Here is a 144,179-nt window from a genome sequence, read left to right as displayed (position 1 = left end):
ATCTGCTACTAAAACATTTATCTTAATGGAATGAAATGCAAACCCTGATATCTTGTCTCAGTTTCTCGTATTTATTTTTCATAAAGACCTTAGACATTATTAAAACTCACATGAGAGCTTTGCTAATGTATGGCAAAAGATAAAGCTCTATGAAAACTGATAATCTCTTTTACTGATAAATACTATCGCTCCACTAGGTTCTTTTGTGTCAAGATAAAGTAGCTGAGGAGAAAAAAACAGCCACATAATAATTATATTGAATATTTTAGAAAACAAAAGAATTTAAAGCTTTCAGCTTCAGAATGACCCTTTGGAAGGCTTCCTGTGCTGTGCCACACGGTTTAATAATGGGATGGAACGCGGACAAGGACAAGCTTGTACTCAGAGAAGCCTTACTTTATATCCCAGATCACATTAAACTGCATTTTCAGGCTAAAGTGATATTTCCAAGTAGCTTTGGTATACATTTTTGATACCTGTCAGTCAATAAAAAGTCTGAATGAATTCAGGGCAGAGTTGTGACCAGAACATCATGTGTGGGTGGGCATTTGGCTTGTCTGGGGGGGCAAAAAATATCCATCCATCCATCCATCCTCATTTTTGTAGGGGGGTCAAATAATAATAACAACATAGTTTTATATAACATATAAAAGCAAAAATTGTGGCATAAATCATAGCCTATTGTTCAATAAAATTAACAGAGGCAATGGAACTTGTATTATAATTTTTTGTGAACAAATAAAGAACTACATCTACAAGGTAAATATCACTAAAGTCAAATGTATACAACATATGAGAGCAAGAACAGAAACGTGGCTTATTGTAGTCATGGGAGGCTATAGGACATCAGTTTCCAGTGTTTAACCTGGATATTATCTACAGGACCATTCTGCGGTTACTCTTGGCAAATTCTGAAATAAATTCATTCATGTCTAGATTTTCTGTGATGTTTTTCTCTTGTGCCAGAATGACTACATTTCTCTTCCTTGAATGCAGCATTGTTCGGCGGAGTGGAGTGAGAATGCGGTTCAAAGTAGAGAAAGAGCTTTCGCATGCAGCTGAAGACACACCAATGATGAGTGCCGTGATGCAGACATGGCTCTGACGTGCGGGATACTAGACGCGTGTTTGTGGAAGCCGCCACCGTCTTTTTCTAGAGTTTTTTTCCAATTAGTGTAGCCGTGTTTAGTGAATATGTTCTCGCGGTCCGAATTGGAAACACTAAATTTGTGGCAGGCAAAGCAAAAGCTGCCATCACGGACAACAGAATATTCAAGCCATGGTCGAGACTGATACCAGCTTGCACTAAAACATCTGAGTGTCTTTCCGAATGCGCGCTTGGGATAATTGATTAAAATGGGCTGGGATGGGCTATCCATATTTAAGTCAGGCAGACCGGACTGTATATTTTGTTGAAGGCAGAGGTTTGGAGTACCCGACACGGGCGCAGAGCCGAAGGATTGTGTAGGCTTATCTACATCTTTTGGAGTTTCAGTTCCCGATGTGGGTGTGCTGTGCTCCATGTTGGTAGCAGCAGTGCTGGGCTCAACCATGGAGCCAGCAGCTTGTGGAGGGACAGAGGTTGAAGATGTCTGCTTTTTAATAAACCACCTATGCATAGCCTTTGGTGTTACCAACCAAAAAATAAAAGAAGAATGGAACGTATACGCTGTTTTAATTAAAGAATGTGGTCAACAGGTTCAAAACGTGCTGCAAAATGTGCGACGAAGTGAACTGTGAGCAGCACGGTGCCTATCTAGTGGAGGAGGCACTGACGGATACGCCGCAAATTCAAACGGGCCGATTGGAAAGCAACTCAGTTTTGAAAATCAAATGTTATTCTTCTCCAGAGTTTTCATTGGACAGACAGACCATTTCGCAGGGGGGGGCACGGCTTGTCTCTGGGGGGGCAGTGCCCACCCCAGCCCCCCCCGTGGTCGCGCCTCTGATTCAGGGTGTTCATTAACTTAATGATTTGCTTCATGAGGTAGAAGTACATAATTGAGAAGAACAGTTGTGTCAGACATTTGAAGTATTAAAGAGCATGATTCAATTATAATGTTTAAAGTTCAAAAATTCTTGGTTGTAATAGAAATTTGTCATTTTTCACCCTCTGATTGAGGTCCATAGAGGGCTAGATCCCCTGTAATCACTGACCTTGAAAGAGTCTAAAAGGATACCCTGCTTGCTTATGTTTGAAGTCTGACATTTGTAACCTTCTGGGAGTGGCTTTTAGAGCACCGGTAAAGAATCAGATATCAGTTATCATATTTGCAATCAGCAACCTCAAAATAGCATAAAGCAACACTCCATTTGCCTAATATAACTATCCTCATTTTTTTGAAGTTTTGTAAAATGGAGTAAATTTGACCCATTGTATGCCAATTTGAACCCCTGAGGTTGGCTGATGTATCATGCACAACTTCAGGTCCTTCTAATCATTTCTGCTGCAGACAACTATTGGTTTACTCTTTAACATAAGGGTGTCATTTCCTGTAAATAATCTGACCCGAAAATGGCCTAAAAAAATGAGGGGTTTTCAGGTCTGGAAGGCCAAAAGTAGGGGGAGAGACACTAAAAAGCTTGAAGTAATTCTTATGAGCAGAAAATCAACCTTTGAGAATACAGAAAGGTAACACGGGCTGTAAAGCTCAGATCTCTGATGGCACGATGTCTCCAACTCTTGTCACAAATGATGGAAGTGGATCCAAAGTAAGGATAGTTTTTTTCTTTTTAGCTGTAACAGACACAACACAATAGGACTTCCCATTTTAATTGGATTTATTTCAACAACATCACAGAAGTAGGTAATGTCTAAAAAAGTGATGCCAATCTCCTTTTATACAGAGTAGAATGGGTAATGGTCTGTGACAGTCCAGGTTGGCTCCATGGTCCCTGGCAGCTCTTGAACCATCAATAAAAAAGACAAGCCGGACAAATGAAGACAAATGAGGACAAACAGTCAGTAAAGAGGGCGGTGCAAGAAGTGCAAAGAGCTTTTATGAAAACAAGCAATGTTCCAAATTTAAGTGCAGTGCAAAAGAGTCTTCAATCAAATAATAATCCAATAAAACTGTCTGTGGATGTAAAAATCAAGAAATAATAAATACATCTATAAAATCATGTAAAAAACAATTATAGATTTGTTCATCCATTAAAAACAAATGTAAGCCAAACTGCATCTTTCTCCATTTCTATACTGATGTCTCCTCAGTTTACCACAGATGGGATCCTAAATAAAAAAATACAAGCTTGGGTCCCTGCTGTCATCCTGGAGTTCACTTCCCAACTGCCTGCCTCCACTCTACCGTATTTGCTCCTATTTGCCCCTGATGTCTCATTTTCTTTAACTTTCATTTTAACATCTTATCCTTATTTTTATTGTTTGCTGTTCAGGCTCATCTTGTATCTCTCCGTGGGTGCGGTGTCTCACTTACGACCCATGGGAAGTCAATGAGACAATTGGAACTAATCACACGCTCATGTGCTAGCACAATCAGCCCCAATCACCCCATTAAATATCCTAGGGCCGCAAGAGCATGCACACCCATGATACCCAAGCCGCACCATTTTTATTTATCTAAAAATTGCATATTGCTATGAATCATGAAATACCACATGGCCACTGTGGTCTTCATTTTAAAGATGGGAATCTCTTTCAGCATTCCAACTGGGTGACTGGTCATTACCCTTAAGAGATAAGAAAGTCCGCTATCGTGACTTACTGTCTAATCAGAGACAACAAAATGACAGGTTACCTAGTGTGAGAGAAGGTTATTTAAGCTCTATGCTTTAAGTGTACTTTAGCAGTGCATTGAGGGAAATATGTAGATTTATATTAATTGTTTTGAAAAGTGGTTTAAGGGAGCACTGATGTAAATAATTTTTTGTGTTAATTTTAAAACCTCTCAATTGTTGATTGTAAAGGATGGGCAGCAGCTCAACCCGGCCGGTATGCCCCTGAGATGGAAGGATGGGGAAAGGCAGATTTTTGAGGATACTGCCTCCCCCAAGACGATAGAGGGCAGCTCTCCTGGACTGCAGCAGTGCCCTGGATTCCCGTAGGGCACTATGGGACATGGAGTTCAGCAACACAGCCCTGCTGGGTACCGTGGGTGCCGCCAGGGGACGCTGTGGGAAGACGGTGGGAGAATAAATACTCACCTAGCATGGAAGTACTAATGGATCACGAGGACGGAAGCCCGCAAGTACTTCCGGGCTGATTAGAAACTTTAATTCTCAGTCTGACCCAGAAGTGCTGGCAGGTCACATGGACGGAACAGCAGAAGCACTTCCGGATCAAGGACTATTTAAAGGACTTCGAAATACCCAGCAGGCGAGCCAGAGTCGGGAGGAGGTGGACAACGCTTTCTGGGAGGTGTGGTGGAGAGAGAATTGTGATTATTATTATTGATTTACTTGTGTTTATTGTGGCTGTGGTACTTAGAGGCACTGAAAAGAAGGATAAAAGAATTAAAATACTTCTGAATGCTTTTACCCTGTGTCCTGAGTGTCTGTCTGTTGGGTTTAAAAGGGCAACAGTGCCACCTAGTGTTCACATGGTATATCTATCTGTCACTCTTTTTAAAGATACATGCATTTTTGCAAATAATCTGAAACATGGCCAGATGGCTATACATTTGGTATAATAACATACATAAAAATTACAATTTTGTATTAACTCATTTATGAGAACCTCTTTTAGATCTCATTGTTTCAGTTTAGAAGTCTACAGAAATAATAAAGAAATGCAGATATCATGATGTGTAAGGTGATAGCACGGTTATGTAAAAGGACTATGGGATGAATGTGAGAAAAAAAAACATTACGAGAGAAAATGTGTAGAAAGAACAGATGTGAATGAAAAAAATAGCCTTTTCTTTACTCTAAATTAAACAGCATTTTGCAAACACTTCCAACAGTTTAAATGTGGTTCGTTATCCTCCATATACTGGAATTTTGTGAGAGAAATAATGGAGTTGAGCAGACCAGATATGCAGGGGTGTTAAGTGTTGTTTCCCTGTGAATGAAAATTCTATTTTTGCAACCAAAGATATTAAGTGCCTTCCCTTCAAAGAGGTGCTAATTCAGACTGACTGTAGATCTATCAGAGAGTGATTCATGACTTGAAATATCTAGATGAATCACACAACACGCTGCAATGAGTTATATTCCTCTGCTGGTAACCTTTAAAGTTTCAAACGGATGACTAGGTGAATTGGCATGGTTAAATTGGCTCTAGCATGTGTGTGTTTGTGTGTGTGTATGTGTTTTGTTCAAACTGTCAGGGACTGGCACTCAGTCCAAGGATTGGGCCTGCTTTGTATCACATGCTTGTTTGCTTTCTTAGGCTCCACAAAGTGAACAATAAGCCTTGAGGACTGCCATCTGTCTTTAAACAACAATGTACTCATAGGCCTGCATGAGAAATCAGCTCGGTAGGGTGGGTGTGCAGAGGACAAGATGATGCTTAGAATGGCCACTAACAGCCATGCCTCAAAAAAGGAGGTAGTCTTATAGTACTGAATCACATCGACATACACCTGCTTGTAGAACTGTAAAAGATCAAATTGTGGTGACAGTACACACTAACAGTGCTCTGACAACACAGACATACAAACAACTTAGTGAGTCTGAAAGAAATTAAACTGTCATTCTTTGATTGGTTGTCTTTTCAGCCTAATGTACAGTATTTATAGTACATGTTAGCCATACCGATGTGACAGAGGGATGTGTTGTCAATGATCAAAGGATCTAGAAGGCTCAGAAGAATAACATCACCAAAGCAATGAAGCAGCAGAGATGCAACAGTTTTTATGGGTAATTCTGACCTAATGTGTATTCTTTACCTTTTTTGTTGACACCTTTCTGGCTGCTTTCATTTAAATTGAATTGCCACGACATTGTTATGCCACAACAGTGACCATCAGGATTTACAACATGGGTTGCATGGGCACATATACACTTTTTATAGAGTCCAGCATGCCTTACACTGGTGCGTTATGTTACTTCAGGAACAAGACTCAGGTGTAGCAGGTAAGTGCACAGCTTTCATTCTATTTTTGAATTTCTAGATGCCATCTTCAGAACACACTTTCTATTTGCTTTGTAAGCTTAGTGTAGTTGTTTTTACCAACTCATTCTTGTTTGTTCTGTGCTTATCTGTTTTATGTCCTTTCCCTGTATGAACCAATCAAGCTTATAGACCACAATGGCACATTGAACACTATTTATTTTTCACCTCTGGTTACAACAGGTTTCAAATTCCCTTCAGGAAAAATCACATGGAAATCATCATCATTATGGTGGCACAAGTACAAGGCCACTTTACTTTAACTATTACTCTTTAGCTATACATGTCTCTCAGTGTATTTTACAATGTCGATATCATGTGATGCACATTGTTAGCCAATGAATAAGCTGTTACTAGGCTGGACACCTAACTGATGAATGAGCAGGGGAGTCAGGTCTTTACGTTTAAGGATCAGTTACATTCTATTTTCATTCACAAGGGTGTTCTGATTGTCCTCTTCACGACCTCATCTTATCACATCTCATTTTGAAACCTGTATATTCCAATCGAGGGTTCAGGAGAAAGTAGTAACCTTGCCTGATGAAGGGGCCTTAGCTGCCTCGAAAACTTGCATTTGTAATCTATTTAGTTAGCCAATAAAAGGTGTCATTGCACCCTACTTTCTCCTGTATCAATTTATGGCTAACATAGTACAACACTCTACTGCAATCGAGGGTTCAGGAAGAGTTGGAGTCAAACTCAGCAATTGTAGAATCATGGCAGAAAGAAACCCTTGGCAGAACAGTGGTCTATCACTGTGCTCACTCTTGCACACACCCACCCTTATGCTCAGTCAAGTCATATTGGAATTTCCAGTCAACCAACATGCACTTGGGGACATTGGAGAAAACCCTGAGTACCCAAAGAAAAACACAGCCACATTGACAATATCAGGGCACAAAATTCAAATCCATGACACTAGCATAGTAAAACTATTGTTCAGATTTATAAGTGAATGGATTTAGGAGGTTGAGTTTTTATTACTGCCTTACGGTTTATGTGACTGAAAACAATATTTGCATTAATCTAAGTATGTTGTATGGATTTTAATAAAGACCAGTTTGCTAGTTTTTTTTTCATACAAAAATGTGCACATTTCCCTTGCAAGCATGTTTTCTGTATGTTCTGAAGGCATTTTGTGGTGTGGCCTAACCCTAAGCCTAACCCTAAACCTAACCCTAACCCTAATTTTACAAATGTAGAATAATGGATCTGCACATTGTATGTCAAAACCCAGTGAATATGGGGAACAGTTCTCATAAATAATTTTATTTTCTTCAGCAGGTATTAACAGTTCATATGACCCATTATATGGAGAGACTAAAGATTGACAGCAATTTTGTTGTTAAAGTCAGGGTGGGAAATGACAAGTTAGAAGACTTCAAACAGGTCTAAATAACTAGAAAATAATAAGACAAACTTAAGGGGGGATTCTAAAGAGGTGTCAAAGATCAGACAAAGGTGAATACCAGAATAGAAATAATAGAAACAATTGTCAAAGTGAAAAATTGGTCAAAATATACAAAGCCAACAATTCTAAGCCTGTCTGTTAGTATTTCCCTACTTAAATCTGTCAAAATTGCCATTTGTTTTTAGTTTTATCTAAAGTCTTCCTCAACAGATGCAACATGATGATGCCATTGCCATTAACTAAATGGCCTCTGCCTTGAAAACAACCCTGAAAACGGTGATGCCTGTGAGAAAAAAAGAAAAACTTAACATTGTTAAAGCTGTTCAAAAGTGACTCTGGACAGAAAACAATAATGAAAAGTTATTTTTTAACTTCAGGTACAAGGATTACAACTTCAGCAAATAGGATAATTCATATTTAAATATTGCAGTACTAACTAGAGCACATTAAAAACGGTTCTTTTTGGAATATGGCTCAATCAATTTGAATATACAATTGAGCACCACCACCTTATATTTATTATTTTCAATACATAGTCTTCCCTAAACAGGTACCACATTAGTATCCTGAAAGTCATTGATTAAATAAGATTAACTACAAGTTAGTGTGTTGAAAAGAACCACATAAACACAGTAATAATAATTACATTGGTGTTTTCTTTCAGTCAATTACCTATAAATATTTATATAACTGCCCACTGGATACATGTAATGCCAGACATATATAAGTAGGGGTCAGCTACAGAGCTATGATAAAGCTAATATGTCCCCCATGCATGAGAGGGTCCTTGCTGTTGGTAACACCTTCTCCACTTTTGCTCCCAGAACCAATTCTACTCCAGACTGCTGACATCATTTCCTCTTTCTTTGAATCAGAACTCCTGCTCCATCTGCCTCTGATGTGATTATAAAAAACAAGGTTCATTTATGTAACCCACATCTGAGTGGACACATTAGTGCAGCAATTTCAACTTGATATTTGTGGCAGACGAACAGGGACAGAGCAGGGAAGGACCGGGAGAGGGACAATATCTCCCCTGGGTGCAAGAGGGCAGCCCCCCTGATTTCCATCAAGGACCACAGATACGGAGCTGGGAAGCTCAATCATGTGGGGGTCCATGGCCACCCCCAGGGGGTGCCTGGATGTTTCCCGAGGCCTGGGGACAGCACTTCTGCCACACCAGGAAGTGCTGCTGCTCCAGGAACTGTGTACGCCCGGAGTGCTTCCGGGTGCAAGGGCAGCACTCCCGCCACTCCAGGAAGTACTGCCGGAAGACCATCTCAGAGCACCTGGAGCACATCCAGGGCGTTATAAAAGGGGCTGCCTCACTCCATTCGAGAAGCCAGAGTCGGGAGGAGGAAGACGGAGCTTGCAAGAGAGGAGTGGAGGTGGCCAAAGAGAGGAAAAGGACTGAATAGTTGTATGAGTTGGTGGAACCAGTTTGTAAATAAGTGTAAATAAACATGTGTGTTGTGGACATTGGTGTCGTGTCTGTCTGTGGCCAGGCTATCTGTTACATATTGAATTTATAATGACTTGTATGGTCTTCTGTGCATTTTGTTTATCCTTGCCACATCAATTATCTCTTCATTAAACTGGGAATACCCTCAGGATACCCCAACCCTCTTCCTGTGTTTCCTCTATGGTTTAATTCAAAGTGATGATTTGGTGCCCTGTCCTGCCTTTTGTCCAAGTCTAGCAATCCTTAATTAGGGTTTTATAGTCCAATCATGTATGTGTGATATTTCTTCAAACTGAATTCATGGTTGTAAACTTCAGTCTTTTGACATTTTTGTCATGTCAAGCTGTTTTTTTTAATAGATTTAGCTTAGTGACATAATTCACCTAGGAAGTACTGTAATTCTACTTGACTTGATAAAACTGAGAGTCATATTCATTCTGGCACACCTGGTGCTCTGCGTCATTCAAAGACACTTAAAACTTTACTCTTACCCATTGTCCCTTACACACACACCCTTTTGATACATTTGGTATCTGCCCACCTTCTGTACAACAGCATTACCCAGACATGTAAAATGTTTTTAAAAAGAATCCACTAGATCTACTTATATTCCTTAAAGGTTAAATTTAGAAGTCACTGACTAAGTAGTCAGTCATACAGGAAAGCCATGTGTACTACTAGGTGTAAATTGGAACATGACAAATGTACAGATTTATATGATTACATTAGCTTTTCTGGTATCACAGCTTTTGGTGGCTTCTAGGCTATGAGTCATACTGTGCTGATTTTCCTACAAATTCTGCCAGATTGTTCAATTCAGCCACCTGCTGTGTGACAGACAATGCCAGCAGCAGTCTCTTATTAACTCCTGCATGCCAAATAAGAAGGAGAGAAGAAAGAGCGGCTTTGAAGAAAAAGTGTGGTGAGAAAAGGACAAGGCAAGGAGATGGGTGGAACTCTGTAAAGTAACATAATCTCATCTTACTGTACACCTCTCTCCTTGAAAATGTTGATTCTTAACAAAAAGCACATCCATCCAGGCATATATATATATACAGTGCACTCCATAATATTTAGGACAAAGACAAATTTCTGCTTGATTTACCCCTCTGCTCCACAGTTTGAAATTACAAAATCAAACAATTCAGACATAATTAAAGTGCACACTGCAAATTTAAATTTAAAGGTATTTGCATACATTTGGGTCACACCATGTAGAATATACATGGTCCCCCCATTTCAGCGCACCATAATGTTTGGGACATAGCAATAGCAGGTATATTAAAGCAGCCATATTTAGTAGTTTTTTGCAAATCCCTTACATGCAATGACTGCTTGGAGTTTGTGATTTGTAGGCATCATCTGTTGCTGAGTATCTTCTCTGGTGATTCTCTGTTAAGCCTCTAAGGCATCCATCTTATGTTTCTACTTGTTTCAGGGGCTTGTTTCCTTAAGTTTCTCTTCAGCATATGGAAGTCATGCTCAATTGGATATAAATCAGGTAGCTGGCTTGACCATTTTTCCATTTTTTTATCTTTGAAAAACTCCCATGTTGCCTTAGCAGTATGTATGAGATCATTGCTTTATTGTAGGATGAAGCACTGTCCAATGAGTTTGAAGGTATTTACTGGAATTTAAGTAGATAAGATGTTTCTGAATTCAATATGCAACTGCCATTAGCAGTTCCATCACCAATGAAGATACGTGTGCCATTACCTGTGGTAGCCATACATGCCCAAGCCATAACACCCCCACCACAATTTAACAGATGAGGTGGTATGCATTGGATCTTGGGTGGTTCCTTTTCATCTCCACACTTTGCTCCTACCATCACTCTGATACAGGTTCATCTTTGTCTTCTCTGTCCACTAGACCTTTTCCCAGAATTCTGCAGGGTCTTTTAAGTGCATTTTTATAAACTGTAATCTGACCGTCCTGTTTTTGTAGTTAACTAGTAGTTTACATCTTGCAGTGTGGCCTCTGTATTTCTGTTCATGACGTCTTCTGACACATCAACATCTGCCTCCTGAAAACTGTTTCTGATCTGTCAGACAGGCATTTGGGGATTTTTCTTCACCATAGTGAGGATTCTTCTGTCATTAGCAGTGGAGATCTTTCTTGGGCCTACGTCCCTTTGTGATTATTGAGCTCACAAGTATAATTTTTCTTCTTAATTATATTCTAGGCTGCTGATTTAGGTAATCCAAAGGTTTTACTGATGTCTCTAATGGTTTTATTCTTATTTTTCAGCCTCATAATAGCTTCTTTGAATTTTTTATAGACACAGCTCTTGTCCTCATGTTGAATAGTGGCAATTACAGACTATAATGGTAGTCTGTAGGTGGAAGTCAGCCTAAGTATCAAGCAGCACTTTGTTAAAGGGTGGCATTTTTATGTAACTTTTTATTTTTTAACAATGCAAAATAACAATACATAATAAAAAATTAATTGGAACCTTAAAATCACATACAAATATGGTGTTTTATATGTACTACCTTTAAAAATTGTGAGAAATATTTAAATTTTAAAAGTTTCAAATTTTGTATAATGAAGTTTGCAATGCCTCACCACAATGTAAACATTTGAAAATCAAAATGGCGCATGCACATTTCAGAGTCACACATCTGTATATGATTTTGTTGTTCATTCAGTATATAGTATTGCTGTTCATTTACTTGATTTTTACATTTCATCATAAGTGCCGTCTATGGGGCAGGGGAGGGTGGAGGAGGTAATTCTGGAGAAATGTTAGAAAAAAGTGGAGCTGGTAAAAGTGATTTGAAAATTTATACCAGCTGCATTTGACATTTGAGGCTACATTCAGACTGCAGTTAAAAGTGTCTCAATTCTGTTTTGTAAGTGTCTCAAACCTGATATGATTGTGTACTGATGTCTGTCCTGAATTTGCAAAATTCATAAAAAGTAATAAATCACACAGATGTAATCTAATAAACAACCATGAATTTCAGGTACAGTATTTTCAAGTCTCCAATTTACTCTTGTGTCTTGTTTGCTTGGTCTCTCTGATTTTTCTGGTGGTTTGTTGTCGTAAGATGTTTATCCCCAGGTACTATTGCGAGAGGAGAATAGATAACCAGGAGATGCAAACCTGTTGCTAAACATATTGTGGGATGAAAAAAATGGTCAAAGCCAAAATAATCAGAGAGACTGAGCAAAAAAGACAAAAGAGCATACTGGAGAATCACAAGTCAAAGGCACAAAAGTAATTAGAAAACTGAAATGATGTGTAACACTTGGCCTACTTATTTAGAAACTAACTATGCTATGAGATACTGAAACATGGAAATTTTGCCATCTTTATACTGTCACTACCTATCATGTAAGGAGTACGCCGATTGTGGTCACAGAACTAGTTTCTTGTGTCACATAAAAAAGGTCGGGATAAGCAAAAATGAAATTAAACTTTTCAGAAATGCTTAAATTGATATAAGTCTCCATAAATAGATTATCCATTCTAAAAAGACAAAAATAACACAAAATGGATGTACAACCATCTGCCATTACTACAAAATCTAGAAAAAAGGAGCAATGCCAAAGTAGGCCAGGTTAGTGAAAATTTCTGTTTTAATGTTCATGAATCAAAACATTGCATAGGAAGTTGGCTGGTGGTTAAGAAACAGTAAGGCAAGTAAATCACAGACAAAAGAATTCAAATTCGGTAACACTTTAGTTTAGGTACTGCAAAAATGCATCTCTTACTCATTCACTCTTCTGAAACAAGACCTTAACAGAGTCTTCTTTTGGTCATCATAACACTATAAAACATAAGTAGATAGGATATTCATCACTGTGCATTCTGCCATATCTCTCTATTATATGAAAAAATCTTGGGATGAGACAAGACTTTTTTTCAAGAGATTCTTTTCAAGTCCCACAAGACGAGACTTTGGCCATGAGATTTTTTCAAGTTATGCCCACCTCTCAATCATATTCAACTACGCACACAGTACTCTCACCTCTCATTCATGTGAATGCTTTTGACAGTGTGGACACTTTTTGTGACTGAAGACAGAGAAGAAAATTAAAATTAGTAAAAACCTTTTATTGATACATACCAGGCAAGGGTAAAATGACAGAGAAACACAGTCCTAGGACACCACACTTCATCTGCCCCGAGCGCAGATGTCCTTGCTCTTTTATACCTTTCTAATCTCCTGATCGTTGACCACGTAAGCAATAAAAATAGCATCCTGACTCATTGTATTTTTCCAATTTTGTAAAGTCATTACCCTAAAGGTATATTTTCTTGTCACACACATCATCAAAAGAAAACTTCCAGAAAGTATACATACTTTTTGTCACGTACGCAAAACACAAACAAGTTTCATCATTCTGTCCTATTTTCTGTACACACATACATTTTGTTCAATTACATTTTTTTATGTTTTTACACTCCTCCCTTTTTGAACAAATGATGTGGGCAATATAATTCTATCTTGAAATGGTTGATGAAGGGGAAGGGGGAGAGAAAATGGAAGAAGCTATACGAGACATGCGCTCCTCATGTAGCATATATGCCCTTTCCATAGAGGCGGTAAAGTACTTAGATATTATATAGCGAAACAAAGGGATAATACAACAACCAACCAGGAGGAGGAGGCAAAATGTCACAACCAAAGAAATGAAAACAGATCTTATCCATTGTCCCCAAGATCCGAAGGAGGATGCAAACCACTGATCCCAGGGATTTGTAATGCCAGAATTAGTGGAAAGTTCTTTAGAGAGAGCAGTGAGGCCTGCCAATGCACGAGTTATTGATCCATCTGGCGCGGTATTATTTGGAATATATGTACAACAAGCATCACCAAACATAGCACAGACACCTCCCTTTTCCGCAAGTAACATGTCCAAGGCTAGACGATTTTGCCAAGTCATCAGAGAAGTACGATCAAGCTGTTCATGTATGCCTTCAATAGCGTCTTTGGTGAAGTTAAGGAAACGTTGTTGGTTATAATAAAGGTAATTAATCCAGTCTACATTCTTATTAATAGTAATTTGGGGTATGATAGATTCAAAACCGGCAGCGACTTGATCCCTAGCTTTAAATCTGTCTGGGACACCCCTAGGGACTCCAATAGCATCTATGTATACTCCAGGGCCATGCAAGGAGATATTAGTAGGCATATGGAAAAGGGAGCGGGTATGTCGGAAATAAAAAGGAGGTGTGGAATAATATGGGGAGTGAGAGGGAGGTAAGGATAGAAGTCTAAAAGGCATAACTAATTGGATTGGAGCACAGGTACCAGACCAATTAGGGGGAAGGGTGGCAAATAATTTGGACCTACTGCACATCCACCAAATATCTGATCTAGGAGTGGTTTGGGAGAGAAGAAAGGAAGACAGAACGGTGTTCAGAGAAAAGTTAACCTGAAAAGTTTGAGAACAGAAAGAAAATGGTAATTCTCCTACCCATGTCGTTCCATAAGATTTGAAACATGTATAATTTCCTTCGTGAGTTTGAAACATAGGGGTATCCATGTGACGGGTGGGGGGAAAAAGAATAGATAGATTAGAACACTTTGAACCAGAGAGGGGTTTCTTGGAAGTAGTGAATAAGTACAGAAGGCAGGGCAACCCCACGGGGTCAGAAATGTTAGATAATGGGAAAGGGACTGTAGCTAAATGGGGACGGGCTGCAGCGCACGCATAACAATGAGAACGATTAACTTGCTTAGCTGAATAGAGAACCCACTGCAACCATCTATTCTGATCCCCATAACCAGTTTCTACTGAAAAAGTGGATGAAAGGGTAGAAATATTCATAATCTTAACAGGAGAAAAGTCTGAACCAAAAGTTGGGGAGATGGGTGTGTGTGCAAGAGAATGAGGGGTGTTAGTAACAGGATTGTCAATCTTAATTAGAAATCTCCCTAAAGGGTCTGTTCCAGATACATATGCCCCTAATACATATATTCCTGAGTCATGTAAAGAGGGGTTCTTCAAAGTAATGATCAAGGGGTTACAATGGTTGTCAGCACATTCATGAGAGGCATGTCCTTTTATGATAGAAAACCGATTTTTCAAACCGTATTTTTGGGCCTCAAAAGGTTGATAACCCCAGTCCTCAGTTCCAGTGTTAGCAAAAACCCATTGCCAGTTGTCGCAGTCACTTCCCCTCATACACACGTATTTGTCAGATCCGGTCCACTGGGCTTGTCGACCAGTTCCACAGTTGATAATAGAGCAGAAATCAAACTGCACTGATGTGGTAATTCCTAACGGGAAAGTCAAGGTGACCAGGGCAGTAGACAAGGGAAAAGAAAAGCATAGTAGCACAGCAATCAAGGGTGCCATCTCTTGCAATGTGAGGCGTGAATCCAGGCAGGCAGTCCTTCAACTTTCACGGCATGTGGTGTGGATAGAAGAATTTGGAATGGTCCTCTCCACCTAGGCTGATGCCAGTGTTTCCTCCGAGTATCTCGAACCAGGATCCAGGTGCCCAAAGGAATTGGTAAATCCTTGGAAAGGGGGCTGGTCCTCCAGGCTTGATTAACCTGCTGGTGGATTTCCTTCAACGAGGTTCGTAAACCTGCAAGACTAGAGAGAAGATCATTGTCCACAGTATGCAAATTCACATTTCCTACAACCATACCAACGGGCATGGGACGTCCGGTCAGAATCTCAAACGGCGATAGTCCCAGTTGTCGGTGTGTCCGTCCCCTTAGTCCCATTAAAGCTAAGGGTAGTGCATCCGGCCATGATAAATTAGTTTGTTCACAAATTTTTGCGAGTTTAGCTTTTAAAGTGCCATTGCATCGTTCTACGATGCCTCCGCTTTGGGGATGGTATTTACAATAATGGTGCACATTAATTTGGAGCCAGGTGGTTAATTCATTTATAACGGAGTTCACAAAATGAGTGCCATTATCTGTTTGTAACTTTTGAGGGATACCCCATCTTGGAATAATCTCTTTAATTAGTGCTTTAGCTACTGTTTTGGCATCGTTGTGTTTAGAAGGGAAAGCCTCTACCCATCGGGAGAACACATCGACAATCACAAGACAATATCGGTACCCTTTAGACGGGGTTAGTTCAATGAAATCCATTTGGAGGTGTTCAAACGGACCCATTGGATTAGGGGTAACGGCGGGACTTACCTGGGTACCCTTTCCCACATTAAACTTTTGACATATTGCACAGCGTCTGCAAAATTGCTCTGCATATGTAGAGAAACCTACAGCTTCCCAATGTTTTTCAACATCTCGAACCATGGCATCTCTTCCTGCGTGATCGAGGCCATGGCCGATTTTTGCCATTCCTGGGAAAGAGGCTTTTGGGAGAAAAGGTTTGTTAGTGTGTTTATGAGTCCAGACTCCATCAGAGAGGGACCCTTCTTTGGACCATTTTCTCCTTTCGATATCCGTGGCTGCACTCTGTAAAGAAATAATTTGATTATCAGGGTCCTGGTCATTTCTCTGTTGGAATAAAGAAATTGGTGTGTTATTATATGCAGCCTCTTTAGCAAAGTGGTCAGCTAATTCATTTCCTTTGCTAACAGGATCCTGTTTTCCTGTGTGAGCTTGACATTTAACTATCGCTAGCTTCGATGGTTTGGTTATAGCTTCTAAAAGGGATTCGATCAATTTCTGATGTTGAATGGGTTTGCCAGTACTGGTCTTAAATCCCCTTAGTTTCCATAGTGCTCCATGATCATGGCAGACTCCAAAAGCATACCTGGAATCCGTATAAATTGTTACGATCTTCCCTTCGGACAGCTGACATGCTCGAGTGAGTGCTACGAGTTCAGCTGCTTGTGCACTTAAGCTTGATGAAATTCGATTTGCTTCCAGCAGGCGGTCCCCTTGGACCACTGCGTAACTGGTTGAGGGTGCTCCATTTTTCAATCGCAAGGAACATCCATCCACAAAAATCATTTCTCCAGTTTCTAAAGGTGTTTCCTGTAGATCTACTCTAGGTTTTACAACCTTTGCTATTTCGTCATGGCAATTATGTGGTTCTCCTTCGTTGTTAGTTGGGAGAAGAGTGGCTGGATTTAAAGTGGAGCATCTTTCAATTGTAACATTTGACAAAGTACAGAGTACATTCTGATAGTGTATTGCCCTAGCAGTAGTGAGATGTGAAGTTTTGGCTTGTACTAGGATAGAATGTACAGCGTGAGGCACTTTAACTGTTAGGGGGCTCATGAGAACTACATCCGTGCTTGCTAATACAGCTTCTGTTGTTGCAGCCACAGCACGAAGACACGGAGGAAGTGCTGCGGCCACTGGATCCAGTTTTTTAGAAAAATAAGCCACCGGTCTTTGTTTATCTCCATGTTGTTGCGTCAGTACTGCATTCATAAATCCCTGCTTTTCGTCCACGAACAAAGTGAATGGACGAGAATGATCAGGCAAACCTAGCGCGGGCGCAGATAGAAGAGAAGCTTTGAGGTCACAGAGAGCCTTCTCAGCCAGTTCATTCCATTGGACCTGGCCAGAAAGGGGGATGCCAGGAGTATTAGCCAATTCTTGCAACGGCTGTGCTCTTTCAGTAAAATTTAGAACCCACTGTCTGCAGTAGCCCAGAATACCTAAAACAGACATAACCTGTTGTTTTGTGACCGGTCTAGGAAGATTTTGGATGGCTGTAATGCGATCGCTAGAGAGAGCTCTTGTTCCATACGTAATGTCATGACCTAGATATTTTACAGTTGTTTTGATTAGCTGCAGCTTAACTTTAGAAACTTTATGGCCATTGTCCCCCAAAAACAGCAACAATTTCTGGGTATCTATTGTACAATCTTCTTCCGTAGCGCTACATATCATTATGTCATCTACATACTGTATCAATGTACTACCTCTTTCCGGCCAAAAGCCGTCTAAATTTTGGGCAAGAGCTTGTCCATAAACACAAGGGGCTTCAGTGTATCCCTGAGGCATGACGGTCCATGTCCAACGGCGGTTTTGGAATGTAAAAGCAAACCAAAATTGAGAATCAGGGTGAACAGGGATAGAAAAGAAAGCATTAGCTAGGTCAATAACGGAGAAGTACCGAGCGGAAGGAGGGATAGTAGAGAGGATAGTGGAAGGATTAGGGACGATAGGGGCCCTAGGGAAGATGGCAGAATTTACTTGTCGCAAATCTTGTACGAAACGCCATGAACCGTCAGCTTTTTTTACAGGTAGAATGGGGGAATTGACTGGAGAGTATTCAATTGGAATAATGGCACCGCGTTTGACGAGATCGGAATGTACGGCGGAGATGCCAGCCTCTACTTCGGGAGACAGAGGATATTGGGCACGGTGCGGGCGGAAGGAGGATTTCGGGTGGATCACCAGAGGCTCACAATGGGCTATCCTTCCATAATCATTCTTTCCCTGGGACCATAGTGAATCAGGGAGCATAGAGAGCCAAGAAGGGAAAGTGGTTTGCAATGAACAAGCAAAAGAGGAAGGACGGCACAAAGCGCGATGTACTAAAAAATCAGTTTGAAACACCACTTTAGTTATTAAACGGTCAGGAGTATCAAAAATACCTGGAGTAACTTGTAACCAGTCTGTTCTTTCAAGGCATTTTTCTACCCATGGTCCTATTTCCCCCCATTTAACAGTGTGTGATTTAGCTAAAGAAATATGAGGCACTGTGCCGCCAAAATAATATATGTGCTGTGAGCATGTAAGATGAACAGAAGCAGCTGCCTTTGTGGATGAAATAAAAACACAGGAGATGTGAAGGGTTTCGGGGCAAGTACCAGAAGTAAGGAAAGATTCTAGCCAGGGGGTGTCTACTTCTATAGGGAAGTATTGGGCAGTACAGTGTAAAATGTCAGGGGCCTGTAAATTGGGAAAAAGACAAGGGGATAAAGAGTGTAGGGCTTTGAGGAGAATGGTGTGTGGGGAAATATCTAAAGTCCAAGCTGCAAAAGAGGGTTTGGGGTAAGGGGTAATTTGACACAACAACTTGGGGGTTGAACAGAAAAAACCTTTGTCAGTCATAGAAATAGAAAGAGAAAGTTTTGTCATGAGATCTCTTCCTAAAAGGTTAACTGGACAAAGCTGATTCAAAAGAAAACGATGCAGTAAGGTATGTCCGCCAGGACGTGACTGGACTTGAAGAGGTTTTGATACTTGAAGAAGGTGAGGTTGTCCAGAAGCAGTAAGCACAGTAACAGTTTCGTTCGAGGCAGGGACCTTTGCCAGCGAGAGGGTAGATCGAGTGGCACCAGTATCGATTAAGAAAATAGTCTCAGTGCCATCAACGAACAATGTCAGTAAAGGATCAGTCTCTGAATTATGGGTGAGCAAAGGTAGTTGAAAAGAGTGGCTGGAGGTCCCTGCGTTTTCCTATGGCCAGTATTGTTGGTCAGGGGTGTCAGAAAAAACAGGTGGAATAAGGGGAGGTGGGGGCTGTTGCTGTCTGTGAGGGCACTCCCGACGAAAATGTCCAGTTTCACCACAGGCGTAGCAAGAGTAGGAATTAACATTGGGATTAAAGGGAGAGGGAATAAAAGGATTCTTATTGTGGTCAACACGAGGAGCTCTAAAACCACCTCGTCCTCTTCCTCGTCCTCGTCCCCTAAAGCCATATCCTCGACCTTGGTCAGGAGTATTCCTGGTATAATAGTTCATCTGTGCTGCCAATAATTTGGCATGAGAGTCCGATTCCTTCTGCTTAGTTTGTTTTTCAGCATGTTCAGCATGTCGTTTGACTTCATCAAACGTGGCACTTTCCCACTCAATACAGGAAGTGCGGACCTTGTTTTGTATATCAAGGCGCAAACCGGAAACAAAAGGTGGAACTGCAGCTCGGGTGCGGTCATCAGCATTTCCCAAGCCCGAGTGATTAGCCATAAGGTCTTGAATCCTATGTGCCCATTCATCAACCGTTTCGTCTCTCTTTTGTTTTGCAGCAGAAATAAGGGACCAGTCTGTTCCTTTTTTATATTTTTCTGCAATATTTTGTCTCAACGCCTCCCATTGTGGGTTAATTCGCCTTCTCCACCTATCCCCTGTCCTCGAGTTAAAGCTGGGTTCCATACCCATGGAATGTCATTGCGGACACCCCTGCTAACAGTGGCCCATGTGGTCCCAAGCTTTCGACGAAGTACCTGGGTCCATTCAGCAGCGTTAGGCTTATACATGCTATCTAACTGATCAAGTTGTTCAACAAATTTTAGTCCTCCTACTTCCTTTGGATCTGGAAGTGCATTCACGACATCTTTTAGTTCTTGGATGTCCCAGTTCCGATTTATCATAACTGTTGTGGGATTTTGGGGTCCAGCTGGATGGGCAGGGTTATAATGGGGATTGGGAACTTCTATTAAAGGGCAAGTAAGTGAAGGTGAAGGATCAGAAGAGAAAAAAGTTGGAGCTGGTTTGTGACTTCGAGTGCATTTGGAGACGGGGGTTTGTCTAGTACAGGGTGGGTCATCACGATGGGTTGAGGGGTCATAGTGATCTGTGCCTGGGGGATCATCGGGAGAAACTTCTGCCAGTTGTAGTGTAGGGGGGGCAGTCGGAATGGGGGAAAGAGGAGGGGATAATGGAGGTGCCTGAGGTTGGTACTGAGGAGGGGAAAAAATAATAGGATAAAGGGGGTCTTTATTTGGATTATTCTTCCTTTTCCTCCCATCTGCCTGTGGTTCAGTGCCTATCTGAACTTTTTGTAATGTAATTAGCAATTCCTCTTTCTCCTTTTTAGCCTTTCCCTCATTTGCCCGCAACAAATCATTCTGTTTCTGTACTGCTTCTAAATTTCTGTCTTTTATTACTAATTCCCATCTATCGAACATATCCATTCGATACGGTCCACTATTACAACAACCCTGCTTATTCCTACACAGGATCTTCCTGACTTCCTGTATTTCACTTACATCTCCTGTCCCCTCTATCGGCCAACGCCCACCACTCTGTCTATTCCATTTCTTACATGCCTTCTTGAAATCTAAACCTGTCTTCTTTTCTATAAATTTCCTAGGAGACCCATTTTTACGGGGCGTCTGTTGATCCTCCGAAAATAATTCTTCCAGCGTTAATGATTTTGATCCCCCTGTGCGGCGATTAACAGGCTTACTGTTATAAGTTCCCATTATGTCCCCTTGCTCTCCCGGGTTCTGTATTTAATTTTCCAACTATATACTGATTCGCCTAATCCCTTGTACGTATGAATCAGCGAGGTATTAAGTGTGCCACTCACTATTCCCTTACTGTTCCCTTCTTTAGTCCCAAGGGGAGACACCTAACTATCGGTCCTGTCCCAGTTCCCAGGAGAACACGGTATTGTTGCTTATTCCGTATGTAGATTTATTTATTCCGTCCTAACAGCAATCCTGCAATCTGTGCTCTTTTTCGGTTTATATTTACATACATATATATACCACCCCGTTACTCGTCCCGTTAGCCTGTCCGCTCACATCCCCGGATTCCAGCTCAGGTGACTTCGTGTCCGAATCGGTTCAGCAGAATACTACATCAATACGTCCAGCCGAGTCTAGGATATGGGTGAGGCCAGTATCCTTTCGTCAGACCTTTCGTATGCGTCAAACTGCTTGGGTCAAGTCTCCATCACCTTAAGCAACCCGTTGAGATATGAGTATGACTAGACGGTCAACAGGAAACTCGCCCTCCCGTTATTTAGAAAATAAAAAATGTTCGGAAATCCCCCGGTGCTTACCCCAGCCTGGAAGTGTGCAAGCTCTGTCTGGAAATCCGTTCAGTCACCGTGGATGTAGCAAAGAGGAGACCAGGGGCTCCTCACGCAAGAACTGTTTCAGGACAGGGCAGTCCTAACTTTTGCCGGAGCTGCATACTCTGCTGCCGGAGCTCAAGTTAACGGCAGTCCGCTGGTAAGACGGATCACTGAAATGGTCTCGCCGGAGGAGTCGACCGGCCGTCTCTTGCCCCACGTTGGGCGCCAAAAACTGTGGACACTTTTTGTGACTGAAGACAGAGAAGAAAATTAAAATTAGTAAAAACCTTTTATTGATACATACCAGGCAAGGGTAAAATGACAGAGAAACACAGTCCTAGGACACCACACTTCATCTGCCCCGAGCGCAGATGTCCTTGCTCTTTTATACCTTTCTAATCTCCTGATCGTTGACCACGTAAGCAATAAAAATAGCGTCCTGACTCATTGTATTTTTCCAATTTTGTAAAGTCATTACCCTAAAGGTATATTTTCTTGTCACACACATCATCAAAAGAAAACTTCCAGAAAGTATACATGCTTTTTGTCACGTACGCAAAACACAAACAAGTTTCATCATTCTGTCCTATTTTCTGTACACACATACATTTTGTTCAATTACATTTTTTTATGTTTTTACAACAGACACAGTTCCTGCTCTCTCAGCTCTTATACTGTACATTTTAATGTTTTCCTCACTTTAAGTTCCCAATTAAAGAAGACATATCATGTCCAAATCTTATTGAAGAATTTCATCACGAAGGGTTATCAAAAATTAGCACACAGGCAATCCACGCACCAAGAAACAATGAAGTCAAACGAATTAACTCTAAAAATGTTGATCGGTTACACTGCAAATTGGTTAAATGGATATCAATAGACTATGCTGAAACAGTTGCTGGTTATCATGCGGTAACATGAAAACATCAACTTACAATATAATGAAGAATATCTACAACCGTTAACACCGTCCGCTCTTCCACCACACAAATTACTGTAGAAAGAAGGATGTATCCAAGAAAGGTAATGTAGTAAATATTCCACTGATAACATTAGACAACAAAGGAGATCTTGTTATGCCATTCGTATTAAAACATTAACAGTTTCCCGTTAGAATAGCTTTAGTTAAAGACAATTAACTAATCCCAGAGCCAAACATTTGAAAAAGTCATTTTTTTTTAATAGAGAGAAAGAAACAAAGTTTAATAACAGGCAGTTATACGTTGCATTGTCACGATGAAAATCCAAACACAGAATCAAAATTCAATGCGATATTGATGAAAATTTAATTTAAAAAATAGTTTTTACTTAAGTTGTATAGTAAAAGTGTAAATTTAAAAAGTATTTGTGTGTTAATTTCAAAGCCAAACAGAATGAAATCGTATTACGCAACAAATAACTCTAACGCAACATGAAACATAATTTACTTTCAAATTATTACGTTTTACTATTTTGTAATATGGTTAATTACTCACTGTAATGTAAAATAATTAGTTCTATTATGCATATGTAACAATTCCCATGAAAATAGCATTCTGTTTAAATTGTACATCCGCATCCCCATATGCGAGCGGCAGAACCGCAAAGAGGCTAGTGCGTAGCGTAGGCCAGGGGGTTGGCGAGCGAAGTGAACAGTGGGCAAAGCCTCCTAGTTGACATGATGGTAAAATTAATTATTAATATGAAGGATTAACAGGTTATATACTTAATATGAAATATCAACAGAAATGTGCCTCAGTTAAGACACCTCAGACCACTCCAAAGAGTTTTGTTAGTAGGTCACATTGCAGAGATGAATAAACACATTACTGACACTTTATAAGTGTTATGAAGACCCAAAAAATGTTTGTTAAGGCCTTGTTACATAATTGTAAATGAGCAATAGATGAATTTTTGCAACACCTAAAGTGCTGCATCAAAATCTATTAGGAGAAATCACAAATACAATAATCATAACACAGGAACTGTAAGTCTAAGTCCTAAGGCGTTCACAAAGCCTGTTGAAGCACAATGCTGGAACTCAAACCACAGGCTGGGCTGCCTTTTATTTTTCCAACCCTACCATCATGTGACTGCAACATTGTTAGTGTTGCATAGTAACAGAACCAAACATGCACAGTGTTACTGTAGCAAAATAGCATGTAAAGGGAATAGCCAAAAGCAGTTGTCAAGGTCCATCAATTATACTGCAATTAAGAGGCAACAGGAAACACTGCAGTGCATTTATTGGCAAGATAAGCCATCTTCTCAGGTACTATACTGTTGAAGCATAAGTGTCAGGTGTACATAGTATAATGAAATCCTCTTACAAACTATTGACAGTGGTGCAATACCAACAACAGTAAATGAATACATACACAAAGACCATAAATATAACATAATGCATAAAAGCAACATTAGAGGCTATATCTATAAAGTAACACTTGTGCAGCTGCTAATGTAAATGTCTGTTTGGTTAGCCTTATGACTTGTGCCTAAAAACTGCCCCTGAATCTAATGGTGCAAATTCAAATGGTCTTCATCCTCTGCTAGCCAAAATGCTGCATTTCCTACTAGATGATTTGTACAGCTTCAGTGGCTCGCTTAAGTTTGACACATGTAAATCAGTATGAAATCTTTTAAAAATCGATAACCCACAAGGTAAAATCATTTGAATGTCTCATAGTGCAAATTATCACAGAAAAACAAGAATTTGCCCTACATTATCATTCATATGAGTGTAATAATTTTGCACACTATCCAGTTGTATCTTCTTTTATTGGTCAGACGTAATCCATTTTCATGGAGTACCAGTCTCTGCAAAATGATTTGAACAAAAGTTTCATTTCATTTTTATTTAAATACAGCAAAGACTTCCTTATAGAGTCTCATTTATCAATTGACAGCTCAAGTGGCTAACACCAGCGGTATGACCTGCAGTTCCCAGAAAGGAAGCGGCATAGGCTGTCAAGATTGTCGATGTTATCAATTAAAAGAGGGAAATGAGCCTGCCTGTGATGAGAGTTTTTCAAGGTCAGCCTGTAGAAGTTGGTCACTGGCTGCTTCTGATTCAGCCTACGTTGTTAAAATATGATGATGAGAAAACTGCTGAATTATTTATTTTTTTATAATAAAATTAACTGAGAGTGCAAACTATTTTTGATTTCCATCTACTGGATTCACATAACGTGTATTATGCATTTTCAGGCATGGAAACAGTGAGGTTCTGCAGAAAGAGTTACTGCTTTCTTGTTTCTAGGAGGTTCGAGTGTGAAAAATGTGATTGTTACCTGTATGTCTAGCAAGCAGAAGGCCTTAAAAAATTAAGTGATGATCATTACATTTACTGAGGCAATCCACATTTTTTAGAAATGTGAATATGCCTCCCCACTTTAAAAAAAAAAACAGTTAAGTGGCTAGGGTTAATTAACATTAATTAACATTGAGTTAATGCTTTGTTTTTTAAATTTCATTTTCACAGAGCAGCACTACTGAGCAGAAAAAAATATAAATCATATCCCTGGCATATTTTAAAGATGCCCTTTTCCTCAAAATCATTTTTCCTAAGTTTTCAAAGAATAATCTATGAGCAGATCTCTCTGAAGTATCTTCAAGGCTTTCCTCCTCAAACCTCCTTTAACAGATTATTTGCATTAACTTTTAAAACTGAAGTTTTGCTGATATATTGCAGACACTCAGGGGCTCCACTGGGAGGGGGGGCACTTAAATAAGAATATTTGTCCAAAGACTTGGACTGGTTGGAGGTCTAGGATTGTTTGTGGACAAATTCACCATTTTTGTAAGGGCAACATCAGTAGCAAGATCCAGTGATTTGACAGGACCCTTTGGGCCCATTCACACCTAAATATTTTCCTAAGATTTTAGACTAGAACATTCCTAAACAGTGGTAGCGCTGCGGACTCGCAGTTAGGAGACCCGGGTTCGCTTCCCGGGTCCTCCCTCTGTGGAGTTTGCATGTTCTCCCCGTGTCTGTGTGGGTTTCCTCTGGGCGCTCCGGTTTCCTCCCACAGTCCAAAGACATGCAGGTTAGGTGGATTGGTGATTCTAAATTGGCCCTAGTGTGTGCTTGGTGTGTGGGTGTGTTTGTGTGTGTCCTGCAATTGGTTGGCACCCTGCCAGGCATTGGTTCCTGCCTTGTGCCCTGTGTTGGCTGGGATTGGCTCCAGCAGACCCCTGTGACCCTGTGTTCGGATTCAGCGGGTTAGAAAATGGATGGATGGATGGATGGATGGATGGATGGATGGATGGACATTCCTAAACTGCTTGTGAAGTAATTTTCTATTATTTTCAAGGATTCTATTCACATCTAAGCATTTAGCAAGGAGTGAATTAGAAAATATCTGTCAGCAGCAGTGTTTGAAGAGCTTCTGCCAAATGCATGCTCCATTGAAATGGATGGTAGCACTCATAAAATGATGGTTAAAAATATAGTGTTTTTGAGGTGTTTTATCAAAGAGTCATTTCCTCCTCCTGTGGGATGAGTCAGAAGTGAAGCATTAAGCTTCTAAACTATGCAGAAAAACAAACACGGTATCACCCTTGGATGGAGTGGAGACAGAAATCTTCATTGACCTGGTTAAGCAACACCTTCAACTGTATGACTCATGTCTTACTTTTTTATAGCAACAGAACCCAATAAGCATGTCTGGTTTGGGTGCTGTATTATCTCAGGTTGTTACTCTTCACTTATTAAAGATCCTAATATTCTCCAAGAATAAAGTGTGATTAAAAGGATTATTCTAAGTTTTATTTGTGCAACTCTAAACCCAATACGCAACAAATGTCTGTACTCACAACTCTAAAGGCACCTCCTCTTTAGTACTGTGATTGCCAAGAATAAAAAACTAAAGTCATAGAACATATCACAATCCACAAAATGGTGACAGGAAATTATGTCAAACATATTTTCCTTGAAAAATGCTTCTTTGAAAAGACTTGAAAATGCTTGAACACACCCAAAAATCCCTGAAAATGCTTGCAAAACCACATTAAAAAGCTTGAAGAATGGCAAATAAACATTGGAAATGTACACCGTTCAAGTGTGTATGGGCCCATTGAGTGTCAACTGAATCACCTGAAGAAGCCACTTTTAAATGTGAACAGACACCTCTTGATTTTCTTAATGCCATACAAGGAATGAAGCTTCAGAGATTTTACCCAGATGTTTGTGCTACATTATGTATTTATTCCTATGTTACCAGTCACAGTGGCAAGAGCAGACCCTAGAGATTAGTAAAATGATTAATGTAAATCTGAATTTACAGTGAAATTCAGTGCAAATTTTGCAAAATAAATTTAATTTTGCTTCCAGTGAAATTCAAGCCATTCATAAAAACTGATGATTATTTCCCATCTAAAAGTGTTTTCATAAGTTTTCCGCATGCCAGTAATTAAGTGTTTAAATAAATTACTCTAGTGTAAAAAAAATCATCATAAGTGTGCATACGCTCCACTAGGATAAGGCAATTGCTAAGTCAAAAGGCAGTATATTTTCTTGTCTTTGTGTGGAAATGATGTAGCCTGTCACATTTTAAGAAATGTACTGTACTCCACTGTGCTGATGTGAACAAGGGGCAGAAACAGAATTGACATTACTGGTGAGGTACAAACTAAATGCTTTATACTGCTGTAGAAAAGAACACAAAAAATGTGAATGCGGCTTTAGGGAGCAGCATTCCTTGTTTTCCAAAAAAAAAAAAACTTTCAAGCCCTCTAAAAGTCTTTAGTAAGATTTGTGCTTCAATTTCAGTGTCAGTTTTGAGAAACTCTATGTAAATCTAAACATTCCTGTTTTGTTAAACTCTAGTCAAGTGTTATTTTAATCGACTGAAATTCATTCAAAATTACTTATGCTCAGTGATGTACCGAGACAGAACAGTCTTGCGATCCTGTCCATTAATTGGGAGCTTGTGCTTTAAGTGAATTTTGTGGGTGTTATTAATGAGTTTGCAACTGCTAAAGCTGAAAGCTGGATTCTGCAGATGGGTTTATGTTTAGAGGAAGCCTTCAGCCCAATGTCTGTTCCCTCCTGTTAAACATGACAGGATATCTGTAATAGTATGGACAGCCATATTGTAGGTGTCATTAGAGATGACTGATTGATCTACATGGCTGAATAGCAGCCAGGGAATGCAAGGTCACTTTACCAGACCAGTCATGCCCTATGGTGCAGACACTGTTCCTTCATGATGTTCCTCTTTTCCAGGATGGTTACGTCACATAGATGCTGCTAAACAGATTAGATTAGATTAAATGATTAGATTAGATCTTTATTGTCGCATATGCTGAGGGAGTATAGTCAAATTCTTGTGTCACAGTGGGGATGGGGGTACACTGAGATATATACAGACAATAAATTGATGGCCTAATGTACATAGTGCAAAACAGAACTGTACAGACACATAAAGTGTATTAAACATAGACATATTATATGTATTAAAAAGAAGTGGAGGAAAAAAGTGGGATGGCAGTACAGATGTAGCATATAGTAGAATTAGACATAAACCAGCAGGTGGGTACAGTACAGGGCAGCTAAGATCAGGTTACTGAAAGTTCAGTGACCTTATGGCCTGGAGGAGGAAACCCTCCCTTTATACAAGTGGAGCAAGGAGTGAGACTCCAGTAGCGTTCACCAGAAGGCAAAAGTGAAAACAAGGCATGAGCTGGGTGGTTGACATCATCGATTATGGATTCAGCACCCCTCAGATATCTGGTGAAGTAGGTGATATTTTAAAGCTGTGAAAGGTTAGCCCCAGTGGTTTTAGAAGCAGTATGGAGAGTCTTTTGGAGGAGCATACAATCTTGGCAAGGCAGGTTACCAAACCACACCATGATGCATGTGGTCAGGACATTTTCAATAGTACAGTGATAGACGTTCACTAGTATTTTGGTTTCCACCACAAGGCTCTTTAACCTCCTTAGGAAAAAAAGCCCTTCCAGAGCCTTTTTGAGGATGCAGGTGGTGTTGACAGACCATAAAAGGCAGTTAGTGATCTGGACATCCAGGAACCTAAAGCTGCTAACTAACTGGACAGGGGAGCTGTTGATGTGGAGTATTGTGTGATTGTCTTTTTTCTTCCTTAAGTCAACAATGAATTCCTTTGTTTTGATGACATACAGGGAGAAATTGTTGTCATGGCACCACACAGTCAGGTCTTTTACCTCCCTCCTGTAGGCAGCCACTTTACTGATGAAGCCAGTCATGGTGGTTCCATCCACATACTTAATGATGCTTTTTCCCTCATGCTTCACTACAAGGTCATAGGTGAATAGAGTGTATAGCGGCAAGCTGAGCCAGGAGTCTTGTGGAAGGCTGCTGTTGGTGAACAGCGTGGATGAGTACTTGTTACCAGTCCACACTGAGTGGTGGCTATTTTTCAGGAAGTCAAACTTCCAGCTACAGATAAAACTGCTCAGCACCAGGCTACATGGCACAATGGTGCTAAAGTCTGTGTTATACAGTAGTTGAAGTACAGCATCCTGACTTCTCAGGGCGGTGTGCAGGATGAAAGTGATGACATTATCCACAGACTTGTTGAGCTGGCATGCAAACTGTAGTGGATCCAGTGTAGCAGGGATGTACTGTCATAAACGGCAGGATGAACTCACTCTAAAATCAATAGATTTAAACCTCATTGACCCTTTATGGGATATTCTAAACTTCAGTTTTCCAACTCCTTCACATTTCAAACTACTGGAGATGTTTCTTCTTAAAGAATTGTGTAATATCCCATTATATCCAGTTTAGCATTTCAAGAAGCTATTGTGAAGGTAGAGAGGCCATACTCATTATTAGGTCCTTGATATTAATATAGTGCTTGGCATTTCCTTTATTAAGTCCACCTTCTCTACCCTGCCCTATCATTTTAAAATATCTGTGATGAATTTCATTCCTCAATTACATTTTCATACAAACTAACAGATGATTCAAAAATTGTCCCCATTTCAGTACATGTGCTAGTGGGCCTTGCAATGTACTGGCTCTCCATCCAGGTTAGTTCTTGATGTGTTTCCAAGTGCTGCCAGCATCAGCTCCAGGCCAACAGTAAGACAGTTAATTTGGCTTGTCTTGTTTAACCTACAGTGTCACTTACCACAACATACTTTGCTTACTGTGAATATGTCTGCATACAGTGCTCTTCATTCCACATTTTACTGAGGCAGCTTTAATATGTCACTGCACTAACTGCTGTCCTAATTTCACACTGCAGCTCTGTATGGTCACGAGTCTATTTTAACCTGACGGATAAAAAAATTGCAGTTCTCATTGTACTTAACCTCTATACATGAGCACTGTTCATTTCCCCACTTGCTTTAAAAATAGCAAATTGAAGAAATGCCCTCAATTACATTCTTTCACTATACAAGCAGTTAAACAAATTGTGTCTTAGATTAAACAATATGCCTAATGGTCTCTTTTATGAGCTTGAATTAGCTTCTTTTTGGTACCTTCCTATTTATAAATAGGACAAATAAAGTGCCGCAAACTTAAAATGGGCTCATGGTTTAAGTGCACATGCACTGCTGGCAATACTTGGAATGTATTGAGGTTGCCTGATGTCAAATGCCACTGTACAATGAAATGGTGAGAAAGAATGGGGCAACATCACCAGTTTCAGGCCAGGACATAGTCATCAAAAGACGAGATGAGAGCAGAGGTTCTATCAATAAAGGTGACTTTACAGAACTGTTTGCAAAGCATGCTCATATCTTGAGAGCTAACTTTGTCACATGTTTCCTGATATTTTCTGCACACAGTCTACACAAAATTAATTTATTGTTTCTACTACTGCTACAGTACAGTAGGAGGTCAAAGTATAATTTTTTTTTTCACTTGGCGAGTAAACAAGACCATGGGTACTTTGTATCATGCATGGCGATCCATTATAAACGGTTATGTGCAGCATGTTGCTGGCTTACAGTACTTCAGCAGTGTTCTAATGCTTTCTTTGATGTAGCAGGAGTGTGAGATTTAAAAACTGTGATAAAAACTCTAGTAAAATCACAAGATTATCAGTGTAATTGATTGTATTAAGCTGGAGATGGGGTTTGATATTACTTATGCATTTTCTTTCCTTTAATGACAGCTACAGAAAAGACTTGGACCTGGACAAAGTAGTAGACATGTTTGCTAAAGTTAACAGAAACAGGAATTGTCATGGCATAATTGTATAATGTCCTGAAACAATGCCCTTCTGAATGCTTGTGAAGTATGGGGCAAGTGTGGAAACTGAAAATAGTGTTCATTCTGTGGCATCATACAATGATAAAGTTTCAAAAGAACCTGTTCATTCTGCCTTTCAAGCTAAAAATCATGTACAGCACTATATTTAAGTTTTGGAGACTTGTTATGACTTGAGCTCTTGATGTTAATGTACATCTGGTGTTTCATGTAATTAGATGGGCATTCCTTTGTTTGCTTTTCTCCTTGTTGAGATGTATTATTAAGAAAATAAACTACATTTGAAGTAGGAGGAAAGTCTAATGTCTTTTCTGATAATCTGACTTAATCAACAGTCAAGGCTAATAATTTTGTGAAGGCTTTGAATAGTATGCCACTGATGTTATACCCAAATTTCTAGTACAGTAAATATAAAAACACAACAATAAGTGTAATCACAGACTTGGCCAGGATTAAAATCCTCTCTTGTGAGGTGCTCCTTCTATACCTTTGTGAGCCACAACCCACCAAATGGTGTGTCTATGCCAATGGTTTTCTGAGGGAAGTAAAACTGGAAAACATTCAGTAAGACTGATGGACAGGTGGATACTCATTGACATATCCGCTAAAGCATGGAAGAGTCTAGGGCAGGGGTCCCCAACTCCGGTCCTGGAAGGCACCAGTGGCTGCAGGTTTTCATTCTAACCCTTTTCTTAATTAGTGACCTGTTTTTGCTGCTAATTAACTTCTTTTGAATGAAGTTTAACTGTCTAATTTTTTAAGATTTGTTCCCCTGAATTTCTTCATCGTTCCTCTGAGTTGCTTCATTTCTTTCCTTAAATGGCACACAAACAGAACTGAAATGTATAGTGAGTGAGAACACAACAGAAGACCATCTAAGTCAGGGTCTCAAACTCCAACCAATTTCACTCCAACCAGTTGCGTAATTACGCTCTGATTCTTGTTGTTCATTAAACCTGTTCTTTAATTCCATGGCTTGTTGCAACTCTCATTGTGCAATAGCAGACATTTCCGAAATTGTTGATTTTCTCCTTTCTAAGGGCACTGTTAAAATGTTTTGGGGACCTGAGCAGATCAACATTCCTCAGACCTTCATCGTTCTTTCTTTTCAGATATTGTATTGTATGGTCACAGTTTGCTGGTCATGTTTTGGCTAGTATTGTATCTCATTATTTTTGGCTGCTAATTAAGGAAAAGGAAACAATTAAGGAGTCTGAGTCTTCAAGAGCAAGTCAAATAAAATTGGTTCAAAAGAAGTTAATTAGCAGCAAAAACTAGTCACTAATTAAGAAAATGGTTAGAATGAAAACCTGAAGTCACTGGGACCCTCCAGGACTGGAGATGGGGACCCCTGGTCTAGGGGGAGGAAGGAACAGATTTGTTATGGAAGCAGATGTCAAAGATAAATTGTAAAGAGGAAATGCAAGATCAGTGGAAAAACATAGTGATTGTGCCTATGTATAAGGAGAAGGGAGACATTTGGGACTGTGAAAGTTATAGGGGTATAAAGGTAATGTCACGTTCAATGAAAATAAAGAAAAGGATAATCAATAAAAGGCTGAGAAGAGAGATGACAATAAGGGATGAACAGTTTATGTCAGGAAAATGTACAGCAGGTGTGACTTCCCTTGAGACATATTATGAAAAAATACAGGGAGAAACAGAAAGGACTGCATATGGTATTTATAGATTTAGAGAAGGTATATGATAGAGTCCCCCAGCAAGAACTGTGAAGATGTATGAAACAGAAAAGAGTACCAGAGAAGTATGTAAGTACAGTGATCCCTCGCTATATCGCGCTTCGCCTTTCGCGGCTTCACTCCATGGCGGATTTTATATGTAAGCATATTTAAATATATATCGCGGATTTTTCACTGCTTCGCGGGTTTCTGCGGACAATGGGTCTTTTAATTTCTAGTACATGCTTCCTCAGTTGGTTTGCCCAGTTGATTTCATACAAGGGACGCTATTGGCAGATGGCTGAGAAGCTACCCAGCTTACTTTTCTCACTCTCTTGCGCTGACTTTCTCTGATCCTGACGTAGGGGGATTGAGCAGGGGGGCTGTTCGCACACCTAGACGATACGGACGCTCGTCTAAAAATGCTGAAAGATTATCTTCACGTTGGCTACCTTTTGTGCAGCTGCTTCGTGAAGCGACATGCTGCCCGGTGCTTCGCATACTTAAAAGCTCGAAGGGCACGTATTGATTTTTTTATCTGTCTCTCTCTCTCTGTCTGCTCCTGACGGAGGGGGTGTGAGCTGCCACCTTCAACAGCTTTGTGCCGCGGTGCTTCGCATACAGGGCCGGATTTTCCTATAGGCTAACTAGGCTTCAGCCTAGGGCCTCAAGATCAAGAGGGGCCTACATTCAAATTGTTAGCAAAATTTTATTATCTCTCATGTAATTTACAAACTTAAAAATGGAAGGTGAAAGGGCCTCATAAGTGAAATAGCCTAGGGCCTCTTTTCATATAAATCCGGCCCTGTTCGCATACTTAAAAAGCCAAACAGCCCTATTGATTTGTTTGCTCCTTTGAAGAGGAAGATATGTTTGCATTCTTTTAATTGTGAGACAGAACTGTCATCTCTGTCTTGTCATGGAGCACAGTTTAAACTTTTGAAAAAGAGACAAATGTTTGTTTGCAGTGTTTGAATAATGTTCCTGTCTCTCTACAACCTCCTGTGTTTCTGCGCAAATCTGTGACCCAAGCATGACATTCTAAAAATAACCATATAAACATATGGTTTCTACTTCGCGGATTTTCTTATTTCGCGGGTGGCTCTGGAACGCAACCCCCGCGATGGAGGAGGGATTACTGTATAGCTAAGGATATGCATGAGGGCTGTCTACACACAAGTGAGAAATAGTGTAGGACTAACAATTGGATTTGCAGTTAATGTTGGGTTACATCAACAATCGTCATTAAGTCAATATCTTTTTACTGTAGTTATGGAAGTCATTGCTAAGGGAATAGTAGATCAGGTGCCTATGCATGCATGCTATTTGTGGACCACTAAGTATATTGTGGAAAGGAAACAGGAGAAAAGGAGAACAGCTGTGGAGGACAAAGGCCTTAAGATTAGTAAGAAAGGACAAAATATCTAAGATTTAAGGGACAAGAACAAGATGAAGAAGTTACCTTTCAGGAAGAAAGGCTTAAAAGAATGGAAAGTTCTAATATCTAGGATTAACAATAGCAGAGGATGGAGAGATAGATTCAGAAGTAAACCAGTGAATGCAATCCAGTTGGAAAAATTGGAAAAAGGTATTAGGAGTGTCATGGAACTGAAGAATCAATGCAAGAGTGAAGGGTAAAGCGTATAAAACAGTACTCGGACTAGCATTACTGTATGAAACTAAACTGGATGCTACAGAAATGAGGGTGTTGAAAGTGATGTATGGAGTAACAAAGCTTGATAAGACCAGGAATGAATTGTACCACTGGGTCTATGCACTCTGTCCAATGTGGCACTGGATCATCTCTCTGTCAAATCCAGCCTTTTCTGGCAACAAATGGAGCAAAACTGTGTCTCCCCTCACCCTTTTTCTTTACTGCCTTTCTCTAATTTGCAGATTAAAACTGATGCCCCTAAAAACAGGCCTCTTTATTTTTTATTGTGCTCCAGACTTGGCATCATGTTGAAAAATTACTGGGACCGCTTCCGAGGTGGTATCTTCATACCTTTCTCTTTAACAACCTAGCACCAAATTTATGTGGCAAGCCAACTGTTTTTCTTAATTAGTCTAGAATGGATATTTGCACATTAGGAGACACCTTTAATTATTTAGGACTCAAGTCATGGGCATCACAGTTTACCCAAGGCCCACTGGGTGGGATGAGGCTCAAAGTCTGGAATGAAAAATTTGTGTTCAAGAGGAAGGTGCCCACAGATACTCCTTATATATAGTGTCCAGAGTTCTGTGGTACACCCCTGCTTGAGTTGCTAAAGTCCTTGCAGCTCAGGTTTGCCACTCCTGCTTCTTTCTATTCTTTTATCTGAAGCTGGGGTCTGTAATTAGAACATATGGAATTTCTCTTACTTCTCCTGTTATCCATTTTACAATTTTGTAGTTTGCTTATCCACTAAATTAAATCCTGCAGCATCAACTTATTACTTGATGTACAAAGCTTCCAATAAACCTGTATCAATTTCCACGGTATGGTGCTGTGATCTTCCTTCCCATACAAAAATTTGCTGGAATTCTGCATTCAAAAAAGTTACAAATTCATCCAAAAACTCCAGTCACCAGCACACTCAATTCAAAATTATACATGGATCATATGTACCCCTAGGAGTGCCATTTAATGGGTTTGGCTCCAGATCCATTTTGTCATCTCTGTTCCTTAAATGCTCATGGCATCTTCTCCTACATGTTCATATAGTATCCCCCAGTTGTTTTTCTTTTGTCCTATGTGGCCAAATATTTTTCCTCAATTCTTTCTGTGTAAATTCCCTTGTCACCTCAGGTCCTCCTTGTCTTTGATTTCTCCACTCTTTCCCTCTTCGTTGTTCAGCAGAAGATAACCGTTCTAGCAACTGTTGCTGCAAACCTGTTGCTGGCTTCCAGCTAGAGATCTCTTGACTCTGGTGCAATTGCAACAGTCTTTCTGTAAACATGGATAAGATGAAAGAAATTATTGTTGACTTCAAGATGATCCATGCTATCCACACCCCACTACAGTACAAACTGAAGCCTTAGTGGTAGAATAGGTCAAGAGCACCTTATTCTTTGGTGTGCACCAGGCAGTTGACCATATTGCCCCCATAGCCAAGAAGATGCAACAGCATCTCCACTTCCTTCAGTGGCTGTGGAAGGCAATCCTACCTCTCCCCATTCTCACCACATTATACAGGGGCACCACCAAGAATGCTCTGAGCAGCTGCATCACCATCTGGCTTGGGAATTGCAGTGTCTCTGACTGCAAGGTACTACAACGGATAATGCAACCAGAAGAAAAGATCATTGGGACCTCTCCCCATTAAAGACACCATTATCAAGCACTGTGGTGAACCACCAACAACCCACGTCTCTTCGTCCAGCTTCCATCTGGCATAAGGTTCTGTAGAATCTGAATCAGTTCTGCAAGGTTCTACAACTTCTACCCCTTGGCTGCCAGGACTCTGAGCTTTATGCTGCCCCACTACCTTCAGATCTGCTTCCAGTAGTTCATTTATATGCAGTACATTTGTTACTACTATTATTTTTTACTATTGTCATTATGTATTACTGTCTATTTCAGTTTATTACTATCAATTAATTTACCTAGCATTTCTTTACTCTGTTTATACTATAATATAGTATAGTTCTTCAGTTGTCCTGTGTTTATGTGTTTATGTGTATGTTGCACCACAGTCCTAGAGAAGTTTATTTCCTTTAATGAAAGTTCACCACTTCTGGTTTATGATGTTTTGCTTTTTTCTCTGTTGTTAATATGATTTTTAAAATTTTTTGTTTTATTAATTGAATATCATTAATAAAAATTTAATTGAAAAAAGTATCAGGAATGAGGGAATCAGAGGTACAGTTAAAGTTGGGGAAATTTCAAAGAAAATACAGTAGTGGCCAAAGGTTTTGGGAGTGACACAAATGTTGTGTTTTGCAAAATTTGCAGCTTCAGTTTTTGTGGTGGCAATTTACATTGTTTTCATATTATTGTACAGAGTGATCAGATGCATATTAATTCATTGCAAAAAGCTTTATTAGCATAACAAGTTATCTTTATCACAAAAACACATTTTCACTCTGGCACAAAATGATCATCTAAAAGTTTCCAGCAAGTACCACGACCGTCTCCTCCTGAGGAGTCAGCTACAGAATTGTGTTGCCACCAGTGCAGAGCTTGCTCAGTATTGGCAGCAGGTGGGTGTGAGTGCATCTGCAAGCACAGTGAGGCAAAGATGTTTGGACACTGGCCTTGTGTCAAGAAGGGCAGCAAAGAAGCCACTTCTTTCCAAAAAAAACATCAAGGACAGACTGAAATTCTGCAGGAAGTAACAGGATTGGACAGCAGAAGACTGGTGCAAAGTTATTTTTTCAGATAAATCCTCCTTCCGACTGTTTGGGATTTCTGGAAAATCAATTGTCCAGAGAAGGAAAAGGTGAATGCTACCATGAGTCTTGTGTTATGCCAATAGTGAAGCATCCTCAGACAATCCATGTGTGGGGTTTGAGTGGGCCCAATCACAATTCTGCCTAAGAACACTGTCTTAAATAAAGAATGGTATCAAAACATCCTCCGAGAGTAACTCTCCCAACAATCCAGGTGCAATATGGTGAAGATCTATGTATTTTCCAGCAAGATGGAGCACCATGTCACAAGGCAAAGGTAGATAACAAAGTGGCTCAGAGATTGTAACATTGAAAGTTTGGACCTGTGACCATGAAACTCCCCAGATCTTAATCCCATTGAGAATCTGTGGTCAGTTCTCAAAAAGTCTGTGGATCAGTAGAAGCCAACAAATTGTGATCAACTCCAAGCACTAAAAAGGCAAGAATGGATCACCATCAGTAAGGATTTGACCCAGAAGCTAAAATTTAGCATATCAGAACAAATTGCAGGAGTTATGAAGAAGAGTCAACACTGTAAATATTGACTCTTTAAATAAATTTGATGTATTTGGCAATAAAAGCCTTTGAAACTTATGTTTATAATTGGTCTTCAGTATACCATAGAAACATGTAAAAAAATAATCTGAAAATGCTGAAACGGCAAAGTTTGTAAAACACAATATATTTGTGTCACTGCCAAAACCTTTGGTCAATACAGTACAAGATGATAGGTTAAAGTGGTACAGGCATGCAATGAGAAGAGAGGTAAATAATGTGGAGAGAAGATTCATAAATATGAATCAGTCCAATCCTGTTACTTCCTGCAGGTGCCCAGACAGACAACAAGTGGACGATCAAAGAGAAAGTGGATGAACTGTGTGAAGGGGGTTCAAAGTGATAGAGGGGTATCAAATGAGGTATTGCACAATAGTTGGGAATGATGGAGGTTGGTCAAATATAGTGCATGAAAGTGGGAAAAGCTTAAGAAGATGGATAGGCTGATATTCTTTTTGTCCAGTTTCCTTTAACCCTTATTTATTAAATACGAATTTCTTGGAAATGTTAAAAGGAATATGCAAACTTTAAGAATAAAAACGGTATATGAACACTTTAGCCCAACGCTATCCTCTATGCACCTCTTCCTTTCCACTTCTATACACTTCTTTCCATTTTTCTGGTGACAACGGGGACGGAAATACATTTTAATTTGTCTTGTAAGTTATCATCTACCGTTAAGCATCACTGCTGGAAATCCACTTTAGCTCCAGTGGCCACATCGGCTTACTTTAGACTTCCGTGTACGCCATGGTCGATGGACGCGCTGTGATTGGTGAACAGCGCGTTCGGCTGCAGTTCCACCCCTCTCGCCCAGAGGGCCGCTCTCTCTGGCGGCGCTACACCTCGTGATAGAAGCGCTAGTGCGGACGTGTTCCTCTTTCCAGCCCCCCGCCGGCTTCAGCAAGATCGCAGCTCTGCTCTCTCGAGCCCAAACTTCTGCAAACATGGGATTCCGCAAGAAAAGTAACAAGAACCCTCCGGTTTTAAGCCACGAGTTTATCATCCAAAACCATGCCGACATTGTTTCTTGCGTCGCTATGGTCTTTCTTCTTGGATTAATGTTTGAGGTAAGGGAAACTTGTGTACTATTTGTTGAACATGTTTGAAATTAAAGTGATGTTGGTGCTGCCGATTTTTGCAAGGGAAAGAAACTGTTGCTCGAGCAACTTTTTTCTTTAAACGCGCAGTGCAGGTGGCGTAACTTTTTCCGCCTGTGAGCAACTAATCATCGGCAACTCGTTAGTATCTTTTTGTGTCATCGTAAAGAAAAAGTTGTAACGTGAGACGCGCTTTGGAATACGCTGAAGCCGAACTTTTCGGTTCGGGAAAGAAGTGTCGCATTATGTGTGTTGATGATATTATGCGACCTCCGAAAAGCAGCCCATCAACGGTGGTCCTGTTGAACGTTTTGTTTCTCCGAGTGATACGTGGCATTTACACGCCAGCTAGGAAGGTTACCATCGTCTGTGCCTTTGTAATTATAAGTTGTGTTCGATTCGGGGATGTACATAAATCAAACAACCGACCGCTCAAAGTAAGAATTTTGCCCAGCATTAACAGTAAAGAAAGTAGCGTTTTAGAAAGGTACGCTAACCCCCAGCAAAGCTTGGTCAATCAGCGTTTGAAGGCTATTGATTTCCTTGCGCGAGGTGCATTTGGGGACTCGCAGTTTGGCCGCTTTTAAAACCTAAAGCGACTAGGTGCACGTTCTAAGTAAAAAGTACTACATCTCCCAAGAGCCTCGGGATAAGCGCGCCGAGTCAAGGGTGCGTTTCTGTAGATTGAATTAGGAAAGCAGAACTGCGCAGCTCACGAGTTTGCGCAGACGGAAGAGGAGACTTCCTTTCAACTTGGCCCTTCTTGCCTGAAAACAGGCTGACGTGTACATGTCAAGTTAAACTCAAAACGGTAGAGTGTTTATTGATTACGCGTATCTTTTCACTTGTGCAGCAGATGTCATGTATTTAACTACATATTTATTTAACTAATCAGCTGTTATTTTGTTTAATAGATGTCGATTAAAAAAGTTGCTGAAGCTAGACAGCAGTTTGCAAAATTGGGGAAAAAGAACGTTTGTAAAATAATGGGGGGAATAAACACTTTAAGCCCTGTCAAGAACAAGCACTGAACACTGGTTTTACTATTCACCGTAATCCTTTATTGGGTTGTGAAGCTCTTTATAGTTGTTACGTAGTTTTCACAATTTTTTTTGAAAAAAATTAAAATGCTGTGAATAGCACTGAATACTGTACATGATATCAGAGTGATACATTTATTAGAGTTGTGCTAGGCCAACAAGTTAAAAGAACGTTCCCACTTTACACTTTTATGATTTTGAAAACTTTCCTTAAAGATTCTGGCCCAAGCTGACATTAATGCTTCACACAATTTGTGCATGTTTGTCAGTTGAACATTCATGCGGCATATTTCCCATTCTACCACATCCAAAAGTGTTCAGTGGGATTCAAGTCCAGTGACTGAGAATGCCACAGAAAACACTGAAGTCATTGTCATGTTTATGAAACCCATTTGAGATGTTTTGCTTTGTGACATGATGCGCTATCATGCTGGAAGTAGCCATTCAAATATGGGTAAATTGTGCCCATTAAGGGATACATATGGTCAACAACAGTGCTTAAATATGCCATGGCATTCATGTGATGATTGGTATTAATGGGCCCAAAGTGTGTCAAGAAAACATTCCCCCACACCATTACACTATTATTGCCAGGCTGGACTTTTGACACACATTTATACAGTTGGCAGCAAATTCTGACCCTAACATCTGTGTGCCTCAACAGAAGTCAAGTTTCAACAGTCCAGGTTATGTTGGTCCAGTCTTCACCTGTCTAGTTTTGGTGAGTCTGTGTCCACTGCAGTCTCGGCTTTCTGTTCTTGGCTGACAGGAGTCTGTCTTGGTCGATGGGCTACACCAGCAGAAGACCACATCTGCCTCAAGGTTTGACATGTTGCGCATTCTGAGATGCCTTCCTTCTCACCACAGTTGTAAACTGGTTATCTGAGCTACTGGAGCCATTCTGCCAGCTGGAACCAGTCTGGCCATTCTACTCTGACCTCTGTTATCAGCAAGGCATTTCTGCCTTTCATTTTTCACACCATTCTGAGTAAACTCTAGAGACTGTTGTGTGTGAAAATTCCAGGAGATCAGCAGTTTCATAAATCGCCAACAGTAATGCCACAGTCAAAATCACTGAGATCACATTTTGTTTCTCTGTTCTGGTGTTTATTGTGAACATTACCTGAAGCTTCTGACCTTCATTTGCATGATATTATGCATTAAACCGTTGCCAAATAATTAGCCGATTTAGATAATTGCATGGATAAACGTGTACAGGTGCTCCTAATAAATTGTGAATGTATTTATGAGCTAAACTGCTCATTTTAAACATCCATCTAAATAACTGCAGAAGTAATGAAACTTGTGAAATAATAAAGAACAGTACTAGATGGATAGAGGTGGCAGCAGTTCTGATTTCTTCAGGGACAGTGGTAAAGTAATCAGTTAAAGTTAGAGAATATGGAAGACTGATAAAAATTTTAAAAGGAAATCCAAAGATGTTATGCTTCCAGGTGATAAAATAATGTAAAATACAGTAAGTATACATCTTAATACTTAAATGATTAGAAGTAAACACTGAACAGTGTAAATATCTTAAAATAATTAGAACAATATGGGACATTTTTTTCTTATTATTTTTTGGTAATGAACAGTTCATTTTTGGTATTGCTTATGGAGCGTTGATTATTCTTCTTCATATATTTTTGTATATGAAGCAAATATGATGATTTAAAAAGTAGGGTACAGGTGAGACTCGGACCATGATACTGCTGACTTGCTACCATATCCTTTCTTCTCCAGACGAACTAGAGTGGCACTAAAATCTCCCTTTACAACTGTTAAGTGCAAATCACCATTGCAGTATTATTTTTGGAAGTATGGAATTATATTAACTAAGTATGCATCCTCCTAGAATGGTCATTGGTAGTATGTCTTTTCTTCCAACGTCCCAAAGACATACCTGAGGACTGTGCACTGGTTTCTGATTTGGATGTAGGTATGTCGGTATTCTAGACACACTGAAGGCCCATCCAGGGTTAATTTTTTTCTTATGCTGTGGTCTTCATAAAATTCACAATCTTTTTTTTTTTTTTTTTTTTTTTTTTTTTTTTTTTAAATAATCTATGACAGGGGTGGGCAATTTCATTCCTGGAGGGCCGCAGTGGCTGCGGGTTTTTGTTCCAATCCAGTTGCTTAATTAGAAAACAATCCTTGCCTATAATTACATTTCATGGCTTGTTAGTGCTTTAACTCTGCTATGTCAAGTCATTCTCATATCCTAGATTTTTTTTTCCATTCTAAGGATATCATCCAAATACTTTGAAGTGTAAAACGGATGGGTAATTCTCAATCCTTCACTTTTTTCTCTTCTCTTTCCTTCCAAGTATTTAATTAAACCAAATAGTGCATGATAAATACACACAGGTGTAAAGGGTAACAAGCAAAATGGATAACTGCTGGTTTCTTTTGTCATTTGCATCTTATTGCTAATAAGGAGCAATTAAAAACCGAGAATGCAGCTGTTTAAGACTTAAATAAGCAATAAGGATTCATAATCTTAACGAGGGAGATAACTAAAATGAAGCAGAAGTGTTTCTAGAGCAATAAGTGCTTATTAAGCAATTGGGTTGGAACAAAAACCTGTAGCCACTGCGGCCCTCCAGGAATGAATTTGCCCACCCCTGATCTATGAGCCTTACTGCTGCTATATATCTTCAAATATAATGTGCCCAGTGCCAGCCAATTGGTTAAATATGATTTTATGTGTGGTGAAATCCAGATTATGATTTTTCAGAGGAACTGACCATGACCTGGAGTCATCAAACATGATGATCAGTGCTAGTAAAAATTAAAAATCTCTTGTATACACTAAATGCTGCATTAGTAAGATTATGCTTCCAAGTAAATGGAAGCCTTGCTGCATTTCCATGCTCAGTACTTCTACAGTTACTGTCATGTGTGCCCAGTTCATTTCAAAACGCACTTTATTTTCACATTCATAAGAAGACACTGATTCATGCATCATCCATTTTTTCTAACCCACATTAATTCAATTTAGGGTCACAAGAAGTTCTGAATGCAGTGTGGTTTTTATTTTATTCAGCCTTGAAACTCCGGAGGAAACTATGAATAGATTTTGCTTGTAATACTAGGAATCTAAGTTTTTACAGTGGTTTTCACCCTTTGCAGGAAGTAGAGAGTGGGTGGCAATTTAATCTCTGTGTATATGTTGGGCCGAATTTTATTCTGTCTGCTCACAAAAATATTGGTGGGATATCTAATTTTTTCCAATCAAATTGTGGTTTTTGGCCTTTGTCATTTGTTCGTATTTAACTTTAAAAAATAGTATATTGTCACGGCCACTATAACATGCTCTTTACATACCCTAAATAAATGTGGAAAGAGGAAAAAGTCATTTAAAAACAGGAGAAAGTTTAAAAAAATAAAAAAATTTCCAGTATTGTTCCGGTTAGCTGAGAACCTGTCTATCTTCTGCTTGAGGCTGAGATAGGTGAAAGTAAAAGTATCTTCAGGTCTCCCTACAGGTCTTCAATGGGGTCAAAGTCTGGGGTTTGACTTGGCCACTCAAGGACATCCAGGGACTCCAGAATTGTCTTGGCTATATCGGCACTCCAGACTGCGACTAAAATGGTCAAGTCAAAGTGAACTTTATTGTCATCTCAACCATATACAAGTATACAGATAGACAAAATTGCGAAGCTCAGGGTCCACAGTGTAACAACGACGTACAAATAATAAATTAAAAATAGAATTAAAATTTAAAATTAAAACACAAACAAGACATTGTGCAAAGACAAGACAAAGAAATAGCAATATTGTCGTGTAGTTAGCAATATGAACATTGATGCAATGTATGGAATTTGCAATCTAGATACATATAGTCAATAGTTATGTAATATAATAAATAAATAATAGATCCACTGATAATTTCTGTATTATCTATATGATAATAGTTGTTTTAAGACCTGTGTAAACAATGATAGGTCAGAATGTTTCACAGCAGAAGGATATCAAGAATGTCAAAATACTTAACCGAAAATCTCATGCAGACCTTTCTTTTTCTACATGCACACTAGTCTTTGAAGGAAAGATGCTTGCATGTATAAAAGTTCTGTTTTTATAGGTGGTTGAGGCAGTGTGGAAGATCCCAGGGGGCAGCATGGTGTTAAGGAGTTTAACAGCTTGGGGGTAAAAACACTCCTGCTGCTTGGTGGGTCTAGCTTTGATGCTGCAGTATCTTCTCTTGGATGGCAGAAGTGTGAAAAGTCCATGTGAGGGGTGTAAGGGGTCCTGCACAATGCTGCAGGCCTTGCGGACACTGCGTTTGTAAAATATGTCCTGTAGTAAAGGGAGAGGCACCCCGATAATGTTCTCCACTGTCTTCACTATCCTTTGCAGGCGCTTGCGGTCGGATATGTTGCAGTTGCCATACCAGACAGTGATGCAGCTGGTCAGAACACTCTCAATGGTGCCTCTGTAGACCATGGTGAGGATGGAAGGGGGAAGACTTGCTCGCTTCAGCCGCCTCAGGAAGTGTAGTCTCTGCTGGGCTTTCTTGATTAGTGATGAGGTGTTGTGTCCATGTAAGTTCCTCAGTTATGTGCACACCGAGGAACTTGGTACTACTAACAGTCTCCACATCTAAACCGTTGATGCTGAGTGGGATGTGGGCAGGATGTGATTTTCTGAAGTCCATGATTATCTCTTTTGTCTTGTCAACATTGAGAGATAGATTGTTGTCTTCACACCATGCAGACAGTCGTTCCACCTCATCTCTGTATGCTGTTTCATCATCCCTGCCGATCAGTCTCAGCACCGTCGTATCATCTGCAAACTTGATGATGTGGTTGGTGTTGTGTGTGGCTGTGCAGTCGTGAGTTAGCAGGGTGAACAGCAGTGGACTAAGCACGCAGCCCTGTGGCGCCCCAGTGCTCAGTGTGATGTTGCTGGAAGTGTTGCAACCCATCCGAACTGACTGGGGCCTCTCTGTCAAGAAGTCCAGGATCCAATTGCAGACGGTGGTGTTCAGGCCCAACCTGCTCAGTTTTACAACCAGCTTTTGAGGGATGATTGTGTTGAAGGCAGAGCTAAAGTCTATAAATAGCATCCTGAAATATGTCTTTTTTTTATCCAGATGTGTCAGGGAGAGGTGACGGGCAGAGCATATGGCATCCTCAGTTGACTTGTTTGAGCGGTATGCAAACTGAAGAGGGTCAAGGGAGGCAGGGAGATTAGTCTTTATGTGTGACATGACTAACGTTTTGAAGCACTTTATTATGATTGGCGTGAGTGCAACTGGTCGGTAGTCATTCAGGCATGTCACTGATGACTTCTTAGGCACTGGTGCAACCAAAATTATGCTTTGGCAATTATTATTTCTGCTTAGTTTGCCATTGGTGAATGAAATCATTGAAACTTTAAACTAATAATATTGTAATAGCCGTTTTTTATTGTTGAGCGGATGTGCTATTTACACAAGTGTTGGTACAGGGTGAGATTCCCCATTGGACATTCGTGAACAGAATTCTACTAAAGGCTACTACATTCTTGACGTGTCCACGATAGGCTTGATGGCCGGATGGAGAAATAAGTTTTCCTACCTGTGCTGCGCAGCTGCCACTGTGGCTGTGAATCCCAAATTGTGAATTTCAAGGCAAGGCTGGTTACAATTCTGCCAAAATAATGAACGAACAGCTGAATGTGCAACAGATCATTAAAATGTATGGAATACGTGAAAATATTGTAAATACATCAGCACATCATGTAGGTCCCCTATTATGAAGCTATCTGTGCCCTATGGAATTCAGTGCCTTTTCTGATATGATTGTCATGTTTTCGTGCATCTTTGAAAACTGTATCTCGTTTGATTTAATGCATGCTGTGTGTAAAATGCTGGCTTGTCCATCAGTAAACCTACATGCGCAGCCACCTCACCACTGTTTTGTCACATACGGTGATGTCGTGGAGTCTGCATTTTAAGGTTGCTGGTGTATTACATGTTGTTATTTTACTGTGGTACTCCGTGATTAATTTTGGACAGTAAATTTTGTTAAGTGGCATTTTTTGAAACCATTTTATCAGCTGTTTCTTCAGTTGTTTTGGCATGCACACTATGTTCTGTTACCAATAAACTTTTCAATGGAACTTATCAACAAAGAAACATGGAAAAACAGATTTAGTGAAATATTAATAATAGTAGTAATTATAATTAATAATATATTACTTAACACCCAATAACTCTGTACAAAGACATGTAAAAGATAAATCGTTAAAATAAATGTACTAATCCACTTTCATGCCATGTGTGTTTCCTTGCCCTTAAGGGGGGGGGGGAGAAAAAATCTCCACAGGGAAGGCTTTGTTGTGTAACTCAAAATTCACCTCTGTCACATGAGTGATTAAATCCATGTGAATGAAATAGTTCTATTAACTCTTTTAGGGCTAATTTTTTTTTTTGTTTCTTTTCTCCCAGGGCTGAATATTTTTCCAAAAACTAACATTTTTTAAAAAAGAACACAAAGCAATTGTTTAACATATCAAATCAACAAAAAATATTTACTTTTGACAAATGTTACTGTCTTGCATGTTGTATGAGCCTGAATTCTCTATGATTTCACATACATATCACATACATTTTACACAGCAAAGTCTGATCTCGCTCAAAGCAGCCAATTTCAGTCATTGCCACATTGCACTCCTTACAATACGTGTTGTTTTGATGCCTATTTTTCAATTGTCTGTTGCTGCATTTTCTAACATATATTGTTAGTGTGTACTGTAGAGAGACAAGTCACCCATTTGCCATCGTGCCATGCCACTGCCACCAAGTTTTCTGCCTGCATGAAAACCGTATTGTCACCTCTTCATCTTCTGAAACTTTATGAACTTTATGTATGGCATTATAGCCTGGCTCACCCCATGGGATTTGCTTCTGTTTATTACAGAAGTGAATAAAACTTTGCAGCAGCACGTACCTAAGCCACCAGGGGACAAAACACGTTTGGACCAATGCTCCCTGAAGTTATATCACCAGTTCTGTCCCATCTCTATTTGTAATGCCACAGCGCGCTTCATCTCGTCTTTCGTTGTGGGTTTCCACTTTGAAAAACGAGAATGCAATGCAAACGCAGCCCGCGATTCAAAAAAAATCTCTGCCTACCTGTTTGTCTCGTCTGACAGTAGCTGAAAAGCAGCATCAGGAGAGAGCAGCCTGAAGTACAGCAGCTGGTGATCTGTCGTGTCCAAAAGCAAGCCATGCCGTCTTGTAAACTCCGGTAGCCAGATCGGCTCTCAACGGATCAATGTATGTGTATTTATCCCATGCGAACCTTGCCGTAGATGCATCGGCTGCGCGAAGGCACTCAACTGGCAGCAGATCCGCTCGCGCGGCATCGGCTGGTGTCTGATCAGCTGATGCCTGCTTCTAACTCTCTTGCTCGATCTCCTGATCACTGCCAATAAAGTCCGATTCTGAAAAATCAAGAGTCCGACTCCGCAGTAATGCGCAAAACAACGTCTGCCAAGTGTTTTCTTTTCTGCACTTGCTTCGCTGCCTTTTCACATGTCGGTGCCATCTTGCCTTTGTTTACATTTCGCAACTCACGCACACGCAATGTTTATTTGCCGAGTCAACGAGTCTAGCATTCCTCCAAGCACAGAGGGAATGCCTGTGACATGACAGTGAGATTTGTCGCCATTAACAGCTGATTGTCGCCCTTTAACCCTGGATGTCGACTTTTGTCGACATTCGCCTTCAACCCCTCCTGTCGACAAAAGTCGACATCCGCCCTAAAAGAGTTAAAGAAAATGCCTTGCCTGTCATGACCATCCCTTTAAATTGGGTCAGAGTCTCATTTTAATACTAGGTAGCATTATCCTATAAAACTGTTTTTCTTGTATTACATGCACCGTTGATCACAACAGGTAAAAAAATTATCAAATGTTTTTAAAAAACTTGTAGAAAACATTAAATTGTAGACTTTATCTGCTGTGTCCCCGTCAAAATGAACACTGGCTGGTTAAAATGGTACACCATGTCTTTGCCGTTGAAATGCTGTTCTGTTTACAAAGTGAACACTGGACAGCTAAAATTGAGCTAAACATATTTAAAAAGATTATAGGAAGTCTTTTGTCACTTTTTTCCTCCACTGTGCCCTTTTGTCCTGTCCAATGGTAGGGACACTTTTTTCCTCAACTGGAGCAGAACCATAGAACTGTGCACCTCCTGCCTGCTGTTTACATGATATATTAATAAAGTATCTATCTATCTATCTATCTATCTATCTATCTATCTATCTATCTATCTATCTATCTATCTATATATCTATATATCTATCTATATATCTATATATCTATATATATATATATCTATATATATATATATATATATATATATATATATATATATATATATACTGGAATTATAAATTGTCCAAAAATGACTTAAAAAGATTGAAGGAAGTCTTCTAGGTTACCTTCATGTCTATTGTGCGCCTCTGTCTCATTCATTCAAGGCGATACTTACTTCCTTGGCTAGGTCTTTGCTGTAAAAATGAGTGACCCCCAGTCATCGGCTTTCAAAATGAACACTGGACAGCTAATGATTGAAAAAGTCTCTGACTTATTACAGCTGATATGGAAAACATACCATCCCCAAAAGCAAGTGTAAGCAGAGAGTAATCGGTATGCAATTAGACTATTCTATACTCACATCTTCTGCAGAGATGATGCAGTGTTGGTGGTTCCACATTTACTTTGAACTTTGTTTTTCTTCACTCTGATCATACAGTACAGTTGTGCTATGGAACACCTGGCTACAAGCTCAAAAAACATTGACATTAACGGGGGAGCAAAGCACATTGCATAGAAAATGAAGAGTTTGCCTTTTGTGGCATTTTGTCACTTTCTCTGTGACTTGTTTGAGGAAATCTCAAAGTTAAGTGTTACACTTCAGAAGAATTCTTTGATTTGGTGTTCTCACAATCAAGGGAATGTCAGACAGACCATGTTGAGAAAACAGTGGCAGTTACAGTCAAGGAACAGGAAAGCCTGTTTGAAAATATGAGGAATAATACATAGCAAGGAAGCTCTTATGCATCTTCAATCATTTTGATTCTCAGTCTTCTATCATGATTCATGGCCAGATGATTTAATCCTATTTTTTTAGAAAATGAGACTGACACTTTTTAATTAACTGGTATCAAGAAGTCTTCTTGAAGAACACATGTGATGTCAGTGCTGTGCAAACAGATTAGAGATTGCTGAAAAACAAATCTCATTAAAGGCAAATTCTCAAACAAGTCTTATAACAGTTTGTGGGAAGTCTTTCTGTATAATGTGTTATCCACAATATTCTACATCTTGTTGAGTTCAAGTTTGTTGTGCCCATTTCAGCAGCTCAGTGTGAATGCAACTTTTCAGCATACAGCAAAATAAAATCAAAAATGTGAAACTCACTCGATGTCTTAGCCTTGGAGGATTTAGTCAGGATCAGACTGAAGACCCATCACTTGAGCAGTTTGATATTGAGCCCTGTGTCAAATACACGGTCCTTAATGATTGTACATTATATTAAATTGTAATGACATTCAGTTACCCAAATCATCAAAATGGGCACAAACGCACAAGAGAAGGATACACTGCTCAGAAGGAAAAGAATTAGGCACACATTAGTGCTGGGCGGTATACCGGTTCATACCGAAAACCGTTTTTTATTTTTTTTGTGATATGGATTTTTCTTATACCGCAACACCGGTTTAAATTGCCTAAACGACGTTCGGAACGTGACGCAGTGGGAAACTGTTCAAGTGGGGACCTTTTTCACTGCTACACCGCTAAAAACAGATTTGTTGCACTAGGGCTCTTTTTCACTGCTACACCAACAAATAGTGGGCGGTAGCATAGTATGCCGCGCGGTGAAAATGGACAGAGAGCATTCCGAAACTGAACTAAAAGTTGAACATGATGAACAGAAGAACTTTTGCCGAAAAAAAGGAGTCCCGTCCGTCGCCTGGAGATACTTTAGTTTTAAAAGGTCAGATGTGTAAATACTGTTTCTATACTACTGGATAATACTGCAAGCCAAGTTGTACTTGTTTTTGTACTTGCTAGTGTATGTTTTGCTTGTATTCATCCTGTGCTGGCGACTCGTTCAGAGATGGGCGCAACTCTGAATGGATGGCATAATTAAACATGTATAACGAAGATATTTTTAAAGTTCTGAATACTCCGTCGGCTAAGTTAATAACTAGTTTTAATTTCACAAAGACGTTTATCGTGTTGTGATTGGTAATGTGGAGAAAGAAAAAGGAAAGATAGGAACTGGGGTTTTGGTAGAGAGCAGGAATATCATGAAGTGAATGGATTTTGTGCGGTGATTGCTGCAGGCGCCTGCTCTTAGTGCGGAAGAAGTCAATTTAAGAAGCGTAGTGATTAACAACTGGGTCGGGGAACACTTAACACAAAGTATTTGATGTGCTGCATTATCTTGTGACGGGGTTTGAGAAAATCTAGTAAATTAAACATTGATTTTAGGATGAAGTTTAGTAACAACATTCTACTTTAATTATAAAATAAACTATGAGAATAAAGTGGAAATGTCGACTTTAATCTTGACATAGTCAACATGTCGAATTTATTCTCAACATATAGTTTGTTTTTTCCTTCCGTGTCCATATTTTTTTTTCTTCACAGTGGCCCTAATGCGCTTCCATAGGGCTATACCACAAACAGCATTATAAATGCAAGTTTTAGTTTTTATTATTTATGTATAGAGCTTAGCTTGAAGCAAGGTCCATATTAATGCAGTTTGCCTAAATGATGGTACAGTTGGTAAGATGTCATCACCAAGTTGCACTTGTTTTATTTTAATTTGGTGAATACTGTGTAATGCACCTGGGCTTGAAGCTTTGAAGTAATGGTGCAACTATCAGTAATACTATTATGTATTTTATTGTTATTATTTATTAGTTTAAATATTATGCAGTTTAATGATGATAAAGTTGTTTAAAAAGTCACTTTAACGTGTCAGTGGACAGAGATTGTTAACATTAACAGAAAGTGTAGTTGGTTTACAAAAAATATTTACTATTTATTCCTTTTCTAAGACGTGTTCAGTGCAATCCAACTTTTGACAAACACCTCTGGATATTTTACTAAGTCTAAATGCCTCTTTGGATTGTTGAAAATATGTTGTCAAAATCATACTTTAAGCTTTTGCAAAATTTGTTCAATTAAAGGTTCTATATTTTGACTGCATCTGTCATGCAATGTGCTTCCTTCTCTTTAGTGCCACCCCCTTGAAAACGATCACTTTATGGGGCAATGCAAACCTGGATTAATACTTGTGTGCACATTAAAATGTCTTTTTGTACGATGTACAATTCTCATAACAGTCTAATAGGTTATTCTTAGCCAGTCTACTGCAGTAATTGCAGTGGAAAATGTGGTTAACATCCACTCATGCATGGGGAAAAAAATACCGTCTAATACCGTGAAACCTGGCAGAATTTAGAAAAATGCCGTGATATAGAATTTTGGTCATACTGCCCACCTCTAGCACACATACATGGAAGCAGAAAGGTAAAAGATTGGAAGATTAATATTTTGCACATTATATTATTTGGCACCTAAATCAATGCTATTGGCTCCAAATTTTTTTCTTTTTGGCTCCTTGAGGTGAATTTGTCTGGAGTGCTGGGCTATATACTTCAGAATACTCTTGTCCCAGTCTGAGGTCACGTGTACTCTTCAGTAATTTTTCTTCAAGGGACCTCTCTGTATTTAGCTGTTTTTATCCTTCCCTTCATTCTAACCAGTGTCCTGGTCCCTGCCACTGATAAGCACCCCAGTGTTTTACTGTAGGAATGTACCATGCAATTGATAAGCTGCACTTGATGTTTTGCCCAGCGAGTTCAATTTTTGTCTCATCAGACTAGTCTTTTAAGAGCTGTTTTGGCAGACTCCAAGTGCACTGTGATGTGCCTTTTGCCTCAATAGTGGCTTCTGTGTATTTACTCTACCTTAAGCACCTGATTGATGGATTGCTGCTGAGATTGTTGTCCTTCTAGTAGGTTCTCCTATCTCTGCAGACAATTTCTGAAGCTCTGCTAGAGTGATCAGTGGGTTCTTGGTCAACTCTCTGACCAAGACCCTTCTTGCCTAGTTGCTAAGAACTCTAGAAAGAGTCCTGGTGGATTAAAATTTCTTCCAATGCACAAGTATTGAAACCACTGTGCACCTGGGTAAATTCAAAGCTTTAGAAATGGTTTTATACACTTGCCCTGGGCGATGCCTACACACAATTACTTTGCGGTGGTCTTCACAGAGTCTCATGGACTTTATGGCTTGGTTTTTGTCCTGATACATACACAAGTTTGTGCTTTTTTAAACTGTCTAATCATGTTCTGGGCATATATATGTTAAGGATAAATGAAGCAAGCAGGATGCACCTGACCACATTCTGAAGTGCCAGAACAAAGGGTCTGAATACTAAATCAAAAAGTCAGTTTTTGTTTTTTGTTTTTTTTAATAAATTTATCAAACACGTTTTCACTTTGTCAGTATGGGTTATTGAGTGTAGAATGATTTGCAACAGTGGCAGATTTATCAGTTTAAAATTAAATGTACAGCACAAAGAGTGCAGAAAATGAATGGGTCTGAGTACTATCTGAATCCTCTAAGTAAACGTCTGACCCCAGTACTCAACCACGTATCCCCTCTTCATCAGACAACTCTTACATTATACCTTCTCAAGCAGAAGAAAAAAATAGTGACACAGTAATCACTAGGGCACAGGGTAATATGGGTCATCACTTGAAGCTGCTGAAAGAGTTCCTTTAGACAGAACATTTTGCTTCTAAAATAGGTTTAACAATTGAAAGCTTTGTTTTTACCAGTCAGTGCACACTGACAATGACAGCAGTCATTGTTTTTCTGCAAACTTATTTGCAGCACATTAAAAACTGGTAAAATACTGCCACACGTGTACTGCATTCAAGTGCTATGGGATTTTTTTGGAGTTCACTTATGAGCTTTCACCTTCTCACTTCATAGCATTCGTGTGAATGTCTGATAGGATTTTGGGGCGAAATGCACTGTCACTGTTCATTTGCTATATGGACCACACAAAAAGTAATTAAAGAGTGTGTCAAACTTTTTACTATAAATAAAATACAATTTGACCATTTCTGTCTGATCATTTTTTTTTCTTTCTATTATTAACTGAGGTGAGAGGTGGAGAGTTTGGATAACACTGATTTCTCCAAATTTGTTACTGGGGAAACTCCTATTTTATCTGCCTGGTAGCATGAGAATGCAGGAATATGGTTTACTATCCTCCTGAGTTTAATTTTATGTACGATGAACCATACCAATTTATTTACAGAATGCTTGCTGCAAATTATTTAGATTTTTCCATCAGCAGGGTCACAGATTTGGGTACATCTGTCAATGAAAGTTGACACAGAGTTTTCAATGCTAGGCCATTTCTGAACATCACAAAGTTCGAGGCACAGAGTGAAATAAATGAACAGAGAAGTTACGAAAATGGGAAATTTCTGACAGCAGGCTTTGAACTTAGATGTTGTGATGTTTGGGGTAAGGCCAGCAGCAGAAACTGTGTTAAAGAAATTATCAGATAACCTGAGGGTTGTAAAGTATTTTAGTCATTTTATTCAAGATCAAGACTGAGATGTTAGCCACAAGAGTAAAATGTAACCTCATTCAGAAATCTAGAGTAATATTCAATACACAGTAAGAAAGTCAGAACACAAGGAGCTGACCCAGGTGTATACATATGTCATAATTAAGAAAGATAAAAGCAATAATGGCATGGAGGGTAACAGCAAGCAGTTGGTCATCAGAGCTGTAACTTGGTCTGTTTTAGCTATCCATGGACCCCAAGTGGTGTGTTTTCCAAAAATATTACCCGGAGTTTTTGATTTTACTTGATTCTGTTGTCAACTGGCCATATGCTAGTTATTATTTTAATGCAGACCCTCTATTTGCTTGATCTGTTTAACTCTTTCAGGGCATATGTCAACTTTTGTCAAAATTCAGGGGTAGAGAACAGTAATTAGCTGTAAATTGTGACAAAACTTGCCATTATGTTTTAGTTCAACTTTCTTTAAAGTTAGCTTCGTTGATTTGAACAAGATTTCCTGCGCGTGCATGAGTAGCGAAGAGCAAACAACCCCTCAATTGGCATTGACATCTGGCGAGAGACCAAAGCGAATGTGCAAAGCAAAATACTCTGTGGACGACGTTTTGCATATCATATCGCTGAGTTGGACTTAGTTGTCGGATTTGATTTGGAGATCGAAAACTGAAGTGAGGGACCAGCACTACCTGAATATGTCCGTATAGCTAATGCATGTGGGAGAACTGGCTCTTACGATGACAAGAGGTACAAACCAGATTGAATCAGACTGCAACTGCTACGCGAAGACAGCCAGGCAGCCGGCCTGTCGCGTATTCCTGCGGGTTGTCAAGCTGCCCCACGCCAGAGACGCTGAATGGGCACCAACAGCAGCCACAACATACAGCAAAAGACTTTTTGTTGATTTATTTGTGAAACCATTTCTTTGTGTGCTTTTCAGAAAAGTGGAAATAATATTCTGCCCTCAAAGAGTTAAATTAATTACTGAGATTTAGTCTACGTTCCACACTATACTACATTTTCATTGAAGTGAATCAGAAATTAATCTTTTTGCCTTTCATCCACATTACTGTGGTGTTTTTCCCCAAAATTGAAAACGCTGTAGATTTCTGAAAGTGCTGCATCAGCGTTGTTTGAAAATGTACAGTTTTGAAAGCGCAGGCTTTAAACATGCTGTGATGGGTTCGTTCATATTATGTGGACCTTCCCTGATTAAATCCTGCTCATTTCAACATCTCATTCCTTGACTGGTCTCCCATCACAGAAGAAAAACAGAACAAACATATACACTGTTTGAATGCTGCATGCATGCTCAAAAAGCAAATAATTTACTAATTGCTACAGTTTTGTTCTAAATCCTGTGGCCAGCAGTGTAACCACTCGTTTACAGAGGCACTACTTCTTCCTGTTTCTGCCGATGTGTTGCATGTTCGTTATAGATAAACAGCAACATAATATCTTTTTTTTTTTTTTTGTCATTTTATCGTAAATGATGTGAAAATTCTGGTGTGGACAGAAAAATGTTTGTTTTAAATCACTGTTTATAAATGAAAACATAGTAGTGTGGACTTAGCCTCAATTTTGTTTTACTGCTTTTAAGTTAAAATTTCTGCTTATGTATTTAAATACAGTGGAACCTCGGTTTGCGAGCATAGTTCGTTCTGGAAACATGCTCGCAGTCCAAGGCACTCGTATATCAAAGTGAATTTCCCTATAAGAAATAATGGAAACTCAGATGATTCGTTCCACAACCCAAAACTATTCATATAAAAATGATTAATACAAAATATAAAGTAAAAATAAATAAAACAAATTAACCTGCACTTTACCTTTGAAAAGAATCATGGCTTGTGTGAGTGAGTTTCTAAACTCTTGTGGGATTCTACCCAATGGGACGACACGCGGAAGAGCGTCCCAAAGCAATCGCAGTATCCCAGCGCTGTAGCAGTTCGTCGTAAAAGCGAATCTGAAAAGATCGCAGACAAGCTATAAGTGCCTGCCGTCGATGGGTGATACAAGGAACATTATAAATGCGCAGGGCACAGTATTACTTGGCCACGACCCTGCCTGACTGCTGTGTCTGTGTATAGGAGAGTGGCAGATCCCACTACAATAAATAACCGCACTGTTGCTGTTTCAAGCTGAATAAAGCTGGTGTTGCTAAAGTACTGAGACTCAGCTTCATGTTTTGGGGTGCAAGACGGGGACTCGCACACACACGTGGATACACACATACAGTCACAATGCTGTAGTTAACAGTATACGCTCGTACAGATGTTGATTATATGAGTGAGGCACGCCGACTAAGACGGAGAATAGGAGACGATTACCCACAATCCCACAGCGAGAGAGCGAAGAACCATCAGCTCAGTTGTGATCACATGATGCTCAGCAGACAAAGCGTATACATACTACTCGTATTACAAGACCTCGCTCATTTATCAAGTCAAAATTTATTAAAAATTTTAGCTCGTCTTGCAAAACACTCGTAAACCAAGTTACTCGCAAACCGAGGTTCCACTGTATTGTAAAGTTTAGCAGCTTACTGCTATCGAATTATACTGTAGTTCTACAAGTAAACATTCTGAGCTCTAAATGGTGCTATTCAAGAAAATCAATCTGAATAACACCACAGAACTTAAAGTGCCATTTTAGGATGAGAACAAATTAATGACACAGCCAAAAATAAACCAGAGAAGAAACAATCAACATCAAGAGGGTAAAGCTGAATTGATGTACTGGGAATACCATGAGCATCTGTGACCAGCACAATTTGAATTGCGTGTTTAATGTTATCTTGCATAAAATAAATGAAATGAGACATGTTTGTAATACATAATCCAAACTCATTCTTAACCACTCTGTCAAAAATATTCTGACATGAAACAAATTAGGAGTATGAATATATGGATGGGTTTCATATTAACAACTGTAATGCAAACCAAAGTTATTGAAGAAAGTAAATGCATTTTTCTAACATGTAAAAACCAAACAAAAAAACATTCAGTAACCCTATTGACCGTCTGCTATTAAGTCAGATCTACAGTATCTAGTTAAAACATTTGTTTGGTAGTAAAAGTGGATGTTGCACATTTTCATTTCATAGTTGCATCACTAAAAGTAAACTTAAGTCTTTCACATGGCACACACCCAAATGTCTGCTATGTTGTGATTCATTTTTCTTTATCTCTGCACGTTCAACTTTCTGTCTCATTTCAGACAGATCTGATTGGTTAATCTACTAGAGCTATAATTTTTGCTTGACCTTTTCAGCATCATTCACACATTATTTTTTTAAACCTCAGGACTATTTTTATAATGTGAACAATTATATTGTTCCTTTTGAAGAGTTCTGACCAATTTGTGTTGTAGGCAGTTTTACTTTTTTCAGTCATGATATCAGTTTCCTCTTTTTAATAGACTGGGGCAGTGGCTTCAGTAGTATAAAGTAGATAAAAAATGTTTTCTCTGACTTACAGGCTTAAGCAGTCCCTTCTCTTTTTCGAAGTTAGTAGAAATAAATGAATTACTTAGTTGAGGATTGTTTGTTTTGAAAGCTCTTCCTATGCCGTTTATCCACTCCTGTTATTTGACAATGCCATGTTGTCTTCCTCCATTCATTCATTTTTAAATCAATTCAGTCCAGTTTAGGATTTCAGGAAGCCATGAACTATCTAGCTACATAAACCCACTCTCTCATTTACAAAAGTTCTCGGTATTTAAAGCACAATCTCCTTTTTATTTGTTTGTTTTTTATGTGCAGCTTTGGTTTTTAAGCCAAAGACTTGAAATCTGGCACACAGGTATTTCTTAGTATAAGTCAGGTTTTTAACATATGATGTATAGACTTGCCATTCTGAAACAGCAGGGGCTTCTCCATGTTTGAGCAAATTGGAATAAATTGTACGCATCATGCAGATTAAGATGCTCAGCATGTTTGCTTTTCAGCCAAACTTCAGCCAAAGTTTGATACTTGTCATTTATGTTTAATTTTTCTCTTAAAGTAAGCATTGGACTCGTTGTTATTGTGGGGCCATATTGTCTCTCAAGTTATTTATTGCAATATGGTGTCACAAGTGTAATCTCACACTATTAAACCACAGCTTTCTCGCTTTTATTTGAAACTGCATAAGGTTAGGATTTTTGTGTATATTGTTACTGTCAACTTTTCCCTTGATGGGCATTAGGGTTGGAGTTAATGATTGTAACCCCACTGCTCATATCAGTGTCCTTGGGGATCACTGATCTTATTTAGTCTAAACACGTGTTTTTTTTTTACATTTGAAAATACAGTAATCCCTCCTTCATCGCGGGGGTTGCGTTCCAGAGCCACCCGCGAAATAAGAAAATCTGCGAAGTAGAAACCATATGTTTATATGGTTATTTTTATATTGTCATGCTTCGGTCACAGATTTGCGCAGAAACACAGGAGGTTGTAGAGAGACAGGAACGTTATTCAAACACTGCAAACAAACATTTGTCTCTTTTTCAAAAGTTTAAACTGTGCTCCATGACAAGACAGAGATGACAGTTCTGTCTCACAATTAAAAGAATGCAAACATATCTTCCTCTTCAAAGGAGTGCGTGTCAGGAGCACAGAATGTCACATAGATAGAGAAAACAATCTGTAGCAAACAAATCAATAGGGCTGTTTGGCTTTTAAGTATGCGAAGCACCGTGGCACAAAGCTGTTGAAGGCGGCAGCTCGCACCCCCTCCGTCAGGAGCAGGTAGAGAGAGAGACAGAGTTTGTTTTTCAGTCAAAAATCAATACGTGCCCTTCGAGCTTTTAAGTATGCGAAGCACCGTGCAGCATGTCGTTTCAGGAAGCAGCTGCACAAAAGATAGCAACGTGAAGATAATCTTTCAGCATTTTTAGACGAGCGTCCGTATCGTCTAGGTGTGCGAACAGCCCACCTGCTCAAGCCCCATACGTCAGGATCAGAGAAAGTCAGCGCAAGAGAGAGAGAAAAGTAAGCAATCTAGCTTCTCAGCCATCTGCCAATAGGGTCCCTTGTATGAAATCAACTGGGCAAACCAACTGAGGAAGCATGTACCAGAAATTAAAAGACCCATTGTCGGCAGAAATCCGCGATATATATTTAAATATGCTTACATATAAAATCTGCGATGGAGTGAAGCCGCGAAAGGCGAAGCGCGATATAGCGAGGGATCACTGTAATACCCATACCAATCCAGCAGAGTTGAAGTTTCAAAATGTCAAGTGGTGTGAAATCTATTGACAGGCAAATTGATTCCACACATGTTGTGCTGTGATAGTTAACGTAGTACTACCTACTTATTTGGATTGGTTTTTTTTTAAGCAGTTCCCTTGTTATATGGCCCCATAACACACTCTGAGTAGCCGTATTGTCTCTTGAATTATTTGTTGCACGAGAAGAAGAAAAAACAAGAATGTTGTATGCAAAAAAGCTTTCCTTCACTAACAGTCTATCAAATGAAACACACAATTTGTACTTATTTGTTACTTTTCCACTTTGCCAACCAGGCCACACACCTAGTAACTTGGTTATATCCCTTAAATTCAGGACTTTATGATGTGGGATTAAACTGGAGTACTCTGTGAATATTCTTTAAGAAATTAAGAATGCAGAATTTGTCCCAGAGCTTTGTTATTGTGAGGCAACAGCAGTAACGACTATACCTGTGTGCTTTGAGATCTACAGTATAGGATAATGTCTTTGATTTCATACTTGCAGATAACATTTATCATTAATGACTCCAAGCTACTCTTATCTATTAAGGAGGAGTTCAATACAAGTAATTTTTTTTTTTTGGGTATCTAATTCACTCATTCTTTCCACAAATAACAAACTGAAAGTCAGTTCTGTGCTTATGCATACGTGGTGGGGGTGAGGGGTGCTGACAGGAGTTTAATGTACAGTCAGCACCTTTCAAAATAAATGTAGCAGCCTGGTAGAGAACAGAAAGGAAGGTGCACTACCAGACAAAAGTTGCCTAACAGTGCTCAGAAAAACAAGAACTCGCTGTGAAAGAATTGTTTGATCAGTTGGCAGAGAATGGGAGAGGATATCCACCTTTAATTTGTCACTAAAGGACCATGACATATGGTGTAGGCCTTTCAGAACACCCTGCCTGCTGGCAGTTGTAAAAGCAACATATTTCAGAAGACATTGGCAGTATTTAGAATTTGCATGTCACACGATTAGTTGTTATTTTATTGGTGTATTTTTCCCATTCATTTACATCTGTCAGATTTGTAGTGTTTGTTTTTGTGTTTTTGGTGTTCATTATGTAACAAAATATTGTTAGGTCTGCTTAACCCAGTTTAGGATAACAGTTCATTTTGTAATTTTTTTGTTTTTTTGCCTTTTACTAAAGAGTTCAGTAAAGAAACAGTTTTGTATTTATTTTTTTTGTTTTGCTGTGTACAGTGGTAGGTAACATAATTGAGATTCCTTCAGACTAGGGAGAAATGAATAAGTGAAATGAAAAGGGAGTGTATAAGACAGAGAGTCTGCCTTTATATGGTGCAACACTGCCAGCTATCACAAAACCACATCCAGCAAAATTATTCAGAGAAGTGTGTTGCCATCTCTTCTCAGAAGTACAGCGTTCTCACAAATCAATGTGTGTGAACAGAGCTGTCGTGCAAGGGAATCTTTATGATCAACGTTTTTTTAAATCATTTACAGTATATTAAATAGGAGCATTCAGGGGTGATCACCACATCATGCCAATAATAAATGTGTTCAGATTTAGTTAATCCAAAAACTGCATTTTTTCAAAACTGTCTTAAGATGCTTTTGAATCATTTACTCAATGCTTGTTAATGAAAAATAAATTGTATTTCACACTTTTGTCAACTTCTTCCATTTTAAAATGTTTGTGATCTCTCCTCTATTTCAGCCATTAGCAAATTAATAAAAATAGGTGTGGGGTTTAGCCAAACATGGCAGATTAACACAGCACATGGGCTGCTGGCTTTGAACATTTAAAAGAGGCATGGAGCAGAAAACTGCAATTTACAGGATAAATTATTTTTTAAGTCAACCGTTTTATCTTCACAATTATATATTTAGCTACATAAAATTGTGTTCTAAAGTGAAGCATTTTTTGTAAATTTTAAATGCATTGTCTGTTCTTGCAGTTTACAATGCGGCTGAAGGGTACAAAGATCCAAACTTGAAAAAAAGCTTAAATTTGACAAATAACATCCATTTTTCAAGGCAGGAATGTTATTGCATATTAATCTGCATCTTGAGATTGTGCAAATATATAAAAAAGTAAACTCTTTTGTCAGATTTATCCATTTTAGAAGTAAACCAGCTCTTTACCTAATATTGCTAGTAGTCTTGCCCTCTGCACCACTGTGTGAAAGGCAAGAAACGGGCACCAGCCCATCACAGGAATGACTGACACACTTCCACTTATGCATAATCCCATTCACACTAACCTGGAATTGCCATTTCAAATTATCTTTATAGCTTTGTCTGTTTATTAGAGATAACACTTCTCTAAGTCTGGGAGAATGTGCAGACTCCATATGGACAGCAACCAGGCACATGATTTAAACCCATGGCGCTAGATCCATGAAGTGTCATCTGCAATGATTGTTACTACCCGACATAAGAGCTAATCATCTATACAGTATTCGGTTTGCTAGTAAACATTTCCATTGTTAAAACTCTGTGCCTCTATAGCCCACTTCACTTGCAGCTGCAGTGAAATGATTCACCTGAAGTATGTTTGGAATTGAAGTTGGCTTCAGTAATGGGAAATCAGGAACACTTTGTTTTCCTCTTCAGCTTTAAATAGTCACCCATTGAGAAATGAAGGCTGCAGACTCTTGAGTTTGCTTTCAGCCCGTCTTCCATTAGAGTGGCCACATCCAACCTAAGTGCAACAAGTCATAACTTCAAGGCAGCTTGATCACCACAAGGAAGGCAGTAGAATCTTTATTTATTTATAATATAATATAAATGTCCTGGATATGCACATTTTGAACCATTTTCATCAGCTTCAGATACTGTTTTCATGCTGATCGTCTTCCTTATTTACTGTACATCTAAACTCAACCCAGAATGTAAATGTATTCTTACCTCAAGATAAATATTTCTGAGAACCTGTGATAAAATAATTATTTCTATTTTCCTTTTGTTATTACAAGGATGCCTCATAAATGTGGAAGATTATATAATATATAAAATATATACTGTATATGAAAGCTGGTACCCTTCATCTCCATTGTAGGCTGCAAGAACAAACAAGGTTTTTTTAAATGTATAAAAATACTTCAGTTTAGAGTACAGCTTTGTGTGTCAAATGAATATATACCATGATTGTGAACAAATTTTAACTTGAAAAATACCAAACTTATTCTTTAATAGGCTAACCATATAAATTGCTGTTGTGGCATGTATTGATTGTTTGTGCAAATGAAAATCCATTGTTGATCAATATCATATATAATCGGCAGCCTGGTTTTCATTTTCAGGTTTTTTTTTTTTCCCCTGCATAACTATTTTTGTTTTAGTATACTGAAAGGTAACATTGTTATCGCTGCTCAGCATCATGGATTCATATCCAAGACATGGTCCTTGTTTGTGTGCGTTTTTCTTTATATACTCTGGGCTTCCTCCCACAGTCCCTAAATACTTGCATATTACATTATTTAGGGATGCAACACAGGCCTAGTGTGGGTTTGTGCATTGTTGCTGGTATTTGATACAGTTCCTCGGCCAGTGTTGCCACATAGGCGCAAGCTTTCCATCACTCCTGAATGGGTGTTTTTAAGTTATCTCCAACAAAATACTGGAACATTTAAAAGCTTTTTTCCTCCATTTAAGCTGCAAAAAGGTTATAAAGTGAGAAGGAGGCTCATTTATTTAAAATAAAATACAGGCAGATATCTGTTTTAAAGCTGCTAACCAACACTAAATCTGGGGCAGATGTTTTTGTATGGCATACGTTTTGTGAAGGACTCCATTCCAAACCTCCCAAAGGGTAACCAGATACATGAAGTAAAAACAATTTAATGTACAATCAAGAAAATGGTTACCATTGAATATGCATGTTTCTGTTTGGGAGTTACATGGTATATGTGTGTTATTTGCAGCACATACACAGTCCATGCAGACATAAAAATTTGGAAGTATGTGGACAAATTGCATAATTTTGGCTGTGTGCACTAAATGTCTTTCTGTATGTGTGAATACAGTAATCCCTCCTCCATCACAGGGGTTGCGTTCCAGAGCCACCCGCGAAATAAGAAAATCCGCGAAGTAGAAACCATATGTTTATATGGTTATTTTTATATTGTCATGCTTGGGTCACAGATTTGCGCAGAAACACAGGAGGTTGTAGAGAGACAGGAACGTTATTCAAACACTGCAAACAAACATTTGTCTCTTTTTCAAAAGTTTAAACTGTGCTCCATGACAAAACAGAGATGACAGTTCTGTCTCACAATTAAAAGAATGCAAACATATCTTCCTCTTCAAAGGAGTGCGTGTCAGGAGCACAGGCTGTCAGAAACAGAGAGCAAAGCAAACAAATCAATAGGGCTGTTTGGCTTAAGTATGCGAAGCACTGCGGCACAAAGCTGTTGAAGGCGGCAGCTCACACCCCCTCCGTCAGCAGCAGGGAGAGAGAGAGAGAGACAGATAAAAACAAAGAGTGAAAAATCAATACGTGCCCTTTGAGCTTTTAAGTATGTGAAGCACCGTGCAGCATGTTGCTTCACTAAGCAGCTGCACACAGAAGGTAGCAACGTGAAGATAATCTTTCAGCATTTTTAGGCGTCCGTATAGAACAGCCCCCCTGCTCACACCCCCTACGTCAGGATCAGAGAAAGTCAGCGCAAGAGACACAGAGAAAAGTAAGTTGGGTAGCTTCTCAGCCATCTGCCAATAGCGTCCCTTGTATGAAATCAACTGGGCAAACCAACTGAGGAAGCATGTACCAGAAATTAAAAGACCCATTGTCCTCAGAAATCCGCGAACCAGCAAAAAATCTGCGATATATATTTAAATATGCTTACATATAAAATCCGCGATAGAGTGAAGCCGCAAAAGGCGAAGCGCGATATAGTGAGGGATCACTGTAGTATGAACTGGCCTTAATCTGGAGAGTGTTAAAACCTTTGTCTTTGATTTGTTTGGAACTTTTTGGGTTAGTCCCTTAAATGGTTCTGATATCTTTTCACTTTAGATTGTGTGTGAAGTAATTAATGCTATATTCCTTGACTCTTATATTATCTAATGTTCAACTGCTTACATCTAAAGGCCACACATCTTAACTTGACAGTTATTTTGTTTCCTAATTTACACAGTGCTTCATTGACTTACTCTGCTCATTTGCATTACATATACTGTACATTTATTTGGCAGACGCTTTCATCCAGGGTGACTTACAACATTTGAGACAGAATTGGTTATATTTCTTTTGTTTTCCAGTTGCACAAGCAGCTGAAGTGACTTGTTCATTGACACAGTGTAGAATTTGAACCCACAGCTTGAAGGTTTTCAAGTCCAAAGCCTTAACCACTATGCCACACTGCCTGGCAGTTTCATGACACTAGAATATTTTGTTAATCTAGATATAGTAGATGGTTTTCAATGAATATAAGAAGCTTGCTGCTTTCAATTAGTCTAAGGAATGCTACTTTGAAAAGACCTCTTGTGATGGTGTGCTCTTTGAAAAGTGTCCTATAAAAGAAATTACATTTACTAAGTAACGACAGGCTTCTATTCAGCGTTGCTGATCTTTATTAAATGGCAAATTGTGTGCTGCTGAGAAATATGATGAGTTGTCTGTTCATGGTAAAATAAACTGTTGAGCTGGCTTTGTAGCTTAAGCAGATATTGACTGTGCTGGACCATTCAGGAGGAGCACAGTGAGCCCACCCCAATAAACCAGTTCTAGCAGGATAGGACTAAAGTATTGAAGTCATTAGATGAATGCTGTTATTGGTTGTCTTGTGTAGCAATCGAGCAGGTTATGCATCACATCTGACTCCTCCCTCCAGCCAAATACTGTATGTGTTATAATAAACTCTGTCTTAAGAGTCGAAGATCAGTATCTTGTATTTCTCAGACTATCATGCTGCATTTTGCACATAACTGAATTTTTTTTTTTTTTTTTTTTTTTAAATTAGGTCACAGCCAAGGTTGCAGTGTTGTTTGTTACAGTCCAGTATAATGTCACCATTACAACAAATGGTAAGTGGTGTAATATGCTTTATAAGCATAAACCTGTGAAAAATATTTTTGGTGTGTGATTTCAGCAAGTAAAATTTATATCTATTTATCTATATACATTTTTTGTCATTCAAGCAGTGAAGATCAGGGATAGTGTCAGCTGGGAAATATACTGTAGTTATGTCACATTTTCTTATTCATCTGTGTTTTCTGTACATATTTTGCAAAGTCAGTTCTTAGACTTTTGTTTCATTAATGTGATATTTATAGCTTAATTTTGAGAGAACATCTATGAAAATAAACCTTTTTACAACCTTATTGTTGCTTTCCAAAACTTCACAAGAAATTTGTTCTTTATGATGAATAAAAGAATATTTTTACAATTCCAAATCAACTTAATGCAGAAGTCAGAAGTGCATACTCAAAAGAGGTTTCTTTTCAAATACCACATAGTACAAGGGTGTTTTATTGTGTTAGCCATTATGAAGATAGTGACAAGTCAAGTAAAATGACACCTTTTATTGGCTAACTAAAAAGATTACAATGTGCAAGCTTTCGAGGCAACTCAGGTTGCATGTTGAAGTCTACGTTGATTACTTAGATTTCAACCCAGGTAACACAGCTACTTTACTAGATGATGTATGTATTGGTGGGGGTCATTTGACAATGAATTGTGTGACCCACAAGAATGAGAAGCATCTAGATTACAATAAGTAAATAAGCACACTTATTTACTTATTGTAATCTAGAGAAAAGCCAAGCAAAATGACACCTTTTATTGGCTAACTAAAAAGATTACAGTATGCAAGCTTTCGAGGCAACTCAAGCCCCTTCTTCAGGCAAGATGTAATACAGAAACTGGAGTTCCCTGTGTTTTATATACACACTCTAGGACAAGAAACGACATTGGTAAATCTTTAAATGAGAAATTTTAAATGTAAAAAATTAATAGATTCATTCAGGCTAGGGTTAATTTAACAAGAGAGAGAAGAACAATGTATGGTCAAGATCTTTGGATAAGATAACTGTCCAACAAAGTCTTTTGAAGTTTGTAATGAGTTTTTCAAAACAATGTGGATCTGTAGACAGGTTGTCTGTCATTCTGAGAGATGTAAACAATCCTCATATCTGGCCATAAAACTCTTGTCTTTATTCAAGCCGTGTTGTAATGTATTTCATTCAAACCAACCCCACTAATGCATGCATCATCTTAATACATAATTCACCTGCCTACTCACTCACTCACGTCCGTCCGAAGCCGAATGCGCAGTCGCTTTCTGCGCAGCTGCCTGAAAAACCTTAAGAGGCCGACATCCAACCCCAACATCACGGCAGGCGGCGGATTTACGGCCGCAAAAATTCAAAGAGAAAGGCAACTTCGATTAAAGCTCTAGAGGCCTGAAAGGCGATTTCGACTACAGCTCGAGGCCTAATTATGCATTCTAATTCAATTATGCATTCATTCAATACACCTATATCAGGTTTGTGGTGCTTATACTTACTATTCTATATTGTACTGGAACATTCATCATTCAGTATTGTACTATAGGCCTGGAAAATTCATCAACGAACAGTACAAGCCTGTACAGTAATGAGTAAAGCGGACTACAATCATTACAAAACAACTTCTTCGTTACTTATCATTTGTTCTTCATACACTGCTGACAAAAACTCGTGCCCGTTTCATCTTACATTATCGAAACGGGCTCTTTGTCTAGTCTGTTAATGAATTATCTAGTAAACCAGCTGTGCTACCTATTTTGAAATCTGAGTAATCAACATAGACCTCAACATTCATGATTTCAGTGCACCTTGCAATGCATATGTCTCTAATTTATGCCATTTAGTATGGGATTTGTAATGGCAGTCACGATATTTAGGATGCACCCTCCATTGGGATGACAAATGCAACACATTTTATTAGTAACCAACCATACAGACACTTAACCTTTTATTAAGGTGGATGGGAGATAGAGTAAAGAAGCCCTACGAAATTAAAAAGTACATGATATTTATAGTTAAATCTTGTTTGTATTGTTGTAATAATAGTATTGTGTACACACCATGCAGTAAAAATATCAACATCTGTGCTAGTCCTAAGGCAATAAATTATATATGGCTATCATGTTGCAGTCTGATTTCATATAAGTCAAGTTAACTTTATTTATAAAGCTCTTTACATATATAAGGCATAGAAGAGTGTATATATCCACAAATGTTATGGATGCTATTCAGTAAAAAAAATATTGGAATTTACATTGCATTGTAAGTATTAAAGTAGATTACATTTTGTCTAAAGTTTCTTATTTAAAGGTAAAGCCTGTGGCCGAAGCACAGGAATCTGGTTTATCGATTGAACTACATCGCTTTGACTATTTTAGATCCATTTTCTGTGGGTAATGCAACTAGATGCTACTCACACAGCTCCCATGCAGCCAAGTCCTCTTTTAAGCCTAGATCAATGTTGTATGATCTGCTGGAAAATATACAGTACTTGCAAGCAGAGACTTTTCAGTGTAATGAGGTGCACTATTAAGCTGATATAAGGCTCGGTCGTCCAACTTGACCATAGGTCTGTGGTTGTTTAATAAAATTCTAGTTTCTTTATGTCAGATTCAGCATCACCTTTGCATTTTGTGTACAGTTCAGGGATGTACGAAGTAATTGCACAAAAGCAACTTATATTGCTTATTTAGTTTGTTGGCTAGTTTCAGAACCATCTCTGCAGTCAGCATATAAGGCCAGCATGTCTTCTGCTAAGTAATATGTGTCAGTGTCTATGATCTTATGTCTCCTCAATGTTTGCTCAAATGGCATACCACTTATAATTATACACATTGGTATTGTTGTTTGCTTTGGCTCAGCTGGGATTTAAGGCTACAGGCAGCTTAGCTTGTGTTTACCTTTTTTGCAGTGTAGAGTTATATGTGTTGTCTGTGATGCAGTTATAAATTGTTTCCACACAACAAAGCAACTTCTGTCATGAATGTTTTGTACAATAGTACTGTGTGATTGATCAATGTCAGATCAGTATCTAAGTGGTCAAATCCAAAGTACTGTCAAATGACAGATTCAGATTTTTTTTTTCTGTATCAAGTCACCAACTTCACTTTCCTCCGTACTCATATTGGCATGGTAAACGACAGATTAGGTTTAGGTAAAAAGATTAGGTTATTCTGTCATTTTCAAAAGCAGATACTCCACTAGGCCACTAACCTGAAACAAATGACATTGGGAGTGATTGAGGAGGCTTCTGATTGGTCATCCTTAATGTGTTTCACATGTCAATAGTTCATGTTCAGTTGGCTGGAAGCAAAACCCCCTACAAATGCATGCAGCGACTGGAGGCACAATGCTACTGGCAGAAAATCGCAGAGATTTTGACTAATTTTATTTTAGTTCTTGTAATTGTGCAGCACTAGTGCCATCACCATTTTTAAGCTAATGGTTGACTGAATGTATTCAGAGCACTGGTATTGGATCTGAAGTAGTGTTAGGAGATAAGGGTGTCCACATAATTATACATAGCAAATATCATAGAATAATAAAACAGTGTTAAATGATGAAAAAGAACAAAAGTGCCATCACATCCTGAAGCACCCGAGAAAATGCTGGATGAGCATGAGACATCCAGATTTTCAAGTCTTTCTAAATGGGTTACCATATTGGTGCCTATATTATATACAGTTTGCATGTAAACAGCTGTAGTACAACAGTGTATTTTTTTTAAATAGTGCACTATAAACATTTCTTATCTGTTTTAACAGCCACTGGACACTAGTTACAGAATCACATAAAAGGAAAAGCAGCTTGTTTGAAAACATGAAAAAATTAGTAACATTTTTACACCACATAGCAAAACTGTGGTCTGTGTTTGTTGCCAACCACTATGTATATATAAATATTAGGACATAAGTATGTTGTGATTAGGCAACCACAGACTATTATAACTATGCTATACATATTCACATGTACACTTCTGTTGTGAAGTCTTATGTCAGAGGCAGGATTATCTGTCGTTTAACATTTGAGGTTTTTAGCCCCATTTTAATTTGAGTTTTGCTGTTGCTGGTTGTTGTACAGTGGATTGTGAATATGATATAAGGGACAGATGGACATACTGACCCTGCACGCTTAGATTTGTATGCAAAGATGTGGATTTCCTAGCTGTGCTGTATACATTTGTTCTTCTACTGGAGATGCAATAAAGCTAAATCTTTATCACGGCAGACTCAACGTTTAGTAAAAGAGCTAGTGCAGTAGTATTCTTTGCAGTATGGACCCTTTATTCAATATATCTGGTGCTCATGGAGTTCAGAGGTATAATTTGGAGTGACAGTCAAATCTTGCTAGTTGATCACTACCTGTTTGTTGAAGTGAATTTAGAATGAGGGTTAAAGAAGGTGATTGACTGACAGTCAGTAGGATGACCAACTTATATAGAAAGGTACAAAGCACTTAAGCTGGATGTACCACTGATAAATGAGCCTGACCGTGTTGGTACTGCAATGCAAATTTCACATACTATCATGGAGATCTTGACTTGTGACGTTTCACCTTTCCACTTTAATGTGAGATTGCAATTGGATTTTTGGGAGAAATGTGAGGTCACTGTCACTTGCTCATCAAGTAAAAAGCACTTAAGATAAACTTTTTTTTTTTTAAATAAACAGGAAACTAAATTTTATTAAAGGTATGTTGCATCGCTCTAAATGTAATTAAACCACAAAAATGACACTTCTGACTGACCAGATTGTGTTTTATTTTATTTTAAACAATTGACTGAGGTGAAAGGTCAGTGTTGCATCACATCTTGGAAAATTCGGTTAGCTTTATTCTCTCTGAATTGTCTGGACAGAGCTCCAACTTCATAGAGCATTCATGTGACATTTTTGACTCGGAAATTTGAATTTACCATCTCTCTGATAGCACGTGACCGCAGGATATGTCAACACAGAGTGTAAAGATCAAAATATTGAAATATATTTAAAAAAAAAAAAAAAAAAACCTCTCAATGAAATTGAAAATATAATTCATCCTTGATTTTTGTTTATACTTTTAGTATCACTGTTGATAATCTTTTCTGTGCTTTTTCTTATGTTTTATATATGATTTGTGTTTTTCAGATTTCCAGAAGACCAAATTATACAGTATAAGAGAAAGTATATATAGCAAAATGCTCTTTAGACAGTCTTTTTAGTTTTGATCTCTTGGTTAGTGCAATACCTACAGCATATGCATGCAGAAAATAATTTTTTTTTTTTTTTTTTTTTTTTAGAGGGACCAGAAGAAATAACAATGAACTATTTCCAACATGGAGTGAAAGATCTGGCCACAGCTTTCTTTTACATGCTGGTGGCTATTATAATGCATGCTGTTATCCAGGAGTATGTGCTTGATGTAAGTGAAGAACTCAATAGGCATACTTAATTCCTTTTAATTTGTGTCAAGAACAGCATCATCCGATTTGCTCTACATCCTAAAATGGCATTAATGTTTTTCACATCTGTGTTCTTTCTTTTCCCTTAAAAGAAAATCAACAGGAAAATGCATTTATCCAAAACCAAGCACAGCAAATTTAATGAATCAGGACAACTAAGTGCCTTTTATTTATTTTCTTGCATCTGGGGTATGAGCCTTCTCATGTCTGTAAGTATAATTTGTTTAAAGGTTTTTTTAGATTACAAATTATAGCTTTTCTCAGTTATACGCTTCATACAATTGCTGTATCACCACCTTCACAGTAGCATCACACATTTTATTAATCACCAGCATATTTAACCCACCTGCGTTATAAGTAATAAAGTAAACTAGGTTCAGGTTATATAATGAAAAATAGAATTTAAATGCTTGAATGTCTTTTTTTTTTTTTTGGTTTGGTCATAAAAGAGTTCTTTATTAGTAATGCAATTAAAGAAGAAAGTTATCATAATCCCAGTACAGACTGCACAGTCCGCTAACCTGTTACTAGAAATTCTTGGTTATGACTTTTTTTTTTCCCCCCCTTGAGTTCTAAAATGACTGCTGCTGTTTTAGAAAATTTGAGAATAATTTCCTTTATTCTTTTATTAAAGGTTTACTTCTGCTCTATCAATTCTGTGTGTGTGTGTGTGTGGTGGTAGAAAGTTTACTTTTAAGGAGAGATTTAATTAAGATGTGCGTTTTATAAAACTCAAGTCTTAATTTTAATCTGAACTTATAAATTTCACCCCTAAATATTAACCTTATTTTGACATAGTTATGTACTGAATGACAGAATAGTAGATGGGAAAAGGAGATATAACAGCAAAAAAGGGAGTAGGTCATCATCCATCATCATCATCCATCACCTCAAAGTAAGAAACAAACCCAAACAGAAGTGGCCTGAGCCTGCTTGAGCATATCAGGTAGAAGGCCCACCTTAAAGTGTTTACAAAGAAGTAAGTGTAATACCTGAGAGTAAAGGGTTAGCAGAACTAACCTGATCCTGTTATATACAAAGGATATCCATCTTTACCAAAAATGAGTTTATATTTATAAATTTGTACTTAGACATCTGAAATAAAGTGGCTCAATATTAGCATAAGTGCTCTATAAAGTGTGTTAAGCCCTTAGATGAAGCCCCTTATTTTTCATTGTAATGTAATGTACTCACTACATGCATTCTTCACCAGTTGCAGTCAGGTTGATATTTTGTAACGCAAAGAGGGTTTGGCTGACACGCATACAGCAATTGTGAAAGGTATTATTAAGGAGGTACCTGCCAAAAATTACTTTTAGTTATCCCAAGAATGCAATACAGCATACTTGTCAAGCCCATAGTATGCATGAAGCATGCTGATTGTAGAGTCACATATTGCAGCTAATTCCAATGAATTGACCCATGGCAGGGAAGGTGGATCTGAAGTAGTGAAGGTGGTATTTTGTAAAAACCATCGCTTCATTCAGAGTTTGTTGTATCGTGATTACTACTGACTGTTGTTTGACTGTTGTAAGCTGCACTCATTGCCGGCAACAGCTTAATGAAAATTATTTTTTAGTCCACATTGACAAGTGCATGCATGTGGATGTTGCTCCTGTTTGTTATTGTATTTGCCACTGTCTTGCTACTGAGGGTTTTGATTTAAGTCTATTAAAATAGTACTGAGTAAAAATGCATTTCATATACTTTTTACTTGGTATACACTATATGTATTATGTCTATGTATTTTTAGTAGTGTTGTAATAACCTAAAATTTCATTTTCTTACCAGGAAAATCTTTTGTCACAGCCTGTCCTTTTATGGGAAGGTTATCCTCACACCTTAATGTCGTAAGTAATTCACAAAATATATTTATTAAAAAAAAAAAAACTGATCTGCAGTATGGTTTTATGTATATCAAAATGTGTTGTTGTATCCACAATGTGTTGGTTCTAACCAGTGTGTCTAAAGTTACTAGAATCATTTGTAGTTGTGTTCTCACGAAATGCAAAAAGCACCTGCTACCATCGTGTCTGATAATTTGCATGAAACGACTAGGCACCCAATTGACCAATTGCATTGAAATTTTGTATACTTCAAGGAAATTTGTAGAGAATTTCTTTATTGAGATGCACTAAATAGGGAACACTGAAATTTGAAAAACATCCATTTAAAATCATTGGTGACCTTTTAAAGTTGTCTGTCCTAGAATTTTTACATGCCCGCTAACCACTCCTGACAATGAAACAGATCCACAGTATAAGTTATTTGAATGTGAAGTGTCATGCAAGTGTGTCTCCTCACTATTATATCAGTGGCTTGTTTTGAACCTGTACAGCACTAGATGAGTTTTCCAGTAGCCTGCAGATGTACCGGGTAAGTAAAAAATGCAAGCAAGAAAAACAGTCACATAAAGCAAAAGTCACTTAACTGGTTCGATTGTTACAGCTTTCAAAACATGCAGGTCCCCAAATTCACCCGAATGTTACGAAGTGCATAGATTTAATGGGCTTTTTTTTTCTTTTTTATACTGCAAACTTCCCATTGTCATATTCAAATATAGTTAAACATGAAACATTTTGCAGCAGGTAATAGAAATCTACAGTATATTTCTGTGTATAATGTTTTTAATTACGGACTTATAATGGCACAGTGGGTAAATGTGTTTATTGGAAAATCCCAGCTAGTTAAAGTTTTGGCATGTTTGTTTGGATTTTCCCCAGTTATCCTGATTTCCTCCCACATGTCAAAGTTTTATAGACAGAACTATGCAACTAGTGCATCATAATGACTAGGGTGGTAAACTTTTAAACCGCAAGGTTTTATTTCAATTCTTGCATCTCGTGCACTGTGTGACCCAGACAAGTTCACTTAATATTCCAGTGCTCCAATTTTAAACATTTATAATGTTTCCGGAGGTTAATATTTCATATAATAATAAGCTTGCACAGCATGAGTGGGTTTGGAACATTATAGCTTAAGAATTCTAGTTTTGAATTCTAGCTTTAACACTGCCAACATGATGTTTGCACATGATGCTTTTTTTCTTTCCCTCTGGTATTCTTTGTTTTTTATTATCATAAAAAGGTTCATTGATAACTGTAAATTGTCACTGTGATGGACAAATGACCTATCCTGCAATGTGCCTAATTCTGCCAGGGTTTATGTCATGGGTTTCATTTATAAAACTTTGCATGGATTCATGAAAATGGACACTTCTACATGTTTATGATGGCAAGAACATGTTATGTTTTATGTATGTACGCCAGCACCATATGAAAACTGAATGTAGCGCCTTGTCAGTTGGTGTATGGCTTCCAGCAAGGGGGCCATGATGGAGTGAAGCTTAGCTAAAATATTGCTAACCTGTTGGCCAGTTACCTGCCTGAGAAGTGACAACAAGTAGTCAATATAAACTGAAGAAAACTAAAAATTTCTTTAAATGTACACAGAATTGGTCCTCAAAATGGAACTAAAAGTTTATAAATCATATTCATTACTTTTAAGTTTTGTTGTGTTTGTCACATCAATGCACATTCAATACTAGCTTGGTGATATTAATGTATCATACACATGAGTCATCATTTAGCTGGTTTGGCTGCATTTCCCTGTTTGATCAAGGTCGTTGTCATTTCAGTTTCTACAAAATGTTAGATACGGATTGTTCAGTTGACGTAAATCTACACAAGTTCTCCCTTCAACTTTCATAAATCCCAAGTTTTGTGTGGAAAGTTGTGTATGCCTATTTTTTGTACCTTTGCATGTTTTGTAAATTTGACCCCAACTCCCATGATCCTAAACTGGATACATAAGATAGATAATAAATGAATGAATACATGTTTGATTTGTTGCATGAACATCCCTTAAAATGGAATGGCATCTCCTAATTCTGCTGGGTTGAGTTATGGCTCCACACGCCCAGGTAATGGAGACGGAGGATTCAGAAAATGAAGGCTACCACTACTGCTGAACTATATCAAGCTAAGGCCAGTAGGCAAATCATTCACATAATGCTGCTGTTTTAGTTGCTTTATAACTTGTAAGGGCTATCTGTTTAAGTGTTTTTATCAGGTTGATTGTTAGGGGAGTTATCTCAAAATTTCCTTTGTAAGTGCTTATGTTTTGCTGATAAAGTATAAATAAAATTTGCAGCTTTCACATCTTCTGTATAAAAATATCTTTCTGTTCTCTATTTTAAAAGCACTTTCTTCCTTGTTTTTGTAAACTATTACTTAATGAGTAATGTTTCACATTCTAAAATGTAAGGAATTCTTAGTTATTTACTGTATTTCACTTTGCCACCTCCTAACTAACCAGGATGTACAACAGAAATGGCTCATCACCTTGAGATCTACAAAAGGAAGAAGTAAAAATGGCTGTTTCTGCAGTGCACTTTCTTTGCTCAACTCCTAGGGAAAATTCAGGAGAGTGTGCACAAGTTGACAGACAGCCCTAAAAGGTTTTTGGATGGAGCACAACTGCTGAATGGATGTTATGGAAGGGAGCTTTTTTTGACCACTAGTACATCTACCTTTTAGACTGCAACAACAGATACTCAAAAGTAAAAACCAGAATTACAGTGTGATTGGTATAATTAGGTAGAACACTTTGAAATGCTGTGAAAAGAGCCCTTTTCCTGGAGCAAAACAGTTCTTGTAAGATTACTTTCTTAGACTGAAATACTGGTTTATTGCTAATGCAAATCTAGCTCTCAAATACCACATTCTCCAGCTTTCTACAGTAGAGCACCTGGACTCTGGTTGTGTCATTGCCAGGAGTGGAGAACGTTATGTGGGCAACTTGCACATTCTCTTCTTTGTTTCCATGAGTATTCTCCACCAAATCTATTCCCTAGAAACACTTACCTGTTTTACACAGATTTGCCCAGGAAGTTTTCTAAGACAATAGGCCTCTGTTATAATGTTGAGGGATAATCAAATGTATCAGAAGTGCTATGTAACTAACTAATTACTTTTCTGTTTACAAAATTTGTAGATTTTTTTTTTATGAATTGTGGGCTAATATTATTGGCTCACTTGAGCTACTTAATCTTAAAAATGCTACATTTAGTTGGCCATGAGTAAAACGTTCCTGCCGTTGATCTATTCCTGCTTTCGTAGCTTCTGTTGATGGTCAATGTGAAAACAATATTAAAGGGAACTGTTTCCTTTGAATTCAAAGATGTAATAAGTTGAATAATATGAATTGTGTGTATTTATGTCTACCTGCCTTGTGCCCCATGCTTGCTTAGATAGATTCCATGCTTCCCTGTAACCTTGCTGAGGAAAAATCAGGTTATGAAAACAGATGGATGGATTATTTTTTTTGTTTGTGTATTATTTTTATTATTGTATATTAAGTTTTCATTTGTTCACATCATTCAAACAAGCATTACAAATGACTAAAACATTAAAAGTATATTCAAGCTTCAGTTTTTCTGTTTTATGACAGTAATGTGTGTCATGAGATTTTGAGTGTGATTCGGAGTAATGCTCATGAATAAGGAAATGCTGACAAAGCGAATAAAGTCCATTAATGATTTATTAACACAACAGATATTTATTTCAGTACACAGGATGATCATTTAAGTATTTGGTGTATGTACTTTGAAGAATGAAGAAATTTGCAAACAGCACCTTATAGAAAATAATATTACGAAATACATTCTGTATGTAGTCCTTGTAGGCATTACCTTATATTTTTTGTACTTAAGGAGTAAATGTGGGAGTTTTGCAGCAATGTTCTGTGTGTGCAAGGCTATAAGGTGTGTTTGTTTTGGGCTTGGTTTGGTATATTTGGTGCGTGTAGCTTCAGGTTAAATAAATAGAATTGGGTGGGGATGTGGAGCTAGGGTGGGCATTCGGGGTCCCTGTCAGTGTAACACGTGGGCACACTATACAGTCTCCATTTCCTGTTTCTTTTGAGCTACACTAGCGCCACTGCTCGCAGCTTATTGTCTGGTCGTGAGGAATACAACACCTCATGTATTTCTCTCTCCTTCCTTGGCAGCTGGGCTCAATTGTGTAACCTCATCATACTTCAGCTTTGGTGAATCTTTCTTCTTTCATTTTAAGGGTCATGCCACAAATCATCTTGTTTCTTTATCCTTGTCAAATTTCTTCCACTTATTCACTCATTCGTCCACACTTTTGATAATTGGTGCTGTTGTGCCAATGTGTGTGTGTGTGTACTGTATGTATATATGTCTTTTTTATATATAATATATATATAAAAATAGAGAGATACAAATGCAATGCCATCCTTTCTAATGATCTCTCTTACATTCTGCCCAGAAATGATGTGATAGGTTCTGTTGTCAATCCTGTACTGGGAAAGCAAGTTATGAAAATGCATGAAATGTACCAATAGGGTTTTTTTTCTCCTTTTTTCAGCTAGAGTTCACATGAGACTTTTTTGTTGTCTCTTTCTAGGACTATACCATATTTTGCCAGAATTATTAGTGGAATAGATATTATGTTGTCAATTTGTGCTGTTCCATTGTTTTCAAAATATAAATACTGAGTGACCACTGTATTAGGTATACATTCCTAGCACCTGCATTCTTTGAGGCCTTGGTTCAGCAAGGCACAGGAAACAATTCTTGGGGATTTTGGTCCATGTTGATATGGTAGTAACATGCTGCTGATCTTTCAAGCACCCATTCATGCTGTGATCTCCCATTTCACATTAACCCAAACATATTAGATTGAGGTCTGGAGACTATGCAGACAGGCAGGTCTGTGCCTTTCTAAATGATGGCCAGTCAATTCAGATTACCACAGGTGAACTCCACGTTTTAGACACATCTCAAACATTTAAAGCAAATGGGATACACCTGACCTGATTTGGAGTGCCACAACGAAGTGTCTGAATACTTATAGAAGTGAGAGATTTCAGTTTTTGATTTTCTAGTAAAATTGTAAACATTTCTGAAAACATGTTTTCACTTTTTGTCTTTATGGGATATTGAATGTAGCAACAATGAACAATTTATTCATTTAAAATAAAATCTACAACAGTAGTGTGCAGAAAGTAAAGGGATCTGAATCCTTTCTGAATCCACTGTATATGTGTTCACATGTTTGTTTCAGATGGACTTGAGCTTTTGGTGCTGTTATTAGTTAACTGTATACTGTTTGGTTTTTAATTTTGGTGTATTTTTGCTTTGTTTACAGGTTCCAAATGAAATTTTTCTATATCTGCCAGTTGGGTTACTGGTTACATGCTTTACCAGAGCTTTATTTCCAGAAGATCAAGAAGGTATGGGTGTTTTGTTTTTGTTTTTTTTTTAATATATAAACACGCTTGTGTTAAGTAATTGTCAGGAGCAGGCTTGAACAATGAAACGTTTGAATCTCAACAAGTGTTTGGCACAATAATTCATTATGCACTTGCCCACTTACATGCTCTTTGGGAGATGCTGTGCTTGTTCGGTAACTGAGTGGAGCCCTCAGTATTAAAGGACTGAAATGCCTGCAGGTTTAATCAGTGTATTGGCTTGAAGAGCGCTTGATTTAATGATGGTGAAATTAGTTCATTCTTCAAACCTCCTCTCAATCTAACCTGACAGTGCTACATAATGAAGTGAAAGCAAACAAGTCAATTTATGATCAGTAAATGTCACTCGAGTCCTATTTATTCTAATTTTTAATCATTGGTGAATTTAAATGATGGTATTGAAAGGCAAAATGTGTTTGGATTAATGTGAGTTTGTTATTAGATGAGTTCTTGAACCTGTTAATTGCATGCTTGGAGTAATTCCTATTCCCTTTAGTAATTTTTCCCCTCTTAGATGGCTTTGTCATGTGATGTGTAAAGCCCCATTTTTTTGTATTCTTTTAGCTTGCTTATTTCATCATTCAGTAGTGTTACTCTCCTCTACCTCATGTGTTACTGCTGCTTAGCTTCTTTTATTTTTGTCTTGATGGTAGTGATAGTGATTCCCCTTCACTTTGTACTGATTATTGTGCGGCCAGTTCCCCTTGTTGGTTTACCTGGAGGTGGAGGTCTTCTGTTTGTGTATTTTGCTACAGGGTTACACATCAAGGATTAGCACCATTAGACTTGGGACAGACTCCAGCCTTGAAGAGGGTACAATCATAAACACATACTCCCAAATAAAAGCCAACAGTCAATCTGATATGCATGGTTTTAGGATGTGACATGTAATGTTAACAAACAGAATTACAATAAACTTCATTAATCTAGTGTGTGTGTGTGTGTGTGTGTGTGTGTTTTTGAAATGACAGGCTCCACCCACTATGATCCTATGTTTGGATTAAGCGTATTTAACAATAAATGCCTGGACAGAGATCACAATCTTGCATATTGTGTTGACATCATAGGGTGGTTTTACACAAACTCGATTCATCCAATAGTTTGAACAAAAACTAATAGAAACCTTAATCAGCTACCAGAACACCTTATTTTGTTTTGTTTTTGGTAGTGATGTGAAGTTAGGTGCTTAATCCAAAAAAATACTAAAAGAGACGTGTAGATATTGGAATGGATATAGTCTGGGAAGTTTGTGAGTAACACCAACATATTGTTACTGCTTGTATCTTAATGTGCATCACAGGTACAGTATATTAATGGAAGCAATTATTAAGGAAAAGATCAAGCAGCGTATGTCAAGAACAGTCGAAATAAAATAACATGAGTTCGGATGAGCAGGTCATGTTTCACAAATATGCTAGAATTCTATGAGGAAACAACAAAAGCGTGTGATAAGTGAGGTGATGATGATATTTGTCTTAATTTTCCGAAGGCTTTTGATAAGGTACAATATGAAAAAGTAGTGATCAAACCAAAGGAAATTGTAATTGTAAGGCATGGTGTGTAGGTGGTACAAAAGTGGCTCAAACACAGTAGGCAAACAATTATGGGGGGAGGGGGAGTTTTTCAAAATTAGGTGATGTTGAAATTGGTGTCCCCAAGGGATCAGTGCTGTGTCGTCTGTTCCTTTTTTCTGCACATAATGCATATTCATCTAAATTATTAAAGAGGGACTTGGTCAGATATGTGTCACATGAAATTTTAATGTTAGTAAATGTAAGACGTTTTACACAGGAAGTAGAAATGTTAAATTTGAATACACAGTGGGAGGTCTGAAAATTTGAAGCGCCTCTTATGATAAGGACCTAGGAGTCATAGTAGACTCATCACTGTGTACATCTAAACAGTGTACAGAAGCAATTCAGAGGACTAATATGATGTTAGGTTATGTAGCACGATGTGTGTAGTACAGGTCAATGGAGGTTATGCTTGTTGTATAACGAACTAATGAGGCCTGACCTGGAGTACTCTGTAATTGTTGTTGTCTCCATATTATAAAAAATACATAGCAGTGCCAGAGAAAGTCCAGACAGGTGGTTAATATTTGAACAGCAGCTGAGGACTGGTAGGAGTACTGCGGATAAACACATTTTAAGCATGAGTGCAGTGGCGTAGTTGGTTTTACGAGGGATCAGACAGAGAAAATTCAGCTGTGTGGAGTGATCTGAAATGAATAGGAGTAAGAAAGGTGTGGTCATGCTGTTGAGTGACAGTGATTCAAAATAGAAGGAAAGATGTTTTAAAGAGCTTTGATTTCCGAAGCACTGAAGAGCACGTGGGAGTGAAGCAGCGAGTGCAAATGGAAATATATCAAGAAGGTTGTAATGTGGGCTGTACTGATCTCCACTCAGAGTATGATGAGCAGAACATGGCGTGGGGATATTTCGACAGCTGGTGATGGTGGAGGACAGCTTGTAGGAATAGCACTTGGCAGTACAGCATGGCAAGGTGAGGTGGCGACAGACTGGTCCAACAGAGCATAGACGATGAAGGCCACTGGGAATAACTTGGATCTGCTGGAGTGACAGAGTAGATGTAGAGCCAACTAGAGCATTGAAGTGCACATACCTGTGCTAGCCACGGGTGGACTGCGTAAGTCCTAGTGATGTGCATTAGAGGTTCCCTCTTCTGGTGTCAGCATAACTGCAGTGTGAAGGTGTGCTCTTCAGAGAATATCTAGTTCATTTAAAGAAGCTCATTTAAAGGAAGACATGTTAATGATTTGTTTTTACTGAATTCCTGCGTTTTACCTGTTATATTCACTGAACAGATTTGAACATTATGGTCATGTTTAATTTATTAATTTGCCGTTTTGCAAAATAAACTTTGTGAACTCTTTGCACATTTTTAAAAAAAAAAAAAAAGCCTTATTTTTTTATGTCTGTTACTTGCCACTGTGTCCATCTTGGTTTATGTAGTGCTAGAGGGTCAACACAACATTTGAGTGTTGGGCATTCCTGGTGCAAGTACCTGTGGCGAGGGCCAGAACCTGGCTGTTTCATGGTTACCACTGAAAGGGCTGCACATATCATAGCAATATGGCTGAGGCTGGTGATATCCATTTCAAAACCTTAATGTGTCCAGAAGCTAGCTACTTCGTGTTTACCGCTTAAAGGTGATGTGTTCCAAGTGTTTAAATTTATGAAGGGAATGAACACTGTGGCTTCTAGATATTACTTAAAAAGTCTTCCAACAGGAACACAGGAATCAAGATTAGTAATCAAATTAAAAGAAACAGGAATTCAATGAGTAGGAGGATGCAAAAGTGGCTGAAACAGAGGAAGCAAAGTGTTATGGAAATTTAACAGCAAATTTTGCACAAATGTTAAGCTTTTTGTCACACAAACTATAGACACATGGAGTGAATTACCAAGTACTACTGTTAGAGAACTGGGCTTTAGGGACCTTCTAATTTCAATCTGTTATTTTGGACAATCTACAGTAGATGAATAGGATTGCTGAACATCTTGGGCTAAGCGACCTGTTCTTGTCACAATTGTTCTAATGCCTGTGTGTTTCTTCTAGGAAGAAATTCCTCACCAGCTTATTTACATCAGCCTTTACCTCATCCACATCACAGGAGCGTATCTCTTGAAGTAAGTGAGATATCAGACTGTGGCTCTATTGTGAAAGATAGGACACACCATCAAAAGCCAGCTGTGTAACTCATCATCTGTTTTGTTTTTATCTTTAGCCTTAACCGCCTGGGCCTTGTCCTCATGGTTTTGCACTACTTCATCGAGCTGCTTTTCCACATCTCCCGCCTTCTGTATTTTAGTAATGAAAATAGACAAACAGGGTAAGCTCTTTGCTTTGTGTTAAACCTACACTGTGTTTTTTGTATGATATGTGGCAAGGACATGGGATCAGCCAAGAGTAATGCTTTCTGACACATTTTATCCTAATTTTTAACTTCCGTTGATGCATGTCAGAAGAGCATTAGATTTTAAAAATTCCAAATTATGTCCACTGTTGTGCAATTTGTGCTATAGGCAGGCTTATATTTAATGTGGGGCAGTCCAGTGTTACTTGCCGAAATTATTTCTTGCTGCAAGAGTAATGTGAGTTTGTCAGCAGTCACAGCCACATTGACAAAAACATCAAGTGGAGTAAGGGATGGAAATAACCATGTTATTGGGGTTGCTCTGCTATTTTGTTGCCCTTTGGGGGAATTTTTGGAGTAGGTAGTAGCCTTCAGGAAGAAGCTGATGGATGCCCACCTTTGCAGTATACTTAAAAGAATTACTGGAGAAAACCCCTTAAACTTTATAAGTAACCTCTCATGTGCTACAGCCATTTTTAAGTCCATCTTCCAAACAAAATTAGATGCGGCTACTTAGACAACCTGGATGCTAATAGGAAAAAAAAAACCAAGTCTCATAGTCCCCTATTAACAATAATGTGTATTAAGCACTTTATTATGGAAGACTAGAGTAAGATTTCTTTCCACTGATGTATTAGAAACTAAGTGACATTTAGATTCTTTTTATAAGGTAGTCCTAACATTTATATAATGTAATGGGGGAAGCATGTTCTTTATAATTGTTTACAGAAAAGAGGTGTTTTGTCTCTGACCTTGTTACATGTGTAGGTATGTAGGGAGTTTCTAACATTCTGATGACTATTTTTACAATTGCAGTTTCACAATTTGGGCTGTCCTCTTTGTCCTTGGCCGGCTGCTCACACTGTCTCTGTCTGTCCTTACTGTTGGGTTTGGTCTTGCTGGAGCTGAGAACCAGGGCCTAGATCTTGCATCTGGAAACTTCAATGTGTTTTTTGTTAGGTATGTCTTTAAAAAACTACTGAATGAATTGTTTAAACATATGTACTAAAACTTGCTGAAAATGTAAACTGTATTAAATTTGATAGTATTAATAAACATTTACATCTGTGGGAATTTTACTTGAATGCAATAGTATGTTTTATGCCCGTACTGTGTATAATTTATTCATGTGGCTAGAACAGGGAGGTGCACGTATACCGTATGTCCAATAGGCAAAAAACGCTCAAGTGTTTTCAAAAAAGAACACATCCAATCTGTTAGTCATGTTTTTTTTTGTTTGCTTGTTTTTGTTTTTTTTTTGTATAGCCACTTTTTAAAATGAAAAAGAACAGATATCCGAAGTCTGTTCCCTTTTCAAAGTAACCTGCTTTACACTTAACTAGCCATCCCCCCCGCGGACAGGACAGTGAGGAGAGCCCCACACAGCCCTCTACTCCTGATGTCACTCTTCCCTCTCCCTTCGGCCCGCAGCCTCTGTCTCGGATTAGCACGAATATATCGCTCCTGCAAGTGAACTATGATTCTTAGTGCAATGAGAGAAGTTGCAAAATCAACCGGAATATTCAAGCAAATTATAGAAGAAAAAAAAGATCTAAATCCGTTAAGTAGTTCTCTCATTCGCTAACTAAGAGGAGTTAAGGTTATGCCCCGAGGCAGACGCATGAGAGAGGAGGGCCCCGCAGCCCAATGACACTCTCTCCGATTCGCGCTAATAAATCAGTACCTCACGCAAACTATGATACTTATCAGGATGAGAAAGTCGCAAAATCAACGGAATGTTCAAGCAAATTATAGAAAAAAAAAACAGATCTAAATCCGTTAAGTAGTTCCTCGTGAAAGCGTACAGGCATACAGACAGGTCTAAAAAACTAAGAAATTTTGCACTTGGACCACGAAATTTTTAAAACCATTTCTTAGCGAGCACCTATGGGCCAAGGGTAACCTACATTCCAAATCTCAAGTCCTCATGGTTCGGTAGATTTTGTGATGAGTGAGTCAGTGGTATTTGGCGCTTTTATTTATTTATATATATATAATATATATATAATATATAAAACTTCTTGCACTATTTCAGAAATACTACAGTAACTTGCAGCAGTATTTTTTTTTATTTTTTTTACCCATCATCTTCAAATACCAAGGCCATTGCTGTAATGCTCGTATCAAGCATTAAGAAGAAGTTACACCACTTTGTAGGCCTGAATCACACCTGTTTGTGTACAGAAAAGACCATTAACATACATCTGTTTTCATTGGTTTTTGTTTTGAATGCTCTTTAACGCATATAGGGTGATGAATTTACATGCACTAAATTTACATATCAGCCTGGCATTTTGTACTTTAATAAAGTTTTCTAGTGGAGAATAGTAAAGCTAAAGTTTTTTTGTTTTTTGTCACATGCAGACTTTCTGTCCCATGTGGGTTGTGGTCATCTGGTAGTATGATGCCAGCTTTGCCTGTTATGATGGCAATCAATGGCGATTGTAGTCCTGAAGATGCGCTGGAGACAAAGATGATTTTGGGTAAATTCCTCCATGGTGCATGATTGTGCATCTATGTGTGGAAAATATGCAGCATGACACTTTTACTTCATATGCTGTACATTTCTTATTTATATAGGAACATTTTGTGATGGGGTCAATATTTTATTTTGGGCGTCCCATGCTGTCTGTCTGTGGACATATGACATGAGTGAAACTTGGCACATCTGTTAGCACTGCAAAATGCTAGAATCCTTTTGATCTTAAAAAAAATAATAATTTTAATAGAGCCTTTTTGCACACATTTTTGCCCAAATTACAGCATAATTGAAGAAATAGAATCTAATTTTTTTTCAACAATACACAGACTTTGTTTTAATTAAGTTTTTTGGTGAATGCACATATCCTTTAATTATTTAATATGTTCATTTCCACACTTTTATATATTTGGGTTCTACACTTTCAGATGATGTAATAACCTTCTAGACACGTGCAAGATTGCATGTGAAAATTGTTCATGTGGATTGTGTTTTCACTTACTGTGGTGGTTTCTGTGAAGAAAAATAAATGTGTATTAATTGTAATGCCATAACTGAAGCAGAATTTCCTACTTTTCATGGTAGAAAGTGTCAGAACTGTCTAAATAATGTTTTCTCTGAGGCAATAGTTCCAAACAGTCCTTAACTTCTCTAGTATACAATGTCATTCTGTGTCATTAAGCACTTCAGACCACTATGTAGGCTTGTTTTATGTTCTTTTCATCATCTTTCTTCTTGTCATTGTCCAGAATCACTGTGCTTGCTGTGATCTGTATCACCCAAGTCTACATGATGAGGAAATTCATCAGCTTTCAATTAAGGAGGTGGAGAGAGCACGCTCAAACCCAAACTGTCAAAAGAAAATCTGCTCCAGCGAAAAGTAAATCAAGAAAAGGTTTGTCAATATACATGACTCTGTTTTTAATATTTGGTGTGCAAAAATATCCAAAATAAAATAACAAATTAAATGTTGTAATGCCACTAAACAATGCAATGGTAGTAATTGATAGCATTTTGTGTCCATTAAGGAGCTCTAGGTTCTTTTAGAAGAATAGAATTAATTTGCCAGGCAGTAAATGTTTTTCACACCCCTCTGCAACCCAGAAACTGTCGCTTTATAAAATAAAAGTAAAAGATTGCACTTAGGTTGTTTTTCTTTTTGATGATGAATGCTTACATCCATAAAATTGGCAAAAGAAGCTCTGTTGATTCTTTTTCAAGTCAATTTTTCTTCTCTAATTTATAATGGAGCAGTTGCTGTAAACCAGAGTTCAGGGTTGAGGAAAATCAAGTCAAGACAATGGTTTCCTTTAAAATCCTTTATATAGTCCTACTCTCTGACTGATCTGGATCAAATTTTGCATAGTTGCTCCCTAGGACCATACAGACAAGGTGAATCCATAATTTTGACCCTGGTGGTCTCAGTGGGTAAATGTTTTGTTCGCCCCATCGGAGCAAGTAACACAACTGAACACAGAATGAAGGCAGATAAGTAAAAATGACCAGAGGTTAACATTACTTACCCAGGCAAAGTTGTGTGATGCTTCTATCTGCTGTAATATAAAAAGGAGTATCATGCTCTTTTGCAGGGGGTGTTGGGTGAGGTTTGATGGAGAGTGGAAGTTCAGCACAACACAAAAGAGAATCCAAGGGTGGTGGTTTAACTCCTGCTTTGTCAGCTTTTCTTTGTAGTTTAAGCACTACAATCTGTCCACCTTGAACTAGGAGGGCGAGTCGGACATGACAGCATTCATGGTTAGAATCCAGCAAGGAGTTACTGCAATTTGGGAATGCTAGGCAGACCCCAAAAAGAATAAATTCTCGACACACAAGAGCAGAGACATTGATAGAGAGGCAGTGTGGATTAAAGATGGGGCAGCTAGCAATAACCTCAGGGTCACCACTTAAAAACACACAAACCTTTGATTTTGGTTTAATCATTTACTGTTGAAGTACTACTGCTAAAGTGTTCTGTGCCAGCACACTTTTAAGAGCACATTTCAACAAAACTTTGATTGAGTTGAACTTTTGAATCTATATTTTCCAATTTGACTTAATTTTTTTCAGATTGCTTTCTAAATCTTTTGTGATTTAGGGTATCCTTTGTGGTTGAGACCCTTACTTTTCAAAACTCCATCTCCATTCATACATTTTGTCCTTCCTGTTGGTCTCACCTACTCCACCTCAGTCTTGGTGTATTTCTTCACTTAAATCATCCGCTACCTTTTGCTCCAGATGTCCAAATCACTTTAGTGGTTTCTCCTCGACACAAAACCTATCATCTCGGCATTTCTCTTCATCTCATTTAGTGAAAATCCACAAAATAATCATTCTCTTCTATATTCCTTTACAGCTTTGTATTGTGTTCCCTCATTGGCCACATATCACTTCCATAAGTATAGCACTCCTCTCATAACTTCCATGTACTGTAGCTTTTATAAACGTAACACTACAGTGTCAGAGATAATCCTTTTGATTTCCAAATAGAGGACAGCTCCCACGCACCTCTTGCCCTGGCTAATACCACACTGACCCAAACAGCAGAACTTCTGTACTTTCTTAGCCTATATATTTCTAAATTTACACTTACTACATTGGCACTACACCTGCCCTTTCAATGCATCCTGCCCCTACGCTTCCACCCTTCACTTTGGTATTTCTTACTGCTAAATTGATTTCTTTTCACTTCCAAACTGGCTTACCATTTCAGAATGTTCTCCAAAAATTGTTTTTTTTTCCATCAAGAGAAGATTATTTACATAAGATCTCCACACACTTCTCTGGTCACCACCTAAATCACTATCAGGAAAAGAAACCAACTCCAAATGAATCCTTGGTGCAGTCCCACCTTCATCCCAAAATTTTCCATGTCCCTATCTGTTGTCCTTAAGCTCTTAATATCACCGCTGACACTAATCATCCATCCACACCTAACATTCTCACCTCCTCTCATCGAGTCCTATCAGATACCTTCTCCAGATCTATAAATGTATAATGCAGCTTCTTTTCATTTGCCTGAAAAAGATTGCACCAGTGTAACACTTTTTAATAACTTTAATTGGTAAACTTTACAGATATTTACAATGGATGCATAGTCTCGGCTTATTAGGTAGAGCATAAAGATACAAGCTAATAAATAAATCTGTAAAGAAGTAAGGACATGTATGCTTCAATTCAACAAATACTCTGCAATGAGAGGAAGAGGAAGTTGTAGGTGAATGCCAGAGGCAGGGAAGGCTTGCACAGTTGTCTGCCAGTAGAGGTGGGTCGAAGAGGCTTTGCAGAACCCTTGGCTCTCCTTATCAGCACATCAAAAAAGCAATCAGGAATATCAAAGAGGTGGCAGAGAGAGCCTCAAGATGGCCATAGATCAAGAAGGGGCATCTGAGGAGTACATTGGCTGCTAAATCACAAGTTGGGGCCCTGATCAGGCCTTGATGGATCACCTGGATGTGAAGGTGTGTGATATTGGAAAGACCTGAAACACACTGTGACCTGATATACAAACACTATTGACGTGACCAAGGGCATCACAAGAAGTGTGAAACAATTAGTGAATGACATTACAGTAATCCCTCTTCCATCGCAGGGGTTGCGTTCCAGAACCCCCCGCGAACTGTGAAAATCCGTGAAGTAGAAACCATATGTTCATATGGTTCTTTTTATATATTTTAAGCCCTTATAAACTCTCCCACACTATTATAAACATTTCCCGCACAATTATACAGCATAAACCCTTTGTATTCTCTTAGATATTAGGTAAGATTCATTGAAATTATGTATGTAAACACAGTTTATATACAGTGAAACCTAAATATTATTTTAAAGATATCGAGCGTCTCCAATATCACATATGTTACAGCCATTACGACAGACAGGCCACCAGCAATAAATACGTACAATGCAAGAAAAATTGTATACAGTAAAATGTGTGTACAGTGACACTAAACTATGTACATGTAATAAGTTCTGTATGTAGATAATTAATTATGGTTACTCACCAACAATGACACGACGACTTGTCCGATAACGATGAGTTTAATTTTACTACACAACAAAGGAGAGCGTTACAGCTCTTCTAAAGGAGCCTCTTCAGGCGACTGTGTAGCACCGCCATTGTTCTTCTTCTGGCAGTCTTCAATCCAAATCCCTAAAGCAGATTCCATCCAGACTACTGCCTTATCACATCCACTTTCAACTCGTTTTGCGCCCTGGTTAAAGTACACTGCGGCTGTAGATCTTATATGCTTTTCCTCCTTTTTAAATAAAAAGAATTGTGGACTCGTGCCGTAATGGTGTCCTGCAGCGGTGTAGCTGTTTCCTTCCTTTAATATATCCAAAACTTTTACCTTTTCTGCAGTCATTTGCATCTTCTGTTGGCGCTTGGACACGGCCCCTGAGGCAGTAGCAGGAGCACGTTACTGCTGAATGAGTGAGATGAGACTTCCTGGTTAATGCAGCACTCCGTCGCTGAGCCACTCAGCACACAGGAACTTTAACTGTGTGCTCTGATTAGGTAGCTTCTCAGTCATCCGCCAATAGGTTTAGGTTTCTTTATTTAGTCATGTTTACACAGGAAAACATGAAATTTGCCTTCTCAGTTGCATCTAATAACAGGTAACAGACAGAATGAAATAAAACAGACAAATAAGACAAATAAGAAAGGTTAAGGTAAGGCAGTTAGATAAAACATATCAGTTGAGATGATTTCCAGTTTCTTTAGCATTGCCCTCTGACACACACTAGTCAAATCATCTACATCAGCACCAGTAACTTTAGCTGCATACTTCGTAATCTGCTGGAGCTTTTTCGAGTTTTGGTTTGTCAGACTATTAAACCAGGCAATGAAACTGAAAGTGATCACGGACTGGATCATACTACGATAGAAGGACAACATGAGATCCTTGTCTACTTTAAATAGTTTGAGTTTATGGAGGAGAAATGAGCACTGGTTGCATTTAGAAAATAATTTTTTTGTATTTGTATTCCAGTTAAGATTGTTATCTAGGTAAGTTCCTAAGTATTTATATTCATTCACTATTTCTACCTCCTCTCCAGGAACTACAATAGGTGAACATACAGATTTCTGTCTCTTAAAATCAAATATCATTTCTTTGGTCTTTTTTACATTCAGAGTGAGAGAGTTTTTATTGCACCAGTTTACCATCCAATCCACTTGATTTAGATAGTGGCTTTCATCCTCCCTAGATATGCATCCTATGATCATGGTGTCATCTGCATACTTAATAATGGAGCAGTGGTCATTGTTCTGTCTCAGGTCACTTGTGTACAGAGTAAACAGTAATGGTGATAAGACACACCCCTGTGGACTTCATGTGTTTGAATGAATGGCTATTGAAAAAGTGTCCTGAACTTTAACTGTCTGTGAACGATTTAAAAGAAAGTTCTGAATCCATAGTGTGATAAATGGGTTTACATTCATACTGTTTAATTTCCCAATCAGTATATGAGGCTGTATAGTATTGAACGCTGAAGAAAAATCCAAAAATAGTGCTCTGACATATGAACCAGGCTGATCAAGAAAGGTATAGATTTGATGTAAGATAACAAGCAGAGCATCTTCCACACTTCTGTTTGCACAATAAGCAAATTGATTGTTGTCTTGAAAAGACTTTGTCTCTGTCATTAAAATGTTTTTCACCAAGTGTTCAAAGCATTTCATTGGAATAGATGTAAGTGCCACTGGTCTGTAGTCATTTAAACAGCTTGGCCTAGAAACCTTAGATACAGGGGTAATGATTGATTGTTTCCACAGATTAGGTACAATACCACAGGTCAGAGACCAGTTAAAAAGCAAATGAAAAACTGGGGAGAGCTGCTTAGAGCAAGACTTTAAGAGCCGACCTGATAGCATCCCTTGTATGAAATCAACTGGACAGACCAACTGAGGAAGCATGTACCAGAAGTAAAAAGACCCATTGTCCGCAGAAACCCGCGAAACAGCGAAAAATCCGCATTATATATTTAGATATGCTTACATATAAAATCCGCGATAGAGTGAAGCAGCGAAAGTCGAAGCGCGATGTAGCGAGGGATTACTGTATTATGGAACGTTATTATAAAATGTTAAAAGAAGACTGACTTGATTTTTGTTAGTTGAAATATATAATGCATGACACATTTAGATCACTTTGAAAATGGAGGAAAAATAAGAATTGTGTTAACCACAAGCACCAGAGAGACAAGTAGTTTGAATTGTAAGGGCAAACTTCCTCTTCAGCTTCAAAATGATGCGTGTCTATAAAACAAAATGCTCACTTTTGTTGTTGTTGTTTTCCAGCTAATGGAGTGAATGGATCACTAACAGCCAATGGAGCTGATTCCCCACGTGCCAAGAAAGAGAAGTCTTCATAACTTAAACTTTGGAGCTACTGAACAGCATTCTTGCCTGGAACAAGCCATTTTAGTTCTCATTCTCCATTTGGACACTTTGCCACCCAAAAGTGAGATCATAGAAGAAGAAGAGGAAAAAAAAAAAGAATGGGAATATTTTGCATTTGTTGTCTGAAATAAAACCGAGCTTTTGGCCAAATTTATAAGAAAACATGATTTTAAATATTCAAGCGTTACCATTTGACAAAAAAAATCTAAACCTCAAGTGGCACAGAACATAATTTTTCATTCTTGATACTCAAATCATTCTTTTGTTGTTTTCTGAGATGTGAAAATGGATAAACTTTGGAAGACATTCCTCCAGTATTTTTATTTCTATAACCAATGAGTCAAGGGGGATTGCTAGAAAAGTAATGTAGGTAAGATACACATGCTTCAGCAGTTTAACTTGCTGCCTTTTTGCAAGATTTGAAGAAATGTTAATGATGCATTCGCCGTTTCCCCCATTATTGTTGATAAAGTACCAGAAAAAAAAAACAAACATGCTTAACATCCAGAAATGTGATGACCCGAAGTATCTTAAATGACAGAATTTGTCATAAGCATGTCACCGTCCTTCTTTTTGTTAGTATCTTCTCGGCCCTTTATGGATTTACTTTTAAACAGTCGGCCACTATGCCAGAACATGGAGGTAAAAGATGCTTTTCACTTTGCAGTTGGCTGGCGAGCTTTGACGTAGTCACTAAGTGGATGTCCGTTGTTTTGTCTCTTCATGAAATTGTTTTTTTTATTTTCTTCTTCTAAGGCTGGCCAATCACACACACATTATGTAGCCTGAGATTTCGGAGTGTGCCTTTCACTGGGCCCTCCATCTCAGTTGTGGGTGATGTCCATGTAATAATGTAGATCTTTAAAGTCGATAACATGAGCAGAAACACGAGTGCTCTTTGTCTAGTTTAACTTTTCTGTCAAATGACCACAGATGTCCTCAAATTTAAGGGCTAGGTTTTACGCTAGACCAAAAGAGGTAGCCTGATAACAGAATACATTAACTTTTACAAGTTCCATGTTAAAATATTGTCAGACCTGACACCATTTTTAGGGGGGGGGGGGGGGAGATTTTATACCTTTTTGTGATTGTGGTTCTCTCAAGAATATTTTTCAATGAATTTTGGTTTGGTTAGGCATGGGAGATGAAATTGTGCAGAATGGAAAATGACTGCAGATGCACCACACCACCAGCATTTTATAGCACATGACATTTTCTTACTTTATTTTTATATCATAACGCACATCTTGGTGTCGTACAAATATCCATCCAGCAGGGCGAGGTGCAGCAGCTGTGTCTGGAGGTAAATATTTAGTAGTAATTTATAACTGATATTCATAATGAAAAGGGGGTTTTGTATGAGCCTCAATTTAAATAAGCACACAGTACATTAGGGAACGCTCATTTATAATTCAAGCCATGTTCATTTTTTTCCCTCAAAAGCCACATCATCCATTTTTTTTTATTTTTATTTTTTTTTTGCAAGGCACAGTGCTATAAGATACAAATTAATGAAAGTGTAAAAATAATTTATAACTGCTATTTTTTCTGGACTTCACATATTTCAGCAAAGCTTGGTCCAAGTATTTTTAAAAAGCAATCTGCTGTAAATAATAAATGTTTTGTTGAAACAAGTCTTTGTTATTCTTCGGTGATCTTAAAGAGCATTTTTTTTTAGCAGTGGTCACGTTTTCCCAAGAATGCGATTATATTTGAGCGCGTGCGGGTGAGGCACAGTAAGAACAGTTAAAAGCGGCTGATAATTGCTGGCTCTCGACTCTTTAGAGTACCCGCGCAGGATTTCTTCTTTCATGACAACTTAATTCCACACTACGTATTTCTGCCTAATTCTAAATGCAGTGTATACTGGAGGTTAGATTTGTGGAGGGTCTTTACTGGAAAATCAAGTGAGAACTTTGAAGTTTTGATTGCATTTTTAGACACACCTGTTTAAATATGTAATTAAAGACTCTTAAGTGTAAAAGAAAGGTGGTTTGCCTACTGTGCTAAGATAATGTCACATCACCGTCGGAGCTCATTTTTAGCACTTTAAACAGTTGTTTCTCGTTTGTTTTCTCTTTCACTTTAATGATGAGCTAATGCAGCATAATGCTCTAAGTTGGTACAACAAGAAAGGGTTGTGAGGAATTCTACATCATGAAAGGTGCTATGTGAAGGTCTTTGTTACATTAGCTCCTTTTTCCTTAAATACAGACATCTGGCTGTTTGGGTTTCAAATTCTTAAGCTTAGGGATAAGTTGTATCTTCACAGTCAAGATATACTGTAAATTAATTTGCTGTTTGAGATTGTTCTAAAGTGAAGCATTTCTTAGAAATTATGAAAATACATAGCCTGTTCTTGCATTTTTCAAATGGAAGTTGTGGGGCAGGGATCCAAATTTGAAAATGTAGCCATTCTGTCAAACTAGCAGGGAGTCTGCATTCTGACTGACTAGCCAACAGAGAGTAGTGGAAGCAACTTGGCTGACCGGTGATAGTATCGCTTTACCTCACTGGCTAGAGTTTGCCAAGCTTCCATTAATATGTGAAAGAACCAGAATGAAGGATGGGATTTTTCAGATGAGCCCAAGGTGCTCTTTTACTTCTCCTGCCTGCTACCCTTTAGAGCTACTGGAGACAAAACCAAAACAACAAACCTGTTGTTGTTTAAGCTTTGTAATCACCATATTGCTGGTCACGGCAGATAAATGATCAATCCCAAATCTTCCCACTCTAGATATGAGTGGTGTGGATACAGCTTCAGTGAGAGATCAGGGCAGGTCTGGAATATCTGGAAGGCAGAGAAGTTCTTTCACTTGTTGAGTGACGTCTGTTACTGTATGTGGTGCCCCTCTGGAGACTTCCGTATCAATGGTGGATTATATGATTGACCAATATATGGTTTCTCACCCTCTAATTTTCTTTAGTAGCTTCAGATAGATAGATACTTTATTAATCCTAAGGGGAAATTCACATACTCCAGCAGCAGCATACAGTAATCCCTCCTCCATCGCGGGGGTTGCGTTCCAGAGCCACCCGCGAAATAAGAAAATCCGCGAAGTAGAAACCATATGTTTATATGGTTATTTTTAGAATGTCATGCTTGGGTCACAGATTTGCACAGAAACACAGGAGGTTGTAGAGAGACAGGAACGTTATTCAAACACTGCAAACAAACATTTGTCTCTTTTTCAAAAGTTTAAACTGTGCTCCATGACAAGACAGAGATGACAGTTCCGTCTCACAATTAAAAGAATGCAAACATATCTTCCTCTTCAAAGGAGTAAAGCAAACAAATCAATAGGGCTGTTTGGCTTTTAAGTATGCGAAGCACTGCGGCACAAAGCTGTTGAAGGCGGCAGCTCACACCCCCTCCGTCAGGAGCAGGGAGAGAGAGAAAAATCAATACGTGCCCTTTGAGCTTTTAAGTATGCGAAGCACCGTGCAGCATGTCGCTTCACAAAGCAGCTGCACACAGAAGGTAGCAACGTGAAGATAATCTTTCAGCATTTTTAGACGAGCGTCCATATAGTCTAGGTGTGCGAACAGCCCCCCTGCTCACACCCCCCTACGTCAGGATCAGAGAAAGTCAGTGCAAGAGAGAGAGAGAAAAGTAAGTTGGGTAGCTTCTCAGCCATCTGCCAATAGCGTCCCTTGTATGAAATCAACTGGGCAAACCAACTGAGGAAGCATGTACCAGAAATTAAAAGACCCATTGTCCGCAGAAATCCGCGAACCAGCAAAAAATCTGCGATATATATTTAAATATGCTTACATATAAAATCCGCGATGGAGTGAAGCCGCGAAAGGCGAAGCGCGATATAGCGAGGGATTACTGTACTGATAAGGAAACAATATTAAAGAGTGATAACAATGCAGGTATAACAGACAATAACTTTGAATAATGTTAATGTTTAACCCCCAAGCCCCCCGCCCCCCCAGGGTGGAATTGAAGAGTCGCATAGTTTGGGGGAGGAATGATCTCCTCAGTCTGTCAGTGGAGCAGGACAGTGATGGCAGTCTGTCGCTGAAGCTGCTCCTCTGTCTGGAGAGGATACTATTTAGTGGATGCAGTGGATTCTCCACGATTCTCCGGAGCCTGCTCAGCGCCCGTCACTCTGCCATGGATGTCAAACTGTCTAGCTCCATGCCAACAATAGAGCCTGCCTTCCTCACCAGTTTGTCCAGGCGTGAGGCATCTCTTTATGCTGCCTCCCCAGCACACCACCGCGTAGAAGAGGGTGCTCGCCACAACCGTCTGATGGAACATCTGCAGCATCTTATTACAGGTGTTGAATGACGCCAGCCTTCTAAGGAAGTATAGTCGGCTCTGTCCTTTCTTACACAGAGCATCAGTATTGGCAGTCCAGTCTAATTTATCATCCAGCTGCACTCCCAGGTATTTATAGATCTGCACCCTCTGCACACAGTCACCTCTGATGATCACGGGGTCCATGAGGGGCCTGGTCCTCCTAAAATCCACCACCAGCTCCTTGTTTTTGCTGGTGTTCAGGTGTAGGTGGTTTGAGTCGCACCATTTAACAAAGTCCTTGATGAGGTCCCTATACTACTCCTCCTGCCCACTCCTGATGCAGCCCACGATAGCAGTGTCGTCAGCGAACTTTTATACGTGGCAGGACTCCGAGTTGTATTGGAAGTCCGATGTATATAGGCTGAACAGGACCGGAGAAAGTACAGTCCCCTGTGGCGCTCCTGTGTTGCTGACCACAATGTCAGATGTGCAGTTCCCAAGATGCACATACTGAGGTCTGTCTTTAAGATAGTCCACGATCCATGCCACCAGGTATGAATCTACTCCCATCTCTGTCAGCTTGTCCCTAAGGAGCAGAGGTTGGATGGTGTTGAAGGCGCTAGAGAAGTCCAGAAACCTAATTCTTACAGCACCACTGCCTCTGTCCAAGTGGGAGAGGGATCGGTGTAGCATATAGATGATGGCATCCTCCGCTCCCACCTTCTCCTGGTATGCGAATTACAGAGGATTGAGGGCGTGATGGACCTGTGGCCTCAGGTGGTGAAGCAGCAGCCGCTCCATGGTTTTCATCGCATGCGACGTCTGAGTGACAGGCCTGAAGTCATTCAGCTCACTAGGATGTGATACCTTTGGGACTGGGGTGATGCAAGGTGTTTTCCAAAGCCTTGGGACACTCCCCTGTTCCAGGCTCAGGTTGAAGATGTACTGTAGAGGACTCCCCAGCTCCGACGCACAGACCTTCAGCAGTCGTGACGATATTCCATCTGGACCCGCTGCTTTGCTGGCACGAAGTCTCCTCAGCTCTTTGCTCACCTGCGCTGCTGTAATTGTGGGTTCGGGGAAAAACCTCTCCTACGCTGGTATCAGCAGAAGGATGGTTGTAGGGTGCAGTACTCCGAAGTGAGAGTGGGTTAGGGTGGTCAAACCTGTTAAAGAAGTTGTTCATCTGGTTTGCTCTCTCTGCATCTCTCTTGATGGTGGCACCCCGCTTTGAGCTGCAGCCAGTGATGATCTTTATCCTGTCCCATACTTCCTTCATGCTGTTGTTCTGCAACTTCTGCACCAGCTTTCTCCTGTACTGCTGCTTTGCTGCCCTGAGCTGGACTCGGAGTTCCTTCTGCACGCGCTTGAGCTCATACTGATCATTGCCTTTAAAAGCCCATTTCTTCTGGTTCAAAAGGCCCTTGATGTCGCATGTAATCCATGGCTTGTTGTTTAGCCTAGCAGCTTCAGTGCCAGGGTGCAGTTTCTTTACTTGTAAATGCTAACAAAGATGTGAAATGAAGAACCATTGACCATGAAACAACAAGAAATCTTAATTAGTGAGCTCATTCCTAATGGTGCAGAATGGTCTTTAGTGGGGAGTTTTTGTATTGAGGAGGGTCATCACTTATTGACCTCGTATAGCTGTCTGCATATGTTAATCTGACCATTAAACTCCCCCATCTGAGCTCCTGAGGTGAGAGTACCCCCACCATCGTCAACTGTCATCCCTCAGTGGTCTACACGGGTGGCGAACTCCAGGCCTGGAGGGCCGCAGTGGCTGCAGGTTTTCATTCTAACCATCTTAATTAGTGACCAGTTTTTGCTGCTAATTTGCTTCTTTTGCCTTAGTTTTAATTAACTTGACTCATGCCCCTTTGTTATTTCTTTTTACTTAATTAGCAGCTAAATAATAGACACAAAACAAGCCACCACATGACCAGCTCACCTTTGCCACAATATCTGAAAATAAGGAAAGGTGAAGGTCTCAGTAAGGATGATCTGTCAGGTCACCAAACCATTTTGACGATGTTCAACAGTTTTGGAAATGTCTGCTGTGGCAAAATGAGAGAAGCAACAAGCCATGGAATTAAATAACAAGTTTAATTAGCAGCAAGAATCGGCTTCTCATTAAGAAAGTAATTCAAGTGAAACTGGTTGGAGTTTGAAGCCCCAATTTAGCTGGTCATGCATTCATTCATTTTCCAACCCGCTGAACCCGAACACAGGATCCCGGGGGTCTGCTGGAGCCAATCCCAGCCAACACAGAGCACAAGGCAGGAACCAATCCCGGGCAGGGTGCCAACCCACCGCAGTTAGCTGGTCAACCTTTGGCTTATTTCATGTCTCATTTCTGTTTGTCATTTAATGAAGAAAGAAATCAATTCAGAGCACTGAATCCTTAAAAACGAGACTATGAAAATGAAGGGAAAATAAGTTAATTAGTATTGAAACCGGGTCACTGATTAGGAAAAGGGTTAGAATAAAAACCTGCGGCCCTCCAGGCCTGGAGTTCGACACCCCTGGTCTACACAGATCTCATTGACTTGTTTGCAGATCACATTCAAGTGGCAACCTTCTGAGCTGAAGCAGAATCTAATGGCTTTCTCAGGATTCGATTATAAAATTGTGGTCAGGGTAGCCTGTTAGACGTAAGTCACGCAAATTCAAGGTATCCTGAATTGTGAAATGCTGTTAAGTGATATTTTCTTTATCACGTTTTCTTCGTATACTTCTTCTGTTCTAGGTTTTACGGAACTTTTACTTTTTGTTTTGGCATAACTTTATATTAACATGTTTAATTACTCATTATTTGGCATTTGTTCCACAACACCATTTTGTTCTGACATGGTCGTCGCCATTTTGTGTGACAGTTGCTAGGTCATGACGGTAAGTTGTTAGTGGGCAGTTACCAGAAGTCACTTTGGGTGACATCATCCATTTGACAGTATTTAAACCAGTGCTACGGTTCAGGTAACCATCAAAAATGATGAATTTTCTCCCAAAGCTTTTCATGGCGTTAGGGTGGCAGCTGAATTAGGCCTATTGAACCCTCCTGTATTTACTTTTGACTGTAACTTCAGTTTGTGTGTTGAATCTTGACACATCATGTTTCTGATACCCAACCTTTGCCAATCTGTTGACTTATATCCTGGTCCCATTACCTTCATTTTCAGATGGCTTTTCCTCTCGGACAGTACACAAGCAATGTCAGGCAGACAAATATGAGGGGAAGCCGTTCCTTTTCAATCTGCATCTAGAATGGCTCATTGTTCCTAAAAGTCATGGAGGCAAATGGTGTGGGCCAGTAAGTTCATAAGTAAACCTCCCCACATCCATGTTCAGATGCATCTACAGATGGTACTGCTAGTTGGTGTACGTCAAAGTATGGCTTGCGAGAAGCCTGTTGAACTTTGGATGTGCTGTAGTGAAATTCCTGCAAACTCAGTCCCGCATCCTGATGTTGGTTGGTAATGAGATGTTGGGGTAAACTTTTATAAATGGTTACTCATTCCAAGAAAAAAATTACAAAAGACTTATCTTTTAAAAAACAAACATAACATAATGCTGTGTCTTTGAGCTGAAGTCCTTTTCCGATAGTATAACAGATGTAGGCTCATCTCTCACTTTAATACAGTGGCCTGACTGACATTCTGTTCTGCCACCTTGGAAGGAGCTGCAAGCAAACAATAAGAGAGAATGAACCTGGAAATGAAACATAGGCCAAAACATCAGGGGCTTCTGGATCAAAACCAGAAACTTGAGGCTATCTTTCATCAAAGCCAAAACATTTATCAAAAGTCACAAAGTAAGAGAATGACAGCTTCAGATAATTTTCAGGAAAAACACTAGGAAGGAACGGACAAGACATTGCGAGTGGATTCAAAATCTTTAAAGATGAGATATGCACGATGCCGGATTAACGTAATTAGATAGATATTACACTGATCCGCAACTTCACGAACAAACCCATAGCAATCGGACATTGTGTCTTAGCAGCCATCACTCAAAATCCTAACTTCTGTTACAAACAAAATTGTGTTGCAGTAAAGATTTATGTAATTCAGATTTGAAACAAAAATCATAGAAAATATTTTTAGAATCCTTGTGATTCAAAATCCAAGGAACACCCATAATTTGTCACAGAAAAAATTGTAAAGCATAGAAAAAAATCAGGAGTGGTCTCCCCTCAACTTTCTTGTATACTCAGATATGGGGATGGATATTTGAGGAGTAAACCACAAGATAATGATTATATATTAATATTATGTACATTAAAGAACCATCAACAACAAATCAAGCCAAATTAATAATATATTGAACAATTATTATAAAAGTAAAGGTGAATAAATCGGACTCTGCAGATACATGAATAAAAAAGTACCACTTCCAGTTAGCGGAAACGGCTCAAAAGTTGATAGAAACCTACATTTCGTACCTAATACTTGTATGCAAAATTTGGTTGACCTAAGTGAAGGAGTACTCAAGTTATCGTGTTTACAAACACAGATAGACACCCAGACATTATTTCAAAAATGGTATTTTTGGACTCGGGGAGGTCTAAAACGTCGAGATTCATCAAAATCTTGAAATTGAATTTTTGGACGATTACAATACTTTCCCTATGAGAAAGTAAATCAGACTCAGGGAGGTCTAATATGTCGAGATTCATCAAAATCTCTAGGTCGAACTTTTGGATGATTACAATACTTTCCTTATAACTTCATATACGAGAAAGTAAAAAGGGTAAGAGCCATCCCCAGTTCTGGTTTGCTTAACTATATAGGGATTGTCAAACTTCATTGAAAGCTCTAAATTAGCCTTCGATGGACCCGCCATCCAAGACTGGTCATGGTCATACGCTTACTTCTTCCAGGGTGTTCACCAACTTCTTACAAGTCTGAACTAGATGAGTGTAATTTATAAAACACGACAGCAACCTACCTCTGAAACTTAGATAGCTGCTGTCATTCCCCCCAATGCAGTAAGACATTTAAGATGTGACACACATTTGACTCTCCTCCACCATGCTTACATTCAGATTCTGTATGTGTGGGTCTGCAAACTAACTGGGTCAGTCCAATTGGACTTAGCGTGGCTTTAATAAGAAAGGCATCTGGTAAAAGCATCACATCCTCCATGTCACTCATGCATTCAGTCCCTCTTAGTCCACCAATCCCTCCTTACTAGCTGAACCCACCTCCACCCTCTCTTCTGTCTATAATGCTGACACAAGTGGGCCATCCATCGTATTTACTAATCATGAGAAAATTATGCAGCCATCAGACTTCAGGGCCCTGATTGCATCATCCCATGGGTGCTTAAAATCTGCGCCTCACAGCTCTGTGGAGTATTACTAAGGGTTTTCAACATGAGCCTGAGCATTCAAAAGGTGCCAGTACTGTGGAAAACATCTACTCTGGTTGCTATACCAAAGAAGGCACACCCTAGTGCCCCCTCTGACTACAGACCAGTGGCACCCCACACCAGCAAAACCAAGGAACTGGTGGTGGATTTTAGGAGACCCAGGCCCCTCATGGACCCCGTGATCATCAGAGGTGACTGTGTGCAGAGAGTGCAGACCTATAAATACCTGGGAGTGCAGCTGGACGATAAATTGGACTGGACTGCCAATACTGATTCTCTGTGCAAGAAAGGACAGAGCCGCCTGTACTTCCTTAGAAGACTGGCATCCTTCAACATCTGCAGTAAGATGCTGCAGATGTTCTATCAGATGGTTGTGGCGAGTGCCCTCTTCTACGCAGTGGTGTGCTGGGGAGGCAGCATTAAGAAGAAGGATGCCTCACGCCTGGACAAACTGGTGAGGAAGGCAGGCTATATTGTTGGCATAGAGCTGGACGGTTTGACATCCGTAGCAGAGCAACGGGCACTCAGCAGGCTCCTATCAATTATGGATAATCCACTACATCCATTAAACAGTGTCATCTCCAGACAGAGGAGCAGTTTCAGCGACAGACTGCTGTCACTGTCCTGCTCCACTGACAGACTGAGAAGATCATTCCTCCCCCAAACTATGCGACTCTTCAATTCCACCAGAAGGGGTAAACGTTGAACATTATTCAAGTTATTGTCTGTTTTTTACCTGCATTTTTTTTTTTTATTACTCTAATTTAATATTTTTTGCTGCTGGAGTATGTGAATTTCCCCCTGGGATTAATAAAGTATCTATCTATCTATCTATCTATCTATCTATCTATCTATCTGTCTATCTATCTATCTATATAATGAAAGTTTTTGAGAGACTGGTCGTGGAAATACTTTGCCCCTGGTTAGGTCTGCATTGGATCCCCTCCAGTTTGCCTACCAGGAGAGGACTGGGGTTGAAGATGCCATCTATCTGCTGCACCGTGTCTACAGTCACCTTGTCAAGCCAGGATACATTCTTGAGATTATGTTCTTTGATTTCTCATGTACCTTTAACTCTAGCCAGCCAGACTGGAGAGTAAGCCTTCTGCAATGCAGGTGGATGCTCCCGTAGCCTCTCGTGAATGATGGGTTATTTAACTGAAAGGCCTCAGTATGTGTGGCTACAGGACTGTGTGTCTGACACTGTGCTGTGTAGCACTGGTGCTCCACAAGAGACCGTTTTGTCACCATTCCATTTCACCTTGTATACTATGGATTTTAGCCACAACACAGAAGGCTGCCATTTGCTAAAATTCTCTGATGTCTCTGCAATAGTTGGAAGTATCAGACATGGTGACAAGATGGAATACAGGAGGGTAGTGGACTGCTGTGCTGACTGGTGTGAGTTGAATCTGCTGCGTGTAAACACCAGTAAAACTAAGGAACTGGTGGTGGATTTGAGAAGAACATTGTCGCTAGTTACTCCCCTATGTATTAGGGGTGTGGACGTGGAGATCGTTCAGGACTACAAGTACCAGGGGGTGCAGGTTAGACTGGTCCAAGAACTCACTGACCATATATTAGAAGGGTCAAAGTAGGCCATATTTCCTACACAGACTTGGATCCTTTACAGTCTGCAATACTATGCTGCGGATGTTTTATGAATGTGTGGTTGCCGGTGTCATTTTTTTCACTGTGGCATGCTGGGGGGCTGCAGGATGAAGATAGCAGACATTAAGAGGCTTAACATACTGATTCAGAAGTCTGGCTCTGTGGTAGGAGAGAAACTGGACAGCTTGGAAACTGTGGCAGATCGGAGAATGTTGTCTAGACATCAGTCTATCATTGAAAATGCTAATCACCTACCTCATAGTGTTGTGGTTGGACAGAAGAGCAATTTTAGCAGTAGGCTGAATAGCATGAAGTGCTGCACTGAACGTCACAGGAAATCCTTCCTCCCACAGCCATCAGACTGTAGAACTCCTCTTCTGGTCACTCATCCACACAATAAGCTGTTCCCTCGGTCCTTAATGGATCTCCCAGAACATTTTTTCAACTTACTTAGATGTGCAATAATCTGTCTGTATTGTAGTTTATTTTGATATTTATATTCTATTTTACCTTTTATATGTGCTCTTTATGTTACTTGTGCCTTTGCCTATCTGTACAGTTGTAACATAAGTCATTTCCTTCAGGATTAATAAAGTTTTCTGATTCAACTCTGTGATTATGCAGCCTCAATTTCATTGCTTTCAATTTAAATGTCTTCTGATCCATAATCTGCTGTGAAATGCACCCTCACTGATCTTGATGAACAAGTCAAGTCAAGTCAGCACACAACAAAACAACTCGAGATCCTGGTTGGCAACCCCCCAGGCAGACACGCAGTCCAGTCCCACCCTCCAGAAATGACCCTCTATCTGCCACAGCCAGGTGTTATGTAGACAACCCCTTGGCCTGGTCCAGCCACTCAGGTCCCCAACAATGAGGATCTTACAAGCCGGATCACCCTCGGGGAAACGCGCCACATGGCTGTAGTGGCGTAACTGACGCCCCCTCACTATGCAGGTAATGTGCCTCATTCGGGACTCCATGAGAAACTGCTCATTCGACACAAAGTCAAACCAATGGTACCCAAGGATTTTCCAGAGAGACACAGTACCAAAGGAGTCCAGTCTTCATCTCGGGTCACTGAATAGTGTCCATGTTTTGCAACCATATAGCAAGACAGAAAGCACCAAGACTCTAAAGACTTAGACCTTTGTCCTTTTGCATAGATATTGGGAGCGCCACACAACCCTTTCCAGTGACCTCATGACCCCCCATGCCCTCTGTGGTACCCGGCTGGGGTTCATGCCCGGCCGGAATGCCCAGGAGGATCGGAGGAGAGCTTGTGCCTCCTCCATAACATGAGGGGGGGCATCCTGCCTGGTTGCTGTGGGGGCCACGGGTACAGAGCTTGGAAGCTCTACCCTGTAGGGGCCCGTGGTCACCGCCAGGGGGTGCCCCGATGCCTTGAGAGCCCTGGACCTCAGCACTTCCACCACACCCGATTAGGGACACCTGGAGGACTTCCGGATACACCACCAGAGCTTCCGCCACACAGGGGTTTGGCCACAGAAGCTCATTGGGATGCACCTGGAGTCCATCCGGGGTGGATAAAAGGGGCCGCCTCTCTCCAGTCAGTGGCAAGAGTCGGGTGGAAGTGGACGAAGCTTGGTGGAGAGGAGTGGAGCCGGACCAGAGACTGTGAGAAGGCATTGTGTTGTGGCCAAGGACTTGAGGGGTGATTGGTGCTGCGGCACTGGGTATGTGCACTTGGACAATGTATAATATTGTAAATAAACGTGTGTCGGGTGAAACCATCGTGTCTACCTGTCTGTGTTCCCCACACCTCCCAATCCATCTACTGACTTCATAGGAAGAGTCACCAGAGACATGAATGTCACTGCCAAGGTAAGTAAACCTCTCGACAAGGTCGACTCTTTCTCCGCAAACAGACACACTGCTGATGGCTGTGCCCAAGAGGTCATTAAAATTGATGAACGCCAGCACAAATAACTACCTGTGTTGGTAATTCTCATGCATGTTATGATCCAAACCTGAGGGGCCATCAATCGATAAATCCTTACTTTATATGTAGAGTAGTAGCTATAGAGTGCAGAATACGATGAAAATGTTACTGGTGTGTCTGACCAAACTGCTACAAGTCACAACTCTCAAGAGATTTGAGAATAAGACGTCAGAAGACTGCAGGGTTGAAAACAATTGTATCTGGTGCCTTATCTCGTGACATATTCTGCTTTTCCCATCACCTCCCAAATGCATGCAGGTTATGTTAAGTGGCGTTACCTAGTCCTTTAGGTGGCCCCGAAAAACATACATTTGTGATTATGTAATAAAGAAATATGCTTGCGTTTGTAATGTAGGGACAACTGCAATACCTTCGAGAAAGCCAGACTAAAGCATCGAGAGAATGTGTAAGCTACACAGGTGACAGAACTAGAAATCGAACCCTAGTGCCAAGAACTATGGCGGAATAGTACTAATCTGAACAAAGGACATTTGACAAACAAGAAGAGACCACTGAGTCCATCGAGCTTGTTTCTCATCCAGATACTTGGTGAAGGTTTGCCAAGGTTTCTGCTTCGACTGCATGCCTTGGTAGGTTGTTCCTGCTTTCCACAACTCATTATATAAAGAAGTGTTCCCTGGCTTGGTCCTAAAAGACCTTCCCTTTAAAGGATACATTCTGTATTTTTCCAAGTCAAAGTTATTCTAGATGCTATATACTGTATGCATTTGCCATAACTGTGTTCTGAAGTTATGCGTTTTCTCCAAATTTATAAAAATATATTTCCCGCACTGGCGCTTTACATTGCAGTCTTTTGGTTTTGGAGGAAAAGCTTAAAAACTTACCAAATGTGATCATTTTTCAAGACAAAATCCATTTCTTGTGATTGCGCTCACATTGTAAAATAATTTACACATATCATTTGTGAACAAAACTAAAGACCAATAGCATGAGATTCAGCCATTTTAAAAGAAGACCTGCAATGTGCGCGATAGCTCAGCACTTAGTCTTCCTTGCCAACAGCCTTTCACACCTCTGTGCGATGGTTTCTTCTCGAAAGACCAAATCACAGTGAACTTTTCATGCTACATGGTTGGTTTTCTTTTGATTTACTTCCGTATTTATGTGAAAACTCACTTAAACACATAGAGAATGTATCCTTACCATGAAAAAATTATTACCAGGAATGTGCGATTCCTTTTTGTGTCACAAACGTGTCAGAAACAGGGAAGGCGTGTTTTCATATATCGAAACTTCTCCCACTTCATCGGCAAGCTTTTAAGCTTTTTTTTTTCTGGTGGTGTTCCATGCCCTATAGCCTCCATTGTAAAGCACCAGAGTGGGCAATTGCCTAACTTTAGAACACAATTTCGTGTTGCAAATGCATGTATACCGTGTTGTGAAGAAATGGGTTTCACTTGAAAAATACCAAACTTCTCCTTTAATTTCCACTGGTGTCCTCAAGTGCGTGACTCATCGTTAAGTTAAAAAATTCTGTCAGATCTCCTTTATCAATGTCTTTGAGACTTTCGAAGACATGGATTAGGATCCCAAGTAGACTCCCTCTGCTTGAGACTAAACAGGTTTAATTATTTGAGTCTGTCAGAGTAGGACTTTTCTTGAAGTCCTTAAGGGTGCACCTGGTTGCTCTCCTCTGCACAGTTTCAAGTGGCGCCAAGCCTTTCATGTACTGTGGTGACAAGAACTGTACACGATACTCCAGATAGGGTGTCATTAGTCCATTATATAGACTAAATATAACGTCACTCGATTTATATTCAACAGTTTTTACAAAGCAACCTAACTTTTTTTTTTTGCTTTTTTATAGCTTCTACACGTTGCTTACGTGGAGAAACATGAACCTGTAAATCCTATTTATATGTTTCATCCTGCAGGTCAGCGTCTTCCATTTTGTATTTGTAATTGATGTTCTTTTTCTCTATGTGTAGCAATTTGCACTTTCCTGGATTAATCTATATTTTCCACATGTTCACACAGTTCTGAAGCTTGTTGAAGTCTTCTTGGATTGTTTTTTTTATCCTCCTCAGTATCTACCATTCCTTTCATTTTAGTATCATTTGCGAAATTCACAAGTTTACAAACTACACTGGAACCGAAGCCATTACAATGAATCAAAACAAGAAGTGGATCAATTTCAGATCCTGATGACCTCACTCCATGTGCAGCATTCTCCTCTTATCTGTACTGTTTGTTTCATGCTGGTTAACCATCTTGAGGTCCAGGTTTGTAGGTTACCTCTGATGCCTACAGCTTCTGGTTTCAGAATTAACCATCAGTGGGACAGTATCAAAGGCTTTTTTACGTCTTAAGCAAATTATGTTGTACGCTTTGCTTTTGTCAATCACTGCAGTTGGCAATTAAAAAAATTCTAAAATATTGGTTTGGCAAGATCTTCCCCTCGTAAGACCTTACTGGCCTTTTTTTAGTATATTATTATTTTCTTGTATATGAAGTATTGGGAAAGTATTGTAATCGTCTAAAGATTCGATGTCGAGATTTTGATGAAGTTCAATGTTTTAGACCTCCCTGACCTTCTTGTATACAAAGTATAGGAAAAGTATTGGAATCGTCCAAAAATTCAATTTTGAGATTTTGCTGAATCTCGAAGTCTTACACCTCCCTGCGTCTGAAAATACCATTTTTGGAAATTTGTCTGTGTGTGTGTGTCTGTGTGTGTGTGTAAACACAATAACTTGAGTACACTTTCACTTAGGCCAACCAAATTTTGCATAGAAGTATTAGGTACAAAAAATAGATTTCTATCAACTTTTGGGCTATTTCCGTTAACCGGAAGTAGTACTTTACCTTTTATTGCAGAGTCCAATTTATTCAAGTTTACTTTTATAATAATTGTTCAATATATTATTAATTTGATTTGATTTGTTGTTGATGGTTCTTTAATGTACGTAATATAAAAATATAATCATTGTCTTGCGGTTTACTCCTTAAATATCCATCCCCACATCTGAGTATATCAGCAAGTCGAGGGGAGACCACTCACAATTTTTTTATAAAGGTACTTTTCTAATTTGCTTCTTATTACAGCTTCCATAATTTTATATTTGGTGGTCTGTAATTAGCAGAATCTATTTGTGGTGAAGTGAGTATGGCGTCCATGGAGGGCGCAGCTCAGGCTGGTGGGTGTAGATGCGTGCTGCTGTGAAGTCGTACGGCTGTGAGGTGCTCAATGGGGAGATGGGCTGATTGCTTGTTAATGTGCAGGTGCGGTCATCCCAGCTGTTCCTCATTGACACCTCATGGACCGTTAAGTAAAGCACCTGCACCGGCAAAATTATAAAAGGGGCGTGAGGAGGTCAAAAAAGAAAGAAAAAGAGAGTAAGGGAGGAGAAAAATCAAGGAAGAAAAATAAGAATGAACAAGGAGTGGGATTAGGAGTGTCAGCGGGTGCTGTTAACAGGAGGCAAGACGATCAGGGAGAAGCCCTGTGAGGCAGTGAGAAGAATGGCGATCCAGGGGCAGGTCAATCCTGCTGAGCATCCAAACAGCACTGGAGTAGCCAAAGGGCTTTGAGGGTCATCTAAGGATGGATGGGGGCATAACGGAGGCAGGCTTTGGGCATTCCAGTGAATGACTGACTGAGGTGGCTGGAATGAAAGCCCTTCAAAGGATGATAATAGCACTCGTACCCCGAGGCTCAGGGAACAATGAAGAACGAACCCAATTCCAACACAAAAGCTCTAAACTTGACTTTAACCTTTGATTGATTTACTTTTTTGTTGATGTACCGCCCACTGACAGTACTTGTTTTTATTATTGATTATTTATTTAATAAAGATTTTACACCTCACTTTATTGGAACACTACACGCTTTATTGAAATAAAATGCACTGAGCATAATTTGCACCAACCTTGCTTTTTTGGGATTTTTTTCATTGACCTACCAATCCTGGTCATGCCTATCGATGACCCGCGTTCAAGAAGGTGCCAAGGCTGCAGGCAACCCGAGAGCATCACACTATTTTGTCCCTTTTCTTGGTGACTTTTCAGTCCTCGGGTACTTCTCCTTTCTCAGGTGACTGTGCAGATATGTTTGTAGATGACATTTTTCTTTTGTTTTTTTGATATAGTTGGTAAAATCCCATCAGGTCCAGGGGTTTCATTAGTTTAACGTATCAAGGGCTTGAAGATCTAGAACCTGGAGTTTATTTTTACTTTTCTATGGGGCAGTCAATTTGTTTCTTCCTTCTTAAAAACTCGATGAATTTTTGTTCTGTTCATTTTCTAGTTCCTTCTCATTCTCATTGATTTCTCCTTTTGTGCTCCTGAGGGTTTTTTTGTCGTGTTTTTAGCCAACTGAAGTGACTAGATCAAGCCACAGTAGGAAGAGTAAACATTTACATATTTCAAACATCTGTATATATTTCCTAAAAACGGACATGCTTGTAGCGTAGCTGTTATCTTTCCCACCTGCTGCCTGGAGATTCAGAATTCCTTCCAGAGTACTCAGCACTGTCATCTTCCTAGCCACAAAGCTGCAGTGCATCATGTCACCACTTGGTGGTGCTGCGAGGTCAAACAAGCCTCTGTTAACTACCAGCCTGTTAACACGTCTCTCTCTCTCTCTCTCTCGCTCTGACATCTCTGTTCACAAACGTTAAGCTGAGGAGGTAACAGCCGCTTTAATCAGCCTTCAGCATATGACCGCTTAGTTCAACTGGTATCCACCGTGAGCGCCTTTGCGGACTAGCCGGCAGCTGCTCCAACAATGGGATTAAACGGCTCGTGCTGAAAGCAAACCTGCGAGGTCGGCTTTAGCAAACGACTGCTTGCAATCACGTCTACACACCGGGAAGCTTTTTTCTTTTGACTGCGCAAGTGATCCACGGAGTATATTAAACTACCGATCCTTAGAAACACCTGCGGGAAAGGCTAAGGCACCCGCCGTTGACATTTCCTCATACCGGTGTCAAGCATCGGACAGATGTAACTTTCAGGTAAGGTGGTCACCAAGGACATTATTGCTACTGGATTTATTTCTTTATTTTAATTTAGTATGCCACGGGTTTGTGACTACTTGTGATTCTGGCTGGATGGAGATCCGCAGCTTCTCCGATCGAAGTCTGTACGGGTCGCTTTTGGCTTGTATTTCTTGTGTACCGCTGCCCCAGACAGTGTCTGGAGAACATATGCAAATGCACATTAATAAATAAAATAATGGACGCGATACGATGACGCAAGTCGGGCATAATCCACACACGCGGCGGGCACAGCACCGCGAGGCGCTCAGCCCCCCGCGGCTATTGGCTCCAGATACTCTTTCCGTTCTTTCTATTGGCACGCGTGTCTTTCGAGTCCCATATTCCAGTTCTGTGGAAAGAAGCGCAGTCATCCCTGACCTACATAGAATCGAACAAAGGACGGAATTGCCCGATTCGTGATGTTTTTTCTTGACGCCCCTTCACGATTTTATTTCACCTGTGTTGCTGTAAGCCTCACTTTTCAGTAAAGTGCACGAAGCAATGGTCGAGGCAATGTATTTTGCGGGGACGTCTTCATTAAACACTCTCAAGTCTGAGCCTAAAAACGTATTCTGTTTATGCGGGGAGAAGTAAATCCGAAACTTCATGAGGATCAGTTTAAAGCTCATCTGTAAAAAGTCACATCGTCTGATCGACTCGTATGCTGTTCTAGAAACAAAGAACTTTAGTCTATCTTCTTTATAGTTTTGCCCTCCGCATTCTTGCTGTCACCTTGACTGCTGGAGAACATGGGAAGATCGAGCATACGTTTCAACATTTAAACAGCAAATCGGAGGGTCAATTTCATTAAATGTTTTACCGTACGCGCACATCCAGCATTGTAAGATCTGTCATGCGAGTCAAAGTGACTGCTTGATATGTTCACTGTAACTATCTGGCGATCCGTAACATCACTGGACGTGCGCATAAGCTGGACCTGACTGACACAAAGTTAGTTTGATTCACATCTGAGACACCATCCAGACCTTCTAAACCTTCATGGGCCAACAGGTGGGTGCGAGCGAATACCGCTGTGGAAGAAGGCAAAGCAGAGCACGAAGGCGGTGAGCAGCGCAGGCCCGACCGCTACGTCCACTTATTGGCCTGCGTCTCAGGCGCTCTCCCGCCTGCTCACTTACCGTTCAATATGAGCTAGTTTAGTTGGATTTAACTATCAGTTTAGGAAAATGTACACTCGTTTCACAAACATTAAAAATGGCAGTTGTCTGTAACACATTTCGTTACATAACTGGTCGGGACGCCGGCTATTTCAAAACGCAGTCCCCTCACACACACTGTGCATACATGATAACCTGCTTCCTGGGAGGCACGAATAACCCTTAATGGTCAGGAACAACGAAAGAACTGGGCATGATCCACACAGACGGTGAACAGGCTGCGCCACCAGGCCCTTATTAAAAGGCCGTATTAGTAAAACCTTATTGGTACGGTGGCGCAGTGGGTAGGGCTGCATGGAGTTTGCATGTTCCCCCCGTGTGTGCGCGCTCCGGTTTCCTCCAACTGTCCAAAGACATGCAGGTTAGGTGCATTGGCGATTCTAAATTGTCCCTAGTGCGTGCGTGGCGTGTGTGGGCCCTGCTGTGGGCTGGTGCCATTCCCAGGATTTATTTCCTGCCTTGCACCCTGTGTTGGCTGGGATTGGCTCCAGCAGACCCCCGTGACCCTGTAGTTAGGATAGAGCGGGTTGGATAATGGATGGATGGATAGTAAAACCGATTTTAGTCGTAGCGATTTACATAATCATAGACACTGATGGCGCACTCCCGTGAAAACAATCACCTAATGTCACACACCCATAACAACTGAGTCCAACTAGTCTGCGACTGGCAAAGAAATCTTTGGTAGGAGGGGTGGGCACCAGAGTTATAGGGAATAAAGAATATGTATGTCTTTATACTCACAAATAGAAGCTTGTGAATCAAATGTTGCGTGTTTTATGCACAAAAGCAGAATGGGAAAAACGCAGAAACGACTTTTTTTGCCCCGCCATTAACCCTTCATACAGCGCCAGCTCCATCAGACATCACGATATTGGCTGTCAGAATAAAAGGCGAGCACGACTGTGCTGGACGATCAGCGCTGAGTCAGTAAATGTGACAGGGGCTGTGATTGTAGTTGTATAATGTGACATGGTGCAGCAACGGGAGCAGCGACCGCAATCAGCAAGTCAGATATAACTCTCAAGAAAAAGTCGCGTAAATGTGACATGGGCATAACCTGCGCCGCCTGTCGGTAATGCACCGACTTAAATAATCATAAAGCTTACTGATAATGACTGAGCAAACTAGAACAGTCACTATGTAAAAGACATGATTAGTTTTAACGTCTGTTCATTCTCCCATGCAGTTCATGCTCCATTGAGATGGAGGGACGGTGCCTCTGTTCTTTATAAAGGCGCTATACGCAAGATTGGTCGAATTTCATCACTCCAGTGCACTCTGTAGCCTACGTTACCTGGTGGCCAGACTTTCTTTTAAGGGCTCTGCACAACTTGGAAGCTGTGGAGGCTTTCAACATGTTTTTATTTCCAGAATGCTTTTCCTCATTCTGTCCTTGTCCGTTGTACTTTGTTTTATTCCGTTGATGCACTGTTTTTATGTATATCATCAGAATTTGTTTAAAACATCCTTTGAGAAGGGGCGGCACGGTGGCGCAGTGGGTAGCGCTGCTGCCTCGCAGTTGGGAGACCTGGGTTCGCTTCCCGGGTCCTCCCTGCGTGGAGTTTGCATGTTCTCCCCGTGTCTGCGTGGGTTTCCTCCGGGCACTCCGGTTTCCTCCCACAGTCCAAAGACATGCAGGTTAGGTGGATTGGCGATTCTAAATTGGCCTTTGGTGTGTTTGTGTGTGTCCTGCGGTGGGTTGGCACCCTGCCTTGTGCCCTGTGTTGGCTGGGATTGGCTCCAGCAGACCCCCGTGACTCTGTGTTCGGATTCAGCGGGTTGGAAAATGGATGGATGGATGGATCCTTTGAGAAGTTTTGCTTTGATGGGCAGAATTTAAAAGGCAAAAAAATTGGACACACTGAAATGTTAATGTTTTTGATAGAAATTAATGTCTTTTTTTACCAAGATGCCATTAAATTGATTTTAAGACATTACTAGTTGCTCGTGACTATTAACGTTGTAACGTTGTAAGTCGCTCTGGATAAGAGCGTCTGCTAAATAATGTAAATGTAAATGTAAACGTTTGAAATGACTGGGTTTCTTTTTTTTTTTTTTTGATTATTTGCATACGACTGCAAAGCTTCTTTTCCATCAGCCATTCCTTCGGTGTACTAATTAATGGTTAACTCCCTTCGCTTGCCCTAATTAGTCATGTATAAATGCTACTTGGTTATTATAGAAACCTTTTCAATTGCTTTAGCACTGTTCACTTAGGTTGCAGGGTACTGCTACTCAACTCTTGCTGCATACAACACCACAGCCAGTGCAGTTTTCTTTTCTGTCCATATCCTGCTAAGTAGACTATATACATTAGAGATTTGTTTCCTTCACATATTAGGAACCATTGCAATGCCCAAAGAAACAATTTCATGTGCAAAGAACTCTTCTCAGAATGAAATGGCTCTTTGCCAAGCATTGATTTGTACAGCGTACCATAGAGCCCACTACAGTGCCACTTCAGAACCTTAATTTTTTACAGTGCATTTATTTATCTGTGCCTGAATTTTCAGATTTGCCGTCGTACATTCCTCTTTATCCACTCTGCCGTTTCAATTTACTGTACTTACCTTTTGACATCAGTGTACTGTTTATATTTCTGTTTAATATGAAATTTAAATATATTGTGATCGCAATGAACCCCGCTATAACGTACATAGAAAGGACAAACTGAATGAATGCCTCGATATGTATAGCGGCTCGATAAGCAAGTACCATTATTAAGTAGCTAAAATTACAGGAGAAGATGAAATCAAGCTTTGTTTCGCTGCAGACGGTACAGAGCAGTGTGCATATTATTTACCCGTGTTTGAGATCATTTCTGTTTTATAATTAAGTTATAATGCCATTATCCTTCCTTCCACTCATTTATTTAACTAGTTTTTGTTCGTCATTGCCGGATGAAGATACAAACGATTGCAGTGCACGTTTCACACACGCCCACCCTTAAAGTGCACTTCTACAGGATAAATGTCAAATCAACAATCAAGACAGCGTGTGTGTGTGTGTGCGCGCGCGCGCGCCTGGGGGGGGGTGGGATATAGGATTGCCCGGATGGAACCCACGCTCACACGAGGAAAACGCGCAAACTCGAAGCAAGGCAGTGGGAGTGTGGCGCAGCAGCGTCACCATCTGGCCGCTCGTGGGCAGAGGCTGAAAGGACCCGTAAAGCGACAGCTTTCATACACTCCGAGGAACTTGGAGGCACTTTATCGGATCACAATGGCCCATTATCGCCATGTGCTCTCAATATTACGTCTGCCGCTGGACAAGATAGCAGTCTTTGAAGGTGTTGCCCCCTTCATTTAGTTGGCTTTATAGTGAGCATGGATATGTCGCATATTACAAGTGCAGTTTTATTTTAGATTCTTTTCACTTGTGTATTTTTGTTTTCGCTGTATTATTTTCCAGCTGCGTAGGGCAGGAGTTGTTCAGATTCTGCCAGAAACAACGTCGCGAGACACTCCGCATTTGTGATTCCGTTACTTCCTAGGTTTATTTTATGTGTTTCTATGTTTAGTCTTATCCTTTTCCTGTTGGCAGTATAAATATTTTCTGCAGCATTCTGCCACAGTGAATGCCAACTTGAACAATACTTCACTGTTAACGGAGAAGACGACTGCAGTCATTTGACTGCGAATTATCATTTGCCACGTTTTTAGGAGCTAGTCTAATTTTATAAATGTTATATTCTTTTATGCCATCGAAACACTTTAATAATCCCCAGCAGGCGAACACTTACGAAAACTGTACACTGTATTTGCAGCACAAAATGACTTCCCCCAGTGCGGCTCATACGGGTCCGCTGGTTTTCATTCTTGAAAAACAACGAATCATCGGGGGGAAATAATTTTATTTGCCGAAATTAGCCCAAGAACACACCAGCCCTTAATTTATGGTTACATTAGTGATTGAATGACGTCATCCATGAACCCAAACCCCCCGACTACGAGGGTAACCTGCCAGAGATGTCAGAAGATCAGCAGCCTTTGAGCGGAACAGCACAGAATCCTAAAGGCTCTGAACGCCTCTCCAGTTGGGCTGCAGCGGGGCACAAATGATGCCTGACGTTACGTTCATATTAGCATAAGAGCACGTATGACCTGTTTTGTGGTCGAATTGTATTTGGAAATATTCAGTACACTCCCCAATGCAGTTTAATTTGCGTTTTACTTTCAGGCAAAAAAGCACTGCTTATCTTTATCTTTAACTGTAGTCCAAGTTACAAAGCAACAGCCCAAAAGCCCGATCGGAAACTGATGTGAATATCACGAATTGGAAAGGCGAGACGTCACAAGGGGGAACTCCGAAATTTTCCCATGCATCGCGTGCGGCGTTCTGCTTATCACGTAGTGGGACCCCCACATTTTAAGTAAAGGCTGTTCAAAATGTCGTACCGTCGGATTGGGCAACCCCCTAATGCCCATATTTAAAGCCAGTGCTGCAAAGCGGAGCATGATCTTGGATCTTAGTTACTTCTAGTAGAAGTGACCCGACATGCTTTTGAATAATAGTAGACCTTCTAATCAAGGCAGAGCAAACTACTACATCCGTCCATTTTCATAACCCGCGTATCTAGTACAAGGTGGCGGGGAAGCTGAGGCCAATCCCGGCAATCACCGGACACAAGGCAAGAACAATCCATGGAAGGGACGCCGGACCATCTAATCGGATGTAACGTTATATCTCTGACCTGGGGTACTCAGCTTTTTTTTGTCGTACCCCCTCTTGGAATTAAAATGTTTTGAAGTACCACTATTTTTTCAGTCTTAAATTATGAAGTACTTTACTCTTACAAGGCACAAACGGAAGTGCTATTTCCTTAACTCGAACTTCCCCAACCCCACTATTATATGTATTTAACATGGGATTACAGATAGTTTTTGTTTTTCGCCTTTGAATTTTTTTATTTATGCCAAATGCTTTATTTAATTAATGATTTGTTTAATTTAAGAGCAGTAGTGTGGTTTAATAAGGACTTCAAAACAGAAACCCCCCACTGCTCTGCTGGGCCCTTGAGCAAGGCCCTTAACCTGTAATTGCTCCAGGGGCGCTGTACAATGGCTGACCCTGCGCTCTGACCCCAAGGGGTATGCGAAAACTACCAAATTCCTAATACAAGAAATTGTATAAGGCGAAATAAAGAACAAAAAAAAAAATTACCATACTTTTAATTCACAAAAATTATAGGTATATATCAATATGGATTTTAAAATGAAGCAGAAAAATCACTCAATTTACATGTGACTTCAGTTTAGGAAAATATACTTGGAATCAATGGAAACGCTGCTTCATAGCACCAACAGGGCCACTGGCCACACACACAACTAGAATAAATTTGACACCTGTTGTCCAATGTGCACTCTCTGTGTTCTTCTTATACGTTTCCTCGGTATTCTCATGTGTCTGAAAGTCTCTTGACCAGCACTTGCTCCACCCAGTGTGTTCCCATAAAGTGTGCTTCTCAGACTCTGTCGTTATTTTTGAGGCATCTTGCTCATCTCTCGTCCGCTCTTTCACTACACCGGTCTTTGAAGGCAACTCTCAGCGTGCCTCCTACTCCTTCACTCCTCCTTGTGTGCCTCATATTTACACTTCCTTGTTCTTTCAGTTGCATCACCAGAGCCAAACTAACCAGTCAGATTGCTCTGAGGGACCAAACACATTAGCATTTTATGAAATAGTAAACGGATTATTGTCAATATAAGTTTTGATAACTTTAAGTGCAGTTCTACTTCCACATTCAACCTATGTCTGCATTTATTTTTTTAAGGAAGGACATATGTAACTGAACATTGGTGACTTGATTCAAAAGTAACAGCTTTCCACTGTTGATTAACACAAAATAATACTTTGATTCAATTAATGCTCAAATAAAATGTTAGATACATATATTTTATTATTAACAATTGTTAACATTCTTCTTTGGTCCCAATTATACGTTCTTCTGCATTAGTCTGCCAGTTTTTAAAACCATGGGAGGTGGGCTGGAGGGATGAGAAAGAGCACGGACTTAAGATGCTCGCTATAAAAATCCATTGGTCTATAGTAGGTGTGTGGTTCCTGGGTAATCGCCATCATGGTGAAGATAGAATCAAAGAGGTGGGGAATATGAGGAACCTGTTACCTTGTGCCACAGGTGAGCAGTGGGAGACTTTGAATTGAAAACAGAAAAGCGGCAAGAGGCTTGGGTGGGTGAGATCAGAGTTGAGTTTCACAGCAGGAGTACTGCGAGATGGAGTGATGGAAGGAATGTGCAGCCAAGCATAGAAACTCAAGGTTGGCTTCTGTACACCCAGCGGTCCTTTTTAAATGTAATCCCATGTTTAATGCAGAATGGAGAGAAAAACATTTATGACATAACAGAACCAAATGGTGACTAGTGTTGATTGCAGAAATTCGCCAAAGCTTTTCTTGTAGTACATATGCTGTGTTTGCCATGAATCTTGTTTGCCAAATATTTTCCTGGAAATTTTTGTCATGTGGCTGGTTTAGAAACTTTTCTTCCCAGAGTCCCATGATGGTTTGCAAGGCCAGTGTGACATCACAGAGCATAGCCAATGTAGTGGGCTAAAAAATGAGCAGAAAACTTGCAAATACATTTAAAAGAGAAAATGCGCATGCACAAGGAAACTGGAAATGTGTCAGTGTATTTAAATCTTTAAGGTAATATCTATTTGTATGGATTTACATGTGACGTGTGTAATATGTGAGCCTACCCCTTTAATAATATTACCCAGAGTCCTGTGTAGTTGATGCAAACAGAATGGAGTGAAGAATCCACATGCCACAGTGTTGTGCTTATTTTTTCTTTTGAGTTGAAGATTTGCTTCTCCCCCATATTCATTGGCCAAGGGTACTGCCTTCAGTTCAAAAACACAGAATTATGGGAGCGTCTTTCCTGTTATGATGTACAGTATGCAGATTTTTCCAGAAGTAACCACTTAATATTTTAGCAAAAAACTGATGCCTTTTGCATATTTTGAGGATATAACTGGATAACACGTGGATTATGCAAGATGAGTAACGTGTTTTCTTTTTCCTATGGGCGTTTTTTCAAATTGTTTGCTGTTGCACAGCATTGGTCACTGTTCGCTTTTATTATATCATAAATGCTTTTTATCCATTCTTCATGAGAATAAAAAATTCTGCCATCACTACAAACTACATGGGGTAATAACAGATAAAAAAAGATGCCATTTTTGAGTAGTGTACTCCTTTGAAGTTTTCTTTCTCCCATTTTTGCTTTGCTCTCCCAAACCCCTACCACCATAACCTATCGTATATGGGGGAGGTGTGAAAACTTTACATTTGTCAAAAATGTAGATCTCCAGTTTTCGACAGATCTCAATGTTTTAGGGTCCTCTGTTACTGAAAACAAAGATATGTCGATGAGGTGCGTGTCACAGTTTCTTGAGGACAGAGTACAGCTGAAATGGCTAGATGGAAAAATGCCAAACTCGAAACGTAGGCCTGTTATGAGGTGATGATGTGCCGATTATTTTTTTGTGCCAAATCGTGCAAGAAAAAGAGGCACTCTAGAGAAACCCTCAAATACTATAATTCTGCAATAAACTATGAATTCTTCTCGTACATATATTGCTATCATAATGACCTATTTTATGATCGGAAAGATCAGCATCAGAGCGGTAAATAATTACTGAAATGTAGAAAATTTCGGGTAACTTGGTTCATAGAGCACAAAGCCCACTGATGCTCATGTCTGAATTTTTTATTTATTTATATTTGTATTGACCAATACCACATAACAGTTGCTCCGGAACTGCAAAAATTCAGAACCAATGTTATAATCGATAACTAAACTGATATATTATTTATTTTTATTTGCAGTAATCTCATAGGTGTGTGTACTGATGGTACCATTTACTGTCATGTTGTGCCTTGGCTTAGTTTCTTGAATCTGCTGCAAACACATTTACATGTATCTTTGGGATAATAAAGCCTAAATAAATTGTTAGAACTACTGTTATGCAACAATTGAATAACTACATTTAAGTTACCATAATGTTTGTTTAAAAACTGAATTTGTTTTTTTTTTTTGGTAAAGACACAAGAAGTTTAAAGGAAAATATACAAATATTTCCAGTTGCCATAATATTTGTGTGAACTGAACAGGTCTTTGCTCATGTTGGTATTTCACTTGTCCCTGCTGGATGTCTGCTGCATGGATAGCAGAGCTCACAGTTGTGTATGTTGTTCTCCTGCACCCTCTTATCCGGCTCCAGTTCCAGAAGGCATAGAGGATACTGTGGAAGAGGCACGAGTGGCAGACGGTCAAATTGAAGTGTGTCTTGGTCACTGTGAGTCCTTCATACAGGCATTGATATCGAAAACCAAAAGAAAAAGGCACATGAACCTTGGTAGCAAGTCTGACTTTGGGCTTCACAAGTTAGATGACATCTGTACATTAAAATGCATGCTGACTGCTAACAAATACACCTGTTCTTGACACGTGTTGCTCAATGATTTCTTTAATTATTGCTTCCATTAATTTACCCAGGATACACATCAAGCTGATTGGCATATAATTACTAGGATCTGGTAAATCATATTTTTATGTAATGGTACAATGTCTGTTAGCTTCAAATCCAGTAGGTAATGATCTATGTAAAATGCGCAGAAAGGATTAGTGTAAATAATGACTAACTTTCCTAAACACTCTTTAGTAAATGTTACCTGGTTTTGTGGAACTTTTTTTATTTTGAAAGTGTTAAGCTTAGTAGTGATTTCTGCTCTCTATTATCAAAATCACTAAATGGCTTAGAGTGATCATTGGACTCTTCACATGTGCCCACTTCAGAAAATTATGAATTTTAAGAAGTTAATGTTCATTTTCTTATATATTATTTTGCTCTTACTTCTTCCTAATATATTTAATCTTCACTTTCACCACTGTTTCACTACTAAAATACTGAATGAACCTAATAGGGTCAATATTTGTAATTTTGACTCATTCAGATGCTCAATAAAACATAGCATAGCATTAAATGCTGTTCAGACAATAAAACATAGCATTGCTGTGTGGAGTAAATGTGTTAAGAAATGATGCTTATGATGACACAGCACTTATTTGGTGAAGAATCTTCTAGTATATTGTTGGCACTTTTAGCCTCCATATTGTAGAGGAACTACAGAGAAGAGCAACTGGAATGTGGGGTGAGAGCTATTAGGAAAGACAGAAAGATCTGAATATGAGGAGCCATACAAAGAAAATGAGTATGGTAGATGCCATCTGTTACTTTAAAATGGGTGATGGTTTGGAATCCAATTCTGCATTTCATTTCTGTGTGCAGGAGTGGGACCACATGTTCCAGGAATTGCTAAAAAAAACAAAATTTTATAATAAACCTTACAGTTTGTGAATTTACCCTTGGGATTAATAAAGTATCTATCTATCTACAGCTATTCTGTTTTAGACACCTTTAAAGTACTCTCTTTGAGATGCAACACGCTTGAGCCAGCAATTGTTCATTCCTGGAAACGTTTCCTTTTCTTTTTCTATGGCCTTTTTTTCCCCTCAATTTCTTGCAAGGTAGCAAATCTTCTTCCCTTTTAGTCTCTGCTTTAATTTGGGGAACAAAAAAGAAACCCCAGTTAGTGTGATTTGGCAAATGGGCAAAGAAACAACTACATTGTTTTTGATGAAAAACACTTTGAGTGAGTACGCAGTGTCTGCAGTCAAAATGCAGTTTTGGGTACACCTTTCCCTGGACATTTTTTCTTTTTTTTTTCTGATGCTCTCCCATAGATGCTTCAGCAGTTCAATGTAATGCCACTGATTAACAAACTCTTTATGAACAAGTCCATCTAATGTCGATAAATGTGATCACCATTGTCTTTTGAAAATTTGCCATGGTGGCTTGGAAGAAAAAAACACCAACCTCACCTTCACAATTGTAGAATAAACACCATTTGTACGCGCCCGATCAAGTCAGCGTGGTGGACTGATTAACAAGACTCGAGGCTTACAACACCTAGCAGTATATTCGAGAATTGCACCCTACTCCTGTGCTATTGGTGGATTCTGAGAATTGTTGGGCAGCCTCCTTGTGTGATGTTTTGACTTTGTTGTTCTATTTGATCATTTTTCTAATGTTATCATGCCACCATTTTGTTTGTGCCATTTAATCACAGGTGCCACCATTTTTTGTGTAAATGGCAGTTCCCTACTGCTTCCTCATGACTACCACACGTGTGATGCCATCATCCTGACAGTATTTTAAACAAGTCCATTTTTGGATGCTGAGTGAACTTTTTTTAGTATGTTTAGCTATTTCATCTCAAATTAGAGAAGATTTAGTTGTTCTAGTGCTGGTTTTGGGCTTTGTGTATGTTTTTACTTTGTTTTTATAATTATGTACACTACTTTACTATTACTCTGATGACACCATTTTGTGTTATGTTTGTTTGATGGCCATGGCCATGTTGTTTACCATCACTATGTCTATTACAGATGACCTGAGGTGACATTTCAGCCTGTGTCATCATGTTCTGCCTGTGAAAGATGGCAGTGCACAGCTCCTGGTATATCTGTATTGGATGAAAACGCTACCCTTGCTTAGACCAGGGACTGTCTTTGTCACTTTAAAATTTTGTGGTTTTGGTGCTTGGTTTTTCTAGTCGTTTGTTTTTTAAAACCGGTCTGTGCTGTGACTATTCTTTGTCTCTTCCTTTCTAACAATTTTCATATCCTGCTCCATCCAATCTTTCCCACATTGGTTGTTCTTTTTCTCGGAGTCACAGTACAGTGTATGTGTTTTTGTATTGGGCTTTGCTCATTCTGGTCCCTCACTCTTTTGGTATTTGACTTCTACCTATTCCCAACTTCTCTACTTGCTCATTTCCTGGTCTCTGTTAAATTATTATCCTCGACAGTTTTTGAAAAATGAATTCTTCAACAAGAACGGGGAGCACATATGGAAGGCGGTACAGGCACATTTTGCACAAATATGACACAGATTTTCTTTACTCATAGAGCCATGATTACATGGACTCGGATGTAACAGCCTGCTACAGTTACCAAGCCGTGTAGCAGACAGTAGCACTTTGACATTTTTTAAGTCTCAACTTTGGAAAAGGGCTGAAGGAAGATAACAAAAATGACCACCTAGTGCCAACTTTCCTGGTTACAGGCACTGCCTAGTGGTCTGTGGGTCCTATGGCCTTGTACCAAAGCAGGCCTCCATCCCATTGTGTCTCTCTCTTCATTTCTAACATTACACCAAGTGTACCCACCACTCCCTGGTAGTGCCAGCTTTCCAGTCTGGCATGTACTGATGCACTGCACTTACCAGTGTGCTTATGTCTGTCTGACTCCTTTGTTCATTCACATGCCACCTAATTTATCCTTTGTAGTACTGATAGCCCTCCATAAGGTATAGAACAGGATTTTGTTGAACATGCTGAAACATGCTGCCTTTAAAAATGTATAGATGAAGAGTTGTTTTTTTTTTTTTTTTCATTTTTTTTTTGAAAAGACAAAGACTTCAGTGAACACCACGTCTTGACACTTTACAGACACTCAGTAGAATAACTCATCTGACAGATGGAGCTTTAGCAGATTAAGTGTCTGGTTCGAGATCATGCAGCGGATCAGAAATGGCTATTGAATCAGCAGTCTAATAGTTGACAGTCCAATGCCTTGGCCCATAGGCTGCAAAAGAAAGAATGTTTTGCCAGTGGAATGATTTTACATATGCTGTACTTTTCTTAGTTACTGCAAACTTCTTGAGTGTCCACAGTGGCTTTTGTCTGGCTGTGTATTCAGCAGAGAGCAGGATTTAAAACACTTTGAATGAACAGATATCTTCACCTAGCCATTTTCGGCCAAAATGTCTGTGGTTCTGCCTTCAGTGCAGTTGTTTTTAGTTTCATTATCGTCATTGTGTCCGTCTGTTGCTAGCATGCTTTGTTTTTGTACCACTCAAGGTTGAAGTCATGTCTGTTCAGATTACAAAATGACTAAAAAGCATACAGCATTTATCACCGTTTTCCAGTAAAATGTATTGAATGTATGAAGAACTGCACGGTGAGCAGTGATATAATAGAGTGCCACCAATATTTGAGGTATCTAAGGGTTCTGGTAGCAGCTACATGTTAAAGCTGAAAATTTCTCAACCTTGCACTGATGTCAGACTACCTCAACTACATGGTTCTCTTGCAATCCACACCCTCTCTACTCTTAGGAAGACTTGGCAGAAAGGAGAGTCTCTGCTCCTTAATGTCCTACTGCACTACCATGTTGACCTGGCAGATGGACGTGCAGGTTTTAGAAGTATTAGAACTCCTAAGCCATCAGTCCTGATCAGACATGAAAGTACAAGAAGAGCCATTAGATGTGTGGGGTGTGGGCCAGTTATGCCTTCCCGTAAGAAAGGCTGTCTCACCTGAGAGACCACCAAGGTCCTAGTATTTGGTGTTTACTCCTCCCTAAAAGCTATGACGGTCATTGTAAGATGAATTCATCACACATTTTCCAAACACATTATGCTACATGATTACAGGGAAATGGAGAACTCAAAATTGGGAAGTTGCACTGGATGGGTTGCCCATCTTGCTGGGCATGTTCATGCCAAGCCAGTTTAGGGTTATCAGTTAACTTTAAATGTGTGTTTTGGGATGTGGAATGAAACTAAAGTACCAAAAAAAAAAAAAACCCACATGACCACAAAGAAAACATTTAATGTCCAGATATACAGAGAGTGAGATGAAACTCACACACAGGTACCTGGTACTGTAAAATAATGGAGTCAAAGTCAAAAAATACATTTAACATACATATTTTTGGGATGTAGCAGAAAAAAAACATGAATATGGGAGATTGTGCAAACCCCAAAGCAACAGTGACCAGGCCAAGTCTTCATTATGCAGCCTTTCCAAAAAAAAAAAACACTTTCTTTATAGGGTTATTACTGTGGACAATTAAATTTTACCTGCATGTGCTAATCAACAAGCAATACATTGCCACTTTCCTTCACCATTATTAATGAGTGTTTCAACCATACATCAAACCCTTACCTGAGAAATCTCCGAACATATCTATCAGTACACTCACTGAGCAAATTATTAGGAATACCTTTACACCTGCATATACAGGCAGTTATCTAATCTTCCAATCATGTGCAATCCATGTAATGCATACAATCATGAAGATACAGGTCAGGAGTTTTAGTTAATGTTACATTGTTCCCCACTATGGTGTTGGATGTGATGTTCAGTGATTTTTGACCATGGCATAACTGTTTCTGTCAGAAGGGCTGGTTTGAGGATTTCTGTAATTGCTGATCTCCTGAAATTTTCACACACAACAGTCTTCAGTGTTTACTCAGAATGGTGAGAAAACAAAACAGTTCTGCATTCAGAAAGGCTTTGTTGATAAGAGAGGTCGGAAAGAATGGCCAGACTGATTCAAGCTGACAGACTGTGTTAACTCGGATAACCACACTTTGTGATCATGTTGAGCAGAAAAATCTTGGACATTGAGGCGAATGGACTACAACAGCAGAAGATCATGTCAGGTTCCACTCCAATCAGCCGAGAAAGCTGAGGTTGCAGTGGACACAGGCTCACAAAACTGGACAGCTGAAGACTGGCAAAACATAACATAGTTTGATGAATCTTGATTTCTGCTGAGTTAGATTGATGGTAGGATCAGAAACTGGTGCCAACAACATGAATTTTTGCACCCAACCTGCCTTGTGTCAACAGTCCAGGCTGGTGGTGGTGATGAAATGGTGTGCAGAATGCTTCCTTGACGCACTTTGGTTCCATTAATACCAAATAATCATCACTTTAATGCCATGGCCTGTTTGACTATTATAATTGACCATGTGCGTCTTCTTCCTGGCCATAATTTACCTCTCTTCTAATGGTTACTTCCAGCATGTTAATGCACCATGTCACAAAGCAAAAGTCATCTCAGACTGTTTTCGAGAACATGACAAATGAGTTCAGTGTTCTGCAGTGGCCTTCCCAGTCACCGGATCTGAATCCTTTCGGATGTGGTAGGACAAGAGATTCACAGCATGAATGTTCCACTGACAAATCTGCAGATGTTGAGTGATTCAATCATATCAACATAGACCAAATTTCCAAAATATATTTTTCAGACTTTTCTGAATTCCATGACACAAACAATTGAGGCTGTTTTGAATGCAAAACGAGGCCTTACCCAGCATTAGCAAACCCTCAAATCCATATTACTAAACGAGAATGGTAAACCGGATATGGATGCAGGGACCTGCCCGTGGACGCAAAAGACATAGTGCGCAGGCGCCACACAAAGCCCCCCTCCACTAACAGAAATAAGAAATGAGGCAACGCGCCCATAGCACACAAAAAAGAGGAGTCAGACGCAGGCGCCACACAAAGCCCATAGCACACAAAAAAAAAGGAGTCAGACCCACGCCCCAGAGTGAAACGGGACAGACTACAGAGTACACACACTAACATAAATAAGAAATGAGGCAACGCGCCCATAGCACATAAAAAAGAGGAGTCAGACCCAAAACGAAAGAGCAACCGCAAGAAAACACCCGACATCCTACAGAAACCCCACAAATACGGACAAAACAACATATTTGAATCACATTGTCCCCGCCCCACAATAAAACGGGACATACTACGGAGTCCACAAAGGTTCACAAATCAAGCCCGAGATGGTACGGAAAAAGAGGAGTCACCCCCCCACACACCAGAGTAAAACGGGACAGACTACGGAGTCCACAAAGGGTCACACATCAACCCCGAGATATTACGGAAAGCGAATTGTGGTACGTAAAATGGCAGATACTACGATAGGAGCATTCGCCTACAACGCGCATCTGAAATCAACGTACACACTACACAGCATAATCCACGCACTTCTAAAAAACCTCACGCGGACACCCGATGTCATACATAAACAACAAGAAACCGGACTACACTACATATTGGAATCACATTACAGTGATGCAATATTAACAGAACAACCACAGATAACACAGGCGCAACACCTGATGGGTAATAATAAGAAGAAACGAACGCTCCGTATTAAACATACGTCATCTGAACACGTACAAACTATACAGCATAGGTGAATCTCATTACAGTGATGCACTATTAACCGTACAACCACAGAAAACGCTCCCTATTAACAGTAAGTGCGATCATCCTTATTACTTACCCATATTACTAACGATAAAGAACAGACAAGTCATGAATTCACGATCACGGGTGCAAAACGATACGGCTCGAGTAACGGGACCACAAAGACGAGCCCGCATGAAATAAAACAATAAACGTAGGCGCCTACAACGCGCTTCTGAAACCGCGGAAGAAAAACTGTCTCGGCTCCAAAAACAAAAAGCTCGACTAACACAGGTACAGAAACGAGCCCAAATGGACAGAAACAATGAACGTAAACGCATGCAGCGCGCATCTCAAACTGCAGAAGTGAAGCAGGCATGGGTTCAAAAGGAAAGAGCTCGAGTGACAGACATACAAAAACGGGACCGACGAGAAAAAATCAATAACAACGCGCCTCTCAAACAGCACAGGCAAAAGATAAACGTCAAAGACAGTAACGACAAACACCTGCTAAACAATTCCGCCAATTGACTGACAACGCGTTCTATAATGGGTCCACTATTAATGAAAATTCATTGGAATTAATGAATGTCATTTGCAATCATTGTCATTCACTTAACTTCCCTGAAGAAACAACTGGCAATACAACTAATGAGTTTACACGTTGTTGTCAAAAGGGTCAAGTTAGACTGCCTCCTTTACATAAATATCCTGAATAGATAGATAGATAGATAGATAGATAGAATATCTACGGAAGCCTCTAACTAACGATGTACCTGAAAGTAAAAACTTTATGAACTGCATTAGATCCTACAATGGTTCATTTGCTTTTGCATCTACCGGAGTAAATATCAGGCCACCAGCTGGCAATGGCCCATACTGCTTTCGCGTATGTGGACAAATATTACATCGCATTGGAACAGTGCACCCTGAAACAAATCACGAAAGCAAATTTGCAGAAATATACATCTTAGATCCAGATGACGCAATCTATCAACGAGTGAACCTTCCTGAAAACAAACAATGCACGGAGCTTATAATGAGAAACGTCACTAAGGTCATAAACAATCACCCATTAGCTAAGTCTATAAAAATGCTACATGAGGTTGAAAGAGAGGCCAATACAAAAGCAACCTACGGCTGCCAGGCGGGCACGGGTTCAAAACGCCGGGGGTAGGCGAGCGAAGCGAGCAGGGGCGGAGCCCCCTTGTTGCATATATTACAGGGTATTTCTCTTACAATTAACAAAACTCAATGGACTGGCACCCTGTTCTGGGCTTTTTTTGTGCACAGTGCAACCCTGAATTGGACTAGGTGGATTTTATAAGTTTGTTATTTTTATATTGGAAATGTGAATAAAAACAGTGTTTGGGAACAAAATCCCAAATTGCCATGTAAGACCTCAAATCTCGACTGCATAATGCCACCTTGGCGTGAGTCATATATAGGCAGTAGTGTGTCCTAAGTGTAGTGGTATAGATGGGGAGGTTGGTAGACCCACTTTTTCAGACATCTGCTTAGCCCAGCACCAAACTGCACAATGATCAGCTGTATCATGCCCCATACACTTTATGCAGTCTGCTGTGGATGCTTTCCCACCCTTTATAACTCATGTTTGCTGACTTTCGATATTTATTTAAAGTACCTTAATGACACTTGTAAGAGAAGGTAGAATTATGTGCAAGTGTGGGGTTTTATATGCAATACCAGGCTGTGGATCTAAACAAATTAAAAAAAAATGTGAGACACACATTTATCCGCATACTAAACAAATTCTGCCTTGCCTCACATCATTCAGCCAGTACTTGGATGGGAGACCATCTAGGAAAGGTTTGGGTTGCTGCTGGATGGTGTGTTGGTGTGGCCAACAGGGGGTGCTTACCCTGTACTCTTTGTATGGGTCCCAATGTCCCTGTGCAGTGACGGGGACTCTGTGTTGTAAAAATGGCGCTGTCCTTCGGATGAGATGTAAAACTGTGGTCCTGGCTGACTGTGGTCATTATAGATTTATGGGCATCCTTCGTTGGATAGTTATCTTATCCAAAGATCTTGACCATACATTATTCTTCTCTCTTGTCAAATGAATCTTAGCCTGAAGAGGTCTATTAATTTTTTACATTTAAGATGTCTCACTTAAAAATGTACCAATGTTGTTACTTGTTCTAGTGTCTATATAAACACGGGGAACTCCAGTTTCTGTATTACATCTTGCCTGAAGAAGGGGCTTGAGTTGCCTCGAAAGCGTACATATTGTAATCTTTTTAGTTATCCAATAAAAGGTGTCATTTTGCTGGGCATCCTTCGTAAAGAGTAAGGTGTATCCCTATATCCTGGCTAAACTGCCCACCACGGCCTGGTTATTCTGGCCCCCTAATTATCTTATCTCTAATTGGCTAACCACCTCTCTCTCTCTCTCTCTCTCACCCCTTGACCACCTAGTAGCTAATGTGTGGTGAGTGTACTGGTGCACAACTGGCTGTCATTCCATGTTCCAGGTGGGTGCTACACATTTGGTGGTGATTGAAGTGGTACCCCTCTGTGAATGTAAAGTCCTTTCAGTAGTGAGAAAAGCTCTATATAATTGTAATAAAGTATTATTAATAATATTATTCATGTCAGAATTCCAATTTAAACATTATCAAAGGCAGAGAGATCTGCATATAAAGTCCAATGACAAGTCCACTCAAACAACAGATCACCAGGCCAAGTTTCTATGACGCAATTACAAAAACAAAAATCAGAACCAGGCACACCTAAAAAGTGGAGGATATCGGTGTTGAAGAAATGAGCAATGTAAGGAGTTTCAAGAATTGCATGGAGGGAGTTCATGGGAACTCTGATCCTTATTTAGTCAAAACCTCACCACTGTTCTTTCATAAGTATGACTTGAAGATGTGTGCAAAGGACATGTTTAGTAGGTCATTCAGTGCTAACAAATACAGCAGTTGATGCAAGGTGACAGGAAGCCTGTTATTCCACCCACTCATACTTCATTTCCTCTGATTCCTGTGTCATGAATTGGGGTTTTCACACTTCTGCCTCCTAGATCAGTTTCACACCTTCAGTTATCAAATTATTTGGCATATCACAGGGTTGGGGTTGGTCCTGAATGCCTACAGTTGAATGAGATTCACTTTAACATGATGACAGATGGTCCATCATGTCTCTGCTTACTGGGATTGTCCACCATCTTTCTTAAATTGGCTTGACTCCAATAATTCCTTTTCTCTTCTTCTTCATGTTTTAATTGACAACATGTATTATATCTTTTTAAAGATAGTTGCAGAATGGGGTGACATTGGATTTTTTACTAATTTTTTTTGGTTGGCAAGAAACATCCACACTAATCCAAAAGTGTGAGTTTCGTGATCTCTGGAGCTCATCTGCAGACAACTATCTATTAATGGATTTCTGGACGTGCAAACTGGAATGCAGCACATCTTAGCTCTTCTGTAGGTTTTTCTTCATAATATTCACAACATGAGGGTCCAGAGAATGACTTGATAGCTTAAAGTTCTGACAAGTGTACAAAAGAGTGGACTCTCAATGAACATGGATTAATAGCGTGTAGCTGATATCAGTGGTGGCTGTTAGTTTCAGAGAACGCCTAACTTTCTTTAAGATGTGAGGCTTTGGAGAACTTAAATTCAACAGATATCCATGAGCATATAGAATTAAGTTGACTGTCACTTGGACATCATAACCATCTTGGCTTTATTAAAATAACAGATGGTAATGGGAACAAGTTTAAGGAAAACCTAGAGCACCATGTTAGATGGACACACTTCTTCTTCTTCTTTTGGCTGCTCCCATTAGGGGTTGCCACATTGGATCATCTTTTTCCATATCTTCCTGTCCTCTGCATCTTGTTCTGTTACACCCATCACCTGCATGTCCTCTCTCACCACATCCATAAACCTTCTCTTAGGCCTCCCTCTTTTCCTCTTCCCTGGCAGCTCTATCCTTAGCATCCTTCTCCCAATATACTCCGCATCTCTCCTCTGCACATGTCCAAACCAACGCAAGACCCTCTAATGGACTCATTCCTAATCCTGTTCATCCTTGTCACACCCAATGCAAATCTTGACATCTTTAACTCACATGGGGTAATTCAGTTGACTGTGTTTGGAGTATGGAGTATAAAAGTAATGTAAGGGAAATAAACCCAATACAGAATGTCTAGCTGGGAATCAAACCAGGGTTCAAGTCCTGTGAGGTGGCAGGGGTACCAACTTAGATCACACATGTTTGATGAATGAAAAAAATTAATAATTTTAGAATAAGAAAATGCAACATAACAAATTGTGAAAAAGTGAAGGCATCTGAATACACTCTAAAGGCAGTGTAAGTGCCTATATGAATTTTGGTAACAAGCAAGCCATCTCAGAAACATTCTCAGATCTTCAGAAGATCATGTTATAAAGGGCTAGGCCTCCTCTGCACCACTTCCATGTTAAAAATGCCTGGAGCAAATGCAGAATTTGCTTTTGACAAAGGCATGCTGCAATTATTTTTCTGGCTTAGTCTGCATTTAAGTATAAGTGTACACTGTCCTTGCCTGACAGGCAACAACTTGACTGTCTCAGACGGTAAAGGCACAGGGGGGTCCAACCAAGGGCGCAATAAGTTGTTTGGAAGGGGGGGGGGTAAAAGATTTGGTTTTGGGCACTCATTCTGCATGCATATAATAAAGAAAAATATTTGTAGAAGTCAAAAACTGTACCTTCAGACATGGGTGCCAACTCATCATGGGGAGGGGTGGTGGAGGGTGAAAATTATATGGTGAACACAGACAGTTATCGAACAATAACAACAACGATAATAATTATCAAACTGGCATATTATAGAAGTAAATATATTTTAACAATCAATACAGCAACAAGACCGCAGTTCTGTATTGCTTAAGGTTGTTTCAATTCAAAGTAAAATTGTCTCTCAAATGATCTTACAGAACAATTTGTGTTAAAACTTCATTGTCCATCAATATCTATGACATGACTGATTACATGCTTCGCGCCTGGCAAACTTAAGTTCTCCTTAACCGATCTTTTGCTGGACAAAAACCTCTCTGACATTGTGCACTGATTGGATTGTGATATGGTGTTTTTTGCATATGTTGACAAGGATCAGTAAAGAGGAATTAAAGGTAAATATTCATGTTCTCCCTGTGTCTGTGTGGGTATCTCTCCACAGTCCAAAAACAGGCAGCTTAGTTTGGTTGGCAAGACTGAATTGGTCCTAGCGAGTGTGTGTGTGTGTGTGTGTGTTTTCACCCAGAAATGGGCTGGTGTTCAGTCTAGGGATTGTTCCTGCCTTGTACGTGATGCTTGGTGGAATAAGCTTCAACTTTTGTACTGCCCTGCTCAGGATAAAGCAGGTTTGGTAGATGGATGGATTATACTTTGGTTTCATTTATTTTTGCGAGTATACTAGTATTGCCAATTTATTTCCAAGATGTTAATCTAGTGAATTTCTTTATGATTTATGGGGTGCATGATAAGAGTATGGGGCAGCATGGTGGTACAGTCGCAATAATGAGACCAGGGTTTGCGGGTTCTCCCTGCATGGAGCTTGCATGTTCTGCTTGTGTTTGCTCCAGGTGCTCCAGTCTCTTCCCACAGTCCAAAGACATGCAGGTTAGGTGAACTTGTGACACTAAATTGGCTGTAGCATGTGTGTGTCTGTTGTGTGGGTGTGTGTGTATATGTTTGCCTTGCAATGAACTAGTACCCTGTCCAAGGTTTGTTCCTGCTTTGCACCCTCTGCTAGCCTGGAAAGGCTCTGGCTCCCCCCTATGACCCTGGTCTGGATTAAGCAGGTTAGAAAATGACATGACATGATAAGATTATGATTTTATGGTCACCATCACTGTAAGCTGACATTTAGGATGATGGATTGAGTAGAGAATTGCCCTTGTTAAAGTGTTCTGTGCTTATAATACTTGCAGGGTAACTTGCTTTAATTTGTATGAGAACAGACTCCATCATTTTAGAGACTAGGGGGCTCTGCCTCCTGCTCGCCCACCCTAGGGTTTGGTTTATGGATATACAATTTAAAGAGATTGTTAGTTTCATGATAATTGTTACATATGCATTATTTTCACTTTTACTTTAAAACTTTTGTAAAAACAATACTTGTCCTTTATTTCTGGCCCTGGGTGTTGTTACATCTCTTTCTCGCAGGATGCTGCTCGTGTTGTGAAAGGGGTGCGGCTGAACGCAAGCTAAGGAGAAGCGGTGGGATCATCTGCTGGCTTTCTGCTGCTGGCGAGCTGCCTGTTCTGCTTGTCACGCTGCCCGATCATTTCAAAGCCAGTACAGCAGCTGTCCTTTCGCCACTTTGTGTCTCTGCCACTCGCGTTGTGAGGGGGGCGGGGGCTAGGGTGGCTGAACGCACACTAATGAGAAGCGGTCAAATCATCTGCTGGCTTTCTGCTGCCAGCGAGCTGCGTGTTTTGCTTGTCGTTTTAAGAGCTGGGAACACATGAAGCGTTTCTGCCAACAGCAATCCAACAACTGTTAGGTTAGATTTCCGTGGACTTGTTTTAAATGATGTCTCACTGCCTTGTCTCACGTGACATTGTAAAAACAATACTTGTCCTTTATTTCCGGGCCCAGGTGTGGTTAAATCTCTTTCTCGACGGATGTATAATGCTGCTCACGTTGTGGGGTGGGGGGCAGCTGAACGCACGCTAACGAGAAGCCATCCGATCATCTGCTGTCTTTCTGTTGCTGTCACACTGCCCGTTGATCATTCTAAAGCCTGTACAGCAGCTGTCCTTTCGCCACTTCGCGTTTCTGCCGCTCGCATTGTGAAGGGTGGGGGGTTAGGGTGGCTGAACACACGCAAGGAGAAGCAGTCCTATCATCTGCTGGATTTCTGATGCTGGCGAACTGCGTGTTTTGCTTGTCGTTGTTTTAAGAGCTGGGAGCAAGTTAAAGTGTCTATCGCGAGACTTCAAATTGTCTTCCGAGAAGATCATGTCTCGTCTCCCAAGTCTTCCTCCCAAAGATTTTTTTATAATAGACAGAAATGTGAAGTAGTACAAGAAAGAAAGAGTCTGCCAGTACAGCCCAAGTGCTGTTTCTGAACTGTCACACTCCAAACACGTACCTGTTCCTTGTGAGTCTTGCAGTGAGGTGCAGCTGTTAATTGAATGTTCCCCGAAACCGCTGTTTTACATTAAACCCCTCCACATCTTGTTCCCACCAGTTTTGTCTCAACTCTCATGTCCTCGGGGTTTTAAATGTACATTATGACGGTGATGACCCCAACTTAAAGCATCTACAACCCCAATTCCAATAAAGTTGGGACGTTATGTAAAACGTAAATAAAAACAGATTACAATGATTTACAAATTCTTTTCAACCTATATTCAATTGAATACTGTACACTACAAAGACAAGATATCGAATGTTCAAACTGATAAACTTTATTGTTGTTTTGCAAATCTTCACTCATTTTGAATTTGATGCCTGCAACACGTTCCAAAAAAGCTGGGACAGGGGCATGTTTACCACTGTGTTTTATCACCTTTCCTTTTAACAACACTCAATAAGCGTTTGGGAACTGAGGACACTAATTATTGAAGCTGTGTAGGTGGAATTCTTTCCCATTCTTGCTTGATGTACAACTTCAGTTGCTCAACAGTCCGGGGTCTCCGTTGTCGTATTTTGTGCTTCATAATGCGCCACACATTTTCAATGGGAGACAGGTCTGGACTGCAGGCAGGCCAGTCTAGTACCCGCACTCTTTTACTACGAAGCCACACTGTTGTAACACATGCAGAATGTGGCTTCGCATTGTCCTGCTGAAATAAGCAGGGACGTCCCTGAAAAAGACGTCGCTTGGATGGCAGCATATGTTGCTCCAAAACCTGTATGTACCTTTCAGCATTAATGGTGCCTTCACAGATGTGCAAGTTACCCATGCCATGGGCACTAACACACCCCCATACCATCACAGATGCTGGCTTTTGAACTTTGCGTTGACAACAATCCGGATGGTCCTTTTCCTCTTTGGCCCGGAGGACACGACGTCCATGATTTCCAAAAACAATTTGAAATGTGGACTCGTCAGGCCACAGCACACTTTTCCACTTTGCGTCAGTCCATCTCAGATGAGCTCGAGCCCAGAGAAGCCAGCGGTGTTTCTGGGTGTTGTTGATATATGGCTTTCACTTTGCATGGTAGAGTTTTAACTTGCACTTGTAGATGTAGCAACGAACTGTGTTAACTGACAATGGTTTTCTGAAGTATTCCTGAGCCCACGTGGTAATATCCTTTACAGAATGATGTCGGTTTTTAATGCAGTGCCGCCTGAGGGATCGAAGGTCACGGCATCTAGTGTTGATATTGGGCCTTGCCACTTACATGCAGAGATTTCTCCAGATTCTCTGAATCTTTTGATGATATTATGGACAGTAGATGATGAAATCCCTAGATTCCTTGCAATTGTACGTTGAGAAACGTTGTTCTTAAACTTCTGGACTATTTGCCCACGCAGTTGTTCACAAAGTGGTGAACCTCGCCCCATCCTTGCTTGTGAACGACTGAGCCTTTTGGGGATGCTCCTTTTATACCCAATCATGACAAACACCTGTTTCCAATTAACCTGTTCACCTTTGGAATGTTCAAAAGAGGTGTTTTTTGAACATTCCTCAACTTTCCCAGTCTTTTGCTGCCCCTGTCCCAGCTTTTTTGGAAGGTGTTGCAGGCATCAAATTCAAAATGAGTGAAGATTTGCAAAACAACAATAAAGTTTATCAGTTTGAACATTCGATATCTTGTCTTCGTAGTGTATTCAATTGAATATGGGTGGAAAAGGATTTCCAAATTATTGTATTCTGTTTTTATTTACGTTTTACACAACGTCCCAACTTCATTGGAATTGGGGTTGTATAAGCACTTGCCAGCTGAAGAATTTACAGACGTCTGGTGATGTAAACGGTTTGAGTCAGCGTGTCAGCATTCAGCATGTAGTTCAAATTTTTAGGTCGTTTCTGCCGGATGACTTTTTTTTTTTTTTTTTTTTAATTCACGGGTTCGGTAAAAATATCAAAAAAACAGTCGGTGGCAGTTGTCCCCACAGAGGGCGCCTATGAGTACAGACATTCTTGGGTTATGCAACGCATACTCTACATACCACCTATTTGTGCCGCGGTGTCAGACCGATTTCGTCTTATTATCATTATTATTTATTTGTCTGCCGCCTTATCCAATTCAGCTTTCTTCTTCATCTCCTTGATGAGAAAGGGCTCTTATGAATGGGATAGATGGTGAGCAAATGGTGCGCCCGGGCACCTCGAAAACTTTCTGCCTCTTAAAGATCACGGTGTACAAGATTACCGTTCAAAGGGATTCGCTGTCCCAACCTGCTCAGTGTGGAATAGATACGGGCCGTTCTCGACAAAGCAAACAGAAGACAACATTGTGTAATAAACATACAGAGTGGGATTTGAACGCACAGGTTCAAAGTTTCAAGTCTGAAGCGTTAGCCACTACGCCACATTGGCGTGTAGGGTGACCAATCGATTTAATCTTACTTTCTGAAAACCTGGCTATGAGTGTTTGGTGAAGAAATGTTTTAGTACCGCCCAAACGATAAGTCACTACATCAAAAGCAGCATGCCACCCTTGTGAGTGCTGTTAACCTGTGGGCGCGACAGTAATCGGAAAACTGCCCATTACCCTTAATAAACAGAAGCAAAAGGCGGTGCCAGGTTCTGCAAATGAATGCCTCGGTTATCCACTGCCTGATGATAGGTTTCGTGCGGGTCTTTTTCGCTATAATCAGCCCGACGATGCATACATTTAGTAGCTTACAGTAGACATGTTGTCTAAACGATCAGGTGGTTCGCCGTTGGGGTGTGTCTCCACTCCACTCAGCGCGTTCTTCATCCCGGTGGTGCAGCGACTAGCGCTGTCACCTTACAACCCACAGGTTGTAACCCAGAGGTTTTGAATTTAAGTTTCTGCTGAAGATGTGCCTGTGGGTTTCATTGTCAATTCAAATGTTGTCCCAAACGCGTGACTGCGATTGTACACCGCGCAGATCTTGAGTTCTTGTCGTGCACCGATGGAACCTCGAAGGTTTCGTAAAATGGATGATTGGATTGATCAACCTCAATGACAGACATTCAGTTCGTGATGTGGGGCGATCTGTGTAAAATATAAAATGAGCAAAGTTGAAGCGCTATCATGAGAAGGAGTAAAATTTAAATGTCTTTTAAAAATGAGAGACATTGGGGGGGAAATGAGTAACTGTGATTTTTTATACGCACAATGTATCTATCACTCGTCACGAATCTATTTTCCTTTTGTGTGAATGTTTTGTGCCTCAAAACTTGTTTTATATACCTTGCGATCCTCCTTTACTATAATTAGTGAGTAGGAGGCTGTTCATTAAAAAGACGATACAACAGGTTTATACAAGCCAAGCGGAGCCAGAAAGAAAATTCCTTTGCTACGATACACGTGAGCGAGTGCGTTTCTAGTGGCCTCTGCCACTAATTAAAACTTTCAAAAGAGATCTAGCAGGGAGTGATTATTTTCTAATTATCCTCGTCTTCGTTTCGTTTACTGCTTAAAGCACACATTACTTTTCCCTACCTCAGCTGGATATGCAGGCGCAGCGAGGAGCCCTCCTCGCGTGTCGCTATCGGAAGCAGTCGGCAGTGATACTCGCTATCTGTCCTCGTCACACAATGCGCTCTTCGGTTGGCTTTATCGAGAACGGCCCGTATCTGCTGCACTCTGAGCAGTTTGGGACAATAAGTGAGTTCTTTTGAACGGTACATTTGTACATCGTAATCTTTAGTAATCTAAGAATGCCTGTGGCACTCTGGCACGCCATTTGCTCTCCGTTTATCCCATTCATAAGCGCTCTTTTTCATAAAAGAGACATAAAAGGAAGCAGAATCAGCGACTCGTCTCAAGTCTGCTGCGCATCAGCCCATCTCTTCTGGTCGTTGGACGTTCTGAAAGTGTGCACACAGCAAACGACACTAAAGAAAACATTTGTTGATTGCAGTTTTCCCCCCAAATGCCATCTGTTTAGCACTTTGGATATCTAACAGTGTTAACATTACAATTTTTTGAGGAGAACAGGCCATTCAGCTCAACCGAATCTCTCCAAAATAACAAAATTTAGGTCCATTTAAGGTCCCTAAAGTCCTGCACTCCCTGTCAGACTCCTTGGTAATTTATTCCATGTGTCTGTGATTGTTTGTGGGAAGACAAACTTTCTAATGTTTGTGTGAAATTTTACACTTAACAAGTTTCCAGCTGTGTCCCTGTGTTCTTTGATGTAACAGCCTGGATCCACTGTACACATTCCTTTTATAATTTTAAAAACGTCAGTCATGCCACCTCTTAATCTGTACTGTAGCTATTAGTTAGTTCTGTAAATATTCCAGCAGCACACAAATAACGATGATGCGCACTTCAAAGGTAATATAGAAGTATTTTCTGACATCCCAACAACGTGTGTTTTAGATGGACTGGTGATTACAGGTTGGTCCCATGTGGGGTGGATTTTAGATGTTTGCCTGAGTGGGCTTTGTGTTGGATGTCACAGGGAGATAACACATCCAAGTAAGAATTTCATTATACTCTGTACACATGAGGGTAAGGCTTTGAGCATGAGAAAGGCGCTATATAAATAAAATGTATTATTAACAGTGAACTTGAAAATACAGATTAAATGCACAGCACTGTCCTGTGCCACGACAGTGCAGCAGGTCCTGAAGGAAAAAACTATATTAAACATTGTGATTACTCAGTTCTGCCATGCATTCTGCCACTGTATCTCTAATTACCTCTACAATATTCTGAAAATAATATAACATTCTCACACTAATCCAATTACTGTATGGGAAACTAGCTGTGCTACCTGTTTAAAATGACTAGAAATGTAAATAAGCAATGCAGACCACAGTGTTAACACTTGCAGTGCACCATCTATTGGAATGTTTTTTGTAATGCACATAATAATTAAAAGCATTGCACTTGTCATTCTAACAGATGGTGCACCACAGACATTTTTAGTACTAAAATGCATTACTACAAATGTTTGTGATATGCCCTCTGTTGGAATGACAAATGCAATGGATATGTCTCTATTATATGCCATTTGGTATGGGATTTGTAAAAGTAGTGTTAATGTTTGTGATATTCCATTTGGTATTGGATTTATAAAATAGTGTTAATGTTTGTGATGCACCATCTGTTAGAACAACAAATGCAATGCATTTTATTACTACAAATGTTTGTGATGAACCATCTGTTGGAATGACAGAGATATAGCAACCAGACAGACACACAGTCACTTATCCTTTCATTAAGGTGGGTGGGGGATGACTGGGGGCTATCTAGGCTGCATCACCCACAAGGAAAGAACCAGCCTTGGACAGATTGAAAATCTATTAAAAAAAGTTTGACTTCTCATTTTTGATTAAGAATTATTGTATGTCTGCTTAGCCCTTTGTTGACTGTTAAAGTACACTTATAACAATTCCAATTATTCCTAAAGGTGCAGTAGAAAACATTAACTGTCTGTTCAAATCTGGTTTATAGAGCCATTGTGCTTTAGTTCAGTTTTGCTAAGATGTACAGGACACTAATAATAATTTGGTGTGCTCTTAAAGGCACTATAAAATGTTGTCAGTCAGTGTCCAACCCACTATATCCTAACACAGGGTCACGGGGTCTGCTGGAGCCAAACGCAGCCAGCACAGGGCGCAAGGCAGGAACAAATCCTGGGCAGGGCGCCAACCCACCGCAGGACACACACACCAAGCACACACTAGGGACAATTTAGGATCGCCAATGCACCTGACCTGCATGTCTTTGGACTGTGGGAGGAAACCAGAGCACCCGGAGGAAAGCCACACAGACACGGGGAAACTCCACGCAGGGAGGACCCGGGAAGTGAACCCAAGTCTCCTTACTGCAAGGCAGCAGTGCTACCTCTGCGCCACCGTGCATTAAATGTTGTTTGAATGCTTATTTTTATCCTACAGTGTCACTGCAGTCCCCTTCAGATCTGAAGAAATTGTAAATTTCACTAACAGTGATATCACTCCTCTCCACACCCATCAACTGGAAAAAGGAGGATTAAGAATATTGTGTCATGGTTTTGCTCCTTTAGTTCTGCACAGTTCTTCATATTGCTGGTGATGATTCCCAATGTCTGACTTGGACGTGCAGCATGGTACTATTAAAGGGAACTCCATAGATCAAAGGCAAATAAGGCCAACAGTACAGTCCAAGCTGGATATCAAGATCTTAACCCTGTTATCCAGGGCAGGGTCACAGAGTAGCTGGAGCCCAGCAAGCATCACGGACAAGGCAAGAACATCACCTGGACAGGGCGCCACTCCATTGCAGGGCAAACACACAAGCACAACCAAGGACCAATTTAGCAATGCCAGTCCACCTAACCTGCATGTGTTTGAATGGTGGGAGGAAGCTGGAGCACTGTGAGAAAACCTAAGAGGATATGGGGAGAACATGCAAACTCCACACTCCTAGTCTCATTGTAGCATGGCAGCAGTGCTACCACTGTGCCACTCAACAAAAAAAATCCATGACGTCCATGAAAATCATTACAAAGAAAGGAGCAAAGAAAAGCTTGCAAGTGATGCCACACTAGTCAGAATGGCAGATAATATAGAATCAGTTGAATCATTAGAGAGGAAGTTGGAAAGAATGCAGGCTTGGGCATATGAACTTTTATGTAAGTAAAAGTAAGGTATTGCACATAGGAAGTAAAAATGTTAGATCTGAATACAGAATGGGAGGTTTGAAAGTTGAAAATATGAGAAGGACCTAGGAGTCAAAGTGGACTTGACACTGTCAACTTCCACAGAGTGCTCAGAAGCCATTAAGAAGGCTAACAGGGTGTTAGATTATATAGCATGATGGGTAGAGTTCAAGTAATGCTTAAGCTTCATAATGCACCACTGAGGCTTCATCTAGAATACTGCGTGCAGTTTTGGTGTCCAAGCCCCAAAAAAGACATAGCAGCGCTACAAAATGTCCAGAGAAGAACAACTAGGATATTCCACAACTACAAGCTATGATGAGAGATTAAAGGAGCTGAATCTTTTCAACTCAACAAACTGAGATTAAGAAGAGGCATGACTGAAGTTTTTAAAATTCTAAAAGGAATTAGTACGATGGGTTATGACTGTTACTTTTAAAATGAGTTCAATAAGAACACGGGGACACAGTTGAAAACTTGTTAACGGTAAATTTTCTACAAACATTAGAAAGCTCTTCCTCACACACAGAACCACAGTCACATGAAATAAATTATTATGTAGTGTGGTAGATAGTGGAACTTTACTGACCTTCAAATGTCAACTTGATGTTATTTTGGAGAAATTGGGTGAATGGGATTGGTCAGCTTTGTTGGTCTGAATGGCCTGTTCTTGTGAAAATATGTCTAATGTTCTAGGGAGGGAAGAAATACTTTTGTGTAGCCTAAAACCCAACGTAATGTCAAGACTTTGAACACAAATCTGGCCTTGCAAATAAAGGTACCAAAAATCCAACAATACTCATTAAGTGTCTACTTGAAAAACATCCATGGGCAAGATTGGTACTTGAAAAACATCCATGGGCAAGATTGGTAAACTCCTACAACGCTGTGAATGTCTTTGCAAGGATAAGTAGTTGATTATTCTAGTCACGTGTCAGCATGTAATCCGTATTACTTCTCCAGAGTTACGACTTTTCAAAATTGGAGTTCTAGTGTACCAGTCGCAAGAGACTGTCCCCACTTTCCACAGAATACCAAAAAGGCGCACTATCTAAGTTACCCCAGCAATAGTCCGTACATCCATTCCAGCAGTATGGCCATACTGGAGCTTTCATACTGACCTCGTCAAGTGCCAACCGATGTTACTGGTACTGCCTCTTCCTCCTCTGATGGTATGTCCTGTAGGTTTAGGAGTCTTTCATTGTGCTCTTTCTACCACTAAGATGCTACATGTTAAGTTGGAGGCTTTCTCACCCTTGGTGATGAAAGTGTGAGCAATTTCTCTTTTACCTTTCAGTCTAACCTTGTGATCAAATAGACAATCACCGCACATTCACAAGCTTAGCTCCTATATATATACCTTATGAAAAAAACTGGCAAAACCTCTATAAGGACTCTTAGCGTTGAGCACACCAAGGTAATTTAATGGCAATCGCTATGCATGGAGGGGAGTCACTGGAGAAGACTCTGCCTTAGCTCACCAGCACAGCGTAGTCTAATTCTTATCAAAGCAGGGACCCTAATTTTCTGGGACTCAGTTTTCACAAACTGTTATATAGTTTTATTTATATATCAACAGCACACTTTGGTTGAATTTCCTTAAAATCTGAGACACTTCATCTTCCAATAATTTTATAGCCTTTTTTGGTTTTTGTTTATTCTGGTGTCTTCACTCTCAGGCCCAGGTGTTTGCCTTGTTTGCCTGCTTCCTCTTTATTGAACTGCTAACTGAGCCAAGTGTTTTGCGACAAAAGACAATATGAAAGGCAAGACTTAAAGATTCATTTCAAATTGCACCTTTAAAAGTGAACACAATCATATGGCCCCCTAAAATAGATCAGAATGTTACTTCAGATGTGTTGGTTGTTAAAGACAAAGCATGAAAACCTCAAACAAATGTTGAGAACATATAAAACAGCATTTCCAAGGCAGACATAATGACAACATTTTTTGTTCAGTATTACATTTACACCCACTGACACCAAGGTCACGGAGTTCCTCTGTGTCCGTCCATCCTCCATCTTTTGAAGTCACTTTATAAAATAAAATGTAAAGGTTGTTTGGATATCCATTATCCACTCATGTATCTACTGAGGAGATTGTTCCTCCCCCACACTATGCGACTCTTCAATTCCACCCGGGGGGGGTAAACGTTAACATTATTCAAAGTTATTGTCTGTCTGTATACCTGCATTGTTATCACTCTTTAATTTAATATTTTGTTTATCAGTATGCTACTGCTGGAGTATGTGAATTTCCCCTTGGGATTAATAAAGTATCTATCTATTGTGAAAGGGTGCTCCCGGACACAGACAGGCAGACACGTTGCAGTCCATCACCACACGTTTATTTACACTTTCTACTATATACAACAGTCTTAAGTGCACCACACAACAAACCCCCACCGACTCCCAAAGTCCAGGCTTCCAGCAGCCACTTTCTTCTCCTCACAAACACTCGGGGCCTCTCCTTGCCGCCTCCTCTGACCTCGTCCACCTCCTCACCCGACTCCAGCCTTGATTGTAGGGCGGCGGCTCGTTATATAGGCGGCTGATTGAGGGCCGCACCCGGCCACCTGCCACACCATCCAGCCAGCCAGCAAGCAAGCCAGCAACCCTGGACAGGACAGCTCTCTCCCGCTATCTTGACCAGCTTTATTCATCTACCTAATGTACCTTTCATAATGAGAATCACTACAAAGCTGAAGTACTCGTAGGTAAAAAAAACAAACACAAAATGGTATAAGTTAGAGAATAATTTCAAATCTTTGTCTTTCAGTAGCTAAACATGCAGAGATATCATTGGAGATGGCAATATCTGACACTTTGAATCTCAAAACCAATTAAAAATCCAAAGAGGGGATCCAGGGTTTGCCACAGTTGAATATTCAGCCTAGCAGTGGTCTCTAGATCATCAGATAATTGCAGTTGTTTTCTCATTTTGGTTTGTGTAAATGTATTATATTGTTAGTCATGTTTTTCAGTGGCAACTGCATTTTCTGCTTGGAATATTACTCTCTGCTCTAACAGATCTCTGTGCTTTTAGATTGGAATTTCACACTGTTGTTCATTTATTAATATCATCAATTAAACTCCTCATTTTTAAATGTCAATCTGAATTACATTTTAAATGTGAAAAAAAGACACAGATGGCCAAACCTTTTAAGGAAAGGATATTTAAAGAGAGATGAAAAAGAGAGTGCAGGCAGGGTGGAATGGGTGGAGAAGAGTGTCAGGAGTAATTTGTGACAGACGAGTATCAGCAAGAGTGAAAGGGAAGGTCTACAGGACGGTAGTGAGACCAGCTATGTTATTTGGGATGGAGATGGTGGCACTGACAAGAAAGCAGGAGACAGAGCTGGAGGTAAAGATGTTAAGATTTGCATTGGGTGTGACGAGGATGGACAGGATTAGAAATGAGTACATTAGAGGGTCAGCTCAAGTTGGACGGTTGGGAGACAAAGTCAGAGAGGCGAGATTGCATTGGTTTGGACATGTACAGAGGAGAGATGTTGGGTATATTGGGAGAAGGATGTTAAAGATAGAGCTGCCAGGAAAGAGGAAAAGAGGAAGGCCTAAGAGAAGGTTTATGGATGTGGTGAGAGAGGACATGCAGGTGATGGGTGTAACAGAACAAGATGTAGAGGACAGAAAGATATGGAAGAAGATGATCCACTGTGGTGACCCCTAACGGGAGCAGCCGAAAGAAGAAGAAGATATTTAAGGACAAAGAATTGGTACAAAGGAATGCATGTCAGAGGGAAAGCTCTTGATGTCATTGTCTCCGATTCTTGATAATGAACACATTAACATATGAATTTTTACAAAGATGGAAAACATGATAAGCCTGAACTCAAAGAAGGATTATAGTACATGTACCAGGAACAAGCACATGGCCAAGGGATTCCAAACATATTGAAAATTTCAGTTTATTTTAGAGAACACACAACAGAGGCACAATTATAAAGAGAACACAAAACTGCCAATTAAAGAGACAAAAGCCAAAGAATAAATAAAACCTGCTCTACCATTGGACTTTTGTATGCATGTTTTTGCTCTTAATTTAAGAGGGGTTGGTTTCCCCACCCCTATCCTCTCGCCCAATAAACAATAAGAATTCTGCCATTTCTCTTACCTTCCCATTCAATCTGATTCCTCCTACAATTAAGCCTTAGCTCAGCTCAACTCTCATGCATAGACATCTCACCACCTCCACCGTGCCGCTCTCTTTCAATTGTGCTTACAGTAAAAAGAATTATACAATTATCACAATTCTGGATTGTAGTATGAGTGCCAAATAGGAGTGCGGTTGGTGGATCAGTTCACAAATTTTGTATGTGCCACTGCCATCCTTACATACACATGCATATACAAACAGACAGACATCACACTGCAAATTGTAAAATCATGTTCATGGATACCTAAAATATACATGTGCATTAAATACTCCAAGTATTTAATGAATACAATTCATGAAATGAGTGAACAAATTAATTCAAATTAATGAATTAAAGGAATAATCCTCCCAAAAATATTTTTTTTAAACCTCACTTACCACATGGTATCTGCATTATAACCGAGAAAAAAATTTAATTTCACATTTTCATACATAAGAGAAAAAATATTTATGATATAGTAGAACCCAGTAGTGACCAATGTTGTATAGAAATATACTCTGGGAAGAATGTCCATGGAAAACAGAAAAAACATCTCATGTTACTCATGTTGCCTAATCCACAAGTCTATTATCCAGTCATATAGACAAAATGTGCACAACACCTGCATTATTTGCCAAAATATTGTTAAATGGTTACTTCCAGAAAAATCAGTGCACATCATAAACAGAAAATGCATTCCCATAATACTGCGCTTTTCAAATTAAGATTCACCCCCTACGCCCTCATTCACTGGTTAAGAGTCCTGTCTGGGAATGGGAATGTGTTCTGTTTATGATGTATGCTGATAATTCCAGAAGTAATTATTTAAATTGCTTTTTTGCACGTTTTCTGCATGCAACTAGATAACAGACCTGTGAATTAAGATTTTTTTTTTTCTTTTCCCTTGGATGCTTTTCACATCGTTCACCATTGTATAGTATTGGTCACCATTGAGTGCTATGCTATTATATCATTAAATTCTCTCTCTCTCTCTCCATTATGCATGAAAACATGAGATTACATTTTTTCTCTCTGTCATCACAACAAACTACCCGAAGTAAGTGAATTTTTCATATCATTTCTAGGGAGTATTCCTTTTAATGATTTAATTATTTTAAATTGCATATTCTATAAACTGGGGTGGCACAGTAGTGGTGCCGCTTCATTAATCCAGTTGTTATCTGTGTGGAGTCGGCATGTTCTCTATTTGTCTGTGTGGTTTGCCTCCAGTTTTCTTCTTTTGTCTCCAAAGACATGCAGAGCAAGTTAACTGGAACCTCAAAGCTGGCCCTGTGACTAGAACAAGCTACCCTCAATTAGATAAGGTGGGTTTAAGAATGGTATGTTGTGTTAAATATACCAGCACTCACAGTGACAGTGAGATCTGTTCTTTTTTTTTTTTTTTAGTTGCTTGATTTTAGCAGCACGGTGGCACAGTGGTAGCAGCGTGAAGTTTGCATGTTCTCCCTGTGTCTGCGTGGGTTTCCTCTGGGTGCTCCGATTTCCTTCCCCAGTCCAAAGACATGCAGGTTAGGTGCATTGGCGATCCTAAATTGCCCTAGTGTGTGCTTGGTGTGTGTGTGTGCACGCCCTGCGGTGGGCTGGCACTCTGCAAAGGATTTGTTCCTGCCTTGTGCCCTGTGCTGGCTGGAATTGGCTCCAGCAGACCCCCATGACCCTGTATTAGGATATAGTAGGTTGGAAAGTGGATGGATGGATGCTTGATTTTACAAGGCAGGAATTATGAAAGTAGAAAGCTTACCTTAGCGTGTTGTGTGTCTTGCAGCTGCTCTCTTATGTATTTTTTATTAACCAAATCATCTAGTTCTAAAGCTAGCTTCTAGTGCAACTCATCTATCCCATATTTTTATACTGATGAATAGCCATTTGTTGGAAAAGTCATACCTGAATGTTAACAAAAAAGTCCCGGAGGACTGCTTGCTTCTGTGTGAACTAGCAGCCCTGGGAGGAGGCCCGTATCGGTGTCCC

At 39.7% G+C, this 144,179-nt stretch overlaps 1 protein-coding gene across 1 annotated transcript; it reads left to right on the top strand.

The window, feature by feature from the left end:
- The first annotated feature begins 38,208 nt into the window (after positions 1 to 38,208).
- tram1 (translocation associated membrane protein 1) lies at positions 38,209 to 91,440 on the top strand. The gene is made up of 11 exons (XM_028803607.2): positions 38,209 to 38,453; positions 64,284 to 64,347; positions 69,605 to 69,726; positions 69,859 to 69,975; positions 71,558 to 71,616; positions 76,942 to 77,026; positions 80,627 to 80,697; positions 80,796 to 80,900; positions 81,741 to 81,884; positions 84,153 to 84,298; positions 89,705 to 91,440. Exons 1-11 carry the CDS (start codon positions 38,331 to 38,333, stop codon positions 89,776 to 89,778), a joined length of 1,110 nt encoding a protein of 369 aa, XP_028659440.1. The 5' UTR covers positions 38,209 to 38,330; the 3' UTR covers positions 89,779 to 91,440.
- The last annotated feature ends 52,739 nt before the right edge of the window (positions 91,441 to 144,179 follow it).

This window comes from Erpetoichthys calabaricus, chromosome 6, assembly GCF_900747795.2.
Source record: "Erpetoichthys calabaricus chromosome 6, fErpCal1.3, whole genome shotgun sequence".
Taxonomy (NCBI): Eukaryota; Metazoa; Chordata; class Cladistia; order Polypteriformes; family Polypteridae; genus Erpetoichthys; species Erpetoichthys calabaricus.
Note: the sequence above shows the minus strand (reverse complement) of the source record. Positions and strands in the feature narration are given on the sequence as shown.

Bases quoted from the DNA above. Each gene is read 5' to 3' on its own strand.
- tram1 (XM_028803607.2), top strand. From the start codon at position 38,331: ATGGGATTCCGCAAGAAAAGTAACAAGAACCCTCCGGTTTTAAGCCAC. The intron at 71,617-76,941 runs GTAAGTAATTCA...CTTTGTTTACAG, and splicing joins TATCCTCACACCTTAATGTC to GTTCCAAATGAAATTTTTCT. The intron at 77,027-80,626 runs GTATGGGTGTTT...TGTTTCTTCTAG, and splicing joins ATTTCCAGAAGATCAAGAAG to GAAGAAATTCCTCACCAGCT.